The sequence below is a fragment of the Astyanax mexicanus genome, chromosome 13 (genome assembly GCF_023375975.1).
Source record: "Astyanax mexicanus isolate ESR-SI-001 chromosome 13, AstMex3_surface, whole genome shotgun sequence".
NCBI lineage: Eukaryota > Metazoa > Chordata > Actinopteri > Characiformes > Acestrorhamphidae > Astyanax > Astyanax mexicanus.
In genome coordinates this window covers 33,687,128-33,831,306 of record NC_064420.1, presented here as the reverse complement: position 1 = coordinate 33,831,306, position 144,179 = coordinate 33,687,128, and the positions used below count along the sequence as shown (strand labels likewise).

The 144,179-nt window shown below is 38.2% G+C and overlaps 6 protein-coding genes across 12 annotated transcripts; all 6 read left to right on the top strand.

Moving 5' to 3' along the window:
* Positions 1-26,531: 26,531 nt before the first annotated feature.
* On the top strand, positions 26,532-32,313 carry zgc:103759 (U8 snoRNA-decapping enzyme). The gene is made up of 4 exons (XM_007249934.4): positions 26,532-26,834; positions 29,188-29,228; positions 29,373-29,598; positions 30,852-32,313. Exons 1-4 carry the CDS (start codon positions 26,685-26,687, stop codon positions 31,056-31,058), a joined length of 624 nt encoding a protein of 207 aa, XP_007249996.3. The 5' UTR covers positions 26,532-26,684; the 3' UTR covers positions 31,059-32,313.
* Positions 32,314-43,384: 11,071 nt separating this feature from the next.
* arhgap4b (Rho GTPase activating protein 4b) lies at positions 43,385-95,007 on the top strand. 5 transcript variants are annotated; one of them, XM_049462711.1, is made up of 26 exons: positions 43,386-43,668; positions 45,169-45,382; positions 54,668-55,107; positions 57,646-57,778; positions 58,125-58,296; positions 59,807-59,969; positions 60,075-60,137; positions 65,227-65,400; positions 65,561-65,689; positions 67,972-68,193; positions 69,066-69,167; positions 70,726-70,911; positions 71,541-71,625; positions 73,047-73,074; positions 73,590-73,686; positions 84,099-84,159; positions 85,561-85,638; positions 85,756-85,884; positions 87,523-87,628; positions 87,963-88,190; positions 89,749-89,804; positions 90,114-90,285; positions 90,772-90,870; positions 90,975-91,163; positions 92,373-92,454; positions 93,282-95,007. In XM_049462711.1, the coding sequence occupies exons 4-26, from the start codon at positions 57,712-57,714 to the stop codon at positions 93,489-93,491; spliced, it is 2,898 nt and encodes a 965-aa protein (XP_049318668.1). In that variant the 5' UTR covers positions 43,386-43,668; positions 45,169-45,382; positions 54,668-55,107; positions 57,646-57,711; the 3' UTR covers positions 93,492-95,007. The 5 variants fall into 5 exon arrangements, with proteins under 5 accessions (XP_007250004.2, XP_049318668.1, XP_007250005.2 ...); XM_007249942.4 differs by lacking the exon at positions 45,169-45,382 and having other exon boundaries at positions 43,385-43,668; positions 90,159-90,285; XM_007249943.4 differs by lacking the exons at positions 45,169-45,382; positions 73,590-73,686 and adding an exon at positions 81,369-81,396.
* A 1,271-nt stretch (positions 95,008-96,278) lies between these two features.
* On the top strand, positions 96,279-101,470 carry cav4b (caveolin 4b). The gene is made up of 4 exons (XM_022677381.2): positions 96,279-96,556; positions 97,554-97,741; positions 99,413-99,600; positions 100,779-101,470. The coding sequence occupies exons 2-4, from the start codon at positions 97,559-97,561 to the stop codon at positions 100,927-100,929; spliced, it is 522 nt and encodes a 173-aa protein (XP_022533102.2). The 5' UTR covers positions 96,279-96,556; positions 97,554-97,558; the 3' UTR covers positions 100,930-101,470.
* Positions 101,471-104,359: 2,889 nt separating this feature from the next.
* Positions 104,360-115,700, top strand: ikbkg (inhibitor of nuclear factor kappa B kinase regulatory subunit gamma). 3 transcript variants are annotated; one of them, XM_007249945.4, is made up of 15 exons: positions 104,360-104,678; positions 106,844-107,030; positions 107,118-107,404; positions 107,510-107,575; positions 107,657-107,764; positions 109,465-109,653; positions 111,224-111,270; positions 111,463-111,510; positions 111,689-111,791; positions 111,908-112,023; positions 112,797-112,949; positions 113,139-113,226; positions 113,433-113,573; positions 114,359-114,539; positions 115,057-115,700. In XM_007249945.4, the coding sequence occupies exons 2-15, from the start codon at positions 106,847-106,849 to the stop codon at positions 115,179-115,181; spliced, it is 1,836 nt and encodes a 611-aa protein (XP_007250007.1). In that variant the 5' UTR covers positions 104,360-104,678; positions 106,844-106,846; the 3' UTR covers positions 115,182-115,700. The 3 variants fall into 3 exon arrangements, with proteins under 3 accessions (XP_007250007.1, XP_007250009.1, XP_007250008.1); XM_007249947.4 differs by lacking the exon at positions 107,657-107,764; XM_007249946.4 differs by lacking the exon at positions 111,463-111,510 and having other exon boundaries at positions 104,361-104,678.
* A 1,939-nt stretch (positions 115,701-117,639) lies between these two features.
* Positions 117,640-121,702, top strand: ssr4 (signal sequence receptor, delta). Its single transcript, XM_022677380.2, has 6 exons — positions 117,640-117,797; positions 119,293-119,411; positions 120,648-120,722; positions 120,836-120,925; positions 121,039-121,104; positions 121,278-121,702. Exons 1-6 carry the CDS (start codon positions 117,746-117,748, stop codon positions 121,380-121,382), a joined length of 507 nt encoding a protein of 168 aa, XP_022533101.1. The 5' UTR covers positions 117,640-117,745; the 3' UTR covers positions 121,383-121,702.
* A 2,196-nt stretch (positions 121,703-123,898) lies between these two features.
* Positions 123,899-134,428, top strand: sephs3 (selenophosphate synthetase 3). The gene is made up of 8 exons (XM_049486350.1): positions 123,899-124,356; positions 126,405-126,508; positions 126,751-126,858; positions 128,159-128,313; positions 128,448-128,538; positions 128,651-128,750; positions 129,071-129,283; positions 132,013-134,428. The coding sequence occupies exons 1-8, from the start codon at positions 124,050-124,052 to the stop codon at positions 132,282-132,284; spliced, it is 1,350 nt and encodes a 449-aa protein (XP_049342307.1). The 5' UTR covers positions 123,899-124,049; the 3' UTR covers positions 132,285-134,428.
* Positions 134,429-144,179: the final 9,751 nt, after the last annotated feature.

Below are 144,179 nucleotides of genomic sequence, written 5' to 3'. Positions count from 1 at the left end.
TGTCTTTCAGTTGTTGATAAAACACTGACAAAACTACTGTAGGCTTCTTTTATAAACAGAATAAAACACTGAATTATAACACAAGTTAACATTGGCGAAGGTCCGGACTTTAGCCTGATAATTTTCTTTAACTGGACCAAACTGAATTCTAATTAAATACCCCTGGTCTAAACTAAGGGTTTAGGTTTAATGTAGGATGGACAGCCTGCTAGCTGTACTATTCAAAACATACTGTTATCCCATTAATTCACTCGCTTTTTTTCTCTTTTTCCTTCTGAATAAAACCCTCCTTTGTCACCTGCTGATATCATTTATTATCAAGTTAAGCACTGTATAAACCGAACCATAGTCACATCATACACTTAAAATTCTGACACAGTAACACAGTCTCCTTCTTTCAAATACACAAATGTTCACATGCCTCTGTCCAAATGTATGGCTCCTGCTCAACACACACACGCAGAAAGTGTGGCGCTGGGAGGACCTTGATCGTGGCTGGGAGGACAAAAGATCCGAGGAGTGAAGTGGGTCAGTGGCATGTGTGGAGAGTGTGCCACAAATATTTGAGTGTAAAGTGTGTGTTCGCAGTGAGCCGCTCCGGGAGGAGGCATCGCTTCAAAGAGGCCCGGAATGCTGCCACAAAGAGAGGGCCTCAGAGCGGCTCACTCAGAAAGCCTCTGGAGACACAGCCAGCACCTGTCCCCTGCAACAACTGCTGCCCCCTGCCCACACACACACACACTCGCACATATGCATCTCAGTAGTATAATACTGTATACCGATTGTGTACAATGCAGGACTTTACATTATGAATGATCCACAGTAATCACCATTTCAAAATATGTTTAATAATCTTTTTACTTTACATGCATTACCAGTACATGTTTTAAAACTGCAGAACTATAAATCTACCCAGGCTTTTACAAGGAAAAGTGCTGAAGTGGTTCAGGGGGGCATTTTTGGGGGGACTTTTTTGAAGAAGTTATAGCAAATGTAGTATATTAAAATAACACTGTGTAAAGCTGTTTAACTGTATATTCATCATGCAACCTTCATCTTTTCTGTCAGATTTTCTACCAGATTATTATAATAAAATAAAGCTTAATATTAGCCTGCACACTAATTAATTGGATACTTCAGGGTAAAATTGAACTAACTAAACGCTAAAGCTTTTTTTTTAAATTATAGATTATCTCTATAGCTTGCAGCTCAGTAAAGGCCTGTACACCAATTAAACAAAATATATTGGAGTAATTTAAGTAAGATATTTAATAAGGAAAAGTATCTAATCATTTTTGTCACATACGACTTTCAGTGCATGAAGTACCAGTAAAGCTCTCTTTTTTGAAAAACTATGAATAGGTTTTGTCTCTAATGGAGTAAAATCTACAGGAACACATTCATAACTTTAAGCAAAAGTAATGATATTTTATTTCGGTCTGGTTCATCCATCTTGAAATATTGATGCAGCGTATAGGGTAATGTCTTGTTACATGATAGAACATTTTGCCATCTTCCTATTTTTTTTTTTTTTTTTTTTTTTTACCTAAATCATCTCATAATGCTACATGGCCACCTGTGCTAAAATTGTCTACACTCTCAATTAATCAATTTTTTAATTCTACCCCTTGAGGATAATGGCCTATGTCTAGAGTGTGACTTGAGCTCAAAATATAATGTGGTTTAGGCAAATGTAATAGCTTTCCTAGATTGCTACTATTTTCAATAAACTAATTTTCATGATTAAGGGCTTGTCCCTAATTGGTAAGTGATGAGATTTTTAATTTAATAATAAATTTAATTCTTGTTAATAGAGGCAATAGGCTATAAATATTGCATAGTTGTTTAGTCCTAGCTATTTTGCTGACTAAAATGCAGACACAAAAATGTAAATAAAGCTAGCTAAAAATGTTATACAACTTTTTTCTGTCTTTTTAATCAGTATTTTTTATTTTTTTTTTAAATTAGGATTTGTTTCTGGTTGGTTTTGTTGCTTGACTGTATAATAAACTATCCCATATCTATGCTCATTTTTAAATAGCCATGACAACTGTCATATTTTTGTGTTTTCTGAAAAGATATTAATTTAGGAAGTTGTCAGTTTTTTTTTAGATTGGTATAAATTAAACAAAATGTACATCTGCTTGCTACAAAAGCTTTAATTTATTGTCAGGCATGGGCTTGTCAATCCAAGTGGTCACACTTTTATTGAATCCCAGTTAATTGTTTATAGTCTCTTCAAAATGACAACTTTACATTAGAAGGACACATATCTTTTTAACTCAGTGGAAATCAGGATCAAAAGATTTGATTTAGAATTTAGAACATTTATATTGGTCTCTTCTTTATGATATTGGAGCAAATCCAAAGGGCAAAACAGATATACAAGGCTTTTAGGACAGTAACAAAACATTTGAGAAAATTGTTGGTGCCATTTTAATATTTTAACTTATTGAACTATTCAGTGTATAGTTTTAATATTTCAGTATTTACAAGTCTGCACAAGTTTTACTTGTATAAAAAAACATGAAGAATGTATTTATATGACAGGTGATTCTACATTTGGTTGAGCAGTGTATTTTGGACTGAATGGCTGTTTTAGGGCTGCTTCTTCTACTTTGTATGGCCCTTATGTTTCTCAGAGAATGTATCACCATCTGTGGAATGTTCTTGCTGATATGTTCAACACATTTCACAATCAGCACTGTTCACGAAGGAATTCCTTTTGCTCCTTAGTTTGTTCATGTCTATGACGAGAATATTAGTAATTCTACTTTAGTGTATACTCTTAACAAAAATGTTTTTATTATGTTCTATTAGCACTATACGCAGCTTAGGATCCTCAGTATTTTTTAAATTCATTTTATGTGTAATTTATTTTGTTTTACTTAAATACTCTTATTTATTCATTTTCATTCTTAATAAATGTAGGATTGATGTATACTGTGGTATCTTAAGTGTTGCCACTAAAATGCAGATACTGTGATAGTAACAACAGTTACGAATTAGTTCCGAACAGTTACAGTTACAGTACGAATATCAAGTGCAGTACTTAAGATTAGTTCAAATTTACAGTGTGTTTAATTCTTCTCATGTGTTCTTGCAACTCATTTTTACTTTTTTTAAAGCTTATTTTTCTAACATCACCTTCTTATGATATACCAGAATGTTCAGACCAAACAAGTTACTTTTAGGGTGTTTTCACACCTGAAAGTCTGAAACAAGATTCATGTATTGATACATTGTGTACATTTACTCCAGTGTTGGTTTTACATTAAAGTTTATTTAACATTCCTACGTCCTGTCATCAACGTCTACGTTGAGTTTTTTTTTTTTTTTTTTTACACACACACTTGATTGCTTGACACTGATTGGTTTGTAGAATATTATCAAATTGAAAAGTTGCAGCAGAATGAGCGTAACAGATTACTTTTGGTTTTCTTTTATTTTTGTTAAATAATGGCTAATCTACAGTTATAATGGATACAGTTGTCATAAGAGTAAGCATTTGCGCCGAATACTTCTGCAAAGGAGATTTAGAATTCAACACAACACCAATTTCTTTCTTCTTTTATTTTTTATGGGTGACAGTAACCTCAGGTCAAGTTCAGGCTTTTTATTATCATTCCACCTGACTACAATTACAAGTAACTGCCTTATCTTTTCCAGACAAATTTCCAGAGTCAGGACAAAATCACGAGAGTCTTGCTAGAGTAGAGTGTCATCTCAATCTTTCAGTGTAAGGTGATTTTTCTCGTCCTGACGTTCAGATGAAATCAACTAATGTTGTAATATTATCGTAAGTCTTGAGACTTGGCTCACACAAATAGTGACGTGAACAATGTCAACAACCAGTTGGAGAGCTACGGTAAGCCGCAAAGGAAGAGTATTTTACCTGACTGTTTACAAGCGATTTGAAAAAAAAAAAAAAAAAACACATTTTGCAGTTAATATGCCTTATATGCTTTTTACTTTTAATATGTACAGTATTTTAAGCACAGGTAGCACTTTAAAATCATTATATTTAAAGTTGATGGGGACAAAACAAACTCTCTGATAAATCACAGCATTGATATACATTATTTGTAACTTAATATTTAATGTATATTGTATGTAAACTCCACCAGAAGCATGATGGGAAATAATCTCAGAAAGAATCTAGTTGCAGTCTTGCAAATAGTGACCCCCAAGTCTTTGTAAAATCTTAGCCTGTGATTGAAAAAACTTTTAACAGACTAAAGTCTGACACCCTCTCACATCTAAAGCCTTTTAAGAGTCTTTTCAAAGTCCTGTAGTATATGGAGAGCATAAGGCACCTTTTGCATGTGCTATTTCGGTTCGAACCAAACTAAGAAGTTAAAAGGTTTGGACCAAACAATGCAAGTGTATAAGCACCTACATGGAACCTTGAATGCTACCACACTAGCATTATTCTCTCCTATATCATAAGAATACATACATTTTCTGAATATTATCTTTAGGATGTAGTTAAAATAATTGCTTTTCATAGAAGGCCATGCTACTGCTTAAACTCCATGACTAGCTTTTGCTAAATGACTTGCTATATCCAGGGCCTCCTCAGGGAAAGCATCAGATACGTGTAAACACCAAGCTCAGAGAAAGATGATGATGTAAGCACATACATGAGCTCACAGTAAACACGGTCGTGCTGGATATGAGGTTAATGTTTCCATGATCCTTGGTGGCAAGCTCGCGTGTGCTGCTATGTCCAGCTGGCGCGAGAGCCGTGAAGATAAACGATTTTTCTTAAAGAGCAGGGCGTGGCTGTGAAACGCTCTCCTCGCTCTCTTCCTCCCAGAAGGTGGAAAGCCCATAGCTTAGTGCCGCTGCAAGCCTCCGAGCCCACTGTAAGGCTGCTCAAGAATCGTGACAAGTGCTTGAGGGCACATGGCCAAACACTTGAGCTCCCATCTGTTTCCTGCTTCCCCCTCTTTCCCTCTCTCACTCTCTCTTTTTCTCTCTCCTGCATCCCTTAGATGGACAGCAAGCAGCACACACTGTGGAGGGTTATATACTGCTCAGAAACATTCTGTGTAGCCAGACATTTGCTTTGGAAATACAACAGTTGCAAGCAACTGCTCAAAGATAACACCATGAACGATGTTTGGAAAACCAGAACTGAGCAAATCAGTAATGTTTTATATTTATTAAACGATTCCTCAGAGTTGATTTGCATACATATTTATTGGTCCAGATTTATACGACTTCATTGAGTAATCTAGTTCATGTTAAATGAAATAGTTAATATTAAATTCTACATCAAATGCTTGAAAATCCATCCCAAGCTAATCACCTTCTTCCTTATGTACAACCTTTAATCAAAAATGTTGGAATGGTAATGATAAAGGTGTTAGGAAAAAAAAGTGTTTCTTACATTTAACTTGAATTTGGTTAACTACATACTATATGAACCCATAATATTTCATGTTTTGTCTAATTAACTACATTTATTTTGTTAATATACATCCATTCCTCTACTTCAGGCCTGTAACACACAAAATAAATTAGATGGGGCAATTTAGTGACTGGGATCTCCAAAAAAATTATGGGGGTTTCATCCTCTACAGTGCATAGTATCGCATATTAATAAAGCAATGCAAAGAATTGTGAGGAATTTCGGTGTATACAGGGCAAGCCTAAACAGAACAATTACTCTGATGGCACTGCATCAAGATCAGTCATAAGAAAACAAATTCTACCTACATCACATTTTTTTCAGGGCCATTCATTCACTTATTACCAAGACAATGCAAACCTAAATGCTGCACTCCTTACAAAGGCATGGCTGTAGAAGAAAAGGACACAGGTACTAGAATGCAGACCATTATGTGTATTAATTAATGAAAAAAAGTTAACCAGAAAAAATATATATATCTTGGGTTCATACTGGGTTCATGGAATGAAGTCAAAGGAAATGGATTTGCTGCTGTAACAGTCTTTGCTCTTTAGACAAAGCAATCTACCATTTGAAAAATTGAAACCATTTGAAACATTGATAGGAAGATGATATCAAGAGGATATAATTTCGCTCAGCCTCAAGAGCATTCATGAATTCAGCTCCAAATGTTGGTTGATAATTCAAGTATTGGATGGAGCTCCATCAGTCCAGAAAAGACAGTTCAATCTTGAACAGAGTTTACATGCTTAACCTAAACTAAACTGAATTATAAACTGGGTATTAGTACTGCACTAAGAATTATCCAGTGTTTTTCTAAAACTTGTTTTCCTAACAGATATCTAGTATAACTTTTTTTGTATATTTTCTATATATGAATACATTTTTTGCATAGTTTCACAGCATGACCGGGCAGACCCAAGAGCAGTGGAATTAAACAAGAATATTTTTTGTTGACGTTTTGCTCTCTGTCTCCATCTACTGGTCAGATTGGCATGCTCATCTAAGTGGTATTTTTGGTAAAATAAGACTACCTTTATAAAGGGTTTATTAATGGTTTACAATTAGTTTATTAATGGTTACTAATCAGGTTGTAAATGCCTTAAAAAAACATTAATAATCAGTTATAAAACATACATAGAAAGGGCAACAATATGTATGTTATAACTGATTAGTAATGATTTTTAAGGCATTTACAACCTAATTAGTAACCATTAATAAACTAATTGTAAACCATTTATAAACCCTTTATAAAGGTAGTCTTATTTTAAAGTGGTATCAAATTATCCCTCAAGCTACAGTAATAATATATTTAAAAGGGTCTCTTGTCTGAGTGAATGATTGATTGCCGTTTGCTGTTGTTTTTCTATTTTATTCGGATAACAACACTCATACAGTGAGAAACAGCAGCAGAAGCTTCTCAGATAAAGTGCTGTTCTCATTTCTTTTTTCAGGCAGGACAAAAAAAATGCAAAATGCCTACCGGTTTTAATTTCCCAACATCAACCTGTATACTGACCAGCACACAACATAACATTACACATAGGCCTGGACAATATTTTGATATCGGTATTTATCGCGATAAGAAATGTTTCAATAACGGTGATATCATTTTTGTGATATATCGATATGTATTATTTACAGACAGGCGTTTTTTAGCGGCGTCAGTTCACTGCAGCCCTGAACATAGCCGGGCTACGTCAGTGCGTGATGACGCAATCATACAGGCACGTAGCCAGATAGGCTAGGCTAGGCTAGACCTGGGTCGCCTCCTCTCCTCTCAGATAACCTCAGATACCTAAAGCACCTAAAATCTCCCGCGATGAAGCGAAACCGACCCTAACCGAGCGGATCTCGGCATCACTCCTCTCCGCACCTGAAACCAACCCGTGATGAAGCGAAACCGAGCGGATCTCGGCTGCGCTCCGCTCCGGTCCGCACCTGAAACCCACCCGCGATGAAGCGAAACCGATCCTAACCGAGCGGATCTCAGCTCCGCACCTAAAACCCGCCCGCGATGAAGCAAAACCGACCCTAACCGAGCAGATCTCCGCTCCGCTCCTCACCTAAAACCCGCCCGCGATGAAGCGAAACCGACCCTAACCGAACGGATCTCCGCTCCGCTCCTCACCTAAAACCCGCCCGCGATGAAGCGAAACCGACCCTAACCGAGCGGATCTCCTCTCCGCTCCTCACCTAAAACCCGCCCGCGATGAAACGAAACCGACTCTAACCGAGCGGATCTCCTCTCCGCTCCGCACCTAAAACCTCCCGCGATGAAACGAAACCGACCCTAACCTGCTCGTTTTCATCGCAGGACATTTTAGATGAAGAATGAGAGGATAGTTGAGGGAGGCAGGTCTAATTCAGTGGTTCGGCGTTCAAAGGTTTGATAAACCTCAAGCAGATTCACTACACACACTATCTTCCTTATTCTGGCTAAAACACTTTTGTAGTTTATGTTGTATCTAAGTTATTTAAAGTTTATATAGGTTTGTTTATTTGACAGGGATATCATGTTCCCTTAATATATATGAAGGCTTTTTGTATTCCCTATTCTGGTTGAAGCACTTTTGTTTTGATCTGTTAAATATGTTTACAAAAGAATAAGAAGCTCTGCCTCTGTTGTAATGTAAAGTTATTTATATTGGTAATTTGTATATAGGTTATAGGTTTATGTTTGACAGGGATGTCATGTTTTTATTTTGCTAAATGCAAATAAAAGTGAGCATTGGTTTATTCTGATCATTTTTTATTTATAAAGTATTATACAGTTTTTTGTGAGAGGAGGCTTTAAAGACTTAAATTTAAAATTTCAGACATTAGTGTACAGATTTCCATTGCAGGGATTCTTAGCCGTTTTTCTGAGGCCTTCAAAGTATTTATATCGATATCGAAATTATATCGTATCGACCGAAATTAAGGAATATATCGTGATATAAATTTTGTCCATATCGTCCAGCACTAATTACACAACATTTTTAATTCTTGAACAAATGCAAACGTTACTTTTGTTTTCACAAGTTTAAAATTGGCCTGTTGAAACTCTAATGTCTTAACAACCCACTTCTCTCTTTTAGATATATTTTTGTTAAATCTTATGCTTGCAAGTATCACTTCATCTTTACAAAGATAGAATAGGGCAAGAAGTTTAAATAGTCTTTTAGACTGTTACTCACAGACAAGATCATCAGTTAATCTATTGGTCACGTGTTGTATGAATAAGAAGAATTAGGAGGCTAAAACCATGTATGGATTATTCTAGAATGCTCTGCCCCACCTAGAACAAAGTATAAAGATATTTGTAAGGGAGATGAGAGCCAGACAATGCTTGCATCTTTTATCCATACACATTCTGTGTAGAAAATACTGGTCTGTGACGTGTCCTTTAGTTTAATGGGACATGAAAGTGGGTCCTGTTGAGGTTTCCCAGGAATGTCTTGTCCAGATTCAACACTTCTTCGGACTGCCATCATTTCACTCATACATCATCATTACATTCACACATATGAAGTTTCATTCTGTTCCAAAACCTATTGGTGTGAAGTCTTTTCATACCCAGTATTTGCTGTGTATCCTTACTGCACAGTTTAAAATAAACATTTTAACACGTTCAGCGTGTGACTTTAGCTCTAGTTCTTTGCACAGAATGACAATTCCGATACACTCATTAGTAAAACAGGATGTTAGTGTTAAGAGTTAAAAAAAAACACATGGTCTCTCCACCCTACTAAAAGTTGTGCAGACGTTAGAGTAGCTTTTAAAGAAAGCAGAGGCGCAGAATGGAGATGAGTGAAAATATATATGCAAATACAACAATTACTTTAGACAACAGGTCTGATTCCGAAGACAGTGACAACTCTTACGAAGACATATACACAAATAATGAGATCTTGGAGACCCAAAAGAAAGAAAGTCTTAAAGAACCCAATAACCCAGGTGCAGTATACTGACTCTTTCTTTCTTTCTTTCTTTCTTTCTTTCTACTGAACTGCATGCTCTTGTACAGATCAGAACATTTATTTTTAATTCTGTGTTTCTCTAATAATATTAAAATTAGAAAAACTTGAAAAAAAAGTTACATTTTAGATTCTTTATTCTATAATTTGTCCACATATGATGTTTAAGTGATTTTATGTTTAACACTATTTTATTATACAATCACCTTTTTATTTAAATATTTGTGTATGCTTCTGCTAATGAATACATTTTACTACTTTTAGCTACATCCGTTGCTGACACAGGTCTACAAATAGCTCTAGTCTTTGTAAGAAGCACTTCTAATAGAATAGAACACTCTAATGAGCCTATTGGCACCATGTCTAATGGCAGGTGTGGGCTAGTGCTATAAAGCTCCCCAGTATTGAGCTGTAAAGCTTTGGAACTGTTTTTTCAAGAAAAAAAATTGCACACAAACATAAATAAACATACATTACAGTCTAGACAAACTCTGCTGCCTAAGTAAGAAAGTCCAAAAACTAAATGCAACCAAATCATTTACTGGAATGTATCTCTATTATGTGTGTAATTCATTTAATTCTTGTTCTTGTATAGATACTAGGGGTGTAATCGAAATTATGTCATGGTCTCGAGCATCGAAGTCAAAAAGATGATCGACGATCCCTCCCTTGAAGCTACGCAAGCACGCGCGCTACGCAAATATATCTTTGTTAAAGAAAAAAAACGAGTCTTATTATTTATGTTTAACTGTTATAGTAGGATAGAGTTCAGTTTGTTTAGGCTCTAATTGTTATATTATTTTGTACATGACTGTTCCTGTATTTTTTTATTATTTATTTTATGTTGCCCAATTGCTGTTTTAATAGTGCACACTGCTGCTACCAAAATAAAAACACTAGATGGCATTACAAATATATCTTAGTTAAATTATTTAAATTTGACCGTTAGTGCCTAATGTGCTGTATTTTTTGTATCACTTTGAATCACTTATATCAAGCCCACCTTTTGAAATAATATATTGTAAATTTGATTTATCAAACCAATGACTGACCGTAGACTAATCTAAAACTGGCATAGGCCTCTCTGCTGTAAAAAAAAAAAAGAAAATCGAAAATCGAATTGAATCGTGACCCTAAAATCGGAAATGAAATCGAATCAAGGAATTAGAGAATTGTGAAAAAAAAATCTTCTGAATTTCTAGTTTCAGTAATCAAGACTGTGGAGAGCAGATACTACAGGACTGCTGCGCTGTGTCTGGGGCTGCTGTGTGTTCTTCTGTCGGCTGCCATCATTGTGCTGTCTGTCAAGCTTACAGCAGAGAGAGACCAGTTACAGACCAGTTACAACAACATGACCGCAGAGAGAGACCAGTTACAAACCAGTTACAACAACATGACCGCAGAGAGAGACCAGTTACAGACCAGTTACAACAACATGACCGCAGAGAGAGACCAGTTACAGACCAGTTACAACAACATGACCGCAGAGAGAGACCAGTTACAGACCAGTTACAACAACATGACCGCAGAGAGAGACCAGTTACAGACCAGTTACAACAACATGACCGCAGAGAGAGACCAGTTCCAGACTAGTTACAACAGCATGACTGCAGAGAGAGACCAGTTACAGACCAGTTACAATCTCCTGACAACAGAGAAAGAACAGATAGAAAGACAGGTTAAGCAAGTAACTGGTGAAAAGGACAATTTACAGACCAGTCACAATGACATGAGAAACCAGCGAGACCAATTACAACAACTCTACGCTAAATGTGGTGAGTAAATATCAATGTTTACAGTGGAAAGTATCTCTGCACTTAACACTCACAAATATAAGATACATTTTATCATTTTTTTAAGCAACAAAAGATCAGCTGCATTCAAGACATGTTTGATACATGACATGCTTGTTTAGTTTACAGCAAAAGATCTGTGTCATGGTGTGCACAGAATACAGACACTCGCAGATGCAGTAAAACGGGTTGTTTATTAAAATAGCAGGTAGAAAAAAGGGTAGTCGTACAAACAAAGTTAGAGCACCGGTAAACAGAAGCAACGTAGGGATAACCATACCATGAGTGAGATACAGTCCAGAGTTCAAACACAAGCAGGCCAACATCAGAGGTAATCCAAAATCGAAAAACGTGAAACAGTCCAGGTCATACACAAAAATATCCACAATCAGAGATAATCCAAAAATCGGCGTCGAGAAAAAACAAAACAAGGTCATACACGAAGATAACAGAGACAATAGAGAGTAACGCTTAGTAATGAGGAAAATCCAACAATACCCGGCACAGAAGTGTGTGAGAGGTGTCCTTAAATAGTGCCAGACTAATATTCGGGGCTTCCTGGTTGGAGCAGGTGAGGTGACGTGTGACTGGGTGTGTGCGTGTCAGCGGGTGGTGCGTTCTGGGTAATGTAGTTGTTAGACTGAGAACCTCTGTCAGAGCTGGGTGCGTGAGAAACAGAGGAGCTAACAGCACCAGATGTGACAGTACCTCCCCCCGAGGGAGTCGGAACGGGAACGGAACGAGGACGACCACGACGACGCCCACCCGACGGACAGGGAGTACCGGCGGGAGGAACAGGAGTAGCCACAGAGGTGCCGGACAGGCGGGGGTTGCGGAGCTGGGAACCCCGATGAACCGGAACCGACGAGGAAAGTGAGCGCTTGGGACGCCCACGGGGTCTAGGAGCAGGTTTGCCCGGATGACTAGCATGAAATTCAGCCAAAAGAGCCGGATCCAGCACATCACTGGCAGCAACCCAAGAGCGCTCCTCGGGGCCGTAGCCCTCCCACTCAATGAGATACTGGAGCCCACCGCCGCGCCTGCGAGAATCCAGCACCTCTTTCACCGCGTAGGTGGATGAAGCCTCCCCCTCCACAGCCGCGGGCGGTACGTCATCCGGAAGACCCTCTGCGAGTGGACCTGGGACAAGAGGTTTCAGGAGAGATACATGGAATGAATTATGGACTCTATACTGGGCTGGAAGTTCAATCTTATAAGTAACTTCGTTAATTTGAGACAAAACCTTGAAAGGCCCAATATACTTAGGCAGAAGTTTCCTGCACTCCCCCTCAAACCTCAAGTCCCGGGTGGACAACCACACTCGATCCCCGGGTTGATACTGGGGGGTACTGCCTCGGTGTCTGTCGGACTGCTCCTTGTATTTGCGTAACGCCTCCGAAACCTGCTGGTGAGTTTCCTCCCACACCTGCTCGCTCCGCTTCATCCAGTCGTCCACCGCAGGAACCTCAGAGGACACGGCTGTCCACGGAGCTAACGGAGGTTGGTAACCCAGAACGCACTGAAACGGTGTGAGACCAGAAGTGGAGTTAGTGAGAGAATTCTGCGCAATCTCAGCCCATATAAGGAACTGAGACCAGTCAGAGGGGTGCTTATAACAGTACAGACGGAGAAACTTGCCTAATTCTTGATTAACACGTTCACATTGACCGTTACTAGTGGGATGGAACCCTGAGGTTAAACTAACATGAACACCCAAATGTTCAAAAAATGCTTTCCAAACCCTGGAAGTAAACTGAGGACCCCGATCAGAGAGAATATCCTCTGGAATACCATAATGTCTAAACACGTGTGTGTAAATGGCTTGTGCAGTTTGAAGTGCAGTGGGCAGGGCAGAGAAAGGAATAAACTTAACCCCCCTGGAAAATCTATCCACAACAGTGAGTACTGTGGTGTAACCCTCGGAGACAGGTAAATCGGTGACGAAATCTACAGCTATGTGAGACCAGGGTCTTTCTGGTACAGGTAGAGGAACAAGCTTACCGGCTGGAAGGGTTTTTGGGGTTTTGCATTGAGCACAAACGGAACAGGAGGAGACGAAAGCGTGTATGTCAGCTCGCATGGTTTCCCACCAATAGCGAGCTGATACTAGCTGCAGAGTGCGCGTAACGCCGGGATGGCCCGAGGTGAGAGCAGAGTGAGCCCAGCTAATAAGACGATCTCTGAATTGTTCAGGAACGAAAGTTTTGTGAGAGGGACACCCCTCAGGAGGTGGTGAGTGCGCTACACTCTGTTGAATGAGATCATCTAATTCCCAGCGAATAGCTGCAATTTTGACGGCCGGAGGAAGAATGCGTTCAGGTTCGGAAGACTGAGATGCGCTATCCGGAGCAGTATAGACTCGGGATAGCGCGTCTGCCTTAGTGTTACGGTTGCCAGGGCGAAACGAAATAGAGAAATCGAATCTAGAGAAAAATAATGACCAACGAGCTTGGCGAGGATTAAGACGTTTGGCAGAGCGTAAATACTCGAGATTCTTGTGATCAGTGATAACAGTAAATGGGTGCGCGGCCCCCTCCAGCCAGTGACGCCATTCTTCGAGAGCCAGTTTGACAGCAAGAAGCTCTCTATCCCCTATGCCGTAGTTGCGCTCCGCAGGAGACATTTTTCGTGAAAAGAAGGCTATGGGATGCATTTTAGGCGGAAACCCACTACGCTGTGACAAAACAGCCCCTACCCCAGTATCAGAAGCGTCGACCTCGACAACGAACGGGAGTTCGGGCTTAGGGTGAGCTAGTATAGGCGCGGACACAAATGCAGCTTTAAGCTTATTAAAAGCTTGCTCAGCTTCGGGGGACCAATTCAGGATCTTAGTGGCTTTCTTGGTCAGAGCAGTAAGAGGGGCAGCTATACCACTGAAATTGCGGATAAATCGCCTATAGAAATTTGCGAAACCTAAAAAGCGCTGGAGATCCTTAATAGACTGCGGAACGGGCCAGTCAGTGACAGCTGAAACTTTGGTGTCGTCCATCAGGACGCCTTGGGAGCTAATAACATAGCCGAGAAAGGAGACTTGTTGACGGTGAAATTCGCATTTCTCTGCTTTGGCATAAAGGCTATTCTCCAGTAAGCGTTGGAGAACGGAACGTACGTGGATCACGTGAGACTCAAAATCAGCTGAATAAATCAGAATGTCGTCTATAAATAGGACGACGTATTTCCCAATCATATCCCTAAATATGTCATTCATGAATGACTGGAAGACTGCCGGGGCGTTAGCGAGACCGAAACTCATCACTAAATATTCGTAGTGCCCATTAGTAGTGGTAAAGGCAGTCTTCCACTCGTCACCCTCACGGATACGAATTAAATTATACGCGCTGCGTAAGTCTAATTTCGTAAAAAAGGAAGCTTCACGAAGTTGCTCGAGAGCGCTGGGTATGAGGGGTAACGGATACGCAAATTTCTTAGTTATGTCATTAAGCCCACGGTAGTCTATACAGGGTCTCAACCCCCCGTCTTTCTTCTTGACAAAGAAGAACCCTGAACCAACCGGAGATTTAGACGGGCGGATGAAACCCTGAGCGAGTGCCTCCTCAACATAGTCTGCCATAGCCTTCTCTTCATCGAGGGTGAGGGGATAGACTCTAGCTTTGGGCAGCGTAGCTCCCTCCACTAGATCTATAGCACAGTCATAAGGACGGTGTGGAGGCAATTTAGTGGCATTGGCTTTGCTAAAGACATCAAGAAAATCAGAGTATTCAGAGGGGATAACAGGAGTATCTACTGCGTCAGGACTTTCTACCGAGGTAGACTGTAAAGCTAACTCATTAAGAGCTAAACAATGTTCATAACAAGAGGGAGACCAAACCGTAATATCACCATCAGTCCAGGAAACCACAGGATCATGAAACTTGAGCCATGGCATGCCCAAAATCACCGGGTGTTCAGAGCAGGGAAGCACAAACAGGGGCAGTTCCTCGTGATGCAGAGCGCTGGCTTGAAGAGCGACGGGAAGTGTCTGACGAGTGATAGCCTTGGAGCGTACAGTTTTCCCATCCACCGCGTGAATAGAAATGGGACGGCGCAGGTCACGGGTAGGGATGCCATGTTCCTTGACCAGGTCCCAACTGATGAAGTTCCCCTCCGACCCGGAATCTACAAGCGCTGGGACACAGAACATACCAGTGGGTGAAGAGATAATAACGGGTAACGTAAAACATTTAGCTTTGTGATTAGAGATAGAATTACGTACCACGTTAGCGCGTGGAGAGCCCCCCACGCGCTTTCCCAGGGCTGGAGCCTTCACGGATCGGGTCAGGAGACCACATGCAGCTTTGCGATGCCCAGCCTCTCCACAGTAGAGACAAAGATGGAACCGAATGCGGCGTTGGCGTTCCGCTGGAGATAATCTGGACTTTTGAACATCCATGGGTTCCACTGTGGAGTCTGATGAAGCGTGAGGTAGCTCTGCTGGAGTGGGTTGTACGTGGAGGTTGGTCTTGGTTTGGCGAGAGAGCAGCTGGTCTAACCGAATGGAGAGGGAAATCAGCTGATCCAAGGTAAGGGATTCATCCTTGCATGCTAACTCCTTCAAAACTTCAGGGTTAAGTCCATTCTTGAACACAGAGATGAGTGCAGCGTTGTTCCAGCCACTGCCAGCTGCCAGAGTGCGAAACTCCATGGCATATGAAGCAACAGTTTTTTGACCTTGTTTTAACGCCAGTAGAAGCTCTCCAGAGGATTGTCCGTAGCGTGAGTGATCAAAAACTGCTCGAAACAAAGTCAAAAACTCCGAATAGCTGGTTTCAGAAATGGTGTCCCAAACCGCCGTAGCCCAGTCGAGTGCTTTACCAGACAGCCTCGAAATAATAAAGCCGATCTTAGCTTTGTCTGAGGCGGGAGAAGCGTTACTAAAAAATACGGAGCATTGTAAGAGAAATCCGCTGCATTTCTCCGGGGAACCATCAAAATACTCCGGCTTGCACACCTGAAAGCCGGAGACAGGAGAGCTAATGGTGCTAGTGTTAGCTACAGGGCTAGCGTTAGCTACAGCTAAGCCCTTGAGGTGCTCGAGAATGCTAGAGAGCTGCTGCTGCTGGTTAGCTTGCTGGCTAGCTAACTCAGTAACGGCGTGGGTCACACCGGCGAGTGTTTGCTGGTGCTGACCGAGCAATCTGCCTTGATTAAACAACCCTGATCTTAGCATATCCGCATCTGCTGTCTGATCGAGAGAGGCCGGGTATTCTGTCATGGTGTGCACAGAATACAGACACTCGCAGATGCAGTAAAACGGGTTGTTTATTAAAATAGCAGGTAGAAAAAAGGGTAGTCGTACAAACAAAGTTAGAGCACCGGTAAACAGAAGCAACGTAGGGATAACCATACCATGAGTGAGATACAGTCCAGAGTTCAAACACAAGCAGGCCAACATCAGAGGTAATCCAAAATCGAAAAACGTGAAACAGTCCAGGTCATACACAAAAATATCCACAATCAGAGATAATCCAAAAATCGGCGTCGAGAAAAAACAAAACAAGGTCATACACGAAGATAACAGAGACAATAGAGAGTAACGCTTAGTAATGAGGAAAATCCAACAATACCCGGCACAGAAGTGTGTGAGAGGTGTCCTTAAATAGTGCCAGACTAATAATCGGGGCTTCCTGGTTGGAGCAGGTGAGGTGACGTGTGACTGGGTGTGTGCGTGTCAGCGGGTGGTGCGTTCTGGGTAATGTAGTTGTTAGACTGAGAACCTCTGTCAGAGCTGGGTGCGTGAGAAACAGAGGAGCTAACAGCACCAGATGTGACAATCTGCTAACATTGCTAACTGGATTTCAGTTCAGACTATCACCAGTTTCTCCTCAGTTGGTTCTGCACATGATCTGATGAAAGTCTTTATGCATTGAGTCGTTTAACAGTGTGCTGATAGAATACACTGGTGGGAGCAGATTAAGCTGGGCTTACACTATGTGACTGTTCCCTATACTTTAGCCCGGTTTCCAAGTCTGTGCTCATTGACTTCAGTTCAGGCCAGTCCGAGTCAGGAGTTCGTTTCCACCTTAAAAATGCAACATCTGTGATCTGGCTGTAGTCTATGCCCTATCTTCCTCTTTTCATGTCTTAAAGCTTGTTGGTTATAGGACAGTTTCCCATTTCTTTACGCAATTTGTTGCATTTTTTTTAACACTGCATGATCTTTTAAGCTGCACGTGTGTTGTTAGGAGTCAACACCATCCACTTCCACTGGATCCATGGTGCTTCCGAACCTGGATGGAGGGCTTCAGACGGGGGGATACCCCTGTTAATGTGAGGGGGGTCGTCCTTAAGCCTTTTTTTTCCCATTTTTTCCATTTTTTTGAAGTCTGGTTTCTTCCCATAATGCTAATAGGGGTTGGACATGGCTGAGAAAGTACTCCTTGAACTTTTTAACCTTTTGCCACATTTCAGGCTTCAAATATAAAGATATGAAATTGCATTTTTTGTGAAGAATCAACAAGTGAGAAACAGTTGTGAAGTGGAATTAATTTCATTGGATAGTTTAAACTTTTGTTAGAAAAAAAAAACTGAAAAGTGGGGCGTGCAATATTATTCGGCCCCTTTACTTTTAGTGCAGCAAACTCACTCCAGAAGTTCAGTGAGGATCTCTGCATGATCCAATGATGACCTAAATGACTGATGATGATAAATAGAATCCCCATGTGTGTAATCAAGTCTCCGTATAAATGCACCTGCTCTGTGATAGTCTCAGAGTTCTGTTTAAAGCGCAGAGCGCATCATGAAGATCAAGTAACACACCAGGAAAGTCCGAGATACTGTTGTGGAGAAGTTTGAAGCCGGATTTGGATACAAAAATATTTCACAAGCTTTAAACATCTCAAGAGCACTGTGCAAGCGATTCTATTGAAATGGAAGGAGTATCAGACCACTGCAAATCTACCAAGACCCGGCCGCCCCTCTAAACTTTTAGCTCAAACAAGGAGAAGAGTGATCAGAGATGCAGCCAAGGGGCCCATGATCACTCTGGATGAAAAGCAGAGATTTACAGCTGAGATGGGAGACTCTGTCCATTGGATAACGATCAGTCGTACACTGCACAAATCTGGCCCTTATGGAAGAGTGGCAAGAAGAAAGCCATTTTTCAAAGTTATCTATAAAAATCTTGTTTAGAGTTTGCCACAAGCCACCTGGGAGACACACCAAACATGTGGAAGAAGGTGCTCTGGTCAGATGAAAACAAAATCTAACTTTTTGGCCACAATGCAAAACATTATGTTAAATAAACGTATCCAGGTGTTAGAATGGTCAAAGTCAAAGTCCAGACCTGAATTCAGTTGAGAACCTGTGGAAAGAGCTGAAAACTGTTGTTTACAAACGCTCTCCATCCAACCTCACTGAGCTCAAGCTGTTTTACAAGGAAGAATGGGCAAAAATTGTCTCTTGATGTGCAAAACTGATAGAGACACAAACCAAGTGACTTCCAGCTGTAATTGCAGCAAAAGGTGGCGCTACAAGGTATTAACGCAAGGGGATTCAGTTTTTTATTAAAAAAAAAAAAGTTTTTGTCATGGGATTATCTCTCCCAGACAGAACATGCATACTCCACAGAGGAATAGCACAGAGCCAGAGCAATGGATCTTAATGTGTGTGCTTTGGCTCCCCATTTGGAGTTGGTCAGCTGTGGTATATGCCCTATACCACTGCATTATTTAAGGTGAAATGGAAATAACAAGAAGCTCTCTGAGAACATTTGCCTTGTATGTAGTGTAGCCTCCAACATTTTCACTGTAAATAAGTATTGTACTGTAAGCTTTATGAAGCATTTAGCTCTTTTTATGAAAAATGAACTTCCTCTAACTCTAACTTACAGGATGCTTCAGGATTGGAGATAGAGTCAGAGTGAAAGCCTCTATACAAAGTCCAAAGTACGGATGGGGAGATGCTTCACACAAAAGTGTTGGAGTGATTACAAGTAAGACTGCTCCTTTACACAATTAATTCACTAAATCTGCAAAAAAAAAAAAAGTAAGATAACTAGAGGTGTAATTTTCCTTCTCTCTCTGTCCCTCTCTCTCTCTCTGTCTTTCTCTCTCTCTATATATCACTCTCTCTCTCTCACTCTATCTTTCTGCAGCTCTTAAAGGTGATGATATGGTTGTAAATTTTCCTGAGCATTCGGGTTGGAAAGGCAGAAATTCTGAAATGGAACTTGTTACTGGTTGTAACTAAAATAGGTTTGTACAAGAATCATACTGTTTTTTAAATTCCATCTCAGCCATGTAGTTTAAAATAAGAATTCCAGTCCAGAGAAAGAGAAAGTGTTTCATAGGTATTAGAAAGCTTTTTGTTTTCTGTTCTGATGTAGGATCTCATGCAGGAAATGTATGGCACCATCCATCCCTGGAAAATACACACACATGTCCAGAATCCAGTATCTTACATCATTTAGATATAAAAAAACATTCATTATTCTTATATCTTCTCATATCAGATTGACCAAATAAGTGGATGGAAATTTAAACATAATCTAGCTGAAGTTTGATGTACTGTTACAGCTTAGCACAAGTTGTCTTGTTTTCTCTTTTCTTTGCCCTTGTTCCTGGCTTGTTTTCTTTCCTTTCTGTTTCTGTGTATTTCGTGTTTGTTTCCCCTCTGAGAGATTCTGTCAACAACAAATTGTACTTTTATTAAGGTTTCAACATTGAGAGTTTCCTTAGCTTCTAAACTTACTCACTCCCTACCCCCCTATTCCCCTTTACACAGATATCATTGCTAAAGGTAGTTGATGCTCATCTGTCTCAACATTGCCTTCTTTGTTTAAGTCATTTATATGGTAATTTTAAAATCCCAGCTAAGGTGACGACCATCTGATGACCATCAACCCCCAATGAAGACACCCCCCACATACTCCTACCTAAACCCCTACCTTTCTTCCCCCTGCTGTGTTCAAAGCAGTTTGTACTGTATGTAAAGTCTTACTGAAATGTCTTAGTAGCTCAGTTCAGTTCAGTCCAGCGCAGTCTAGTTGAGTCTCAGTTCAGTTCAGTTCAGTCTAGTTCAGTCTCAGACAGTAACAGACAGACAAGTCACATGGACTAGTCAGGCGGACACAGAGGGAGCAACGACCAACTAAGCTGTGCTCGTGTAGATTTTCTGTCTGCACGAGAATAAACTCAAGTCATCCCTCAAGCTGTCTCCTGATTCCTGATTCTGACTCCTGATTCCTGAAAGCCGAATTTCTAACACCTCCCATGTACCCTTTAGCACATGGCTTTGTTTAGTTATTGTCTGGTCTCTGCCCTAGCTCCACCCTGTCATTAATGTTTACACCTGTGTATAGTTTGTTACCCCACCCTCTCGTTATCTTCTCCAGTTGTTCCTTGTTTCTTCAGCTCTGCAAATACTCCCTTTTCCTTTGTTGTGTTTAATGCTTTGGTTGTCCATCCATGTAGCTGGTTTTGTAGTGTTTATTTTTTTATTATGTTTCATTGACTTGTCTTTTTGTTACTGATGTCTTTATTTTGCTAGTTTTTGTTGTTTGTTTTCTAGTCTTAGTATTGTTTGTTACTTTTTAGTTTTCTGCATGGTATCTTTTAACACCTCATTGCGTTTGCATCCTATGGTGCGTGCTCCTAAATGTAAAGGTCATATATTGTAATATCTGAACATATACAAAACAAACAAACAAAAATGTAAATAAAGTGCTCAAGTTTTAATGTTTTTATTATTTTATTTGTTTGACTTTTCCTGTTTACTTAAGTGGTCAATTATTGTTATTGTTGTGCATATTACATTTTAATTATTATTAATATAACTCTCGTTGGTTGTTTTCAGATTTGTTTACATTTTTTATTATTAATTTTTTAATGTTTTTTTTTTACTTTACTGTAAGGTAATTTAAGCTGAATTGATGGTTGAAATGTGGTATATAAACATTATTATTATTATTATTATTATTATTATTATTATCCATTTTAGCCTTTTTTCTGAATTTCACTCTACAACAGTTCTTTTTTTTTATCCTTGTAGACAAACTATTTCTTTCTGGCCACAACATCCTAACCACAGTGTCCTCTTTTTTATAACCAAAAAATCACACTACTGTATAAACTGGTAAATTAAAATAATCAAATATACTACTAGGACAAAAATTAAGATTTAATCATTTAGTGCTAAAACAATATAATATACTGTGATTGTGAATGTTTGAATAGATAAGTCGCTTCAGGTGAGTTCTAGGAGTGTTGTGTTTATAGTGTATTGTCTTTGTTCTATAAAAAAATAATCAGCATTTTATCTTAATTAAATTAATATTTAACGTAATCAATAAATTCATATGCTACTTAACCTTGAGACAGAGTGGAATTGGACTGGAATTGAGAACACCTAACTGCACCAGCAGAGTTGTACACGGAGTGAACCATGCTGTGACTTTAAAACATGTTTTCATACTACTAATAAACTTTAAGGGTGTATTGCATTTTTTGGTCTACACATCTTCATTCTATGGATCGTTCAGTGCATTAATACTTGTCTCAGATAGGTACATGTCTGTTTGAAAGATATTTGTCTTGTGAAATTAAGTATACAGCTCTGTATACCACTGAAAAATGATGAGTTTCTTTGATTTTACCAAATTGAAAACCTCTGGAATATAATCAAGATGAAGATGGATGATCACAAGCCATCAAACCAAACTGAACTGCTTGAATTTCTGCACCAGGAGTGGCATAAAGTTATCCAAAAGCAGTGTGTAAGACTGGTAAGGAGAACATGCCAAAATGCTTGACAACTGTGATTAAAAAACAGGGTTAACTTTTCTGAAAAATTCTGAAGCATGGGTGTGGTAGTAGCTGGAAAAGTGGACCCAGGGCCTAAGTAGGGAATTTGCTGCTTTGTTTGTTTTATATTCATTAACTATGAAAAAAGTGCAGGACATTCAGGAACTATTAATTTGCGATCCCTGAGGTTTTGTCTATGCAAAATACATTTACAAAATAATGCCTGTTATGGCAGATTGGCCAGGTATTTTGTTTTAATTTGTCTTCTTTTATACATAATCCTGTTTTATTCAGATTAAATCATTTTATCAATATGTCAAATAAAGTCACATGATTAAAACAGGATTATATATTACTGTGTTCTGTGTAAGAAAACATGTCTAATGGACAGACAAACCACACTAATGAAACAGGATGTAGGTCCTAGAAATGTAAAACCACACAGCCACTCTGAGCTCTAAGATCCTATTGATATCTGTGCATTCATTAGCCTATTTAAAAAGAAAAAATCTTTTTGAGTAAAAAAAAAAACAGATAAAGAGAACATAATTGAAATTAATGAAATATGTAGAAATTCAGAAATTACTGCAGAAAGTAAATTTGATTTAGAAGATAGTGACGACTCACATGAAGACATTTATTGAACAAAAAAATCTTGGCGACTCAAATAGCCAAAAAACAGAATAAAACCAGGAACCCAGGTATAGTATCCTAATATGCTTTTTGGCACTCACTCTCTTTTTCTATGCTTCTTTCTTTACACTAAACATAATTTAACTACTTATTACATATTGTTGAGACAAAGCAGTCAGACTCCTCAACTGACAAAGACACCACACACTTACACAGAGACTGAACTGAAACTAAAACCCCCACTACTCCTAACCACATACCCACACTTACACAGTGACTGAACTGAACCCACCCTTTACATTCACACACACTCAACACACAGAGACTGGAACAACATTTGTTGAAAGTTCTATATTCCACTAAGTACTGTACTGTAGGGTAATTTACCATAGCATGACTTAGATAAAACTCGGATATGAGAAATTCCAGAACAGGAAAAGATGACCATTGAGTGATATTACAGATATAAAAAAAAGAAACATAAATTAATAGATACATTAGAAAATAGTAAAAGTACATCAACACATAGTGTTATTAAATATCGATAGGTCAACACAATTACAACCCAGAGAGAGAGAGAGAGAAAGCCAGTCAAAGAGGTGAGGACCTTTGGGTGTTTCCTCCCCTAGCCTAAAACAGATTTCATCCAAGCAGTTATACATTTATGGAAATGACATGTGAATCAAAAGAAATCAATGCAATTGTAAACAATTTATCAATATGTCTACGTCAACAGAGTCCAGTTAACAGTTTGTTATCCAGTTCCGATGACTTGCTTCAGCTCCAGACTGGCTGAGCAACAAGTTTTTATCATGGTGTTGTTCAGCTTGTCCTTTGTGAACACAGCAAACAGTCCTTCTGTATCACATACGGATCAAACAGTCCTTAAGTGTCCTAAAGTCTGTGAGAAGATGAAACGAGAGGATGGATCTTCTGGTCTGTGTACGACTTTTCGTCATGTAGAACAGGCATGCACTGGCTATCAGACGAGAGGTTCCCAGCAATTCACTCAGATAGCTTGTTGTCTCCTTATTCATATGCTCTGGTTTCAGAACAGCAGTGAAGCTTGTCTTCCACTCAGGGTCACGTTTTCCTCACAACTCTCATTGTTGATACACTCTGACCTTCCTGATTCCTAAAAAAAAGTACAAAACAACCTCCAAAGCCTTGTGTCATTGTGACAGTTTAAAAAAGAGCAAAGTTCATAATGTTATTAAGTGAACAGTAAAAATAATATATGTACATATAAATGTATAAAGAATAAGAGTGTCAAGGTGTGGTTATCTCCAATCACTCTTTAATACATTCTCTACCTCAGTAACTGCTGTAAACATGTATGACCTACAGAATGTTACAGTATGTTGTACTCCTCACCTGATTGCTGTCACAAATGTTTGAGACCGTCTGAACCAAACAAATTAATCTTGGTCTCATCAGACCATAAGACATGTCCTTTGTTGTCATGTCTTTAGCAGAATGTTTGTAGGCTTTCTTGTGTACAGACTTCAGAAGAGGCTCTTTTCTGGGGTGACAGCCATGCAGACCAATTTGATGTAGTGTGCAGCGACATTAGTTGTCAGTTGTTTTGTTGTTCTATGTTGTACTGTGTTATTTCTGGAGGAAATATGTAATGACAATAAAAGCCTCTTGACTTGACTGGCAAATGCACACATAGATACTGGCTGGTCCATGTACTTCTGCCAATAGAATTCAGATATGTTTCTATTGAGCAGGTAAACATGAACATATTGGCATCATACCTAATGTCATCATGCCTCAGGCTAGAGGAGTATAGAGCCCCCCAACATTAAGCTGTAAAGCAGTGAAATGTTGATGTTTTAGTTGGGAATACAGTGGAGGGGAAATCATCCAATAACCTCCTACATTTTTTTCCTATTTTCTCCCCAATTTACACGGCCAATTACCCATCCCACTCATTAGGATTCCCCCTGTCACTAGTGATGCCACCAATACCAGGAGGGTGGAGACTAGCACATGCCTCATTTGAAGCCAGCCACTGCCTTTTTTCGAACTTCTGCTGATGTAGCATTGCCGAGTAGCATCACAACACGCTCGGAGGAAAGCACAGCGACTGGAAAAGGTGGTAGAAGTCCCATACTTAGGTAAAGGTTTAGGTTCTCCACTTTTAAATTAACTAATTTCTTGATTTTGATTTTTTTCTTGAATTTCAGAATGTTAGTAATGAATTATGACAAAACTACAGCATTATCTGCAAAATCATACAAATCACATTCTATGTGTTCTATTTACCTCAGGAAGTCATTTATTATACTCAGAATGATGGTGTTCCAGATAAACTTTTAGAAAACTGTGCACTATTTTAAAACATTTCCCAAAAAGAACTTTGGAGTACTTAGGTTTACCTAAACTGGTTTGACAGGTAATTATAAATGTATTATGATGAATTCAGACAAAATATGTCCCCGGTTATTATTTTTAGCATTGTCCCAGATTAGCACTGTTAGCGAAATCAGTTGATACTGAATTCAACAGTTCTTTGAACAGTGACAAGAGAAACATTGCTTAGAATTCTTTCATAATAAGTGAAGAATACGTTTCATTAAATATAAACAAATTGTGTAAGGAATTTTTCATTTTTTCTGTTGCAGTTTAGCTCTGTCTCCATCTGCTGTTCAGATCTGTTCTATCTCTTTTAAACAGCACCTTTTCTGCCCTTCACTATGTATGATTGGTTTAAACCACAAAATGGGCCTAATGTGTGTCTGCTGTTGAACCACAGGGAGACTTTCAGAGTCGGAGAGATTTTTTTTCCCTCAAACGGCTGGTCGCACTGGTGAAACCTCAGTTTTTTTTTTCTTTTTGTTTGTTTGTTTGTTTTCAAAAATTTGACTACAGATCACTTAAAGGGATGCTAGCGATTGTAAAAATGTAATTTACACATATGAGCTACAATAAAAGGCTTATATGGCTATTTATTTTTGGTCTAAATAAATGTTTTTGCTTCATCACCATCTATGTTTTTAGAGATGTTAAATTATTTCTATGCACATCCCCACATGGACAAGAAATCTATGCAAAATGTATCAATCAATACAAACTGTATTTACTTAAGCATCCCACATGCCAAAATATTAAGTTTATTCTTAATTCCCTAAATTTCCTATAAACAGCATAGGCGTACGTGAAGTCCCTCAGTAACAAAATCCCATTCACGTTGAACTGTGTGCATATTTTATCTTTTCTAAAAATATATATATATATAAAAAGATAAATAGTTAGAAAAAGGAGAGTAACGTAATTCTCTGTATGTCCTGTACATATACAGTACAATATAGACAATAAAACTACTTGACTTGACTTGACTTGAAAAAAGGCGTTAGGACTTGTATTTTGAAATTGGCCTGTTTTTGACCACTGTCGGTGGTGTCCTGCTGCTGCGCAGCGGAGCGCTCCAGAGAGCTTCTAGAGAGGAGAATACACACTCATTAAGCACACAAAATCAGAGTCCAAAATAACTGCAATTAAAGCACAATCAGGGTTCATAAATATTTTATAAATATATATAAATCCAATTTACAAATATATTGAATAGTATTTTTTTCATTGCATTGCAAGCCTGTGTAATATTTTATATTTTAAATTGACCTTTTTTTTTTTCAAAAATCATTTCTAAACGGTAAAAAAAAAAAACTATATTATGCTGTAATGTTCTAAATTAAATGAGCAAAATTAGCTGTTACTTTGTCTCAATAGCTTATGTTTTTCCAGTGGGCGGGGCCAAGTTAACTTACTGTTTCATTGGTTTATAAACTTGCTTATTGGCTCATGGAATATTTTGATGGAAAACAGCTCTCAAATAGTGCTATGTGCAACAAAACATGTATGGATCATGGAGGGTCTGAAAGAGTTAATTTGAGATTTTAGCCAGTTACCCGCATTGATTTAGGACTCACTCGCGGGCTCCCTCTGGCGGTTGCGGTGATTACGTGTTGTAACGGGGTAAACAGGAAGTGGGCAGTTTCTCCGTAAACCGGTTCTGGCCGCTGCGTGTCTGTCTCCCTCTCCCCGCGTGTTCAGTGTGTTTATCCTCAGGGCGCTTCCTGCCCGCGGCTCTAGCTGTAGGTGTAGCTATAGGTAAAGCTATAAGTTTAGGTGTAGCTGTATGAACTGCGGTGTAGGAATGGACGGGCAGGAGATCAGTAGAGAAGAGGCGCTGTCGCGGAGGGGTTTTAAACACGCCTGTCACATCCTACTACACGCTGAAACCAGCACTAAACTCTTCCGCAAAATCCCACTTAAACACATAGTACTGGTAAGCAGCTTCCCGCTGTGTGCTGTTCATTAATGTCCCACTGACTCTTCCTTCATAAACAAACATACAGAGTTCAGTGTGTGACTGTAGCAGAGTGTGAACCCAGGCAGGGTTCTCTGGGTTTACCTCCCACATGCTGTCTCATTATTTACGGGTGTGGTGTACAGTGGTATGAAAACGTTTGGGCACCTCTGATGATTTTCCTCTATAAATCATTGGTTGTTCAGATCAGCAATTTCAGTTAAATATATCATATAGCAAACGAACACAGTCATATTTCAGAAGTGAAATTAAGTTTATTCTTTAAACTGAATTAGGCAGATGCATATTTGGGCACACCAACAGAAACTTGTAGCTTCCAATGAGAATCTGGCTTCAGATTGAAGGTATTTTGGATCATTCTTCTTTACAAAACATCTCAAGTTCAGTCAGGTTTGATTGTTTCTGAGCATGAACAGCCCCCTTTAAATCACATCACAGTGTTTCAGTAATATTCAGGTCTGGGTTCCTCTGCATGAATGCATAAGTAGATTTTAAGCAGTGGTCTTTCTTTCCCCCCAAAAAAACAAAACAAAAACATGTACTGGTCAAACATAGGCAGCTTTACTTATTTTTTTACAAGGTTTCTAAGCCTAAGATGGTTACAAACCTTAAAAAGCATATTTAAAAGCAAGTCCACCAATTCCTTTGATTTTCTTTCAAGAAATTCTTTATTTTAAAGAAATGGTTGACTGCATATTTAAATAATTGGTATTTCTGACAAAAATCACTCCTGCTAATGGCACTCATTCCTGTTACTGGAACTCATTCCTGTTACTTTTTATGTTTTGAATAACAGGAATGAGTTTTTAGCATAGAATTAGAAAAAAAACATGCTCAAAATAGCCAAATGTTGGCTATTCTATTAGCATGAGGACACTGATTTTCCCAAATTTTGTATTTTTAAAAGAGAAGAATTAGAAAGGGAACTTAATTTTGGTTACAAGAATGAAGGAAAACCCAGGGACACAACTAAAATGTGTATTTTAACTTAAATATTATGAATTTATGAAAAGAGATTTTTAAAGCATAGATGGGATTTGAAGTCACACAAAAATACATCCCTGAAGGATTTTAATAATTATATTTCATGGTAAAGTTTATAGGTAGAGAGTGGGGACAGGTAACAAATGCAGTAGTTTTTATGTATTTTTTAATTACATATTTTACTTTTGCAATTACGTCAATGTACAAGACACTATGCTTTATAGTAAAATGTATTTTAAAGTTATTTTGTGTGCACATTTATACATGTTATTCTATGGGAAATAATGGCAGAATGGCACCCATTCGGTGAAATGGCCCATATATTTATTGATCCATTGTTGGCAGAAAATAGTTTGTTGATTTTGTAGTTTTGTATGTAGCCCAAGTGGCCTGCCCGCGTTACTCCACCCCTGGATACACTACAGTTAATAACAGTATATAACCTAATGCAGTTGTATGTCAGCTATGTGAGTAGCTTATTATGTTTGAACAATTATAGAAGGCAGTGCTGCGATGAAGTGCTCTGTGACCTAATAACAAAGATAGCGATATAGCTTCGTTCTACAGATGGGGCCTCTACATCTCAGGCTATTCTGAGTTAAAGGCCCCTTTATTTATAGCCAAAAATTACAGCAGCTGATACATCCTTCCCAGCTCTTAGCTACCCATAAGTCTATGCACATACAGGATGCAAAAAGGAAAAAAAGCACAATGGAAATTGAGTGAAAATGGTGGAAAAGAGTTAACAATAACTTTTAATACTTATTACTATTTAAAAGGCTTATATATAGACATTAAAAAGGACGCACATTTTGGCCTAAATTTGGCTTAATTCCTGACATTGCGGAGTTGTCGCCAGTTTAGCGTTCCTTTAGCGTTTTTGCCTAAGAAAACAGAAAGGATGCTTCTGGATTTAGTTAGTCACACATGCTCATTTAGCAACGTTAAAAGGGCAGAACAGCAACAAAAAATCCTAACAAAAATTTGCCACATTTTATGGTTTGTATATATATTTTTCCCAATATTTAAAAATTAAGCAAATTAACTGTGCTTGTGCTGAAATATGTTTTATGTCAATACTTTGCATTTATTGAACAAAGAAAATCAGCTTTTTTTTTTGGTGTAATGATATTTTTAAGGAACTGTATGAAGATTATTTATCACATACTTGTACAGTGTATAGTAGCGAATACAGCATGTTGTGAAACTTTTCTATAACTATCTAGGAGTAGCATTCTGAAATTGGATCAATGAGTATTACTGTATATTGTGAAATGTGTATTAAAGTATTATTATTACTGACAATATTTTTCTTTTTTTTTTTTAGATGCAGATGAGATTTGATGGTTTGCTGGGCTTTCCTGGTGGGTGAGTTTGCATGTGTGTGTGTGTGTGTAGGAGAGAGCGATAGCGAGACATAATCCAGTGCAATTACATTCTGAACTGCTTCATTAAGCTCCTTTGTGTAAAACATGATACATCACCCCCGTGTTCTCTGTGTCTGATCTGAAGGTTAGTGAATCCCTCAGAAGAGACTCTGGAGTCAGGGCTGAGCAGAGAGCTCCAGGAGGAGGTTGGGGTTGCAGTTCCTGTTACTGTGGATGACTATGTTTACTCTCGCCTCCCTCCCTCCTCTCCCAACCTCATTACACACTTCTATACCAAGAAGATGACAGAGGCGGAGCTGCTAGAGCTGGAGAAAGCTGCAGTAGGGAATGCTGCAGATCATGGTTTGGAGGTAAAATGAGATTATTTTTAAAATTAGATTTATTTTAGTGAATGTATTGATTCCCTATGTTTGAAAGGTGATTCCAAACACACCATGCTCGATTAACACCTATAGCATATCTTTGCATATTAAACTGCTGAGAGGGGAGACAATAAATGCTTTAAGTTTATGTTCATGTTTTATATTCTATTTACATCAATACAATGAAATAAATCATTCAGCATAGGACTGCACGATATATCGTTTAAGCATTGTCATTGTGATATTGTGTATATTGCACATGCGCAATACTCACATTGCAGGACGTGTGATGTCACTTAAGGCAATTAAATCAAACACGTTATGTTGCAATGCTTTGATTTTTGTCACAAGAAGTAGATACACAGCGCTGTCTCTGTGTCGGTGTGAGTGAGAGGCTGCTGCTGCATGAGAAGCGTGAGGGGGAGCGGGAGCGTGATGGAGGGGCGGGGCAGGAGTAAACACGAGATAACTGCATGGCCTCCATACATATGGTTGGGCACATGCTTGTAAACGCATGTTTCGAAAGCCGTGAACCTCAGTCCAGCACAGTTTTGTGCAGACATTTCCAGTTACAGCTGAATCCCAGAAAAACGCTCTCATTCACCTTTTAAAAAGCCATTTAAATGGCTGATTATAGGGCCGACTACTGTTGTTTTGCTCTTGATCGGTCTGGACGTGACACAGCGTGTGGGTGGGGGCGGGGCTGGGGACATCGTGGGCCTTGCAATGTTTAATATCGCAATATATAACGTCGAAAAAATTTTCCAATATTGTACAACCATAATTTAGCATCAGTTTTTGTTTACTGAGTTTCCTTACAAACAGCTTGTTTTCAAGCTGAAAGATATGAGCTTTACAGGGCTAGGATAGTAATGTTAGCCGAGATAGCTTTGCCATAACATTTGTTTACAGTCTTTTGTGTTTACTAAAAGATTGTCTGAGTTTTCTCTGTGTAAATTTCAACTTATAAACCACTATTATTCAACATTAGATTGGCCTTTCTTTCTCTGTGTTGCTTAACCTTTCCCCCAATGTCCTGATAAGATACAGTTATGTGATGGGTGTCTATTAGCTGAGGTAAAAAAAAAATGGCACTTTCCTTCAGGTGAATTTAATTATGCAGCTGTTTTGCATTAGTAGCAGTTTATGTTGCATTGAAGGACCCAACAGACACAGTCAGATATCTGTTGCAGGTGTTCCTAATAAAATGGGCTGTAAGGGATGCGCCTGTTTTTTTCCAGGTGATGGGCATGGTTCGAGTGCCCCTCTACACCTTGAAGAACGGAGGTGGTCTTTCCTGGTTCCTGTCTCACTCCTTCATCAGTAACTCACGGGCCCAGCTGCTGGGGTCCCTGAGGCGTTTGGGTCTGGTGTCTGAGGGGGTTCTGGATGATGCGCTGAGGCAGGCCGACCAGATGAGACACGCGCACAAGGATCATCCTCGCTGACACTGGCTTTGCTCGCCCTGTGGTCTCGTGTACCACTGTGATCAAAGTGAGCAGAGCAGCCCTGATCTCATAGACCCCGGCTGGAGACCTGCTGGGCCTCTGCCCCCAGGGTCTTAAAGCTTATCCCCAGACTTACCTTATTGCATACTGAGTGTGTGGAATCTTCTTTGGGCTCTTGGAGATCCAGGCTTGTGTACATTAATGTGGTGCGTTCAGACCTGTTAATTATGTTTATATGATTTGTTTGAACAGTTTGCAATGATTTTTTTTGTTGCTTATTTTGTTTATTGTAAATAGGATGTGCTGAATTCCTGAATACTTAAATAAGACCGGTAAAACTGATATTTAACTGATATTTAAAGTTCTGCATCACATCTATAAGGCTAAAATGCATGGATGCAGAAATAAATTCAAATATTCTATTTATTTTTGTGTTTTTCTTGTTCCTGTTTATTATAAAATTAGCCATTTATACTTAAGTAACTTCTATTGTTTAAAATTGTTTAGATCTAGTATGGCTTACAATTAATCAAGGTACTTTTTGTGGTTGCAGGTTTTAGATTGGCCACAGTGTTGTGCTGTTTTCTTCAAAACTGTTTTCTTCAAAAATAGGGCTGTTTTTGTTTATCACCCAGACACACTCTTTGTTTGAACTATAATTTAATGGTATATTAACAATAAATCCTATACAGCCTAACTTTACATGCTAATCTGGGTCTCTATTTCCATTCAGAATGCTGTGTAGTCTGTGTTTAGACCTAATCTGTGTGCATAATACTGTAATTTATTGGCAATTTAACTAGGGATTAAGCCTAGTTATAGAGTATATTTTCCTGTCAATGGACAGACTCCATTTGAAATCTGTCCAAGACTACACCTAATCCATATCCATAAAAATGTCCCAAAAGGTTTGAAAGTGATCTCAGCTGCCCCAGTGATTAACCACAGAAGAACACCTTAATTGTTTAAAGCTTTTTATTAAAATTCTAACAGTTATAACTGGTAGCCCTGAGCTATTGAACTTAAATACTTTACCTTGTAGCAATACCTAACAAACAAGCACAGTATATTTTGTGTGTTTCACCCTGTTTAGTCAGATTTTGTGCTGCAGCAGGTGCGTCCTGTCTCACAGCAGTTCCAGAAATCTACGCTGATGTGTATGACTTGTTCCACTGCATGTCTTTACACTGGAGGCAGTTCAACATTGCTGAACCTCTCTTGTGTTCTTAGTACTTGAAATAAACACTCACACTTACTTTCTGTATTCTTTTACTTTAGAAATTGCTGTTTTCATTAATGTAAGTTGACTGTTACATCACGTTTTAGAATTATGGGTATGGTTTGAACATGGAAATATGACAAAAAAAACAACAACACAAAAAGCCTTTGAAACATGTTACACCATCTCGTGAAATACATTCTTTTGACACATTTTATCCTTTACAATTTGCAATAGCAATAGCGGTATTCTTGGTTATATGACAAAACATAAATTGACAAAAAATGCATTTATTAATTTAATAAATACAGTACAGGCCAAATATTTGGACACACTTTCTCATTCAATGTGTTTTTCATGACTATTTACATTGTAGATTCTCACTGAAGGCATCGAAACTATGAATGAACACGTGGAGTTTTATGTACTCCACAGTCACCGAAGCTGATCCCAATCCAGATGGTTTGGGGGTGAGCTGGACCACAGAGTGAAGAAGGCAAAGGGGCAACAAGTGCTAATAAACACCTCTGGGAACTCCTTCCTTCAAGACTGTTGGAAAACCATTTCAGGTGACCACCTCTTCTTGAAGCTCATTAAGAGAATGATGACAAGAGTGTGCAAAGCAGTAATTAGAGCAAAGGGTGGCTATTTTGAAGAAACTAGAATATAAAACATGTTTTCAGTTATTTTACCTTTTTTTGTTTTTGTTAAGTACATACAACTCCACATGTGTTCATTCATAGTTTTAATGTCTTCAGTGAGAATCTACAATGTAAATAGTCATGAAAATAAAGAAAACGCATTGAAAACGAGAAGGTGTGTCCAAACTTTTGGCCTGTACTGTATACTACGGCAACAAAGTAAATGTTTAAGTTTTATTTTGTAAAACTGTTTTATTTTTTGTCTATTTTGTAAACAACAGTAACCTACCAATACACTGAATTGTAGAAAATAATAATAATACAACAAAATTAATAATATAAAAACTTTTTATCGTTAGAACATTTACAATTAATTGTGTACAATGCAATATGGCACACCTTTCTGTAGAAAATGCAAAATGTAACCCTGCACCTTATCCTCGTCTGCTTAAATTCAGAAGAAAGTGTTTTGATAATTGTGTTTAAAATCTGTCATACTTATTGTATTCATCTCCTAGTCTAATGTTTGCACATTTATGTTTGCATGTTTGCACTTAATGTCGTCTGTATTGTATTATTTTGATCAGTGTTGCACTATCATGGTCCAGGGGTAATGCAATTCCATTCCACTGCATGTTCCATTCCACGGTTTGTATTTGCACTCAGATGGAATGGAACATGCATACTCTAACAATGCAGACATGTTAGCACTTCACAGACATGTCCAGACTTCCCAGTGAAGATGTGCAATGTGATTTTATGTAACTTGCCCAAAGCACAACCTACTTTATTGATGTTGCTCTCTTCACACTAATACTACAAGTTACAGATTAGTATTATACTAACCTGCTAAACCTGCACGACTAGGGTTAGTATAAAGTCTGTAACTTATACTATTGGTTTGAAGCAAAATATTAATGTACTAATCATAACCGGTTTTGTACTTACAGGAAGTGATGAAGCCATGCTATGGCAAAGTATGTCAGTGCAAGTTCTGCAGCCACAGTTGCCACTGCATTTCCAGTGTTATCCACCATTTTTTTCCAGTATTGTTCCAGACGCGAACAGCTCCTCCCTTTCTGTTGTGCATTGCAGTATTTATTGTGGATATTTGAGTATATTCAACTTCCCACTTTAATCTGTACTACTGTATCTTTATCTGTATCTTTAATACTTAATATTTAATACTTAATAGTCAGAACCCAGTATTAATAATTGATATGCAGTCGGGATGCATCCAGTGTTTTTGTTTTGTAAGAGTAAAAAGTTAGTGATCTGCTTATTATTGTATTTATATAAGTGATTTTCTCTCTTAATTAAAACACCAAGAACTCATTTAAATCTTAATCTTAAATCTTTTTTGAGAGTTTGTGTTGGTAGCTGGTTTCTGATGGTCTAAGCTGGGCTTCAGTGTTTAAAGGCCGAGCACCACCTAAAGGACCTCCCTGAAGATTCCACATTATTTTAGCTTCTAAAAATGTAAAAGTGGATTAAAAATGATAATCTCCTATTTAATTTACTTTAAAATCGATGAATTCAAGTAAATTGGATCGCTGCAGAAATTCCAGAAAGATGCCGATTGATGTCACTGGTGTCAACCAATGTAAGCTATGGCAGACTTGGACTGCGATTTTTCCAGTGCTGATTCTTTAGGTTCTAAAAGTAGTTTTCAAATCGATAAAGAAGGCAAATCTGCAGTAATTGTGGGGGAAACTGTACGGAACAATAATAATAATTTCTAGTGCTGTGCAGACTGTACTGGGATTTTTATAAACAACTCTATAAAGCCCCATAATCCAACTACCTGTATTGTTTTAGCTTAGAACCCGCCAAGCTTTGCAAGGCTGCCTTTCCAATTGCAGGGGGGGATTTTACATAATTTTCTGTTCATCTGGTTCAACTTCTTGGGTTGTTTCCACCATATATGTTACATATGACGTGTATGACAGACTTTGAAGACAGCGGGCGTTACCAAGTAAAAATCTGCTAAGCTGTTTTAGTGGTAAAATAATTAGTGAAAAAAATGTTTTAAAAAAAAGTTAAAAATTCAGCTTTGGCTGTATTTATGTTTTTGACAATTTCATATTAGCTGGTGCTTAGCCTTTAAGGTTATATATCTATATGCTGGTTGAAAAGCTGGTCATCTTGTTGACCAGTTTGGATTTGCTCATCAACCAGGATGGTCAATCTTGGTATTGCTGGTTGTACAGCTTGGTCAGGTTGTAGACCAGCTAACCCATCAAATTCAAAATCAAACCTACCATCTGCTGCTCAAAATCTAAGCTGGTTTATCAGTTTGAGTGGGCCAGCAGTGATGACTATAGACCAGTTAACTCTGAAGGACTTTTAGTTTACATCTCAACTACTGATTTATTCATCATTTACAAAAAAACATATAGACTGACATGCCTACTGTCACACGTCATGAGAGTAGTATTGTGTCCCATGACTTTTGACATGATGTCCCATGGAATCTAAAGAATAGTGCGCTGGCCTGATTGATATGTTTGTGGGACCTCCTCTTTTGACAGAATGGTTTGTTTGTTTGTTTGCACGGACAATTTTAGCCAGATGCTGCCAGAATAAGCATGCTTATTATGCTTCTTAAATAAATGCCTGCACAACTGGACAGTATTCAGCCTTACTGCCACACAATGTATACAGGTGTTGGGGTTTATGAGCTATCCTCCTGAGATACCACTACACAATCAATGTACAAATTGTTATTCCATGACTTGGGGCACATCAGTTTTTGTGTGTGTAATTTCTCTTAATTTATGATGAATTACATTTGATTGTTTTCGCTGAGCTGGGTCTGTTTCTGTGCATTTCTTGACGTGACATAATTTATGGTGCTGTAACTTTTGTTCTGTTCTATCCAGTAGTACAGTTCAGCGTGTCCATCTGTGTTTGTGTATTTGTGTGTGTGTGTGTGTGTGTGTGTGTAAATGTGTACATGTGTGTTTGTGTGAAGCCAGAGCGATGAAGTAGGTCAAAGCTGTGAGGACTGACTGACCAAGTGGAAACTAAACTGTCCCCAGGGGAGAGAGAGCGAGGCAGCATGGGATGCCTCAAAAGAAGGGGCAGGTGAGGCACCACTGACTGACTGCCTTAGCATAAAGGTGGGCTCTTAACCGTTTGTTTTATCCCAGTGCGTGTGTGTGGGTGCTCTGCCAGGCTGTATAAGACCCCTGCAGTGTGACAGCTTCCACTGTTCATGTCACATTTGATCTTTCGGTGTCGTGTCGCCTCCCCCCGGTGTTTGTCTGGCAGTGGAGTCATCTTTCCATGCGCACGTTGGCGGGGTGATGCTTCCTGAGCTGGAGCATGTGTAGCAATCCTTGTTCCCACACCTACTACATCTGTGCTTTTGTGAGAGCCTGGCGACCACGGCTACAGCAGGATGTCTCCTGAGGTTGATCAGCAGTTTGGCGGGGAATGGGTTACTCAAGTGCACGCAGGCGTGTTCCTGCAGCTGTGGACTGTGGATCTTTTAGTGCATGTTTTTCTCTTCCATATGAAACTGAAACACATTGCTTGTCATTTTCCATTTGTGAGATACAGAAAAAAAGCTCCCACACATCCCTGTTCTGTTGCACAGACTGTGCAGAGTGTGCACGTTGTTTAAGTGCCTACTGTATATCTTTCATATTTCATTGCCCTGTTATTTCCCTGAGGTGCAATTATAGTTATAATGCTCTCTTTATGATATCTGAGTTGCGTCATGTACCAAATCCAGGCTGAATTAATTTGTATGTGACTATTTTCCAGCCTTGCTATACATTGCTTCCTATTAGAATAAATAGGCTGACCTCGGCTCTGAGTGCCTGCAGTGTACTGCATCTCATATACATATATTTCCCATTTGCACAACATGTCAGAACATTTGTTCTGACATTTGGTCAATTTTTTGTGGTGGGGCTTAGGTAATTACTCTAAAAAAGAAAAAAGACCAACTGTTGGAGCAATTATTAGAAAATGGAAGAAGCTAAACATGACTGTCAATCTCCCTCAGACTGGGGCTCCATGCAATATCTCACCTCATGGCGTATCAATGATCAGCACACGTCCAGGCCAGTCTTAAGTTTGCCCATGACCGTTTGAGAGGAGTCATGGGAGAAAGTTCTGTGGTCAGATGGTATCAAAGTGGGCCAATGTTAAACTCTGCAGGATTCACATGAATAAAATGATGAGACACATTAGTGTTAAACTTTGAAATGTGTTAAGTGCTGAAATTACTACACATATAGACACTTTGTTATAATGTTAAGTGTTCAAATGAACTCACCTTGAGTAATTTTGAGATTTTATTTTGAGTATCACATACCATGACAGACCTTGGCTTTGAGATTTGTTGCTGATAACAGTCTGATCATCCAGACTGTTATCAGTAACAAAATCACAATGAAACAGTCTAGATGGTCATAAATGATCTGAAATACTGATTTGTCTGATCATGCTACACATTTCCACTAGGGGCTGGCTCTGCCTTCCTTTTCTGTATATGGTCATGTCTGCTGCTACACCTGGGTGGAGTAGTACGCTTAAGAATTTCACTTCAGATATAGTTTCCTAACAAATTAATATTATTTGGTCCAAATTAAAAAATGTTTTCTTATGCATGTTTGCTTCTGGTGGAAATGTGGTCATTTATGATAAACGAACCCTATAATCTTGAATATACAGTGGTTTTGGCCAAATACAGTGTAAGCATTTTACAAATCACACTTTGTTACTGTGTGTTGTGAATGCAGATGCATTCTTTTGGGAGTGTTTGGATTGAATCAAGCCTTTCACATCACTCCAAAAGAGTGTGTTATATCTCAATCAGTTTGTGTCAGTGCAACCAAAAGACTGTATTTGTCCATGTTGTCTGACGTGTCTGTGATTCTGATTGAAGGATAAGGACCGGAGCTGATGTTTTTCTGAATTCGTAGTCCTCATATTTACCACATCCTGAGTCTCAAAGAGAGAGAGAGAGAGGCTGAGGTCGAGTCAGAGTCAGAAACAGGCCAGCGGAGGAAGGAAGCAAGCACAGGAAAGCTGGGGGTGGAGAGTGTGTGCTACTTCTCACTACCTCTCACACTGTAAGAGCTCAGTACACACACTTAACACAGGCCTGTCATGACTGCACTCAGACCAAAATTTACTATTAATCTGTAGTCGATTTTTATACCCTGGCCCTAAATAGAATGTACTTCTTCAAAATAGGCCTAGGTCATGCTTAATCATGCGTCTGGACTCTTCTGCTTTTTCTGCAGCTCTGTTTCAAAGATACAAACATTCCTCTTTTTAATGCTGAAGTGAAAAAACGTCAAAGTTCATCAATGCTGATGTGTTACGATTTCGAATGTTCCCTCCCCCACTGCTGATACAATCTTGCACTCTTGCAGTCTTTGAACACCTTCCCGGTGCTGTGTGTGCGAGATATACGTTGATGAGAAACCTTCATATCCTGTGAGGTGCACACATTTGTTTGCATGCAGTCAAATGTGTTCGATACACTGCCTTGACTTTTTACACCTACACAGCTGTGGTAATACAGATAAACTGTGCTGAAGTGAAAGTTTGGGTCTTCGGGGACTTAAAAGTGGAAGTACAAAACCCACACATGCACTGCAGTAAAAGTACAGTGATTCTCAAACTCAAAGCATCAACATGTGGTACTAATATGCTGTTTTGTGTGTTATGTTTAGTGCTTAAGCAGTTAGACCCTGTAAGTAATCCCACACTTTAGATCTGCACTCTCATACCGTAACTGAAGTACTAATGTATTATTATTAAACTTCAGCTTCATAGGCCCCAATGGAACCTCACAAAATATGCTTTAATAACTGGTTATCAAGTAATTAATAATAGTTTCAGCATTGGCCTCAATATCTAGATAGGAATCAATGGGATGCCATTAGTATCTAGATAGGTTCAAGGGGATGCCATGTAGACACTGTAGTTTACTACGCTGCACTACTGTGGTTTTCCTGTGTCTGAAACCTTCTGAGATGTCTCAGTAGAAAATGTTTGGGTACCCCTAATAATTTTCATGATTTACCTTTATAAATCATGTGTTATTCAGATGAGCAATTTCAGTTAAATATATCATATTTCAGACAAACACAGTGGTATTTTAGAAGATGAATAAAGTTTATAGGATTTACAGAAAGTGTGTAGGCCTGGCTCAAACTTTAAATATTCCCTTTGCCATGCATGACAAGATAACACCTCACAACAAATACAGGTAAGGGTGTTCCTAAATTGTCTTCTAAGGTGCTGTTGATATATAAATATATAAATAGGATAGGAATACTCTACCTGTTGCAGCAGCACAACACACACTCACCAGCCACTTTATTAGGTACAACTTGCTAGTACTCTTTTGCCATCAGAACTGCCTTAATCCTTCATGGCATAGATTCAACAAGGTACTGGAAAATTTGCTGAGTCTGGTCCATATTGACATGATAGCATCACGCAGTTGCTGTAGATTTGTCGGCTGCACATCCACGATGCGAATCTACCGTTCCTCCACATACCAAAGGTGCTCTATTGGATTCAGATCTGTTGACTAACCCATTCGAGTACAGTGAACTCACTGTCATGTTCAAGAAACCAGTCTAAGATGATTTGCACTTTATGCCATGGTGCGTTTTCCTGCTGGAAGTAGCATCAGAAGATGGTACACTGTGGTCATAAAGGGATGGACATGGTCAGCAACAATACTCAGGTAGGCTGTGGAGTTGACACAATGCCTAATTGGTACTAATGGGCCCAAAGTGTGCCAGAAAAAAATGTCCCCCACACAATTCCACCACCACTACCAGCCTGAACCTTTGATACAAGGCAGGATGGATCCATGCTTTTCATGTTGTTGATGCCAAATTCTGACCCTACCATTCGAATGTCGCAGCAGAAATCGAAACTCTTCAGGCCAGGTAACAGCCTCAGCTTCCTTTTCTTAGCTGACAGGAGCGGCACCCGGTGTGAACTTTTGCTGTTGCAGCCCATCCGCCTCAAGGTTGGATGTGTTGTGGTTCAGAGATGCTCTTTTGCAGACCTCGGTTGTAACGAGTGGCTATTTGAGTTACTGTTGGCATTCTATCAGCTCGAACCAGTCACCGGCCATTCTCCTCTGACCTCAACATGGCATCAAGAAGGCATTTTCTTCCAACAGAACTGTATCCGCTCACTGGATATTTTCTTTACTTTTTTGGATTATTCTCTGAAAATCCCAGTAGATCAGCAGTTTCTGACATACTCAGACCCGCCCGTCTGGCACCAACAACCACTCCACGTTCAAAGTCACTTAAATCACCTTTCTTTCCCATTCTGATGCTCGGTTTGAACTGCAGCAGGTCATCTTGGCCATGTCTACATGCCTAAATGCAGTGAGTTGCTGCCATGTAATTGGCTGATTCGACATTTGCGCTAATAAGCAGTTGGACAAGCAGTTGTACCTAATAAAGTGACCGGTGAGTGTAGTCTGAAAACAAACAAAAAAAACAACAAACAAAATAAATGACTGCAGTATGTGCAGAATGTATATGTACAGATATGTAAAAACAAAGCCGCAGTGCATTGTGGATGTGAAAAGTAGTCTAATAATGGTCTTTACGATTTGTCTTTCTCCAGACCATCCCTTAATGTAAAGGGAGCACCACAGGGCCACTGCTGAACTGATATTATTAGGGTGTTGAACTATTCTCAGCACAGCAGTAAGATCAACATTGCAGTGTGTATCAGGCGCAGCAGCATTGCTGCAGATTTATACACCTCAATATCGCTTTCAGGATGAGAATAACTCAGCAACCAAAAATATCCAGCCAGAAGTGCTGCTGGTTGGACACAGAACACTGGCAAAGGGCTGGATGATGACTAACACAAACTCTGCAGTAAAAGATGCCTCTGATTGTGCGCTTATATGGTACACCACCATGGTAGATGTGTGTAATGTACCTGTGCAACATTAGCTTTATCAGTTACAACATGTTTCCACAGGTGTGCGTGCAAAGCTTTACACAGCTCCACTTGACATTTGGCTTTGCATATGCTGACCTTAACCCTGGTACACACTACAGGGTTTTGAAAATCATAACATCTGGTCTTTTATATTCAAATGCTAAACGCAATTTTTTTTTTAAATCTCCCATGCGCCAAATCTCTAGTGAATTAATGTGATCTTGCACATGTACTGAAAACTGTGCACATAAATGTTTTTAAAGTAAAGTAAAATTGATACCATAAATAAATAAATAATTGAACATATTTTAGTAGCATCATCAGGGCAGAGTAATGAGGCCAAGCCACAGCAACTTTATTTTAACAGGAAGAGAGACAAAAATAATTGCAAGAAACAGAGACCCTGCTGGCAGGGACCCTTTTTCATCTTCCACACTAACACCAGAAACAGATAATATCACTTCACCAGTGGAACTGCACCATCTAAAGTAAAAGAAACTCAAAAACATAAAACACATGTAACACCCCTGCCCCCTCTCCAAACAACATAAAACACCCCTGTTCACGCCAACAACAGAAACAGCAAACTGGGAAATTTTAGGCCCTCAAAACACAGTGCTCAACATTACATTTAACAAATAATCATATTTACTATACCTAATGTATTAAATGATAGAGTCAGAGGCTGCTTGGTTTTGTTTTTGGGCATTACCTTCACTGTTCACCTGCAAATAATTGTGGGTTGCTGTGAATCAGGAAGTATACATCAGTTGCCTCCTTAAAATGTCAGCCACTGTTTTTTTTTTGGCTGTATATAAAGGAACAGCTTTTTATGCCATAGTGGCCTACCTTTTGAAGTAGTAAAGGCCATTTCACACTAGAGAATTCACTAGCCATTTTAGTCCTAAAAATTGAACATGTCAAAAAATATTGTAGGGCTACCAGTCAGGTTGGAAGCTTGGTCAGAAGGTTCAGGATTGACTCATTGCTGCAGGTAATCCACTTGACAATCACTTTTGATTCATCTGCCGAGTTGGAAATCCTTTATGATTTGTTGAAAGTGCAAAGTCAGGGTAAAAATCTTGCTTAAATTTGCTTCTTAAATTGCTCAAGGTTTTAGGCTCACCTCGTGAGGTGCTATCTTGTGAGTGGGGTTAAACTCTAGCCAGCATGTCCATGGCAAGGCAACATGATGGTGGGCACCAGATGGGTAAAACATTCCATTTGTAAAGTTTGAGTATTTAACAGTCTTCGATCCACAAAACGTGTGCCGGTATTGTGCTGGTGTGATGGTGTGCAGATTTCGGCACTACTACGGTGCCAAATTTACCACCCCCGCCAGGAAAAGCACCCTCTCTTAGGAGAGGCTGCAGGTGACATGATTAGTTTTTATTATTTTTTACGAGTCAGCAGAGCTTAGAACAGTATCTTGGGTATTTACATTTTCTAAGTAAAGTCAAAGCTAAGAAGACGTGGTGCTTTTCTTAGCGGGGGTGCATTATAGATGGCATTACCACCCACAGTGATCAGTGCAGTTTGTAGTAATGATTGTAACTGATGTTGACTGGTTAGAATTCTCCTTGTAAGCAGACAAGGCCCTGCACACACATCCTTAGCTGTCATTAGCTCTGCTGCCTTAACAAGAGGTGAAAATGACAATGGTGGAAATGCCAAGGTAGAGAATATGATGCTTACCAGACAAATTTAGAGCTGTTGTGGTTTGCGTCACTGCGACACGTAGTTACATTTCTGGGGAGGTGCTATGGCTTAGAGAATAAAGTAGGGTTCGTGTAGGCTACAGCGTAGATTCGAGGTAGAAGCATTTGTTGGCTTTTATTGTCCGACTGCCTGTTGGTGTGATGTGTTTGTGATATTTTGAGGCGATGGTCAGTGGATTTTGCTGGAAGCAATTCCTATGTGTGCGTGTGCAGAAGCTTGGAGGGGAGCCCGTGTTATTGTTGTTGTGCAGAGGCTGCTGTTTTATCGCCCAGCCATGAGCCAGTGCTCATTATTGATTTAATCACGTTCGGACTCCCCGTATCAGCTTTATGGCCGCATCGTCTGCAGGGCCGCCGCGTCCACAGGATTCATGGCTGCGTATTGTATTAACCCCCATGACTCAGAGTGCATGTGTGCATGTGTGGGCTGCTTGTCAGTGAGCACAATGCAAGGTCATAAGAGAAGCATTTCATGGCTGGAGAGAGGGATAGATAGAGAGAAAAAAGAGAGAGAGATGGGGGGAGCAGGGATGAGAGATGGAGGAGAGCAGAAGGGGGGGAGAGAGAGTGTAAGAGAACAAGACAGCATATTCATATCCATCCTTGTATTTATAGCAAGCCTGCGGGGAGTGGGGAGAGGGGGCGTGGCTTGGGTTATGACATGCTCTCACCGGACGACAGCAATTGGGAGAGCGTGGTTCGAGCGCGTGTGTGGTGTGCGAGTGTATGTGTGTGTGTGTGAGAGAGAGAGAGGGAACTGAGGTGGAGGGGGGGCTGTTTGCTTGCGTGTGTGCGCGCGTGCATGCATGTGTGTGTGTAAGAGAGAGAGGAGGGCTATTTTGAATGCGCACCTCAGTGAGTGAGTGCGCGCGCGAAGAGGGAGAGGGTGGAGAGAGGAGTGTGTTCAATGTGTCGGAGGGAGAGAAATTAAATTGACTACATGAAATCTGTGTGACTCCAACACAGGGTTCTCTGTGTCCAGGAGAGAGAGAGAGGGAGAGGAGCAGGAGAAGGACAGAGAGGGAGAGAAAGAGAAGGAGATAGAGAAAGAGAGAGCACAGTAGACTTCAGAGAATGAGGTAAGGCTTTTTGCTGTTGTTTATTATTGATGCATGTGAATATACCGTCTGCCCTCTGTGTACCAGACTGTGTGTGTGTGTGCGCGCGCATATGTGCGGGCTCGCGCGCGCGCGTGCTTGTGTTTGGTCATGCCTGCAGCCTTACTTGTTCACACACACACACACACACACACTGTGTGAGTGGACATTCACATGCGTGCGTGTGTGTGTGTGTGTGTGTGTGTGTTTGTGGGCTGACAGTGTTTGAGGAGGGAAAATTGTTCGTGCACTCTACCTGTCACTCACCGCATAAGTGTTTGTGCGCGCGCCCGTGTGTTTATGTACGTACATTTTGTACAAAAGCCTCTCTTTGATTGCTTATTAAATTGTGTCTATATATAAATAAGGTTTGTATGAAGGCTACTTGAGGATTGCGCGCGCGTGCGTGTGTGTTTGTGTGTGTTTGTGTAAGCCACTAACGGTTTAAACAGTGTGTGGCAGCTTCCTGTTTCAGTATGTCTCAGCATTGATTCGCACTGGACAGCTCCCAATTTCTCCATCTCAATCACAGCCCCCATCAGCATGATACACACCAACACTGCTTCACCTATCTATCTATCTATCTATCTATCTATCTATCTATCTATCTATCTATCTATCTATCTATCTATCTATCTATCTGTTTCTGTGTGTTTATCCATCTGTTTTAAGGTATCTACCTTTCCGTCTGTCTGTCAGTTTGTCAGTGTGTCTAGCTGTCTATCTATCCATGTGTTTGCCGGCCTGTCTTTTTATCCATCCATCCATCCATCCATCTCTCCCTCTGTCTGTCTGTCTGTCTGTCTGTCTGTGGATTTCTGTCTCTTCTTTAACCATGAGCATCTCATTCTCTTACACACTGTCTTACTCTCTTTCCTGTCACACTCTCATTTCATATCTCTCCCCTTTTTACTCTCTGCACTCTCTGTTCCTATTACTCGCTCTTATCCCTTCTTTCTCATTCTTTAGTTCTCTTTTCCCACCTGTATGTTTCTCTTTATCCACTCCCTATACTTCCTTTTTTCCTTGTCTCCCCTTACCTCCCCATGCTCCCGGTCTCTAAATCTCCATCCCTCTCTCTCATATTTTTTTCTCTTTCAATGCTCATTGCCTTGTATTCTATTACTATTCCTCTCCTTTTTCAGTTGTACTTTTTCCCAACCTCTCTTTCATGCTCTCTTTCGCCTCACTCACTCATTTTCTCTCTCCATTTCACACTTTTTCCTCATTCTTAAACACTTTCTATCTCTTTGTCCTCAACCACTCTATCTCTGTTTTTCTCTCTATCTGTTTATCTATTTCTCTCACTTTATTTCCTTTTATTTTCTCTTTTACTCTCTTTATTTGTTTATCCTCACTTAATTTGTATTTCTATACCTCTTTCTGTCATTAGTGTCACTCATCCTCTTGCACAAACTCACATTATTGCTTTATCATCTTCAAACCTCTCCCTAACTCTTTCTTTCTTTCCCTGTATCTCAGTCTCATCCCTCCCCCCATGTCTCTCTCTCTCTCTTTCTATTTCTCTCTCTCTCCCTCTCCCCGTGTCAGAGTGTGTGTAGGGTCAGGTGATGGATCGACCCATGCCGTCGTGACAGGGGAAGAGGTCAGTTAGAGTGAGGAGAGGTGGACAGTGTCATCAGAGAAGATGGAGGGATAGAGGATGGAACGTTGCTGATGGAGGGGTAAAGTGGAGGTTGGTGGACAGAAGGCAGGTCCACAGCCTCCTGATGGACAGAATGTGGGCTAGACATGCGCTACTTATTATTGGATTTTTCTTGAAGTGTGTGTGTGTGTGTGTGTGTGTGCTTTACCCAAGTGCATTGAAATAGTATTGAGTGAGTGGAGGGACTAAAGTAAATCATGCTGGTCAGATAAGAAGCACTGTATTAGGCTGACCTCTGCTTCTCTGCTGCCTGTCAGATGTCTCACCCCCCACGTGATCAGTCACACATCCTGTATCTGTTACTCCTCATGCTGTCTCATCACTGCAAACCGTCTAATCTCTATTAGTTCCGAACAAGAGCAACGGCTATGCCTGTCATTACTGTAACAGAAGAAGATAGGAGCTCAAATTAATATCACAATCCAATAACATCACAGTAATATATTAAATCATATACAAGAAAATAGTTTAGTATTAATTAATAATAGAAATAATTTTATTTTTTAAATTTCACTGGATGCTTACATTTGCATATTGCAGTATATGTTACACTGTTATACATATAGTGTGATTATGATATGATTTGAATTGTATAAGAATGTAAAAACATATTAGAGAACTCTTTTATTTATTAAGAGACCTTTAATGTCATGGTGAAATAGATGTCATGCAAACACATGCAGGTGCAAATAAGAGACTTTATTATAAAAGAGAGTATTACAAAGAGTAGTCAGGATATACAGGGTCAATACTGGTAAACAAAAGCCAACAGGATATAACATACCAAGAGTGAGTAACAGTCTAGGAGATAAACACAGGCAATCAGTGAAGAAGTGCAAGCGAAAAATCTAAGTCGAGATACACAGAAAAATGATCATAAATGAGAGCAATCAAGAACTAAGGAGTAACATGTTATAAAGCAGGACGAACTGAACAGTACTCGAGCAACGAGTGTGTGTGCTGAAGGCTGTGCTTAACTACTGTGGTCACAGGTGAATTCAATATTCAGGTGATTTGCTTCCTGAAGGAAGGTGCCGTGTGCAGAGTCAGGTGATCGTGTGAGTGTGTGATGTCATGGTGTCTTTTACTCTGATTAACGTGGTTCTGTGACTGGAGATCGAAAAGAGCTTAGTGCAGGGGAGACAGATGTGCTTTTAGCGCCAGGAGTGACATTTAATAATCTAGACTCCAAGCTTAAAACTAGCATTTAATAGTCATGGGATGGCAGTAGGTCAGTTGATCATAAAGTGGTTTGGGAATGCCAACACCTGTATGAGTTTAGGTGTTATCATGAGTTATCATGAGTTGTGAGTGAAGTTGAACACTGACCAACATGCTCATGGCAAGACGGCGTGAATTGTCAGAGTTAAAGCAAGGACTAATAATGTATGCCAGGTCATGGATGGGACATTCCATTTCTAAAGAGTGCCATGTATGTAGTAGTAATAAACATAATTGAAGGCATTAGCCAGAGTAGACAGTGTATTGAGTGGTAATGATTGAGTATTGTCAAGTATTGTCTATGTGAATGGATATCCTGATTATTTTAGTAGTCAACTAATCTGTCGACCATTTTTCTGATTAGTCAACAAATATTTATTGGTGGTACACATGTTCCTAGCTTTCTGAATCATTTGAAAAATTATAGAAACAGCTAAACTTGGGATAAAAATGCCCTTTAAAAGTTCTGATATTTAGTGAGTCAATATGTAATCTATTGTGTTTGAAGTAGTTAGTGTAAAATGTGAGCCCTCCTCCTATTGTGTTTCTATCCCCAGCATTTTGTGCAGAGTGGTGCTGTTACAAATTAATTGAGTCAACACAAAAATGAGTCGACAAATTTTTTCATTTCACATTGCATTGTGGGCTAATAGTGGCCACTGTACCCATGCACACTCAAAAGAAGAGATTCAGTGTATATATCTTAGATATGCTCCTTTTATATATACTGCATACTTCATACTTCAAAATGATTACGTATTGGTAATTAGGACGTTTGTTAAAGCAGCAAAACACTAAAATGTGCAGGTAAGGGGTTTCCCCAAGACCAGGGTGCGAAACCACTCGGTTTGAAGGTTTATTTGCAAATTGCAGCTTTCTATGATATCAGTAGAGCAAAGGCCAACATCATAACCACAACATCATTGGTTATATTTAGCTAGCCATATTTAGTGGAGCGCTGAGTTACGAAAATATAATGTAGATGATTTTTTATGTGTTTATTTGAGGATCAGATGTTAAGTCAAGTTAACTGTTGTAGTTGATAGTTGACTCATCTTGAAAAAGAGGCTGTTTGTGGTTTGCTATTTTCGTTTGCCCTTTTTTGTAGCAGCTTATATGATATAAGCTAAATTGTTCCGCCCACTAGAACAGAGCTTCTGATTGGCTCTTTCAGTTTGTGGTTCATATCATATGCTGTCAGGGAGTAAAGGCCTTGTATGGTCTTTCAGATGAATGCGTCTTGTTATTTTGTGTTATTGCGGTGGGGTGAGAAAGTGTGATGTGTTGGCTGCCGTGTTGCGTGTGAACGCTCGCATCTCAGTGATGCTACGCTGATTATAAACAGACTGTGGTCGACTTCTTTATGGCTGCTAATAATCTCACTGACTTAATGCTTACTGGTACGTTATTGCAGATTACAGTGCTGGGAATAATTAAAGAGACCACTTCTCTTAATTCTAAATCAGTTTCTCTGTTTTTGCTATTAATAGGTACGTGTTTGAGTAAAATGAACATTGTTGTTTTGTTTATTGTATTTTTTTGCAGAAAATGAGAAATGGCTGAAATTACAAAGATGCAGAGCTTTCAGACCTAAGATAATGCAAAAAAACAAGTTCATATTCACAAATGTTTAAGAGTTCAGAAATCAATATTTGGTGGAATAACCCTGGTTTTTAATTACAGTTTTCATGTATCTTGGCATGTTCTCCTCCACCCGTCTTACACACTGCTCTTGGATAACTTTATGCCACTCCTGGTGCTTGTGATCATCCATCTTCCTCTTGATTATATGACAGAGGTTTTTAATTAGGTAAAATCAAAGAAACTCATCATATAAGTGGTCTCTTATTTTTTTCCAGAGCTGTTTATTCTGAAGTAGTGTAGCTATATTTATCAGGAATATATTTATGTGTGTATTATTGCAGTTTAATAAGGCCTGAGGAACATTCCATTTTTAAAAGTCATGGGAGCATTTAATATATATATATATATATATATATATATATATATATATATATATATATATATATATATATATATATATATTCTTGGTGTAAGTTAGCCTATATGAATCTTACGTTAGTCTTTGTACGTTTGCATTATAAAGACAAGACAAGCTTTACAATACTTATGTGGAAAACCACTGTTCCTATTTGACTAGATAACCTGTATATAAGTAAACTATGTGGAACAAGGGTACATTTATATTTTTCCCACAAATGAACAGTATTTAAACATACATTGTTCTGCTTTTGTTGGAGTAACTGTCTCTACCGTCCAGGAAAGTGCATTACCTTTTTGGCTAGAGAATTTTGGAGCATTGCTGTGAAGATTTGATTGCGTTCAGAAACTAGAGCATTGTGGAAATGGTTGGTTCTACAGACATTTTCTGTTTGGAGGTTTGCCAGTATGAATCTTGCTGTAGTCTTTGTGCTGCTGCATTATCCTTACTGTCAGAGATTATAGACGGTGGTGAGTGTATGCATGTGTATACGTTTGTGTGTATGTGCATGTGCATGCATTTGTGTGTGTGTGTGTGCAGATGAGCTGCTCTCCTGCTCGGAGAGATAAGGCCCAGTGCCCGGTCTCATCTTCGCCCCACTGGGAGCGTAAAACAGGATTGATCCCATGGATCTCTAATTCCCTCCCCACAGCTCCTTAACTCAATACAGCAGCCAGATCAAGTTTAAACAAGCGCTGATGTTTAGTCAGTGCTGGGTCTGGTCCAACACACACTCGCACACACTCCTATATTCCACTGCATGATTAATCTATTGCTCCTTAGAATATAAAAGCATACATTAGCTGCCCATAATGCACTGATTTGCAATGCTGTGGGCTTATATAACAGAATGAATGGGCATTTTATTTTTATATACTGGTGGTCTTGGCTGGCGGTGGGTGTGCTTTCATTAGATAATCTTGGTTTGGCCTTTGGGGCAAGGTGCACACCATAACACGCTGGTTCACTCCTCACTGCACACTGTGGTGTGAGGCTTGTGTGTTAGCCACCGCATGCTAAACTGATCCACTGGCCGAAAAAAATCAATGATCACATCCTTTCAATGAACTGCGCTCCCTGCTTTTGATTGGCTAGCTGAGGGGCTTGACCTCTAAACTTTGCCCTTGTGTGCATTATGGAAGATCTGTGGACCTAGTTACTGCTGGAGAGAGAGGATTTTATGTCTCATCCACACAGACAGATCCCCATCACTGCACTGATGCAGTAACACCCAGGGTCACTCACTCAAAGATACTTAGTCATGCTAACCCTGACTCTCTCCCTGTCTGACCCTTTATATCTGTCACTGTCTACTCTCTCTTTCTCTCTCTCTCTCTCTTTATCTCTATAACCCCCCTCTCTCACACACAATCTCTCTGCTTCTCTTTTTTTTAAACTTGCCCCTTCTCTCTATCTGTATTTCTTTTTTTCACTCAATTTTCTCTGTTCTGCTCCCTACTTTCTGTCTGTGTCTCTCTTCATATTTTACTTTCTTTTTTTATTTTAATAATTTTAATTCACACTGCCAATTACCCAACCCACCCATTAGGACTCCCCCTATTACTAGATGCCCCATCACAGCACGCTCAGAGGAAAGTCCAGCGACTCGGTTCTGAAACATCAGCTCACAGATGCCTTGTGCTGATCGGCATCACCCTTTGTAGTGATGTGGTGAGAGAGCACTATCTACCCACCCAGAGAGAGCAAGGCAAATTGTGCTCTCTCAGGGCTCCGGTAGCTGATGGCAAGCTACATGAACAGGATTCTCCTGATCATAGTGGCAGCGCCTTAGTCTGCTGGACCACTCGGAGCCTTTTTGTCTTATTTCCTCACTTTCACTCTGTCTTACTATCTCCCTGTCTCTGTCTTGCTCTCTCGTTGTCTCAATCTTTTCTGTCTTAGTGTCTCACTGTCTGCATCTCTCTGTGTCTTGCTGTCTCACAGTCTCACAGTCTCGCTCTCTATGTCTCCGTATCTTTCTGATTTATTGTCTCACTGTCTGTATCTCTCTCTCTCTGTCTCTATCACTTTGTTGTACAATCTCTGTATCTCTCTGTCTTGCTGTCTTACTATCTCGCTCTCTCTGTTTCTATCTTTTTCTTTCTTATTGTCTCACAGTCTGTATCTCTTTGTCTTGCTGTCTCACATCCTCTCTCTGTTTCTATCTCTTTCTGTCTTATAATCTTTGTCTGTATCTTTGTCTTGCTGTCTCTGCCTTTTTCTGTCTTGCTGTTTTTATCTTTGTCTTGCTGTTCCCTGTCTTGCTCTCTTTCTGTCATATAATCTTTGTCTGTGTCTCTCTGTGTCTTGCTGTCTAACAGTCTCTATCTCTGTCTTTTTTACTATTTTATCTCTCAGTCTTTTTGTCCTTCTGTCTGTGTCTTTTTCTGTCTTGCTGTTTTCTTGTCTCTGTCTCTCTGTTTTGCAGACTCACTGCCTTTTGTGTCTCTTTGCTTTCTGTCTTACTGTCTCATTGTCCCTATATCACAATGTCTCACTATGTTTATTTCTTCTTCTCTCTGTCTTGCTGTCTCACTGTCTCTATCTCTATCTAATTGTCTCTTTCCTCGTTTTGCTTTCTTGAGGTCTCTCTCTCTCTCTCTCTCTCTCTCTCTCTCTCCCTCTCAGTGCACATAGGCTCTCTTTGTGTGAATGCTGCTCTGCTCTTTCCACAGGCAATATGAAAGCCCCCCTCAATACCACTATTATCACATCATGCCATATGAAATAGTCTGAGACCGCATCAGCAGTTTAAGCTTAAAGCTCAGCTCTACCATGATACTGTGTGTGTGTTTGTGTGTGTGTGAAAGGGAGAGAAAGAGATGAGTCAGTCCCCCACCCTCTCACAGGAATAACTCGCTGCACTGACGCAACCCACAGAATCCCCAGCAACGACTGCTCTGCTCCTTCAGTGAAACTGTCATAGCAGCGGTAGTGAACTCTTCAGACAGGTGAACTTCTGCCTGTGAAAGCTCATAATCACTGTGATCTGTTCTGCTGAAAAAGCATTATTAAGTTCATGGAAAAGTCATCACTGTCAGTCATTTCAACAAGGAGGGTTTTTCATTTTAGTGTGGCAAGCTGAATTCTTGGGTTCTTTAGAAAAGATACGGCTCTTTATAGAATTAAAGCTGGATCTTGGCATGATATAACTAACACACTATTGTCGGAAGCCCTTCTACAAACTAATAAATGTCAAGTATATGGAGCTGCAGCCCACAGAGGTGACAGCGAACGACAGGACATAGTAAAGTTCTGCAGCTTGAAACTGGTTCAAATGTATAAAATGTAACAAACAAATGAACCTTGGTTTGAACTTTGGTTCAAACTAAATATTTTCTTCCTGCTATCATTGAAAGTTCCAGTAAATTTTCAGGAAGTGTTTTGTACTGATGGCTTTTCTTCATATTTATGCAGGTATCGCTGCACAGTAGAATAGTGCACCACCACCCCTATTTTATTTTGGTTATTTGATGGTTTTAGCTCACTTCAGTTTTCTTGAGTAATTTTAACTGCATTTTTACTTTGTTTTACGTTTATCAATTTTCTACTGCATGGTTTTCTTTTTTTTTTTTTTTTTAGACCTGTTTATGTTAAGTTTTATTTTACCTTATTTATCTTCTGTTTTTAACTCTTAATAATGAATCTTAATTTTACCATTTTATATTACTTCTGCTTATTTTTCGGAAAGGTTTTGTTCTGATGGCTTTTCTTCATATTTATGCAGGTATCGCTGCACAGTAAAATAGTGCCACCTCAGGGTCTGCTAAATCTTTCTCACAATTAAAAAAGAAATCTGAGTGCATTCTCAATGGTAGTCAGCAAGACAATTATCCAGAAACGTTTTTAATATATGTTTTATCCTTATCATTTTATTTAGGTTATTTAATAGTTGGATTTAGCTCACTTTATTTTTTCTTGAATGACTTTAACTTAATATTTACTTTGTTTTACTTAATCATTTTTCTCCCACATTGTTTTTTAAAAAGCTTTTTTAACTCCTGTTTATCTTAAGTTTCATTTTACACAATTTATCTTCTTTTTTAACTCTTAATAATGAATCTTTATTTGACCATTTTATATTAATTCTGCTTATTTTGTTGTTAGTTTAGATGGCTTTTAACCACTTGCACCATAAAAGCCAGGCTACATCATGTGGTAAACCCTCAGAGGTCATGCTGACCAATTCTTCTAGTTTATTAGAAACATTTGAGCCTACATCCTGTTCAACGTTTTTTTTTTCTTTGGTCATCCACTGTGGTGTAACACAGTGTGGCAGTGATTCACTTTTTCTACACTTTCCAGGCATTCTTCCTTCTTAATTCTCCTGAAGAGTTCATGTGGACACAGTCAGTGTTATGTTTGTGATTATTTTGCTGATGAATCACATGATGATGGCGTCAATACTCTGTTTTTTCTTAGAACTAGATGTAGAGGGCCCACATGTAATCAGCTCTGGACTGAGGGCACATCTTACAAAAACTACAGCTAGCTTACATAAGCATACCAAGGAAGTGTTGCAATCTGGCAGAGACGTTTCTGGGAAACACTTGCTGTGTGTGGGCAAGCATTATCCTGATGAAAGATGCCAGTTGAAAGCACTGCTATGAGAGGCTGCACATGTGGCTGCAGGATGTCCTGTACACATTTTTGAGCTGATAGTGCCGCTCAAATCTCTAATAGGTGTGATTGTCATATGCTATAGTCCCAGACCTGCACATTAGCATTTGGGGTGGTCTGTTTCTCCACAGAAAAGATAGGAATGAATTTCACACCAAGAACTTAGATTTGTCACTAAAGACGATACAGTAGCAGTCCAGGTTTTTTATTTATGACAGCACTGCAAACAAAGATTTCGGTGGCTGGCTGACAAACGGCCTACATTTCGGGCAATTCGTCAAAAGAACATCCTGTTTTCCCAGTCCAGTAATGTGCCTCTGTTAACTTAGCAATAAAGGCATGACTAACAGTCAACAATATCTCACCAAGAGGTACACCACACTTCACATATGTGTCAGTGGAGGCATGTGCTTGCCTTCACCCTCCTAGTGTTGGGGGCATTACTAGGGAAGGTGGAGTCCTAATATGTGAGTGGGGGATCTGGTCTTCCAAATTGGGGAAAAAATGTGCTAAAATTATATTAAATAAATTATTAATTAGTAAACAGGAAACCAAGGGTGGGCAAACCTGACACTGGATTTACAGCTCTAGAAAAAAAATAAGAGACTGCTTAAAAATTATGACTTTCTTTGATTTTACCAAAATTGAAAACCTCTGGAATATAATCGAAAGGAAGATGGATGATCACAAGCCATCAAACCAAGCTGAACTGCTTGAATTTTTGCAGCAGGAGCGGCATAAATTTATCCAAAAGCAGTGTGTGAGATTGGTGGAGGAGAACATGTCAAGACGCATGAAAACTGTGATTAACTGTCACCAGAAATATTGATTTCTGAACTCTTAAAACTTTATTATTATGAACTTGTTTTCTTTGCATTATTTGAGGTCTGAAAGCTCTTTTTTGCATCTTTTTTTGTTATTTCAGCCATTTCTCATTTTCTGCAAATAACTGCTCTAAACGACAATATTTTTATTTGGAATTTGTGAGAAATGTTGTCTGTAGTTTATAGAATAAAACTTCATTTTACTCAAACATCTGGCTATAAATAGCAAAATCAAAGAAACTGATTTAGAAACTGAAGTGGTCTCTTTTAAAAATATTTCATAGCTGTGTATTCAGGTGAAGAAAAACATCATATCTAGATGGTATGATAGTATAGATACATTTATACATTTCTTGTACAGCGTGAGTGTGGGAAAAAAAGCCTCTCGATGCACCTGAGACACAAGTGCAGCAGAAAGTAGAGTCTATACGTTACATGGCTGTATACATGTAACCACATGATTACAGAAACCCATAGACTTGAGTGCAGTCTTAGCAGGATGTCTCAGTGAGTGAGACTGTGGTAAAGCGGATGCGGGCAGGTGTGCTGGATTTTGTTAACAGTTTTCTGCCTGCTGGGCCATCTCAGAATTGCTTTATTTTCTCTCTCACTCTCTCTCTCTCTCTCTCTCTTTTGTCTGTCTTCCAGACGAGGACAATCCAATTCATCCCCTGGCTCAGGAACCAGATGAAGAAAGCTAGCCAGCCTCCTGTCTGCTCTGTTCCGACGCTGAAGCCGTAAAACACACAGGAGGGAGATTTCACCCTACAGGCAGAGAAGGAACAAACGCTGAGGGAACTGCTAACTGTAGCTCAGCTTGAGTCAGACATAGACACACACACACACACACAGTTCTCTGTTCCGTTTCTACAGCGGGTACAGAAGATCAAGGGGCAGAGTTGGAGTGGTTGTCCAGCGTGCGTTCATACTGAAGTGACTGTAGCTCAGCACACTCAGAGCGAGAGACAAAGGGAGAAAGAAAGAAAGAGAGAGAGAGCGAGAGAGAGAGAGAACAAACACATCTGTCTGCGACACTGTGGATTTCCTCCTCGCTGTGTAGAAGAGCTGCAGCTGGATTGAAGAGAAAGGTATGTCCAAATGTGAACATTTGTTTTTGGCACTTACAGAACACTCTACTATCTGGGTCATGATCAGGGTCATTGTTTTTTGACCCTTAAAACCTTAATAACCTTCATAAATGTTTTTTTGACTTTTTATTATATTTATAAGACTATACAGAAATCATGTTTTCCAGCTTAATCACTTTTTTTATTTTCACTTTTTATTTCCTGTCATGCATGCATCCATCCAGTTACGGCAGGCAGGGTGGACAATTTTAGTGAAAATTGTCATTTGATAAAAAAAAATTATTTATAGTCACTTTGTTCTGTTCAAAGCAAACATTTTCATTTTATAAAATGATTTTAATTCCAACAGGATAGACAGTGTAAGCTTTACCTTAGCTAAATATGGACACTATGAGCATAAATAAATAAAAGGAATATTATTAATAGCTGAACATGCACCAAGTGTCTTCAGTTCCATGAAGATATAACAGTATGAAGGTTGCGATGTCAAAGGTTATTTTCTTAAAGGGGCTATTATCTCAAAATGACAGGGTGGACAGGGAGTTTTTGGACATGTTTAAAAAAAAACAGAAAAATATTTCTTTATTACATACAATACCAGTAAAAATTTGCACACACCTTCTCATTCAGTTTTTAATTTTTTTTATTCATTGGAAATGAATACTGAAGTCATGCAGGCTATGAAGGAACACATAAATGCTTCACAGAGTATTTTGGTTTGTTTAATCATGTTGTAAACTTGATTAAACAAACCAAAATACTCTGTGAAGCATTTAGGTGGGCTCTTATCTTTCTTTCCTGAGGTGGTCCTGATGAAAGCCAGTTTCATCATAATGGTTTTAATGGTCTTTGCGATGGCACTTGTGGATACTTTCAAAGTTCTTGAAATGTTTCAGATTGACTGACCTTAATTTTTTCTTTATTTAGTTGAGTAGGTCTTGCCATAATATGGATTAGAACATTACTCAAATATGGCTATTCATTGTATACCAGCTCTACCTCTTCACAACTTTACAACTGATGCTCTCAAACACATTAAGAGAACAAGAAATTCAACTTCAAGTTATTAACTCATGAAAAGTTCAGCACAGCTGTAATCTGAAAGCCATTCCAGGTGACTCTACCTCATAGAAAATGCCAAGATGTGCTAAAGATGCCATCTGGGCATTAGATGTCTACCGTGTCTACTGTGAATAATCTAAAATATAAAACATATTTCTGATTGTTTAACACTGTTTACTAAATAATTCTATATATTTTTTCATAGTTTGGCTGTTTGAAAATAATGAAAAAAACACTGATATTTTGTTGTTTAACTACATAAACTAATAATTTGACTTAATCAGGCAGAACTGTGTACATGCTAATTAGCCCAACCCCCATCTACCTATCATAACACATAAGGATGTTTGGTAGTCAGTTCCGTTTCTGTCTCTCTGAAATCTGCTGTAAATCTATTTTGTTTCATTGGTGTGCATTTGGAGATTGTAAGCTATCTGCTGATTCACAAATTGTGTAAGCCATCCTCTAGTCCAGGGGTCTTTAGCTCAACTTCTAACCAGTTTCCAGTACTGCATTTCTCTCTTTCTAGAATAGTGGTTCTCAAATGAGTCAAATTGGTTTTCAGTCTGGGATAACTCAACTTAGTTTTGTTTAACTCAACTCAAACTTGGACCTTTTTTCCAGTCCTGGATTGTGCCACTTGGTGCCCAGTCAATCCACTCAACACTTGATTACAATGTTTAGGACCTGTCACTGGATTCAGGGTCTGGAATCTAGGGTAAAGCTGCCTGAACCCGACCCGACCCAACCCAAACTCAGACTCATGAAAACAGTCTGTGATATAATTGTCCGTTTTTTTATGCTATTTTTTTTTATAAAGCTATAGTGTGTTAATCACAATATAGTAAAGTAACAAATCAAACTGTTTTTTTATGAAAGTTACACAAGAGTGTTCTAATGTGAGCTCCTCCACTTTCCACATTATGCACTTGACTTGCAAAACTCTGTGTGTGGAGCTGTTCTTAAAAAAAAACTTAAATAATAGGTCTATGCTTCTTCAGTGTTGCAATGTTAATTAACATCATTCTGAACAGTTTTGTTCATTCAAACAGCCCATTTTTTTTAAAAAGCTCAGGTTTAAAGCTCTACTTATAAAAAAAAATGTCGCGTTTAAATCAGGATCGGGGTCAGCTCTGTGCAAAGCTCTAATCTAGGGAACCCTGACTCTGAAATTCTTCTAACTAGACATTTTTGAGTAAAAAAAACAAAACAATCTAAACCTAGCAGTGACACTGAGCCTGATGCACACATTTCAGAATCATATTTACTATGTTGAACTCTCAAATGATATCTGCTCAACAGTAGTCTTGTTCTCAGAAGGTGGTCAAAAATGAATACAGCGAGGGTGGGTGACAAATGATGCATGACTGTGGGTCTACAGATCTATCTATAAAGCACAGGTGGACTTCATAGAGCATGAACAGTGAGTGGAAGGACAAATAAAGGAGATGTTGAGTGTCTTGTCTTACCTTACAGAGCAGACACAGGTCTGAGCCGTAAAACGAGACTCTCCCAGGACCACCCTGCTGCTCCTGCAGGACCATGTCGTCGCACGGGAAACTGAGGAAGGAAAAGGGGAGTCTGGCAGAGTACGAGAACCAGATCAAAGGTAAAGAGCAGTTCATACTTTTCAAACTTTGTGTCTCAGACGTATCAGCGTTTCTGTATCTGTGTGGGTTTTCTGTGTTTGTCCTGCATGCACCTCCAAACCGAGTGGTGTTAGGCTCCATCTCTGGCGTGAGATCCGTGCTTTGTGGATGTATTTATAGCCTGCATTAGTGACGCTGTCTCCTCTCATCCAATCAGATAGCTGCCTGGGGCTATGTGTAGTCGGGGAGAAAGAAAGAGAAGTGTGGTGAGGCAAAGTGGTCAGTTCATGTGCTTTCTATGCCTGAGCCTGTTTTGCTCTCTCTTTTCTCTCTCTCTTTCTCTGTCTGTCTCTCTTTCTCTCATAGAGGTGCGCAGTCAGCTGTCAGAGCAGCTGAAGGTGTTGGATGCGCAGCTCGAGCAGAAGACACAGCAGCTGCAGGATCTGAGTGATTACCTGCGCAGGCGGGGAGAGATCGAGGCCGAGTATGCGCGCTCTCTGGAGAAACTCAGCGAGAGGTTCACCCTCAAGACCAAAAAGTACATAAACCTGTTTTGACCCAATATTTACACCTCACTACACTGAAATATTTAAATATTATAGACTGGACTGTACATGCATTATCAAAAAAATCTGTACCCAGAAGGAAGTGTCGGATTGCAGTGTTATTCAAAAGGAAGTTAAAGGTTACCAAGAACTGATTCATAGCTCAAGAATCCAACATTCACGACGCCTTGGTATGTTTGTAGAATTGTAGAGGTTCCTAATGGTGTCCTGCAATGATCCATACCATGCAACTTAAATATTCTTATGCAGTTCCTGCAGATTTCACCTCATTTTAGAGGTAGATTGAGAGTGTTGATGCCTTACATTTTAATTGGATTTAGATCTGGTGATGCAGGGTATAGTGTCTATGTCTTTATGAGACAGTATTTTCAAGTGAGGATGAGCATTGTCCTGTCGTCTTTTGGCTGAGCTTTACTGTGGAGATGTGCAAAGCTGTTTGCAAACAGCTAAACAGCTGTGTCAGCAACAGGTGCACTTTAAAACACCATAGATTTTGGTGTATAGTGGTGATTTGTTTTGATCTCAAATGTTTTGATTAGCCCGTATATGACATGTTTCTTTTATTTATGTAGATTTATGCACCAAAAACAGTCATACTACCATTTTTATTAACCACCTTCCAACCTCTCTTCATTGCTTAGAGTTGACTAATCCATTGCTGTTGTAAAAAATTGAAGGCAAGATGCAAATGCAAGTTGGTTTTATTAGTAGCCATATCGAAATCAAACAATGAAACAAAAAACACTAAGACTATAAAACAAACAACAAAGGACTTTATTGAAAAGTAAAGACTAACATAAACAAAAGTCAAACCAACAAACTACCAAAATAAAGATTACAAACCAGAAACACAGAGCAAACATACAAAGCACAACAGAGACCAAGGGAAAACACGGGGTGTATATATACACTTACAAAGACGAGGAACACCTGGGGAGGATAATGAGGGGGCTGGGTTACAAATAAGATAGGTGAGAACACTAATGACAAGGCAGGGCTTAGACAGAGACAAGAAAGGAGCAAAACAGAACCACGAGCAACAGAGCAGACTAAGGAAGACAAGACAGGAACAGAAAGGACCAAGAAAAGAAGGTGTAACAGCTATTACTGTGCCCTTAAATATTTCAGCACTCTTGGGCAAATATATAGTGTTTACTTGATTTAGAACGACCTTTTACAATCCCAATTTAATATTACATTTTAAGTCATTTTGTTGCAATTTTATTGGTGCATCCTTTATTATCCTCCTTTTACTCTGTTCTTAAATGGTCAGGACCCTACAGGACCACCACAGAGCTCCACAGCTTTAATTTAGATAATGGATCATTCTTAGCACTGCAGTAACACTGACATTAGGTGGTGCATTAGCTCTTATTAAGAATTTCTAGTGCATGAGAATGTTATTATGTTCTATTGAATATATAAAATAAAAGAATATGAATGAGAGAATAAGAATGTCCCCTTTTTCTCTTCATTTCTCAGGAAGGAGCAGTCTGATCAGTCTGTGGCTCAGAGCTGGACGGTGTTGCTCACTCAGACTAAGCAGGAGAGTCGAGACCACAGTTCCCTGAGTGAGCTGTGCAGCACCACCCTCACCCAGCGCCTGACCCACTGCATCGAGGACACACACCGCCTGGCCAAGAAGGTACGTACATACACACACCATACTCACACACACTGCCTTCCATTCCCTCACAAATGTGAAGACTGATCTTTCATGTGTGTGTATGTGTGCATGTGTGTGTTTCAGAGTAAGGAGGTGGGGCTGCAGATGCAGGATGAGCTCCTGAAGGTCACCACAGAGCTGCAGACGGTGAGTGTGATTCTGCAGAAGCGCTCAGCTTAGAAGAGCAATGTTGTCCCTGGATCCAGCTGACTCACAGGATCATGCTGGCATCAGCTGGGTTCTCCCAAGACCTGGTCCAGTCTGAAATGCCCATATGCTAGCATTAGGGATGCACAGAATAATTTATACAGAAAAATGTAATGATTTATTTTAATTTGCACTTGAGTTGCACTCTTGGGGTGAGTTTAGGTAAACAGGTAAACATATAGTACAAATTGCACTGCTAAGGTCAATTTATGACAGATATTGTTCTGCTGAGGTAGCTATCTAACTTAATGTGTGACTAGAACAACACTATTAAAACAAATAGACCTTTTTCACAGTCGCTGCACTGAATACCAGTGTTATTGAATCCCCTAAACATCTTTACTGGGCTTAGTTTCACTCCGGTTTTATTGATTTGGCCAATTAATTAAAACCTTAAAAAACAGTGTTTAGTGTTTGGTATTTGGCATTTCAGAGAAATGTTTTATTTAGTTTGGTCTCAGTTTCGGACAAAACACTTTAATTTAAGTGCATATGCCCATATGCTAGCATTAGGGATGCACAGAATAATTTATACAGAAAAATGTAATGATTTATTTAAAACTACATGGCTAAACTGCACTGCATAACTGCATTAGCCTTAGCATCTGTTTGTTTTCCAAAAGTCTCTCAGTGTAAATTTTCACTCACTTGCGACTTAAGTTGCACTCTTGGGGTGAATATATGAGTGGAATTGCACTGCTAAGGTAAACGTATAGTACAAATTGCACTGCCAAGTTCAATTTATGACAGATATTGTTCTGCTGAGGTAGCTGTCTAGCGTAATGTGTGACTAGAAAAACACTATTAAAGCAAACCTTTTTTAGACCTTTTTCACAGTCGCTGCATTGTTACTAAATTGCAGTGTCATTGAATTTTAGACTCCCCCAAACTTCAGCACAGCTAACAGGTGTGGACTAAAGCTCCGCCAACTACTGATGCCGCAGTGCTGATTACTGGAGCTCAGCTACAGCTGCTGCATTCAGACAGTGGATGAGTTTTTACAAAGTAGAGCGTTTCTTTATGATTATCACATCTCTAAACGGATAGAATAAAATAATACTGCTTACTGACCTTCATTCTGCACCAAGCACAAAATTCCCCACTCAGTCACACATTGTCACACATAATAGTCTATATAAATTTAAACCTAAATAAATTCTCAATGAATTAATGTTAATAATGAGTTCAGCATTTTTAATCACTGTTTTAATTTTAATGCAATTTTAATCTGAATTAGAGTAAATGCTGGACAGAACGTTGGGTCACTCTGGTTTAGTTTTGCTCTGGGTTTATTGATTACCTTGTTAAAATAACACGTAATAAGCAAATCTTTTGCAGCTGGATTCGAACCTTCCAATCCTGAAGGAGTATAAACTCTGGTGAGAGTGTTATTGATGAATTATTGTTGTATTTAGGGACAGGCAGTAGTCTCAGCCATTATTTTTAGATCTGTTTATGATTAAAATAGCATTACTGAGGTACCTTCTGGGATATTAAAAATGTTAAATATTCAATAAAAGATTTAATTGTAGTTTTGCTGAAAAAGCAAGAAAAATACATTTAGGATACGTAATTTGTTCAATTGTGAGAAAAGTGTCACCTTTATTTAAGACCTTCCTAAAAAAAATATGTGCAGTAGTCTGTCTTTGTCTAATTTGTCTAAATTCTTTTCTATTTCGATTTTGGTGCATCCCTATTAACATCCCATGAATAGTCCTCAATCCCCCTTTTGGTGCCATGCTGTAAAACTGTGTGAGGTGCAGGGTAAATAGGGCTTAGCAAGGCTTTAAACACAATGTCAATTGTGAGCAGAACAGAATGTAATAATATATGTTATTTTCTGTAGATTATAGTGATAATATTGAATATTGATTCAAATACTTTGAGGGTTTACAGTACAACCCCTGGCAAAAAGTATGGAATCACCAGTCTTGGATGAGCACTCCTTCAGACATTTCATTCTGTAAAACAAACTCTGATCAAAAACATGATATAAAAATAAGGTCATTCCAAAGTGCAACTTGTTGGCTTTCAGGAACACTCAAAGAAATGAAGAAAAAACATTGTGGAAGTCAGTGAATGTTACTTTTATTGACCAACCACAGGGAAAAAAATATGGAATCACTCAATTCTGAGGAAAAAAGTATGGAATCATGAAAAACAGAAGAACAAAAGATGATTCAAAATACATCACTAGTATTTAGTTGCACCACCTTTGGCTTTTATAACGGCTTTCAGTCTCTGAGGCATGGACTTGATGAGTGACAAACAGTATTCTGCATCAATTTGGTGCCAACTCTCTTTGATAGCAGTTGCCAGATCAGCTTTGCAGGTCGGAGCCTTCTTGTGGACCATTTTTTTTAATTTCCACCACAGGTTTTCAATTGGGTTGAGATCTGGACTATTTGCAGGCCATGACATCGACTGAATGTGTCTTTCTCCAAGGAATGCCTTCACTGTTTTTGCCCTATGGCACGATGCATTGTCATCTTGGAAAATTATTTCATTATCTCCAAACATCTGTTCAATTGAAGGGATGAGAAAACTGTCCAAAATGTCAATGTAAACTTGTGCATTGATAGAAGAATTAACCACAGTCATCTCCCCAGTGCCTTTGCCTGACATGCAGCCCCATATCATCAAGGACTGTGGAAATTTGGTTGTTTTCTTCAGGCAGGCCTCTTCATAAATCTCACTGGAACGGCACCAAACAAAAGTTCCAGCATCATCACCTTGTCCAATGCAGATTCTTGACTCATCACTGAAGATAACTTTCATCCAGTCATCCACAGTCCATGATTGCCTCTCCTTAGCCCACTGCAGTCTTGTTCTTTTATGTTTAGGTGTCAATGATGGTTTTCTTTTAGCTTTCCTGTATTGAAATCCCATTTCCTTTAGGCGATTTCTTACGGTTCGGTCACATACATTGGCTCCAGCTTCTTCCCATTTATGCTTCATCTGTTTAGTTGTACTTTTTCGGTTTTCAAGACAAATGGCATAAGTTGCTTGTCTTGACGCTTTGATGTCTTTCTCGGTCTACCAGTACGCTTGGCTTTAACAACCATTCCATGCTGTTTGTATTTGGTCCATATCTTGGATACAGCTGACTGTGAACAGCCCACATCTTTAGCAACCATGCGTGAAGAGTTACCTTCTTCAAGAAGTTTCACAATCCTCTCTTTTGTTTCAAGAGACATTTCTCTTGTTGGAGCCATGGTTCTTGCCACTCTAATTCGTCCAGCAGCCCTCCAAGGTGTCATGACTGCAGGTGTTTTTAACTGCAGACTAACGTGCAGATCTAATCTGAGGCAGGTGTCCATTTAGGGAAAGGAAATTGACTGGGTGTGTCCTTATTTTCTACCTTCAATTTGAGTGATTCCATACTTTTTTCCTCAGAATTGAGTGATTCCATATTTTTTTCCCTGTGGTTGGTCAATAAAAGTAACATTCACTGACTTCCACAATGTTTTTTCTTCATTTCTTTGAGTGTTCCTGAAAGCCAACAAGTTGCACTTTGGAATGACCTTATTTTTGTATCATGTTTTTGATCAGAGTTTATTTTACAGAATGAAATGTCTGAAGGAGTGCTCATCCAAGACTGGTGATTCCATACTTTTTGCCAGGGGTTGTATGTATGTGCATGAAGAACATGTGTGAATTACATGAAAGCCTCTTATGTGCAATATCTTTAATTTTTAGAATGCTTATGGATGCACATACACACACCCCGCCCCCCCCCCCCCCCCCCCCGACCCCCCCAGAGTCTGTTATGGCTAGACCTGGGTCAAGGCTCCTGGGTGGGGCCTCCTGACCCTTCCTGACAGCTGGTTGTTCTGTTCATGTCTTCACTCTCCAGTGGCCACAGAACAACCTTTCTGTCACAAGTGTCTTCTTTCAAAGCTGTTGGCTTGGTATTGTGTATGTAGTATGTATGTATGTAGGGATGCAACAAGTATTTGGCAACCCTGAAAGTGCTTTTTTGGCCATTTTCATAAAAATATATAGATTAAAATGTTCAGTTTGTAATGAATATTTTTGTACTTTTGGAATTGCATTTAGGCTATTTAATTCATGCACTTGTAAAACAAAGTGGCCAATTAATTAATTTGGTGTTTGGTATTTGGACAAAAAACGTTGAATTCAATGTAAATGTTGCATGCAATGTATATACAGCTCTGGAAAAAATTAAGAGACAACTTCAGTTTCTAAATCACTTTCTCTGATTTAGCTATTTATAGGTATGTTTGAGTAAAATGAACATTTGGAACATTCCAAATAAAAATATTGTCATCTAGAGCATTTATTTGCAGAAAATGAGAAATGGCTGAAATAGCAAAAAGATGCAAAGGACAAAAGTTCATATTCATAAAGTTTTAGAGTCCAGAAATCAATATTTGGTGGAATAACCCTGGTTTTTAATCACAGTTTTTATGCATCTTGGCATCTTGGCTCCTCCACCAGTCTTACACACTGCTTTTGGATAACTTTATGCCACTCCTGGTGCAAAAATTCAAGCAGTTCAACTTGGTTTGATGGCTTGTGATCATCCATCTTACTCTTGATTATATTCCAGAGGTTTTCAATTTGATAAAATGAAAGAAACTCATAATTTTAAATGGTCTCTTATTTTTTTCTAGAGCTGTTTATACATTGATGCACTCAAATCAAGGTTTTTTTTTCACTGATTTAAATACCAAATGATGATACTCTATATCTGCAGCCATGGAGCTTTATAAGTGATGCGTGTATTATCTATGTTCACTGCAGGCTCTCAAGATTTATCACTAGCATCACAGCAGGTGTCAAACTGCCACAGTTACACTGGCATCAGCTGGATTTAACATGACTGAGCTATCTCACTGCATCCTGTTTGTGTGTGTGTGTGTGTGTGTTTGGTTTGAATGTGTAAAGACAATGGTAGAGCAGGTATTTTTTTCTCGGATTCAGCTTCTAAATGGGAGTATCTGTGTTGTTCCATCATAAAGCAGCGTAATTAAAGCATGCATGTTCTTATTGATCTTCTCTGCAGGCTTTAAAGACTTATCACCAGTATCACACCGAGTGTCTTGCTGCTGAGGGCAAGCTGAAAGAAGCCACGAGACTGGAGGAAAGACAAACCGGCAAGTCATCCGACCTCGGCCTCGGCCAATCAGCAGGGCAGAGGCGCAGCTCGGTGAAGAAGATAGAGAGGCTGATGGAAAAGGTAGCGCTGACAGTGTTCTTCAAATGGCAACTTGTGGTTTTTCTGCTTTTTGTCTGTATATGGCACAGGAAAGCGTAAGAGCACTTATCGGTAACCCACTATTTCCTGTGTCTCTGCATGTGTGTATTTTTATGTGTGTGTGTATTTGTGTTTTATGCAGCGGCAAGGGAAAGTACAAGAGACTCAGCTAAAGTGTACCAAAGCTCGGAACGACTACCTGCTCAACCTCGCAGCAGCCAACGCCGCCATGAATAAGTACTATCTGGAGGACATATGCACTCTGATTGATGTGAGCGCCTTTAAATACATCCAACACAAAACCCAGTCTGTCTAACTCCTTGTTTGACACAGATGTTTTGGTTCCCTATTCTGACCAATAATAGCTCAGTTCCTCTGGTACTCTGTGGTCATAAGTCATGCTTCCATGTTGTGTGCGGTAAATATCTAGGAGTGTCCATGGTTTCTTGTTTAGCATCCGTTTTTGAGAATTCACTGGAATCACATCAGTGCTTTCACTCAGTTATATTAAAACGGAAGTAAACTAAGTGTTTAAAGCAATAGCTCTCTGACAAAATGACACAACACCACCCATCACACTGCAGAAACGTGTACTGTGGTCAGATGAGTCCTTATACCTGGTCTTTTTTGAATGAGGGGTTCAATATCAGCTGTAGGCCAAAGACAAAAAGGTCAATCCAGACTGTTTCAGTAACAAATGCCATGGTACGGGATATGAGAAAGTGTTAATCACTATCTGGACGTCACACTTCTGCTCAGCGATAAAACCCTTGCATCTGGACTGTTTTTGAAGAATAACAGAAAGAACAGTGAGATTTTTTTACTTTCTGTCACGACATCGTGTTCAGTAGCTCCTCCATTTCCACTCGCTGTTGTGTTTACATGGATCTCCGTGGAAACGCACACCCAAAGTGTAATTATGGTGCGTGGCAGTGGACAAATAGCTATTTAATTAAACAGAAGGTGACGAAACCTTACAACCACAGAGTTCAGTGAAAAACAGTAGGTAATTCAGCCTGTAATTTTTTTTAGAGGACGTCTGAGAAAAACACATACATGGTCAATTTGGATGAGAATAAAATCACAGAGGACCCCCCCCCCCCATTAGAGACAAAATTACCCCATCCGGATAGGGCTTTAGTACTTTTTTTTGTAATGGCATAAAAGTTTGTTGAGATTGAGCAACACGTGCTGCCTTAAAGATGACATCTTTTCCATGACGTCCATGCTTTTTTTTGCAACATTGCAAAACCACATGCTGCAAAAATTAGATAGAATATGGAGTGAAGGATTTTGAAAAAAAGTGTGACAAACAGGCCTTCAAGCTAACTTTTTCACAATTGTCCAAATACTATTTTTACCACTTAATTTTGTATTTATTTTTGTCTTTTTCTACAGCCATAATGTAATCAGTAGTTTGGACTTTCTTAACTACGTGTCACTCTTATTCTGTTACCAGCAAGTTGATTGGCTCTGTGTTGAAAGGTGTGACTTTATCCATGAACAGATATTTCAAGCACTGGGAAAGCTTCCAGTCATATTTGAACCAGCAAGCAGTCACCTTAAAAACAACTTATCACACACAGATTCTCCATCCTGAGAGCTTCACGAAAAATATTCTCTCCCGTGTTCTGTTTTTACCGTCCTCGGGACGGTGGGAGCATGTTAATATGGAACCCTAGACCTTAACATGTGTTTGCTGGAAGAGTGGTACACAAAAGCACCTAAAACATGCTACCACTTTGTATCATCAGTGCTAAAATGTATTTTAAGTCATAAAATGCAGAAATTGTTTAGTATATTAATAAATTAAATAAATGAATTTGACCAGATAAAACATTAAAGAAGATTAAAGAAGGTTTGTAGATATGTGAGGCTTAAAAATGATTTTAAAAAGAACAATAAAATAAGTTACGAGTGGAGGAACTGCAAGCTTGGCCAAATCAGGCTGTCCTAGTCTTAGACTGTATAGCTTGCCAGTTTGTATCATGCACAGTGCAGGCCTGTATCAGTAAATATATACGTGCCACAAACTGTGAAGAAAAACTGTGAATGAACACAAACAGACTTGCTGATGTGGTTTCCAACACTGTTTGCCAATCTGTGAAATATATATAAGGGTATGTGACACATCTACAGTAGTTGCAGCCTTTTATAGGTGTAAGTAAAAGTCACTACAGTGTCAGCGGGTGTGATAATTTGGGCATTTAGTTTCCATGATGCTAACTGCAAATACTTGTTACAGACCTACATTATCTATGAAGCATCACTGCTAAAATCACAAACTCTGGACACAAAATACAACTTGCTTTATCTGCTATTTCTTGAGGGGAAGAATTATGACATTTATAATAATGATAATCAGTTGTTCTATAATTATTGGGTATGTCTCCAGTATGAAAACTGACCTTAATCATTAAAAGAATAAATAGCATTAATATGTTCATCTATAGTACATCTAATGATACAGTTCTCCTGCTTTATTATTTTAGTCTTTTTCACAGTTCTCCTTCTTATTTGGTTTATCTTGTGTCTCTTTGATGCTGTTTCTAGTGCACAGACCTCGGCTACCATCTGTCTGTGTCGAGAGTCATGCGCGGCTACCTGTCCAACAGGAACCGGGCTCAGCAGAACCTGAAGAACGGCCTGCAGCAGCTGGACGCTTCAGTTAATGGTCTGGACCAGAGTCAGGACCGTGACGCTCTGCTGCAGGCCCATAATACAGCATTCTGCCTGCCTTTCCGATTCCAGCACCAGGCACACGAAGGTGACCAGGTAATGTTCACAACTGACTCAGAACCTAGAGAGCATTCTGGAAAATCAGGATTTGTTGTGAAAACTTGAATTATTAAATATAGAGTTTACATTATTTCCTATTTGAACTCTTTGGTATTTTAATCAATGCTTAGTTGTTTTGTTTTAAGTAATTCAATAAAATAGACTCCTTAATAAGCTTAACAAACTTTAATAAGCTACCGTATTTTTCCACTGTAAGTCGCATCGGATTATAAGGCGCACTATCAATAAACGTCTATTTTCTGGTCTATTTTTATACATAAGGTGCACCAGATTATATTGCGCATTTTATGCAACACTAGTAACTAGTAGTAAGGACAGGGGTGTCACCTTGTTTTCTTTCTAATTCAGCTTTAAAACTAAGCTAAGGTAAGTAAACAAAACTGTAATTTTTTAAAATAATATTTCAGACAAGTCAGTCAAGTCAAATGATGGCTGGATGTTAATCTACACAAATTTCTCTTTTGAAAACTGTTTATTTGGATGAGTAAATCGCTTCCGTTTATTTACAGTACGCTTAGATTTTTACAGATTTCCACTAAAGCTGGAGCATTAGCATTAGCATTAGCGGCTAATCGCTGCCTTTAGTAAAAGCACCTTTACATCCATGTGGTTTATGCTTAAGTTATGATTTTTAATAGAATCTCTTTCTAGCTCTTCTCTTATTGAACAGGCGTTTGGATTAATCCTGCTTTGTAAAAAAAAAAAATATATATATATATACTTGTCATTGGAGTTCCACCATTGCCTCTGTAAAATTTGCGTTAATGAGGTACATGATTTTATTTTGTTGGTCAGGTTTTGTCAGTAATGTGTGTGTGTGTGTGTGTGTGTTTGTGTGTGTGTGGCAGGTATGCGAGGTGAGTGCAGACTGTCAGGTGAGGTATGAGATGGAGACAAGATTCCAGCAGCTGCAGTCCAGGCTGGCCTCCGTTACCCTGGAAACAGAGGAGGTACATGCAAAACTGCCTCAACACCTCTTCTTTCTCAGAAAACACCATATATTCGGTATAGAGTCGGTAAAGAGAATATACACTCCTCATCAAAAAATTGTTGCATTCGGAAGGAAGAGTCGTGTTGCTGTGCTTTTCGGAAGGAAGATAAAGGTTACCAGGGAAATTTAGACTGATATGGGCAACTCTTGGTTATATATTTTTGAGCTTCACATAAAGGAGCAGTGTGTAATGCATGTGTAACACAAAATGCCAAACAACTTGGCATGGAGTGTAGAGGTTCCTAATGACATCCTACAACAATCCATCCTGTGCAACTCGAATACATAACAAGATGAGCATTGTCCTGTTGGAAAAGCCACTGGTTACAGGACTTCATTAACATAACGTTGGGCTGTCAAAGTGCCACCAACAAGGAAAAGTGGGACATTGCATAACAGAATTGAATGGCTACCCACCTAGTTTCTTTATCGTTATTTGGTTAAATAATACACATACCAGTGATCCCACACTGGACTGCCAACAATTATTAATTACATGCAGTCATCTATAAAAGAACATGTCATAATCAATATATTTCAACATAAAAAATAGTACAAAACAATATTACTCAACATTTGGTTACCACCATTACCTTTAGCGTAGTATTCAAAGAAAAGGCCATGAATACCTATATTAACTTGCCTCAATTTCACCTAATCACTACATATCACTAATAAATAGAATTTTAGCCAAATATAACATTAATAAACACAATTTTTTGCACAGCCCCTTACACAATCCACTTACTTTATCATATCCCAGGTGCACACTAGGGCTGCATGATATTGATAAAAATTTACCAGCACTCAAAACCTGAGGAAAACAGCAAAATAACAATAATCGGTCCTTTAATCAGGCATTTAAATGGCTTTTTAAAATAAGAGGTAAATAAGAGCATTTTTCTGAGATTAAAAGCGTGAAATCAGCTGTAACTGGAAATGTCTGCGCAAAACTGTTCTGAACTGAGGTGCACAGCTTTTGACACAAGCATGTATACAACCATCCTTATGCTCCCCCTCCCCCTCGCGCTTCTCAGGCAGCAGCAGCCTGTCACTTACACAGACACAGAGACAGCACTGTGTATCTACATCTTGATATTGCAACATGACATGTTTGATTTAATTACCTTAGGTGACATTGCATGTCCTGCAATGTGACTACTGTTTATGAGCACATCGCGATGACTATACTTAAATGATATATCTCGCAGCCCTAGTTCACACAACCGGCAATAACCTCATAAGCATTCTAGCAGAGCTAATGCTAGCAGAGCTAATGCTAGTGCACCTACACAATGAACAATTAAAAGCCCACTAAGCTCCCCCTAAATTATTTCCTTTATAAATGCTACTTTAATGAGAAATGAAACAATATATTTGAACTAAAATACATTTGCAGTCAGTGGGCATTAAGTTGTTATATATCTGTCCTTGAGAAAGCACTCAGTAGTGCATACAAACAGCGGCTGTGATATTCATCCCACATTCATCCCCTCTCATTATTTTATTACTCATAGGTCAGTAAAACCCTCAAGGCAACCCACACTGCTCTACTGGATAATATCTGTGATGACGACTGTAACCCCACACCTGACATCTCAGCCACCCTATCGCTGGAGAGCACAGGTGATGGCCCCGGCACCAAGCAAAGCCTGGCCAAGCGCAGAGCCAATCAGCAGGAGACTGAGATCTATTACTTTACTGTAAGCACTTTTACTGACTGATTAATCTATAGCATGTTAACATAAGCATACATAAGCTGTTGTTCTCACAATACAAATACACTGACATAACAAAGGTCATGGTGAAAATACATTGATGCATATTGATGAACTAATCTGAAGGTGGGTGTTCAGCTGCTTTGATTTTTACATAAATAATCATTGCAATCTTTATTAAGGTTAAAGCTGCCGGTCATGATTAGCATGTTACAGTGCACTGTGCTGTACACTGTGGGTAGTATGAATATGCTTTCTATGACATATTTATATATATATATTTATATTATATATATGTACACACTTGAAACTGTGGATTGAGGAATGTTAAATGTTCCATCTTTCTGACATTCAGTGTTATTATACCTTAATCTTTCACATCACCTTGCCAACTTCACTCACAGATAACACCTCACAACTTATAGAAGTGTGTGTTTGTGTGTGTTTTCAATTCAGGCCCTGAGATAGCAAATAATACATTTACATTTACAATCTGCTGCCCCATGACATTTGGTATATCAGTGTATGTATTATAAAAGATATTTAAAGGAATTTGCAAAGCGCATTTCTTTGATATCAGATAAAGCTAACTTTGTTGAGTTTTATTCTTTCAGAAAGTGAAAGAGTACATGATCGGCAGCTCCCTCATCTCCAAACTCCAGGCCAAACATGACCTGTTAAAGGAAGCCATACAGAAAGGTAATAATCAAATATTTTTTTCCTACCAGGAGCCAATATGTTTAATAATGGTGTGAAAATCAAGAATCTGTTTCAGTTCTGTAACGAATGTAGCCTTAAATAGCCCACACTCACACAGAGTACTGGCACGTTTTCAGCTGTTGTAGGTCTTCTCGTAAAGGATGCCAGTGCTCTGTTGAAGTAGAATGTTGAGTATTTTAAGCTGCTAAGTGTTTAAGACCATTTCAAGGGAAGATCTTCAGTTGAATATAGCTCATTTAAAGCTATTAAAATATTACATTAGTGGTATGGGAAAAGAAAAATTGGCATTGTGCCCAATCTGATCTAATCTGATAAAAATTCATTGATTTATTTTGATGAACTGATCTGAGGGTGGGTACTAAACATTTAAACATCTAAAATTGTAATAAAAAGTTGAAAAAGCATAAAAATAACTAAGCTAACACATTAACAATCTCAAAGCCCACTGGTTTGTCCAAACATTTTTTACACTTTATGAATAGGTCAGTTTGCTATTATTGTGTTGTTATTGTATGGTGTTATTAAACTGGAATTTTAAGGGGTAAATGCCCATTGTTTTGTTTTTATTGTATGTAATCTTGTCTTAGCAGTTTCCCCATTTGTATATTCAATTTAATATTATTTTTCTTAAATAAATTATTATTTTATTTAAACAATGTAGTTTTAAAAATGTTACATTTCATGATTTATTTAATGTTTTTTTTTTGCTCACACAGAGTTAATTTTTTATGAACACATTTTTGAAACTTAACACGTACAGTATGGCTGTTGAGTCCAATATGAGTCCAAAACAGATTAAATGTGATATTGCAAACATATTTCAATCAGATCTTGCTTTTTTTTTTTTTTTTAGCTTTGCTGTTGCGGACCAACCAATGAGCAAAAAAGCTTATATGACAAAAAAAAACACTCATTATACAAATGCAGAGGTTACAGAAAAATGTGAAAGAGTTGACAGACTTAATAAAAATAGCAGAAACAGGCCAGACTTTGGTATAAAGGTAACAAAATGAAAATATGATTCAAAGCATTCTCGGTATGAATAGGCCTTCAGTGAGGATGCATATAAGAACCTGCACAATGATTAGGACATTATTTGCAAGGTCTTATACCAATGGCCAAATTGTAAATGGGCAGTGGTGGGTTCTAGCAGAAATGGATGGGCATTATTTTCCAGTGTGTACAACGTCTTTCATCCAAGACAGCTTGATGTAAAAAGTTCCCATATTCATCATATATGACCAGCTTAAGTGACCCACATTAGTCCAAATTGTTGTTTTTTATTATTTAACAGACCAGAGATTGGGATTCCCTTTGCACCTTCTCTTTAAATATATATATATATAACTGTATCTAATAACTGTAACTAATATCTCTCATTCTCTGTTTATCTCCTGCAGCTGAGTCCATCGACAGCGATCCCTCAAGGTACAGCTCCCCATCCATCTGTCTCTTTGTCTGTCCTCTGTCTGTGTGAAATTCACACACGGGTGTGTTGACAAACTTGGCCACGGCCCAGACAACATCTGCTCACGTTTTCCTATTGGGGTTTAGTGTATGTTTAACGTGTCTGGAGCCAAAGCCACTGCTGAGCTGGATGTAGAGTTTCACTCTATGTCTCAGTAAAGCAAAGCAGAAGTGATGACATGAAATCAGAAAGCTGTAAATCCTGTTGTGTGGGGTATTTGATTTCATGAGGAAGCCAAATCTATAATTGCAGTACTGTATAATAATAATTATTCAATGGAGGATAAAGGAAGCAGCACACCTCTGTGCAAATCACAGTGCAGTAAGTTAATGTTGCAAGTGTGTACGTGTGTGTGTGTGTGTATGTATGTTTGTATGTGTGATGTGTGAGTTTTAGGAGATAGTGTTTGCATGTTTTGCATGTGTGTACTGATGCCATAGTGTCACAGTGGAGTGCCGGTGTATGTATTTCCCAGAATGCAGCCTGGTAGGGCAGTGCGTGTGCGGAAAGCCAGGCCTTGCTCCCAGTACAACCACAAACTCTTCACTGGAGACATGATCTCCTTCATCCAGGTACAGCCCCTGTGGTCCACGCAGCCTTCAGCAATGCGTTCCTGTGCTCTTATAACGTTCCTCCTTCCTTCAGCTTCCATGCTGCTGAAAATATATCCTGGCAAATGAAAGCATCTTTTTATGGGAAACACACCTAGCCAATACTTCTCGTTATGAGATTCTTGTAAAAGATATGAGGTTTTTCTAGCCAGCTTTACTCAATTCACAAGTTATCATACTGCACTGGCAGATATTTTCACTTCCCATTTTAAGGAAAAAGCTGTTTTTATAAGTTTCAGAGAAGTATATAAACTTTACTAGAAGTTTTACAAGTTTGACATTCAGTGCCCTAATTCATATGGTCCATAGATGGGAATTTTATGTAAAAAATGACTGTTTTTGGACTAAAATCTACCACCTCAGTGGTCTAAAGTGCCAACATTTTTCTTTAATTCAAGTAGCTTACCAAAAATTTAATTCAGCATTTAGGTGCATCTACATGCACAGTTATAATCAGATTACTGCAGTTATCTGATTATTCATTCAGTTATATACACAGCATTCTCTGATTTCAGATGAATTTGAAACCATATTAATCTGATAACTGAAATCTGATTAAAATATTAGATAAAGAGGTCTGCATTTTATCTCAATAATCGTATTTCTCAGTCCATATATATTTAGTGTATTCCTAGATTTCTCAGTATGTGCATACTTGAAAACAGACCCTGGCAGTGGTTTAACCCTGGTAAAAAGCAAGCAGCATTTAACATTTATGCAACTCACAGAAATTCAGACATTTCCCATTATTTGATTACACAAGTTTAATATATTGATAACAAACTGCAGTATTTGGATTATGAATTGCATGTAAATGGATTAAAGTAATTGGACAGTTCAATTATGAGCAGTTTTTGGGCAGCTATAATATATTCCCTCATTATTTGTAAAAATTGGAGAGATAAAAGGTGTGGGGTGAAGCCAAATGTTTCATTTAAATTTGCTATCCATTCATGAGAGCTCTCAGTTTGCAGTCCAAAAAGGTGACAATGCAGATAAATGAGGCAGCCATCATTATGCTAAAACATCAAAACAAACCAAACCAAAAGAGCAGAAATTAACATTTGGTACATTCTTATTTTCACATAATGTATGTATTAGTATCATACAGCTCTGAAAAAAAAGAAAGACCACTTAAAATTATGAGTTTCTTTGATTTTACCAAATTGAAAACCTCTGGAATATAATCAAGAGGAAGATGGATTACACATGAATTTTTGCACCAGGAGTGGCATAAAGTTATCCAAAAGCAGTGTGTACAACTGGTGGAGGAGAACATGCCAAGATGCATGAAAACTGTGATTAAAAACCAGGGTTATTCCACCAAATATTGATTTCTAAACTCTTAAAACTTTATAAATATGAACTTGTTTTCTTTGCATTACTTGAGGTCTGAAAGCTCTGCATTTTTTTTTTTATATTTCAACCATTTGTCATTTTCTGCAAATAAATGCTCTAAATCACAATAATTGTATTTGAAATTTGGGAGAAATGTTGTCTGTAGTTTATAGAATAAAACAACAATGTTCATTTTACTCAAACATAAACCTATAAATAGCAAAATCAGAGAAACTGATTCAGAAACTGAAGTGGTCTCTTAATTTCAGAGCTGTATATGAAAACATGGTATTCTATCCACCACTAGTTATCATTGTTAAAAAAATAAAATTGTACAATGGCCATTTCAATCATTTGCCCGGTAGTGTATCATCATCAGTTTAATACAGGGTTAGTCAAAAGTCTCAGGACACCCTTTCGTTTGATTTTTCTTTTGTTTCTGAAATAAAAGGGATGGGACATTTCCCAGCAAGTAAGAAGTGAGATAGGGACCCTGTCTTTTAGGCTACGTCCAGACTGTGACCGCTATTTTAAAAACTGCCATATTTAGTTTCCAAAATAAAATGGAGTCTTAGAAATGATAACAACACACTACCCAGCACTTACTAGTAATGGATCAATTTGATGAGGCTAAATATAATATGTGTTTCCTACATTAAGATGCTTTAACTCGCCAAGATATCAATTCTTGCAGTGCATTATATCTGATTTCTCGCCATCGCCTCTCTCTCCAGCAGCGCCGCCATTGCTTCAAGATGCTTGTATGTGTGTGTGTTTGTGTATGTGTGTGTGGCTAAAGGGCTCTGGTGTTTGACTTGGCTTTTGCTGCTATTAACATTCCATTTGCTCCACAGTACCCAGCCCTGTCTGCTTCACTAGAGTGACATGCATTTGGACTGGAGTACTGCTGTGTCTTCACACAGAAAATACGACTCATCTCTTTGATATTAAATCAGTTAACGCACCTTATTTAATTCAAGATGAGTGTGTGCATGAGTGTGTGCAGACATTTTTGTACCATTTTATTTTCGTTTGCATATTCAAAAGTGTTTTCCACATTAAAAAACATGTTTCCCTGTCTGCACATTTGCAGTAATCTATGCTAAAACAGTTCCCGCTGAGCTGCTGGGCTTTATATTTGCATGACTGCATTCTTGCATAAACGATCAGAAGCGATATGTCATGCTATATTTGCTCCATGAGACCATTCCATTCAGCACGGCTGCTGTTTTTGAGACAAGCTGATACAAACATGCCTTTTGTCCTCCTCTGTTTGATTCTGTGTAACCGAAATATGTGTGTGTGTGTGTGTGTGTGTGTGTGTGATGAAGAGAGAGAGGAAGAAAAAGAAAGATTAGGTGTGTTGGTGCGAGTGTGTGTATTTGTACTTGTGTATGTGTGTGTGTCTTAAGATGACCTCTCATGACTAATCAGCCTGTTCCTTGTGCTGCTCTGTGGAGAAATGTGGCTCCACTGTGCCATCATTACTGCCACAGTTACGCAACTCAGTGTCCTTATTCATACCGCATCCATCCCTCCTCTGTGCCACGGTGTTATTACAGCACCCTGTGATTCTGAACTTGCCTCTTCTCCCTTACAAAACATGCTACCTTGCCTGATAACAGTGTTTTTAGCATGCTAATAACAATACATGCTAACTTACCTGATAACTGCAGGGTTCATACACTTTCTAACCAATAAATTTCCATAATATTTTCATGACATACAATCTTTAAAACATCAGTACAGGCATTTTGTAGTTCAGGTCATTGTGTTTATGTCTTATATTTGTCTGAAAGAGACCAGGCAGAATTAGATGAGCATTTTTCTCTGTCTGAGCGAATTTATTATAGTTGAAGCAAAAAAAAATCAGTTAAATTAGGATCCACACAGACAGCTAGCTAATGCAAAGTGACCTGATGAATTTATCCAAACATTAAAATATTTTTTAAAACCAAAACAGCTTTTATCAGTGGATAAACAGAAACACTAATATTTATAGAGCAAATTTTCACGACTTTTCAAAAACTTTCTGGATATTTTTCTTTTTCCAAAACTTATTTTCAAATTTCCATTTTCAATAACATGACTTTTCCAGTTTTTTCATGACCGTACAAACAATGTAACTGTGTTTTTAACATGCTAATAATAAATCATGCTAACTTACCTGATAACAGTTTTTTTTAACATGCTAATAAGAAAACATGCTAACATACCTGATAACAGTGTTTTTAGCATGCTAATAACAATACATGCTAGCTTATCGGATAACAGTGTTTTAACACGATAATAACAAAACATGCTAACTTACCTGATAAGTGTTTTTAGCATGTTAATAAGAAAACATGCTAACTTACCTGATAACAGTGTTTTTAACATGCTAATAACAAAATATGCTTACGTAACTGATAACAGTTTTTTTAACATGCTAATAAGAAAACATGCTAACATACTTGATAAGTGTTTTTAACATGCTAATAACAAAATATGCTAATGTACCTGATAACAGTGTTTTTAACATGCTAATAACTAAATATGCTAACGTAACTCATAACAGTTTTTTTTAACATGCTAATAAGAAAACATGCTAACATACCTGATAACAGTGTTTTTAACATGCTAATAACAAAATATGCCAACGTAACTGATAACAGTTTTTTAACATGCTAATAAGAAAACATGCTAACATACCTGATAACAGTGTTTTTAACATGCTAATAACAAAATATGCTAACATACCTGATAACAGTGTTTTTAACATGCTAATAACAAAACATGCTAACTTACCATAACAGTGTTTTTAACATGCTAATAACAAAACATGCTAACTTACCTGATAACAGTGTTTTTAACATGCTAATAACAAAACATGCTAACTTACCTGATAACGGTGTTTTTAACATGCTAATAACAAAACATGCTAACTTACCTAATAGCTGTGTTTGTAACGTTAAAAACAAAACATTCTAACATACCTGACAGTGGTTTTAACATGCTAATAACAAAACATTTTCAAACACTCTTTATATCATTTTTTTCATGTGAATATACTATTAAAATATTATCATTAGCAATGCTAATAACAAAATATAATACAACAGATAATAAGCATACCGTATATTGGTCCACTGGCTCGATAAGGTCACTGACGGTTTGCTACTGCTGTTAATAATAATGTCATGCATACAATTGCCTACAATAGCCCTCTAAAAACAAAGTAAGTTAAATATTACAATAAAAAAAAACTATGAAGACTGTTATAAAGTGATTCAATTAAAAATTCTGTTGCTGAAATTAAAAAAAGTATTTACTAAACTAATTTATAATGGATAGTAAAAGTTACATTACATTATTAGCATGCTAATCATAAAATGTGATAACATGCCACATAATCACAGGAATTACTACATAATGTGCTGAAATACTCCTTGAAACATGCTAAAACTAATGAACTACTAAAATAATCCTCTTTTTCCTTTATTAGCATGCTTATGCTTAATAAGAAAACTTGCTTAATTATCACACAATACAGAGGTAGCTAACTATGTGCTGAAATACTCCTAAAAAACATGCTAATGCTTATAGCAAGCTAATGACAAAACATGCTGATATATACCACACAATAACAGAGGTAGCTCCAGTGTATGCCATATAATTAGAGACATAAATATAGTAAACCTGCTAATAACATGCTGTTACTATTTTAGCATGCTAAACATAATAATAAAATAATAAAAATAAAATGTGATACAATAATCCTGATATTTCATTCCCTTTATTTAACAGGTGGATCTAAAGTGGATGATATGGCTTGGGGTTTTCAACCTGCAGGTTTATAGGAAATACTTTTAAAAACATGCAACTACAATAGTTAGATTAGAAATTAGAAAAAAAACAACACATATTTCTAACCTATTTACCCAAATAGTTTTCATAAACAAATACAGAAATAAATCAGTCCTCCTGTGTGACCCAGTATAACTGTGTGTGACATGAACATCTTAATCTCAAAGCAAATTTAAAATTATTATTATTATATTTTATTACACATCTGCTGCCTCTGTCTGTAATGTGATTCTGGGTCTCTCATCTGGGGTCAGTAATTTTGCACAGTTGCTGTCTCCATTTGCCAAATGTCTTAGCTAGGGCTAGAAAAGAGGTTTGAGGGCGTTTAGTGCCGTGTGAAATGAAGCGCAACTCATAGCACATGGCTCTCATTCGCTCTTTCGCTCACTCTGCTTTTTCCATGCGGACCTCAACTGTGGGGCAACATGGCAGGCCCTGGCACAGCATGCGTGTCCTCAGCAGCCCTGCAGGACTCTGGGAACAGCCCGCTCTGAGCCTTTGGGTGCCCACAAGACGGAGCCCCTGCTCAGCCCAGTGTAACTGCCATCTGGCCCTTGCTTCATTAGCTTAGCTTTTCACAACCTCTCTTTCACAGTCACTCTTCTTCCTCTTTTTCTTTTGCTCTTTCTTGTAGCCTCTTTCCACAGGCCAACTAGTGGCCAATACACCAGTGCCAAAAATAGACTTGTTGAGTTATGCCAAAGATGTTATGACCCATACAATGTAATGTACAATCAGAAAATGATACTACCACAACCAAGCTTAACAGGTGGTACAGGGTTCTAAGTTTATTGGGTGCATCACCTTTACTCTAAATGTATCTGAGAAGAAAAAAGGAACATAAAAGCTTTTTTTATCTGTAAAAAATGCACTTAGTGTGAATAGGTATTTGTTTGAGTGTGACTCTCTGTATTAGTTAAGAACCATATAAAATAATGACAAAAACATCTTCGTTGTGACATTGTTGCATTCTCAGGTACTTTTGCCTTCCCACCCAGCACTATGTTGTTAAAAAGACATTGAGAGAACATCAGTGCTGTTTATTAAAACTACGTCCTATTTTTATACGTATAGGTTTGTTTGAAAATGTGAGCTGAAAAGCCGTATTTTAAATGGCTGAAAGATGTACATGTGAGGAAATCATAGACAATTGAAAACTTCACTTCTAACCAAAATGGGATGTAGTATAAAAACAGCACTGTGTCAAACTGGAAAGGATTAAAACGGCATCATACAGGTGCTGACTGTGCAAAAAAGAAATGCTTAGTATGCAACAAAAAGAGAGTTGGCAATACTTTTCAAAGAACATGACAAAAAGATAAATGCTACTCTGAGTCAGGTGACTAGAATGTGTCTCTAGAACTGTCTCTGGTTGGTTGAAATGGAACACATGACAGTAGGTTCAGAGGTTGTTTGTGGGGAAAAAGGAGTCTCCAAAATTCATGGGGAGGGCTGAAAGTATTACACATTGACAATTTTCCAAATTTATTTTTAATAACATAGTGTTGGGCAAGTTGTTGCTTGAGGGTAAGATAAGAGTTGGCAATACTTTGCAATGAACATGACGAATAGAAAAATGATCCTTTAAGTCAGGTGACTAGAGTGTGGTGAACTGTCTCTGATTGGTTAAAGTTGAACACATGACTGAGGTTTTGAGGTGGCTTTTGGAAAAAAGAGTCACCTAACTTCATGGGGAGGCCTAAAAGTATTACGCTGACATTTTTCCAACATTTTTTTAATAACATATTGCTGAGTGAGTTGTTGTTTGAGGCTAAGACATAAAAAAAATTACGTAAAAAAAAAGTAAACTAAAATCAAGCACGTCTTGGCTGATTGACTACATGTGATCTAAGGAAAGATTGTGTTCAATCAGATATTTGAGCCAAAGCATGGCTTTAATTACCCATCGTTAATAGTAGCAGGATGTCAGTATGTATAACGACTACATGGTGTAATAGGCCTGGCCAGTCACTTTTTATCTGAAGTGGACAGTAATCTATGGGACGTGCACTCTTGTTACACCACAGAGTGCTATATAATGCAGCCAGAACCACAAAGCCGTTAGCTAGCGCACTCTGTCTCTTAATTGAGTTATCAGTGTGGACAGCCTCTTGACTCTAAAACGCACACACACTTTTTCTGGCTGAGTGGATGGATATTGGATTAATGTAGAAAAACAAGATGAAGTTCGCTCTGAGCTATGCTAACGGTGTATTGCTGTGAATGTTTAAGCTGTTACTAAGCTTTTTAAGCTTGCTATTACTATTTCTTCAACTCTGACCTTTCGATTCTGTGTTTTTTCTCTCTCTTCTCCATCTACCCCTTTTCGTCTCTGCTTTGTTTCTTCTGGCTTTTTGCATTTGCTTTTGGATTTACATTATTGGTTCCTTCCTTCTGGCCTCCCTCCCCCATCCCTTCTTTCGCTCCTCCTGCGTCTGCTTTGCCTGCTGGGTGTGCAGGAGAAGGAGGCGGATGTCTAGGACTCAGGTATTTCTGTCTCTGTCTTAACAAAAATCTACTCATGCACAGTGTGTGCAGCTTTGCACAGCAAATGTAAGCATGCACTACAGGCCAATCATGTGGAAGCAACACTAATATCAGACATATTAGTACAATTAAGAAGATTTAAGGGCATGATTAACTGAATCAGGTCTATTGAATTAGGAGCATGACCAGTGCCATTATCAAGGGGCTGTCTTCAGCACAGACAATAAAATTTAATAATAATGCCATATCTACACTAGTCAGCCACATTAAAACTACTTGCCTAAAGACAACCATATTCTCCAACTTTAGCACGTACAGTACCAGTCAAAAGTTTGGACAAACCTTAAATTCATAGTTTTTTTTTTTTTTTCATTATTTAAAGTTGATTTCCGTACGCTTTGGGATTTAGGGGATTTAGGGCCCTCTCTGGTGAGAATAGGTAATTGCACCGAGCATGCAGAAGAATCCATTTAAACTCTGCGGGTGTGACGTGTGGGGTCTCCTTTTAAAGAGCGAATGAATCTAACTCTAGGTTATGTTCAGTCAGAGAGAGAGAGAGAGCACACTCAATCAGAAACTGCTGATGGAATTGTCTTCAGAGGATGTAGGAGAGTTATTATATACGGTTGTCAGTTTTGTCAGTGTAAATGAATGAGCTACTGAAGTTCTGAAGTCTCCATTGCTCCACCAGCCGCTCGTGTTCAGTAAATCTGAACCGGATCCTCTTTCAGAGGCTGTACATGTGACGTAAGTACGTAAAGACGCGTGACGTGGCCAGAAGAATTCCTGCAAAAGGCGACCCAACTTTTCAAGGGTTCTTGCCTCTTCATTTGTTTAAGATCAGCAGTTGTGTTGTAAAGAGGTAGAGTTAAAATACAGACAATCCATATTGTAGCAAGAACTACTCATCTAAGTAAAGAAAGTAAAATAGTAAAAAAAAAAAAAAAAATCTTAAAAAAAAAATTAAGGTCAGTTTCAAGAATTTTAAAAAGTATCCATAAATGCCATCGCAAAGACCACCAAAAACGCTATGATGAAACTGGTTCTCATCAGGACTTCCCAAGGAAAGTAAGAGAATGTTAGTTACCTCTGTTGCATAGAATAAGTTCATGAGAGTTACCAGCCTCAGAAACCACAAGTTTACAGCACCTCAGATAAGAGCTTGGTACTTTATATTCACTTCACTTAAACATACGAACTATTATCACACATATATACACTCACAGTGATATAGTAAAGCAGTAAAGAACACATGGCCAGATGTCATCAGTAATCTGGTGCTATAACTGCTAAACCACCACTGCCCTCTCGCATGGACTCCCTCCACAAGACCTCTAAAGATGTCCCTTGTGATAACTGGCATTAATATTTTAGTAGCAAATGCGTAAGGCTATGTCCATAAGAATATATTTTATGTTCACACAGCAAGTAAAGTTGCCCAAATATAAATGTAAAAATATAAATACAAATATAAGCATATATATAACTGTATTTTAAAAAGTATTAGTGTAGATGTTGTGTTGCATACCTGTCAAGTCTCCCGTTTTGGCCGGGAAACTACCGTATTTTACTCCTTTTTCCCGCCGTCCTCCCGTATTATTATTTTCCCGTAAATGTCCCGTATTATATTAAAATAAAAAAACATATATTATTGAGGAGACAGGGCACTGACCGCTCTGTGTTTCTTAACCAATCGTGGAGCCGGTTCAAGGAGAAAGTCCCGCCTTTCAGGAGAAACAGCCAATCAGCTTGCAAAGGAGGGTCAGTGTAGGTAAGCCCCCCGTCGCTGTGAGTTCAGGCAGCTCGTCGGAGCAGCTGATGTTAAAACATATCTGGATATACAGCGATTTTTCTAAAAGAAAGGTAACGGTAGGTTAATGGAAACTATGATGAGATTTTTCTGATAGCTGCTTAAAAATACTCGTCTCCGAAATAAAACACACAGATTAAACCTCTTAAAAAAAAAAAATAAAGTTTGTGACTCAGTTTAACTAGAAATGTGTAGAGGACCGAAATGAACTGAACTGATCAGGAGTGATCAAAAGAAAGAAGTATTAATTAAAAATTATTAATTTAGTAGGCCCATTAGGACTCATTTTTACTGATAGAATATATCTGGTCCATGTCCTTTTAGTAAAAGCTCATGATACTATTTTTAGGTCACCAACAGTCATTTTGCAGAATTTGTGCACCTTTTGTTCAATTTTAAATCCATTAAATAAAAAAAATATATCATATAAAAGAGTGCATTATGCCAAAAAAAGACATGAAATCTTAACCTTTTTTTAAATATCTAGAAAAGGGGTTTTAATTTGGCTGTATTAAAAGAATGACATATGTAGGAATGTCCACAACATTTCAGATTCTGATAATCTAATTGTAGTCTGTAAGTGTTTCACATGTGGTTATTTTAGATTTTTTTAAACCTGTCTTAAAATGTAAGGGATACTGAACCTTCGTTGGGCTGGTGGGCTGGTGGGAGTGGACAGAGGAAAATGTCCCTTATTTTTAAATCTAAAACTTGACAGGTATGGTTGTGTTGGCCTGTAGTATACATGTGCTTCATGTACTGTTTTTGCATCTTTTCACTTACAGTATTTATATCTTGTAACGTCTGCAATCTGTTGCTTTTTTTGGCAACATCTTCAACTATTTACCACTCAGTAGTTCTCATGTTCTCCCCTGTTCTCTTCTGGTGGCAGAGCTCCGGGCAGCAGATCCCCCTGGTGGTGGAAAGCTGTATTCGCTTCATCAATCTTCACGGTGAGTATCTGTGGTAAACCCTGGGAACATTCAATTAAACCCACTGTGTACCTATTTCATTTGCTGTTTCATCAGATGGACCTATCATATACAGCTCTGGAAAATATAACAGACCACTTTAGTTTCTTAATCTGATTTTGCTATTTATAGGTATATTTTTGAGTGAAATTAACATTGTTGTTTTATTCTTTAAACTACAGACAACATTTCTCCTAAATTCCCCCCAAAATATTGTCATTTAGAGCCTTATTTGCAGAAAATGAGAAATGCCTGAAATAATAAAAAAGATGCAGAGCTTTCAGACCTCAAATAATGCAAAGGAAACAAGTTCATATTAATAAAGTTTTAGAAGAGTTCAGAAATCAATATTGGTGGAATAACCCTGTTTTTTAATCATAGTTTTCATGCATCTTGGCATGTTCTCCTCCATCAGTCTTTCACACTGCTTTTGGATAACTTTATGCCACTCCTGGTGCAAACATTTAAGCAGCTTGGTTTGATGGCTTGTGATCACCCATCTTTCTCTTGATTATATTCCAGAGCTTTTCAATTTGGTAAAATCTAACAAACTCATAATTTTTAAATGGCCTCTTATTTTTTTCCAGAGCTGTAGCTGCACTTTACAGGTTTATAATTACTGACTCTAACTTATCTGTTGCTGCGTGTGTGTTTTCTACACAGCACACAGTCACTACTGGGTTGAAAATAGTCTGCCAACTAAATTATCAATTTAAAAATAACCATGTGATCAGAAACTGAGCACTAGTGAAGACCTGCATGATGATTTTCACAAAGTCGGCATCAGAAAAGATGATGCAGTGCAACAGACATGTCATGGTTATAATGAACACTCTGGCACTAACACGCCACTGTCATGAAACATGAACTAGTCTTGTCTTCCATGACTTTTGTCATTTTTGTCCCATTGAAACTAAATAAAACTGCACTAACTTGCAGGATATACATGTTGGGGCTCATGCATTGAATGTGGATGTGATTTCTACTAGAGTCACTTATCTGTTCTCATGGAAAATTATAGCCAGACACCACTGGTCACGATAATTACCACCCACTGTACCATCCAGTGTTGGTGATAATTCCTTCTGTGATGTTTGGATGAACACAGTGTGTGATACAGTGGATTAACTGGTACCAGGCTAGTCTGTATTTTAGTGGTACAGGTGATGGAGTCCTATGGCGTCCTGACCATTGAAGAACAAAGTGAAAGGAAGATGATAATGTCTGCAGAGAAACAAAAAAAAACTACAGTATATAATGCAGTATATAAAATAATACATAATTGCCCAGCCCTACAACTAGTTGAGTGTTAGCACTGTTCATTTTCATTTATGAAAAATAATATAATTGTAATATAATTGTAACTCACATGGTTGTTTTCAGGTCTGCATCATGAGGGAATTTTCAGAGTGCCAGGCTCTCAGAGTGAAGTCAATCACATCAGAGACGCGTTTGAAAGAGGTACGCTCATGCGCTTATGTAATCATCTCTGAATGCCTTTAAAACAAACAGATGCACCACAGCTACTGTAGACGTGCACGTGTGATATGCTGTGTGCCGTATGTGTCTTTCTCACAGGGGAAGACCCGCTGACAGACAGCGAGTGTGACATTGATTCCGTAGCGGGGGTTCTGAAGCTCTACTTCAGAGGCCTAGAGAAGCCTCTGTTCCCCGAGGAGTTCTTCAATCAGCTCATGGAGTGTGTCCGTAAGATGCCTTTGATGCACTTTTGTGGGTGTGTTGCTCTGTGGGTGTGTTAGATGAGTGATAAGCTAATGCACTAATGTTCTAATGTGTTGCTGATGCACCTTTTAAACCTTTAAATGATCCACATTATTGACTGCATTGACTGGCTTCGGAAATTGCTGGATATGGAACCGTTGTGGTTTTGTGCCAAGTAGTATGAAGTACAAGAGTCATTATCAGAATACTGAGCCTTTTGGAGTCTCATAGTTAAAAAAAAAAGACGTTTTAATAGTTTCTGAAAATTTTAAAGAGAAATTAATATTATTAATTTGGGAACATTTTAAATAATTCATGTTAAGATTTTGATTTTCTAAAAATGTGGTAGTTTGATATTGGGGTGAACAGCATAAGGCTTCTTGTCTTCAGTCCCTTGAAAATAAAACAGAACTAGTGTCAAGGGTTAACAGAAAATATTCAGAAATGTTTACAAAGCTGTATTTAACAAAAAAAACACGAAATTAATACTTGAAATCTCACAACTATTGTCTTCGAAACTTTATGATAAAGTATGTTTTTAACATATAAAAGAAAATTTAAAATGTACAAAAAGTTCTTAAACTGAAGGTTGGCAAATCTTTAAAATGAATTGAACACAGTGTTTCTATTAAATTTTAAACAAATATGATACTGAGACAAAAGACACGTTATTTTCCTATTGACCCATAATCACACTCAGAAAGCAGAAATCAGAATCAGAAAGAAAAATCTGTCCTTTCTGTGCAGACAGTGTGGAGCAAGATAAAGCAACGAAGGGGGTCAGGGTGACACTAGATTACATTCTAGATGACATGGAGGACAAGCAGCCATACACTAATCTATTAAACCCACTACAGTTGATCAGATTCATCTAATTATATGTTTCTGTGCAGACTAGATAAGAGAAACCAGTGGGCAGTGGGACATCAATTTGGATGTCTTTTTTTTAACAAGGTGTTATTGTAACCTAAGACAAGGAAGCTTTAAGAAACCCACATATTTTCTCTAAGGAGACAAGTATGCCACCTGTGCTTTTTTCTTTGGAACTGAATTGCTGATATAAAATGTAAAATACACAAAGTGTTAATACAAAAGTGCTAGGCATTAACAATATTAAGGCAAACAATGCAGATAAGGGCAAACCAGGAGCAACAATATTAAAAAAAAAAAACACTATGTGCTCATGGACCCCTGTTTCCATCTAGATTATAGGAGTTGGCAATACTTTGCAAAGATATACAACAGTGTAATCAGTCACAGATTAATTGAGTCAATATTCAGGGGATGGTGATCATCAGAATAACTATTAATGACTGACTGCAGTGAGTCATAAGTCCTGAAGGAGAAAGGGATCTTGGGAATTGTAGTTCACATCAATGAAACCGCCAAAAGCTGCCAAAATGTACACCTTTGTTAACCATTTTTTGTGTTGTTCTCAGCTACCTTTATAATGCCTTAATAATGAATATCTTAATAGAAATGTCTTGGAAAGTTGGAAAATTGAAATCTTGTAACATAAACATATAGTCAACGTTTAAATCCATCTATTTTAAAGTATAATTGAATAGGTTTGTCAGTGATTATATATTCTGATCTCTGAACTACCCTCTGTGTCTTTAACAGAGATTGAGAACATGACGGAGAGAGCAGCTCAGATAAAGACAGTGGTCTCATCCTTCCCTAGACCCATCATCATAGTAATGCGCTATCTCTTCGCATTCCTCCATCAGTAAGTAGTGCTGGGATTACCCTGAATGTTAAGCAGTTCTACTAACATGGCATCAAATACAAGTACAAATAAATTAGTACATTTGTGTACATATGTATACATAATTAAATATTGCTGGAATGTGACAAATAAAACTGTGTTTTTTGGAAATAGTTAAACTAACACATTAGTTTACTTAAAATCACAATTTTTCACTTGTTTTAGTCTTATTCTGAGCATATTAATAGATTTCAAATGTTTATTCCTTATATTTGCAATACAATTTTGTAGCACTGCTGCAACCCATGCATGACCATGCATTCAGGGTAGAATAAATGTGTCTGTGTTTGTGCAGTGTTTCTCAGTACAGTGACGAGAACATGATGCAGCCCTATAACCTGGCAGTGTGCTTCGGGCCAAGTCTGCTGAGAGCAGCCGAGTCGGGCGATGCTGTGACCCTGCAGCCCCAGATTAATGCACTGGTCAAAACCCTAATCCTCCAGCATGAGAGCATCTTTCCCGGCCCTTCTGAACTACCAGGACCTGTGTATGAGAAATGCATGGCACTGGAACAGGAGTACTGGTGAGAACCATGTGTACTGATGCTTTTGTATTTCAATCCGGATTTTAAGTATTGTAGAATTCAAAATTAAATCTGAATAAAGCAAAAATAAAAATGCAAGTGGACATGCACCCACAACTCATAAAACATATTGAAATAAAATCACTCTTTTCAGCAGGAGGTGATACATTTGAATATTCTTTTCCACACTACATTCATATTACAATCAGATTTCAGTCTGAATAATTGGAGATGAATTTGACTTCCAAGTGTAAATGCATGTGGCAAAAATTATATCAGGATACAATACAGATATTGGTCACATAAAGTGACCAGGTGTAAATTAAGTCTAAGTTTGGACTTTTGAAAAGTCTTGTGATTTTTATTATTTTTTACTTTTATTTATTTGTGGAAGACGTACTCCACTACCCAAGTGAAAAAAAAGTAGAATAAAGTACACTAGGCATTATTATGTTATAGTAACTGAAGTATATTTGTAGCCACATTATTAATCAGTATATTTAAAGAGTGCTTAAATAGAACTACTTTTTTTGTACTTTTTATACTTTTCGTACAGAAATAGTACAAAAGTCCTACTTAAATTGTGCTAAGTGTACTTAACTGTACTAAAATGGAACTATTTCAAATATAATTAAGTAACATTTAAACATACTACTTTATGTATGTAACCCCATATTTTAAATATGCTTACAGTAAAATTATAATACATTTATGTATTATATATACAACTGTATCGCTATTTTACACCGGGTATATTAGGAATGTACTAAGAATTGATGTTAATATATTTACTTTAAAGTACAAATATGCTTTTGTTATTGTTCCTGTCTTTTGTAAGAAGCACACTCCTAGTATATCCACTTTGTTGGGTATAATAACAAATTTTAATACACTGTACCACAATTTTTAGCGTGTTACAACTTTACTTTAATTTACATTTAAAATGTAGTAATTTAATTTACTTTCTAAAAAGTTACAGGATACATTGTACTTTAAGTGAACTACTGTAACAGATGTTTTTTAACCCACTTTGCTAAAAATGTACAAAAGTATATTTGGAAATAAGTATTTAAGAAGCATATTGAATTACATTATACTAAAAGTGTATTTCATAGTCTAGATTTTTTTAAATACACTATATTGTACTTTTTTTAAAGTATGATCAAAGTTTGCTTTTAAACATTTGATAAAAGCATAATACTTTTATCAAATTATTACTTAATTAAAAAATTAAAAAATAAAAATTAATACTTATGTACTTTTAATATATTTTATGTGAGAACATAAATCTGTTAGTATATTTACAGCATACTTAGACATTTCCCCGTATGTTTTAAGTACAATTAAGTATATATATTTTTTCACCAGGGTAGAGCTTAGCTTAGCTGTCCCACCTTAATGTAGTTCTCCTCACGTTTTTCCCTTTGTTAAATACAGATTAGGCCTAAACCTAGACTATTGGCATTACAAATGAGTCCTAAAACTAGATCTAATCACTAAGTGGGAAATTGGTCATCTCTATTGCGGACAGTAATAGTTGATGTTTTGTTGCCTCCAGTGAACCCATTACAGAAGAAGGTGAAGGAGATGCAGAACATGTTCCGAGTGAAGATGGTAAGAATATTACAATTACTCACCAATATCAAACACTTACATATACCTTACAGTGAACTAACGAGGCTGTTAGCCTTTTATAAAAGACAGTAGTACTAATTTCTCACCTGTGCTTTGTGTCATAATGTTCATCTCTGTGTTTGTGTGTATTCTGTGTTGTGCTTTCTGTACTGTGTTGTCCGTGTACTGCGTGTTATGTCTCGGCCACATTTCCCCCATCATGTATGTCGTGGCCGTATGCCATGCTGTGTCTTGTGTTGTTGTTGTGTGTGTGTGCGCGCGCGTATGTGTATGTGTGATGGTGTGCAGAATGGGAGGCAGTGGCTTTGTTTGATTATGTTGCACGGTCTGCAGCCGAGCTGTCATTCAAGCAGGGGGACCATGTCACACTGCACAGCAAAGCCTCTGCTGATTGGTGGAGAGGAGAAGTGGGAGGAGTCAAAGGCCTCATCCCTCATAAATACATCAGCGTCTCTGAGGGGTGAGAGTTTATGTCCGAAACGAATAAACGACATACACTCATCGTCAAAAAAATAGTTGCATCCATACAAAATGTACCGAAAGGCATTAAAACTTGAAGGGTAGTTGACAGTGGGTCATCTTCAGTGACGTGTCTCACGTATGTTCCAGTGTCCGGCAGCTGATGGCGAGCTGCATGACAGGGATTTGAACCAGCGATCTCCTGATCATAGTGGCAGTGCTTAGCTCACTATGTATTAGCCCAAGTTTTAATTAAGTTTTAATTAATTGTTGTCCCTGGTAACCTTTATCTTCTTTCTAAATTGCATTGCTAACGAACACTTCCATTTGGGTGCAACTGATTTTGCAACTTTTTGTTTGACGATGAGTGTAACAACATGCAGTTCATTATTTTTGTAGTTTTCTTTTAATTCAATGTTACATTAGTTTCGGTAAACCAGATTTATTCAACACTAAACTAAATCCATGTTGTGTTCTTCTGACCCAGAGCGGAGAGAAAGCAGGAGAGAGGGAAGAGAGAGGACACCCGGGGTGGTAGCACAGGGAATCTCAATGAGGAGCAGCAACAGTCTGAACACAGTACTCGGTATAGCAGAAAAACACAGCACTTACTGTAGACATACTGACTGTTTTACTGTTTTTAAAAATTTGAAACATAACCATTAATATCTTAATGCTCACCACTCTCAGCATGCGGGTGAACAGTGACAGCGCGTCTCTACCAGGGAGGCAGAGGACCGGTAGTGGAGGTGGAGGTGGGATTATAGGAGGAGGAAGCAGTGGGAATGTGAGCCCAGTACGGAAGCTCACCCTGCATGTCCCCGAGGGCCGACTCATCCTCCCGCCTCAGTCACCTGGGGCCACGCGCCAAGTCTCAGGGTAGGAGAACAGAGAGTTTGCACACTTTGCTTGCTTTCTGAACTTCAGGGGAACCATCCAGTCTCTGGGACAGTCTACATATCCATAATAATAGCACACCTAAAATTATTTCATTTTCCCAAAACTCGTCAGTGCACCTTATCTATTAATTTTAGCAATTTTTTTATTTTTTTTTTTACGATCAAGTTGTAAAGAGCATTAAAGCTACTCCAGTGAATTACAGAGTATAAGGGAGTTAGCACTGCTAATCAGTGCTGGGTGGGGCTGCTAACCAGGGCTGGCTTTGATGCTAACTGCGACTGGGTAGCACTGCTAATCGCAGCTGGCTATGCTGCTAACCCTGGCTGAGTAGCGCTGCTAACTGAGCTGGCTAGTGCTGCCAACCGAGGCTGGCTAATGCTGCCAACCGAGGCTGGCTAGTGCTGCTAACCGTAGCTGGCTATGCTGCTACCCGGGGCTGGCTAGCGCTAATAACCAGGGCAGGATAACACCGATAACTGTAGCTGGCTATGCTGCTACCTGGGGTTGGCTAGCGCTAATAACCAGGGCTGGATAACACCGATAACCGTAGCTGGCTATGCTGCTACCTGGGGCTGGCTAGCGCTAATAACCAGGGCTGGATAACACCGATAACCGTAGCTGGCTATGCTGCTACCTGGGGCTGGCTAGCGCTAATAACCAGGGCTGGCTAACACCGATAACCGCAGCTGGCTATGCTGCTAACTGCTGCTAGCGCTCATGCATGGACAAAATACTGGAATTCTAAGCTTACTGTAAATAAATGAAAGCGCTTTACTTACCCAAATACAGTTTTCAGGAGAGAAATCTGTGTAGATTAAGATTCAGGGCTCGATTAACTTTGAAAGATAATAATATCAAAAAATAAAAAAAAAATAATATTAAAATCTGGTGCACCTTATAGTCCAACAAAATGCTATATTATAAAAATCAACTGAAACAAAGCATCCAAATGCTAAATAAAAATGACTGTAGTTACTGTTTTGATAGTACATCGAAAATGTAGCACTTATGGTTCTTTATAACATACTGTGTACTGTGAAGGTTTCTTGGAGTATTGTTATATTATATTTTTGCCGTTTAACCCACCTCTAATTGATGAAAAAAACTTTTATTATAAGACTACTAATGATCTCATCAAATGGCCCAAAGACACCAAGCAGCTCACTCTGTGAATGTGTGTTTTTTTAGTTCGCAGGAACGCAGACACACTCTGGACAGTCTGAGGCCTATCGGCGGACCAGCAGACAGACAGACGGTGCATGTCGACAAGGTACGGCTGCACTTAGTAGACCAGGTGTCTGGAATATTCACACAAATATTAACCATCTGGTCCTGGGGCACTGCTGCCCGATGTAGTGCAGTGTTCCCTCTGCTCTAACACACCTGATCCCACTAATCAGCTCATTAACAAGCTCTTTTATGAGTTGAAGTAGATGTGTAAACACTCACACTGTGTGAAATGGTTCTGTGGATAGGGCGAAGAAATAAGTGTGGTTTCCCAAACAGGAATACTACATAGTCTATAGTCAACAGCAGATTAAAAATCTCCATTCAGAATGCTGTGTAGTCCAAGATTAGGCTTATTCCCTGTCTTTCTTTGATTTTACTAAATTGAAAACCTCTAAAATATAATCAAGAGGAAGATGGATGATCACAAGCTGAACTGCTTGACTTTTGAATTTTTGTACCAGGAGTGGCATAAAGTTATCCAAAAGCAGTGTGTAAGACTGGTGGAGGAGAACATGCCAAGATGCATGAAAACTGTGATTAAAAACCAGAGTTATTCCACCAAATATTGATTTCTGAACTCCTTAAACTTGATACATATGAATATGAACTTGTTTTCTTTGTATTATTCGAGGTCTGAAAGCTCTGCATCTTTTTTTGTTATTTCAGCCATTTCTCATTTCTCTGCAAATAAATGCTCTAAATGACATTCTTTTTATTTGGAATTTGGGAGACATGTTGTCCATAGTTTATTGAATAAAACATCGTGTTCTTTTAATTTTTTCCAGAGTTTTGTATGATATAATTTCTCTTTCTCTGTCTTTCTATCTCTCACACTCCCTCTCCTCAAACCCTCTTTACCCACTACAGGAGATCAGTCGGCAGATGAATTCGGTGTTTAAGGAGCTCCTGTCCCGTCAGCCTCCACAGGAAAGTTCAGTCCCTCCGTCTCCTTCCACCACGCCCTCCTCCTCCACTCCCTCTGCCTCCACCGGCGCTAACCGCCAGTCAGTGAAGAAAGTATCGGCCTTCAGCCTGCGCGGCCGAGGCCTCTTCAAACCTCCTGACCAGCAGGACTGATGGATGGAGGACAGAAAGAAGGATGATAATTAAGAAGAAGGGAAGGATAATTGCAAGTGTACTGAAAAGAATCAGAAAATCTATTTTTCCAAACATGTAATATGATATTCTTGGAAACCTCCATTATCCGGACCTTTGGTTTATGAAAAAAACATGTTTGGTTTGTGTAGTTCCAGTAACAGAGCCAGTGACTGGTGATGATGACGATGATGGTACTTGTTGCAGTGACCCCACTGGTCACTGGTGATGTTACTGTTTTGTAAAGGGTGCAGGCTAAGGTAAAGCAGGCACACTTTTTTTCATCTGTGATTTTCCCCATTACCCCCAATGTCCAGTCATTGCAGTGATGTCCAGTGGAGTGGCTGAATGCTTTCACTGTAGTGCTATCACTGTTTAATTTTGATGAAGACTCGTTGGTTTCTAGTGGACAGCAAGTCTAAGTGCTCAAAAAGCCACTGCTGTGTTTCATCAGCATACTGGGAACGTCGTCTGTGACTGGGAAGAGTGCACACAGCTGTGAATGCGGGATCCTGACAGTCGTCTGTCAGATTTATAACAGCTGAGGAAGAAAATTAAGCTTACATTGATTTTATTTTAGGCGGTAAACTGGAAATTAATATTTTTTTGACAATATAAAAGATTAATTTTGAATTTTCCTTTATTTTTGCTATAATTTAGGTAGATTGTTTTTTTTAACGACCTGAGCTCATTATTTGTTTTCCCTAGAGATGGGGAGACCAAACAGATCCTTTACAGCTGCAAGCAAACAGACAAAATATAGCAGCAATCTCATTGTCGGGTTTATGTTTCCGTAAATGGAAAAGTTGGTGTGCAGTGTTAACGGATACAGAATTGGTTAATCCATTGAAAATCTCGGAATATGCATTTTGAATTTGTACTAGTTTGGTCTTTATGTTGGTAACTCCATACTTTGTCTCTATTTACTTTTGGCTGGCTCATATGTGAATACACCACATGACATTTTTAACTGTACCTTGGTGAATTACGTGAACACACACGAACACGCACATATATAACCATGCAAAGACACTGGGAATGGGAACAGGTGTGATGACCAAAATAAGTGCAGCTCAGTAGCCACCTATTCCCCCATGAGTCCATTTACTCTGTCGTGTATGGAACCCTGACAGACAACTGTGAAGACAAGTGTCTCCCAGACACGCCTACAGCTCAGGAGTAGCTATAGAGAGAGAGTGAGAGAGAGAGAGAACAAGAGGAACTGGTAGACTGTAGAACTGACCAAACTGTGAACGAATAGGTGCCATCGCAGGACGTCCACTCACTCCTGTCAAGCCCTAACAAACACACATACAAAAAAACATACAAAAACACCTCCCTGCTCCTGTTCCAATCCTCCTACTCCTCCTCCTTTTCCTCATCTGCTACTCACTGATGCATCATCTTTCGCTTCTCTGTTACATGATGTCAGCAAAATTGTTGTCAAATGAAATCCAGTATTATCACAATAAATAATAAATTATGTCGATCCGGAAAAGCTGTTGTCGTTTTTTTATTTGATGGTGCTTTTGTTTAAAATCTGTTTAAAAATATTTTTACTGTATGACAGTAACCAACAGAGATTAGAGGGTTCCTTAAAAATGACTAATTAATGAATCAATAAGTAATTAGATTCTTATGCCGATGGTTTGTACTCTGTCATCAATAAAATAAGTCAGTCGATGCAGATTTTAAAGCTTAACACACTGACACAACATAAATCAGTGTGGGACAGCAGTATATATAGTAAATTAGTTCATGAAATTGTACCTCAGGGTACAGCTTGTAAACACCCACACCTGTAAACTGTAAAGTGATTTCTTAATTTCTTATTCAAAGCGGTAGATTGTGTCACATTCTTTTGCAGATGTGTGGTTTTTGCATAAAAAAAATAACAATTTAAGAGGTGTTATGCTTTCTCACTTAAGATTGAAACAGGTAGCTGTCCTTGACATTATCTAAAAATATCATTAATCTTTGTTCTCTCTTTTTTTCTTTTTTAAATTTTATAATTTTATTTCTAATTTTCTCCCAATTTAATTAGGCCAGTTGCACGTGCCTCCTCCGACACATGTGAATTTAGCCACCCCCTCTTTTTGAAATGCTGCTAATGCAGCATTGTCAAGTAGCATCACAGTGCACTCGGAGGAAAGCACAGAGACTCGATTCCGATACATCAGCTCACAGACACCTTGTGTTAACTGACATCCCCCTAGAAATGATGAGAGAAAAGAGCCAATTGTACTCTCTCAGGGCTCTGGCAGCTGATGGCAAGATATACCACTGGGATTCGACCCATTATTCTCCCAACCATAGTGGCTTCAGTTTGGACTGCTGGACCAATCATCATCCTATTGTGTCCAAAGATAAACAAAGGGAGTACTTTTTAACTCCATCCATGTTCTCCGTTTCTTTTAGTGACTCTCAGCTTGTTCAGAAAGGCGTGTCCTTTGCTGGTGGCTCAAAATGTAAATTACATTTCTCGACTAGGAGACCAGGAGCAATAAATATTAATTCTTATATACTGCTTCTTTAAGACACCTTTTCATTCTCCTGTAAAGTAGCTTTATAGGAAATATAAAAGTTTTTTTTTTTTTTTCGTAAGTGATAATATTGTGTGTGTGTGTGTGTGTGGGTGAGAGAGAGAGAGAGAGAGAGAGAAAGAGAGAGAGTAGCTGAAATAGCATATCGTGTAGTAACCTGATCTCCCTTCTTCTCATGGACCGTTCCATTCCTGTCCCAAAAATAACCCCAAGCTCACCCTACTAATTCTTCACAGGGTACACACACACAGTCAACCTGATCCACACTTCTGCTATGTGCCACAGACAAGTGTTCAGAAAGAATGAGGTCATAACTAAGGGACCCCTTCATGTCTTCAATCAACTTTATTCTACAATACAGACCAAGGCCTCTTACACACAGTTTCTGACCAGGCCTGGCCTGACCACTGTGATCTGATCACCTGGATAATTAACAGGATCTATAAATCCCAGTGCAGGACTTAACATTTGTTGCTGAAGCAGAAGTGCATTCATCTGATCGGGGTAAGTGAGAATCTATTCACTGATGCTAAATTTACCCTAACTGTCTTTACAGTGTGCTGACAATAGAGAAAGTTACAGTGCATTGTAGCTATGATCACGTTTACTTTTGATCTTTTAATAGAATCTTTTGCTTTTAAATGATTTTAAGTTGATTTTGAATGATCTACACAAGGCATAACATACTTCAAAAGCAGTAATTAAGTATTTATTAACAGCTTATGCCAGGAGTTACAAGACACACAGTACACTGACATCCCAAATGTAATATCACAAGAATTAGAATTGTGTCCCAGGACTTTTGGCATGCTTTATAGAAGCTAAGAAATGCTGCATTGTAGTCGTGGTTCAAAGTGCAAATCACAAATGTGTGTGGAACCTCCTGCACTGAATGTGGAGTCACTTGTCTCGTAACATGGACAGTGTCTTTTAACATGGACAATTCCAACCGGATGCCATCGTTACCACCCACTGCAGTGTCCAGTGGGGGTGGTAATGATGGTAATACTTTTTCCACCCTGCACTGTGAATGTTAACATGTTGTGTTTAATAAAACCATGCAAACATATATATATTTTTGTGTGGTATTAGTTTAAGCAGACTGTGATGAAAATCAGAACACATTTATTGACCAATTTCCAAGCAGAAATCCAAGTAATCCCAAAGGATTCACATACTTTTTCTTGGAACTGTAAATGTCTGTCTGTAATAGTCTGAAATAGTTACTGTGCACCAATTTGTGGTGGGGTCCATTTTGCTTGGGGCCCCTAAATGCCTTAAAATGGCTTTTGGTGACATTATATACGAAAAGAAAAACGCCTGCACTTAAGATCTAGTTAAGTCGTGTTTGTCTAAATTTGTGACTTGTGAAAAATTTGTGACCACATTATTATTAGAATTCCAGGCAGTTCCAAGCTGTTTGTTTAGATTTCCTTCTTATTTTATTTTGCAACTGAAACTCATAGTCAATTTTTACGGCATGTGTTCTGATTTTCTTCAGCCACCATGATGTCCGACGAGTACCTGGTGGATTGCAAGATAAGTGACGATGATGATGATAGTGATGATGAAGAAGATGTGCAGAAGATTCAGCCATCTTTAACCCCCCCACCACAGTTCTCTTCTATCTCCCAATCCTCGTTTACTAATGAATCCAGGGACCCCTATGGAGTCAACAACCACTTAAAGGTGGGGCCAATCTTTTCTACATAAATAGGACATCATAGTTATTAATAACAATTTCCTTTTTTCCTCAGAGTAAAACTGTGAGTGCTGCAGGAGTGTTCAAACCTGTTTATAGAGCTGAAAAAGAAGGACCAAATTTTGTCCATATAATGTATTTTTTACAGCAGTTTTCTAATGATACAGATCACAACTGATTAATGTGGGGCTTCTGGTATACAGGCACTGAATCAGAGCCAACAGGCTTTAGCATCAAAGCTGTTTTGAAAGCTGCTAATGCTGCTAGGGATTAGCTGTAGTAGAGCTAATGGAGTAACCTCTAAGAACCTCTAAGAAACTGAGCTGAGCATTGTTTTTGCTAATTTCCCAGGAGTGTAAATTGTGTTTGTTCACATTTGGCATTTGACGCTGGCCACTGATAAAAGGGCACTGAGGCTTATCTTGAAACTTGTGGACTGTAGACTGCATATGTAGTGAACCTCCACCTTGATCACACTTTTTTTTCAGTGTAAAAACTGTAACTGTATTCATAGAAAAGCTCACAAGGAGCAGAAATTTCAGTTAATTTCATCCATATAAAGGTTAAAAAAAATCCATGTAATATTAAAGCTAGCAAAAAAATACAGCTGTTTTTGTATCATGTTTGCTTGTCAACAAATGCATGTGTACAGCTGTTCCAAAGAGAGTGCTGATGTTATCTTAAAATGGCCAGTATGTTTACATTACCAGGCTGAAGTGACTCAAATCTGATTTTTTTTTTGCTCAATGTGGCTCAGATCTGATTTTTTATGGCTATGAGATTTTTCAAATCAGATTTGAGTCACATTTATATGTGCTTCTAAATCGGATACCTATCCGATCCATGGATCTATCGATTTGCTATAGATGCAAAAACAAACAGCAAAAGCAAGCAGCCTGGCTTTTTTTCACCTCCTCGACCTGAGCATGTACTTCAGACCAGCTGTTTACTCTCCACTCCAGCAAAAGATGCTACACATAGCGTTGCTAATTTATCCATTTCCCTTTATAAAGCTACGAGTCGTCTCTCAAATATGACGTATTTTGTTGTTGTTGAAATTTACTACTTATAATAATACTATCATTTACACACCATTTTACTTGAGTTATTATTATCTTTATCTGTCTTGGACAGTGTTGTGTAAACTACGATTTTTCAAATTGATGTTTCGTTTCAGAATGTCTTTTAATATTATACTAATATTATATACAATACGGCAACTGATTCCTGACAAATTAAACATAAACACTTCCCTTTGAATAGTATTTTTTCGCAACGCACCTGAAATCTTCTGCAGTCGCTGTCTATTTTCCATTTCTTTGAATTTGCCATGTTCCCTCAAAAGCGCAGGAATCTTAATGTAGGCATAATGAAGGAAGGGAAGGAGATTTTAGATTGGGTTTGTGATAGCGACACCTTGTGTTCAAACTTTGAAACCTGCTTAATAGCAGGCTAACTTGCACTGCCCTGTAAACTCAATGAAAGCAGCCTGGGATGCTTGTTCTTTTAGAAGTGAGGTCTACTGAATCCTATTCTAGAATACCACAAATCCTATAGAGCAAATACTAAATGAAATGAGTAAATTTTTCACTTCCTTCTGCTCACTAAGTACTTTTTCTGTCTATGTTTTTCTTTCTCTATTCTTCACCACACTGTAGGTAGATTTTAGTGATGTTTTGGCTGAGCCCGCCTCCACCCGCAGCTACGACCGTGTGTGGGTGTACAGCGGCATTGGATTTGAATCGGCGCGGATCTGGAGCTACCGCTGCCTGACCGCAGTGTGTGCTGTCCCTGTGTCCTGCCTCTCCGGCTGTCTCTTCGCTCTGCTGGCCTGTTTACACATCTGGTAATGTCACGCTTCAACATGCACACACCTTCCATCTCAGTGACCCATATGCTGCATATTTCTATGCTTCCATTCTGCATCATCATTATGGCTGCAGCTGTATCAAATGCATTAGCAGGTGACATCAGTCAGCTGGAAATATCACAAAATTGCATGTAGAACATCATTACATGCACCAACGTAAAATAGGTCATTTATTTTTCATATTTCATTTATTCTAAAGGTCAGAAATAATGCATTTATTGAATTTTTAAAAATAATATAAAAATAAATTGAAAGTATGCAACTTTGTTAGAGCAAAAAGGCTCAATTTAAAAACAGTTTACAACCCTGTTATTTTACCTTAGAATAAAATAATTAATAATGATTATTGTCTAGGTTACATGGGTTGGACAATGATACTGAGACACCTGTCATTTTCATGGCTAAATTGGAGCAGCCTGGCGGCCAATCTTCATTAATTGCACATTATTGCACCAGTAAGAGCAGAGTGTGAAGGTTCAATTAGCAGGGTAAGAGCACAGTTTTGCTCAAAATATTGCAATGCACACAACATTATGGGTGAAATACCAGAGTTCAAAAGAGGACAAATTGTTGGTGCACGTCTTGCTGGTGCATCTGTGACCAAGACAGCAAGTCTTTGTGATGTATGAAGAGCCACTGTATCCAGGGTAATGTCAGCATACCACCAAGAAGGACCAACCACATCCAACAGGATTAACTGTGGCACAAGAGGAAGCTTGACAACAAACAGTATTCAAAAAGCCTAGTGCATCTTAGTGAGCCTAGTTTAGACGTGCCAAAAGTTATGTGACAGAAGAATGTAATGCTACCTCAGGTGATGGCCTAGGAACATCCACACCTTAATAAATTGTAAGGTGTTATCTTGTGAGTGAGGCTAAACAATGACCAGCATGCTCATGGCAAGGCAACGTCAATCATCAGAGTTTAAGCAAGTGTTATTTTAGAAATGTGTGTGGATAGCTAGCTGACAAGATGGAGAATCCTAAGTACTGGATGGAAAATGAAAATGACTATTGAGTCTGAAAAAACGGCTTAAATTTAGCAAATACTCAAGGTTTTAATATCGGTATTAGAAAATATATGTGGTATTTCATGGCTTATCAGAACTATTCATATTTATTTTCTTTTACTGTCCCTCTCTTTCTCTGTCTCAGGTGTGTGATGCCCTGTGTACAGGTGTGTCACACTTGTCTGCCGTGCGTGAGGTCACTGTGGATGAGTCTGGTGAATATCTTCCTCATGCCGCTCTGCGAGTCCGCTGCCCGCTGCTGTAGTGGAGTCTACATATTACTTTCCAAGGAGTGAGCAGTGACAGAAACGCACAGCTTCTTAATAGAAGTCCACACTTATTGAGAAGAGTATTATGTTTTTTTTATCCAGTCAACACATCTGTATTGCAGTAGAGCAACGAATGAAGCTAAGACAAGCTTTGTTACTGCAGTAACAAATCACTGTTTTGTTTTCTAACTACCTCTTTTTATCTGGCAGGATTGATTTTATTATCATTATTAAAATAGTGATTAACAATAACTATATATATTTATTTCAAGTTTGGTGCAGAAGACTTTCATTATTACAGAGTGAGATTTCAAAAATCTTTAAAATACCACGTTTTAATATAAAAAGAAAACTTGGCACTTGGCATTAAACTAAATTCTAAAAATCACCAGATTTACATGGAATCCACATCATCAAGTTATACTTTATTAAAAAGATTTTGTTGTGTATGTGCAGTACTCATTACTTGCAGGTGTTTTTTTTTTTCATTTGAATTTCCCACTAGGCTCTGTTTTTTTGTATTTTATACATATGAAAAATAAAATGCCATTTAATTGATCAAAATGAATTTCTGATATTATTTGCTTTTGTTCTTTCAAACTTCCATTTAATGTTTTCCATAATATAATCGTAACATGGTTAGTAATGTAATTGTCTAAGAGGTATTCTGTGAGTAATAATTTCTTCCAGCAACAATACTCTGAAACTCTGTAAGAATCATTAACTAAACAACATCCATTAAAGTTACAATAAAAGTCTTAAATTAAGGCTGCTAAAAATAACTAGGAAGCAACATTAACAAAAACAAGCTAAAGCAAAAGGAAAAACATTTGATTGTAGAGCCATAGAGTCACAGTTCCATGCCAAAATCAATTTTAGCTCATAGTGCATTCACTGACATTTACGTTTTTCTTTGTGAGTGATTGGCTAATCAATATTCAGTACTTTTTTAGGGGAGCCCTGATATAATTGCAATGAATTCGCAAAATGAAATATAGGCCTCTTTGCTTTTACTGATTTAAAAAAAAAAATTAAACTAATAAACTATTTTTTTTATTTTATTTGCACTCTATGCCTGTTATTAATTCGCTCATCAGCTAAAATTATTTTGAATTGTGCAGTTTGAAATACTTTTTAAGCAAAAAGTGATGAATGTGATTAGTTTACATTAATTAATCACAGAGCATGTTAATTATTAGATTTTTTTCATTGCTTGGCATTCTAATATATTTGTTTAAGCATCAATCAAAGGCCAGATTTGGTACTTTAATCTTACTAGCTGTTTAAATAATAACATAATTTGGCCCTTTTATATCATTTGAGTGCAACTGTTGATTATGATAATATGATTTCTGATTCTTATTTGGTTTTACTCCAGCACTTAATGCTCTCAGAAGTGGACTTAAAATATGGCCTTTAATCACCAGTAAGATAAGAACCAATAAGAGGAGATAAAATATATTTGATGTCAGTTCTTAGGAAAGAGTCACTGTAATGAATATGACGCCAAAACTGATAAAACACACTCTCTGTTTCTAATGCATGCAAGTGCTCTTACTGCTGGTATTGGATTACAATTCATGATCAGTTTTCAATATTTCTGCAGGAAATAAACAAATGATTGCTTGTAAAATGTGCAACTATCACAAAAGTACCAAAACAGGACTGTTCACAGTGGTGTTTACAGGAGCCCGACAATCCAACAGCCTCTAAAATCTGCATCACAGATATTCAGCAATTATACTGAATGTTACAGAGAAATTTCCTGGAATGAAAAAGTAAGAAAGGGCACAGCCATTCAGTGGCTGCTGCAGATTACATCCACAGCACAAAAAAAAAAAAAAAATCACTGCATTGATACTTCTGTGATAGTCCAGTGAATGCCAACCCATTTTAAAAAAACATGATAAGTTCATTAGCAATCAGTGCAAAATACAAGATGAATAAAAAAGGTGAAAGCTGTCTCCCTCCAGTGGTGCAGTTGTAGAATACACAGTTGGCTTGATTTATGGAAAATGATGACTCATTAAACTTTCCTCAGAGACTGTTTCTGAGAAGGAACAGAGAATTAATGTTCATTTCTCATCAGTATAAAGAGTAGGTGGTACACCTACAAACAAATCAGAGAGTGCATTCATGCACCCTGGATGTGGCCTTGTCAGAGTGAAAGGAGTATAGCATGACCCATTTACACTTAAAGGAGAACTCCGGTGTAAAATTGACATTGAGAACACTAAACTTTTTTTAATGGCCCACAGCTTTCCGAGAGCCAGTATTTTGTGCCTTTTGCCCAGCACTCTTTACAACTGGTGCTTCGGGGCATCCACTTGCCCCTGCAGATAAATCCCTTTTTACACCTTTATTTAGGCTCAAAGCAGCCTAAATTATCCTAGAACCCTGACATTTAAACGAGGCATTAATAACTTTAAAAGTGTATAAAATGCCTTTTCAAAAACAACAAAAGCAAGCCACCTGGTCTTTTTCACCTCCTGGACCTGAGCATGTATTTTAGAGAAGCTGTTTGCTCTCCACTCGAGCAAAAGATGCTCCACATATGAGCTGCTAACACACCCATTTCCCTTCATAAAGCTACAAGTCGTCTCTCAAATATGACATTTTGGCGAAGTTTATACACGTATCAGTCTGTGCATGTGAGATGTTTCAGAGACACATTCGTTCACATTACACACAGATACAGGCCACTTACCTTTGTAAATGTGAACCGTCAAGATCTGCCAAATCTGAGCAAAAAATTGTACTTGAGTAATGTGGCTTGTTTTGTAAACGTAGCCGAAGTGATCAAATCTGATTTAAAAAAATTTTACTTGGCAAGTTCATGCTGCGATGAATAAAATCACATCTGAGCCACATTGAGCAAAAAAATCAGAGTTGAGTCACTTCAGCCTGGTCATGTGAATGTAGGCTTAGAGGTCTGACAGGTGAAGTGCAGGAATAAACCAAATAACAAAAAAGATGCAGAGCTTTCAAACCTCAAATAATGCAAAGAAAAGTTCATATTTATAATTTTAAGATTTCTAAAATCAATATTTGGTTGAATGATCCTGGTTTTTAATCACAGTTTTCATGCATCTTGGCATGTTCTCCTCCACCAGTCTTACACACTGCTTTTGAATAACGTTATGCCACTTCTGGTGCAAAAAATTCAAGCAGTTCAGCTTGGTTTGATGGTTTGTGATCATCCACCTTCCTCTTGATTATATTCCATAGGTTTTCAATTTGGTTAAAATCAAAGAAACTCAATTTTTAAGTGGTCTCTTATTTATAGTATTAATATTAAAGCCATAAGTAGTTATATATTATATTATAACATGTTATATCCTCATACTTCATTCAGTAGTGAGGGGAAATGTTTATATGGGTCAGCCCTGATTTATTGGGGCTAACCTGCGCCCCCTCCCAGAATCAGCAAGCAGGCGGCTGTTGAGCCATATCCGGTAACACAGCGCCAGCTCCTGCGCGATTGGCTCCGCCGCAGAGAGCGGAGTATGTGATGAAGTGCGGAAGAAACGGGGGAATTCCTGAACAGAGGGGTTTGAGAGCGGTCTTTGTGAGATAAACGAACAGATAACCCGGGTTATTAACTGCTGGACATGTAGGCCGGACTGTCGGCTGGCAGTTGATAAGTAGCAGCTGCTCGGCGGCGCGTTTCAGGAGCCTCAACAAGTCTTCCGGACTCGGCGGCGCTAAGTTAACGTTAGCGCTCCGCTAGCTGAGCCAGAAAGTGCTTCTGGAAAGACGTCAGAAGAGAGAGCGAGGTGAGGGGCTTCACGTTGTTTGTTGTTCTGTTGCGCTGCGTGTTTTCTCTGGCTGTTCTTTCTGTCTCGTTACCAACAAAATGTGCAATGTGTCTGCTGTTTTCCCCGTTGCCTGTTCAGTTGTTGACATAATTGGCCTAGCTAAATAGCTAAAGCTAGATAACATACCTTGAATTTTAGCTAGCTTACTTGTTAGCTAGCCTGCTAACGTTAGGTGTTATGTAGCTAGTTAGCTACCACGTTAAACGTAACCTAAAATGTCCAGACAAGTGGCATAAAAAAATTATAGTTTGTCTTTAATTAACCAATTATTTGTAAAACTATATAGCTAACGTTATATCATAACCTTTTCTCTGCTTTAGTCACCGGAATGTTGGTTAGCTAACTACCGAGCTAAGCTAAATGTCACTGTTAATAACATGGCCACAGTGCTTATTGTCAACATTAGCTAACGCTAGCTAAAGTGAAAGTACACTGCTAACAGAAAAGCAGAAAAATGTTTATATACCTTTTATTACTGTCCATAATTAATTAATATTTAGCTACGTGCTAAATCAGCATGTGTATTAGATTAGCTAGGTAGGTGCCAGGGGAAAAAAATCAACATCATGGCTGTGATTACACAGATTTCCTGTACGCTAAATAACTTAACTAGATATTTAGCTAACCTACGTACGTTAAGACACATCTCAACGCCAAATTATTCCATCCCATCTTCCCAACACCTCTATTACATTATCTCCATCCTATTACACCACCACAAACTCCTCAATGTCCCATTACTACACCCATATCCTCAGGAACTGATTACTTAATACCCCTCGTCTCTAAGCCATCTCCCTAATGCCCCTGTACTCCATCCCATCTCCTTAACACCCCATTACATTGTCTCCATCCTATTACGTCACCAACACTTTCTCAGTGACCTGTTACTGCACCCATCACTTCAATACCCCAACACCCTATCCATTTCTCCTCAGCACCCAATTACCCCACCCTCCTTTTCTCAAAACCATCTCAGGAGTGTCCTGTTACTTCATCCCATCTCCTCAGCACCTTGTTACTCCATCCCATATGCCCAACACCCCATTGTTCCATCTCCTTAGCGCTCCATTTCTCCATCCCTCAACATCCTGTATTGCCAACACCCTGTTTCTCCTTAGCACCCCATTTCTGCCCTCCATCGCCTAAATGCCCCATCTCTCCATCTCTTCAGCACCCCGCAACTCCATCCCATGTTCCTAATGCCCCATTTCTCCATCTTCAGCACCCCACAACTCCATCCCATGTTCCTAACACCCTATTACTCTATCCCATCTCATCAGCACCCCATTACTCCACCCTATATCTCCAACACCACACTGCTCCACCTCCTCAGCACTTTATTTCTCCATCCCTCAACATCTCATATCGTCAACACCCTATCTCTCCATCTCCTCAATATCCCATTACTGCACCCCATGTCCCCAACACCCCGTTAGCCAAGTCCACCTCTTTGTCTCTGTTTACACTGATCTCCTGTCAGTTACTTTAAAAACACTTCTTAACACCCTATTACTCCACCACCACCTTCTCAGCATTACATTACCCCACCACCATCTTCTTAACCCCCTTGTTACTCCACCATCATCTCCTCAACACCCCATTACTCTGCCTCATCTACTGAACATCTCATTATCCCATTCTACCACTGCCTGCTAGAACAACATGGAGAATGCAGATCAGTCATCTGTATTGCCTTGGGCAAAAACAAAAAACAAAACAGAAAAACACTGCCTCCCAAATACTTCACAACAAGAAATGTGCACAATGTGTTCATGTAAAATGTTAACCCTCTCTTACATTCTTCAGACACAGGAGTTTGAGGCCACAGAGCACTTTGGTCATTATGAGTAGATGATTAGACAATTAAATAAATAAAAAATACATTTAGAGACATGCTTTTCTGTTCAGGGCAGGGAATTAAAGGTTTCACTATTGTGTTTATCACCTTTTAACCTGCTATTGGTTGTGTTGCTTGATTCTTGACTAATGCTTCTCTTAAGTATGATTGTGGCAGTTCTCATTCTTGCCTTGTGTTTAACCTTTAGAAGTTTGGAAGTGAACAGTACCATATAGAAAACCAGAATAAGGGTGTGAATTATTTCAATGAATTTCTGTTGTAGATCATGGTTCAACCCCAGCCTCACGGAGGCGGCACCTTACAGTGGGAGATGACTGGTGAGGAGGCTGTAGGGGCTGCCAGCCAAGGGTCACTAATGGCCAGTTCACAAGGATCTCTGAGGGTTCCACCCGAGTTGGCTGGAAACGAGGTCGTCCACAGACTTCTGGCAGACAACCATCAGTTACGAGGTGTGGTAAAATTAAGCAGAGTTTGTGTTTTTTTGGCTTTTGGATTTGGATTAATTTTGTCTAAGTGCTCATGTTTCTGACCTACAGAGGCCCTGAAACGAAGCAATGACGCCCTGAAGGACAGGTGTGAAGAGATGGAGGGATGGCAGAGGAGGTCTAGGGAAGAACGAGAGTTCCTCAGCTGTAAATTTCGCGAGGCCCGGGCATTAGTGGAGCGACTGGCTCAGGAGAATCACAGTTTGCTGGGCAAGCTCAACCATAGTGTCAGTCTCTCAGCAGGTCTGAGTCCTGGCAATTCTCCTGAGGCAGGAAGTTCGGATAAAAACCTAGAAGGCTGCAGTGCAGAGAGTAATGGACTGATTCACTCTCCTGAGGTAGGTTTAGATTGACAATTACAAAAATAACTGTTTTATTTTTATGGTATCATTTCATTAAGCCCTTAACTTGGTATTTGATCTGATCTTCAATCTGATCTTCAGACCTTTGAAGAGACTGCCTTGAAGGATGGTGTAGAAGAAGACGAAGAAAGAGTTCATCAAAGCTTGGTAAAGCATGAAGTTTATGCTATACTCTCTAAAGTCTTTATATTCTTTTGAACATCAATTTGTGTATGTGTATTTGTTTAGGCATCTAGTGACAATAGCTTCCTCAGTAGTTTCCCTCCCAGTCTGCATGACGCCCTGCCCTATGATGAAGGGCAGTGCTGGGTGGAGGGAGACAGCAGGGCCTGTCAGGTGAGCCCATCACCACCCTCCCAGCCTTTTAAACCTGGGTATCTGCTTTAATGATTCCAGATTAATTGCTACTCCCCCAATAAATAATTCCTCCGTCTAATTTGCTTTGTTCCCTGATCCTTCCTTTCCCCTGGGGCTTTTGTTTTGCAGAGTGTCTTTAATGTCCATTTTTGCTTTTGGAGATCCAATGCCCTGCAGAGTTCCAGTCCCAATCTTAAGAAATACTCCAGTGTTTTAAACATAAGCCATATATGTTCTAAATAGTCATGGATAATCAGTGATCCATGCAGTGATCTCATGTTTTGGAACACATTAACACAATAATTACCAGACAGTGTGAAAACAGTTATTAACTTTTAGAAAAAAATCACGTATGTCAAAAAAAAGTCACTAATATAAATTAGCAAATAAGCAGTGTCAAGAAAATCACTAATACAAACGGACTGTGTCAAAGTAAAAATTGAAGTTTTAACTCAACATATTTTCAAACTTAAAGCCAGGAAAACTTTTTCACATTTCTCCACAGTAAAGAAAACCAGGCTGGCAAAGTTGACCAAAAGTGCACATGATTGTTCTGGACAATTTAAATCACACCAAATTAAGCTTATTACATTCCTTCCGTGATTTATATCTGGTGGCATATTTCTGCAGCGCTATTGGAAAGCAGCAGTAGAGCTTATAGGGATAATTATATGTATGATGAAAATATGAAAATAAAAGTATCAATTACACAATAATTTTTGTATCCTTCCCAAAATTCAGGAAGGTACCAGCATTAACATGAGTTATTTGCCCTATATTAAAAATGTGTGCCAATTTAACTTTTAGTATTTTATTTACATTGAAATATCCACAACTTAAAGCTTCAGAAAAGGAAAATGTGATTAATCATTATCACAAATTAGGACTGGGAGGTTAATCAAATTAATTTAGTTTAATTTAAATGTAAAGGAAACAATAGCTTGTGCATCAATGTCAATGGAGCTGTGTTTACAAATAAAAAAAACTTGAGTTGTTATGTACGAAATAAAAAAAACAAAATCATAATCATAAATATATTTGAAGAATATTGAGATTTTTTTTTTTTTTGCAATATCATCCAGCCCTGTAACCCCAAATGTAAACTCAATTATTAAAAAAAAGGCATGCTGTGCTAGTGAACTGTGGTGATTTTATTGAAAGTTTAGGACATTTTGAGGGGTCTGTTTTTCATAAATTGATCTATAATGGGGTACAAATGGTCATGGACATGGGTTTTAATCTCACAGCTGTCACATACATCATATACTTCAAATTAGAAGTGGCAATTACTGTGGTCCAAGCACCGTTAGAAGCCACCAGAGAAGAAATGCTGAGCAGTATGTTTTGGACTGTTAAACATATGGAGGGTCTTCACTAGAGGTTTTGTGGATTTCACTTAAAGTTGCGTAGTTGTTACAGTTGTTGCGCTGGACTGGAAGCACTTTTGCTGCATGATACCTTTTAAAAGGTTTTATTTTAATTGCTTACACAAGCTTGGTAAATGGTTCTGTGCACTGCATGTATCCTATATAAATTAAGCGTATATGTGTTGTGTGAATGTATTGTGAAACTTCTAAGCACTCAAGAACAAAGAGTACAGTAACACTGAATGTGCTCTGTTCTTGAGTTTGGAGATTGTGTGGCTCTTTTTCCTGACTATGCATCTCTGTATTCCATAGCCTAGTGAAGGTTCTAATGAGTTCTTAAAGCTGCTGAAGAGTCATAAAGAGAAGATGGAGGACGGAATGAGAGATCTCAGAAGGAAGAATGAGGAACTGGAGAAAGAGAAAATGGAGAGTGAAAAGGAGAAAGAGGACCTTCGGACTACTGTTGAGCAGCTTCATGTGGAACTGTCTCAGCTCAAGCAGGTAAGAAAATACTCCACCTGTTGATGAATTTAATGATATTTTTTCCAAACTATTTAAAGCTTTTACTGTGATGTGCTTTGAAGTTTATGGCTACAGCTATTGGTATCAAGAATTATTTTATTTAAAACCAATACAAGCATGAACAAGGAGGCAGTATAGCTGCGCAAAAACAGGAATAATATAAGCAGGAAATAGGAATTCTGGCAGCACAGTTTTGAATTGACCAAATTTTCTGACAACATCAAAAAGGGGATTACAGTAGTTTAGTTTACATGAGATAATTATGCACGTTTCTAAGCTGTAGAAGCCCAGAAAAGGCCAGTGTCTGGCAATGTTCTTAAAATGGTCAGGAATATTTAAGACTTGAAGCTGCAGGTCTTTTGGGGTATGTCTCTACCAGCTACCAGTATGTCTCTGCACATCTAAAAAAACGAGATTTTTGCCATTTCTAGTATAAAGGTGAATCTCCTTCCACTCTCAAGTCTATTGCAGCCTCCAACAGTTTTTTATTTTTTTTTCGCGCGGTCTTGCCCTGTATTTAGCTTAATACTCTTTCATCAACTCTGACCAAGCTTCCTTGTCCCTGCTGAAGAAAAGCATCCCCACAGCATGATCCGACCCCTACTTTCTTTTTACAGTCTACAGGGTGTGTTGAGGGTGATGAGCATTGTTACTTTTCCACCACACATAGCACTTTGTATTTAGGCCAGAAGTTCATCATTACAACACCTCCTTTACATGCTTGTTGGACTACACAGTAATGTGAATGGAAATTCTCTGTTGATAGAAAAAACATATTTATTTCAGGACCAGGCTTAAACTGTGTCCAGGAAAAGGTTTAAATCCTTTATGGGAAACTAATTATGTCTTGTAAATAATCTGCCCTTCCATACCAAACTTTTTGACAAGGACTAAAGTAGGCCAAGGTGAATATTGGGATAGAGGAAAAGGAGGGGGAGCAGTAAATGAGGTTAGAAGTTGTTAGTTAGTTTATTAGAGGTGTTAGGAGAGTAAGTACTCGTTGAAGAGCTCTTTCACACTTCTTTTGGGGGTCTTCATTCTCCTGCATTGATCCTTTGTCCTCTGGGCTCCATTATTGTATGGCTTGCTCAGCCTGGTGTTAGCGTTTAGTTGATTTAGCCTTATTTCCATGTTCTCCTCAAGAAACCCTTGGAAATTTTGATTTGATTGTATAAAAATGTCAAGACTGCAGTGTTTAAGGTTAACAGTGTGTTGCTACCGTGTACAGAGCACTTATTGTTTAAAGAGTAAATGCAGTTTTAGATTCTTAGTGCAGCTCTTCCACTGATGACATTTTTTATTGTGTGCTGTGAACATCCTGTGAAATACATATATGTTCTTGAGTTTTTGAGAGGGATTTGATTAATCAGAACTGCAGACCAGTGTTAAACCATGTCATGATGTAATTATAGTGCAAGTGCAGTATTATTGTGTATATTGTTCATCATATGCAGCCCTCAGTCAAAGTGCGGCATTGAAATTTTCGAATGTGTTTTGTTGTAGGAGTGTATTTTAAAACTGCATCTGTTTTTTTTTTTTTTTTTGTCAGACTGCTGTTGTAGCAGAGGAGACAGATTTCACAGTTTCTCCAGAACGGTATTGTCCTTCTCTATCTTTTTCTCTCTTCTTCGTTTAAGCATGCCAAAGCTTTAAAGACTTTCTTTGTGGACTGCATGCATGGGGTTCTACATGCTTTGCTGTAGCATACTGGAATTGACGTGTCCTCTTTATTGTTTACTGTAACTAACTTGCGTTCACCTTAAACCCCTGCCTTATGTGTCTGCTTAGCTCTCACTTGGCTAAACTAACAGAGCAGCTTCAGGCTACACAAGGAAGGTGAGGGGAGCTGTGTTTCTGTGTATGTGCATATATACAGTATTTCCTTCCCCTCATGTCACCAGTGGCCCTCTGACAGCATGGATTTGACTATTTTAAATGAGGAAGATGTACTTCTAAAAACAGAAGTGTGTGGAATTGATGCTAATTCATGTTCTCTCTATGTTCTTTGATGCAGGTATAGAGAGCTTCAGGAAAAACTGAACGCTCTGCAGCACAATTCATTTCAGAGGGACCGAGTTGAGGCTGTTCTCAAACAGAAAGAGAAGGACTGTGTTCAGGTACACAAACACACTTGTGAATATAGCTTCTTTTTGAGATTTGCCTAAAGGTAATAAATAAAATCAAAATAGCAGTTGGTAACAATGAATATTTTTCAATTTTTCCTTTTTTGCAGCTGACTAAGGATATTGAAGCACTGAAGGCTCAGGTCACATCTCTTCTTGGGGAACTGCATGAGCGCCAGACCTGTCTTAACAAATGTGAAGAAGAAAAGAGACATTTAGAGGACAAGTGAGCGCATATGCATTTTGTGTGTCTGACATAGTAGCTACAAGAATGCATCTCACATCAATACTCTTTTTAGGCAACACAGTTATTCATGTTTTGGTGTGGTGTTGATAGATGCAGTCAAATCCTTGCTGTAAAATGCTGTAAAATCTATTAAAAAAAAGCCTTTGCTGGACAGTAGAGACAGTTACTCCAACAAAAGTCAAATAATTTTTTTTTCAGTATCCTAGATTTCAAATGAAACAAGGAAAAAGCAGGCGTCAGTTATTTATACTTAGTATAGTATAGCATGGTTCATCATTTACACCTTTTATAAATGCCAGCTGCCCAGTACCTTTGTAGGTATAAGCTTTTCTTTAAAATTGTACCAATAAAAATAGTCCTGAATTGAATAGAAGCTAATATAGTGAGAACATACTTATTTTTACTTTGTCACAAAAACAGCTCATTTAAATACATATTTAAATGTTTAACTAAATTAAATGCATAACTCATTTTAGAAAAGCCATTCACATTAAAGAAATCTCCTGTTTTTGTTCTTGGTTGCTTTTTGAATAAGATCCCATACATTGCAGTCAATGAGAGTAGAACTGGATTACATAAAATGATTTAAAGTTAGTCAGTCCTAAAGCTGCTCTAACAGACACAATCTTCAATCATGTAAATATGTTCACTTAAAAAAAAGGTTTACTTAATAAGTTACCATGTCAAAGTTACATGGTGTTTTATTGTTTTTAAATTTCACTGAATTTGAGTGTGCTGTTTGGTTTCCTCAGGTTACGCAGTAAGACAGAAGGCCTGCAGAATCTGGAGCGGGAAATGGAGCAGCAGAAGAAGCAGCACTTCGTCACCATGGACAAACTACTGCTGCAGACACAGAATTTGGAGGCTGCACTGAAGAATGAAAGACTTGTCATTGTGGAGGAGAGGTAAGACTAGTGACAGTAAAATATTTTATAGTACCTATAGTGTAGTATAGAAAATTGTATTCATTTTCAGATTGTTTCCTATTCCTATATGTTATCATTTGCCTTTTTAATCATAGCGGCCAGCCCTAATGCCTTTGTACTTTATATGAGTGTTTGTTTTCAATTTTCTCTCATCTTTCTCCTTTGTAGAAGAAAGCTGGCCCAGCTCCAGCACGCATACACCTGTCTGTTTCAAGATTATGACAACAAGCTGAAAACAGAAAAACAAGCAAACAGGGTGGGTGAATATTTTTTCCTGCGGACACTGGTAAAATGACTGGTTTCCCCATTTCATGCAGCACATTATGTATGTTACATTCTGTACATAGTTTGTGGTCAGCAAGGCTGAGGAAGCAAGTACTTTTTTTAAATGCTCTGAGTACCAGGTGGAAAAAGGAAGGGTGTAACTTTTCTTTGTGTTTGTGTGTTTTGTTTCTATGACAGGGCGGAGAGGCGGAGATTCTTAACAGATTGGAGGAAGCTGAGAGAGCTCTGGCTTTGAAACAGGCTCACATTGACAAACTCAAGGAGGAAATGGAGCAAGTGAGGAGCCTACAGGAGACTAATCAAGTGCTTACAGCACAGGTCAGCTTTCCTTTTATTACTGTATTATAATTCAAAACTACAATGGTAAAAAAAAAAAACGTCTTAGTAAGGTAAATTTGCTCAGCCATGGAAAACCATTACATGAAGTTTGCCATACACAGTCTTAGTGCTGATGTTTGTAACTTTGTTGTGGGTAATGCAACAGAGGATTACTGATTCAGCGCCTTCTGCATGAGCTACTGCTTTGTGTCTGAGCTTTTATTGGTCCTGGATACCTTCAATGCAATATACTCATAACATTAGCACATGTAGTGAAAAGTTACTTGCTGTATTTTTCGCACTATAAGGCACACTTAAAATCCTTTAATTTTCCCAAAAATAGACAGTGTGCCTAATAATCCAGTGCACCTCATGTATGCATTCTACCAGTCAACCAGGTTGTAGGAAGCGGCACAACTTCTCCGCTAAAGTACTGCGGTCTAAAGGAATTTCAGTTTAGCTATCCAGCACCGAGGCTGGAGCAGTATTAGCATTAGCCGCTTACCTCAGCGCTAACTCTTTCACCTTTCAGAGGTGAGTATATTGGACTGTAGTCTGTGGTTACCGTGTTAAAACCATGCTAAAATATTGGAAATCTAAATTTACTGTAAACGGAAGCTCATTACTCACTCAAATAAACAGTTTTCAGAAGAGGAATCTGTGTAGATTAACATCCACTGCTCATTTGACTTTAAAAGAAAGTGTTTTTTTGTTGTTGTTGTTTGTTTGTTTTTTTAAGAATCACAATTTTTGTTGACAAATCTGCTTTACGATACTTTGTTTAGGCTGAAATCTACAAGCTAGATTTCCAGGCTGAGAGAGAAGCACGAGAAAAGCTCAATCAGAAGAAAGAGGAGCTGCAGGAGAAGCTGAACCAGGTTCTGGCTGAAATCAACCTACTCAAGCAGGAGAACATGCAGCAGAGACACAAGGATGACTATCGACCTCATCAGCTCCTACCACCTGGTAAACACTGCCTCTTACCAGTCCGTCCTCGCCACACATACCAGGCTGAAATAAATTGTTTAATTTTTTTAACAGTATTTAAGTTACATTAACCTTTTCATACATTGTCAATATTGGTGAACATTTTCTGTGTGAAGTATTGCCATAAAAATATCCTGTACAGTGAAAAGGTCTTTTTAATATAATATTTTTTACCATATTGCCCACCACTATTTTAGAGCTTCCATGGGCCAGAATTTTCATTGCTTGCAATAAATAATTAAATTAGTGTTCGAAATTATAATATTAGGAGAAAGCTGTAGTGAGAATATTGGTGCAACTTCTTAAATATTTTGACCGTAAAAGAATTAAACCCATCAAACCTTGTTTGATGTACTTTGAAATCACAAGTTTCTTGCCAATACATAGCCCATACACCCATAAACTTTTTTTCTGCTCGTCAACTATTGCTGTGCTCTCTGACTCGTTCTTGACTCTAACTCTCTCTTTTCTCACCCTCTACTTGCACTGTTCTCAGGACCATCGATGCCCCCACAGAACCGAAACCCTGAAGTGCTGCCAGAGTTCCAATGTCCTAAGTGTCAGTACCGTGCACCAGACATGGATACTCTACAGATTCACGTGATGGACTGTATCCAATGAGAACAAGAAAAGGCTCACAAAGAGAGCAACAAATGGTTGTGATCAACAAATGAGAGCTTCTTACAAATCAAACACAGAATTGCACACGAGACCAGAAGAGGGTAAAAAGGTCAATCTGTGGCTGCTGAACTTTGGGCCTTGCAACCAGGTGGCTTTACAAAGAAGACTGACATCAGATATGATGGACATTTTATTTTGGAGGAAATAAAACAGTGCAGTTCAATTTAACATATTCTATTAGTTCATATGTTAGAAATGATCTTTACTGCCTCTCTGTGACCGCATAATGTACTGCACGTGTGACTGTGTGTTTCTGCTGTGCAGCATACATCTATCTGTGACAATGTTTCCTTTTTAAATGTGTTTTTTGGATGTATGGCTACTTTTAGGATTAATGCTTGTCTGTGTTAATATTGTCTATTATCTTGCCTGAATGTATTAACCAAAACAGAATCTTTGTACAGTCTATTGCTATGGAGAGATTTAAATAATTAAAGAAAGACATATATATGGAATATATATGGAAATTGCCTAAGAACTCATCCTTTTTAAGACTAGATAAGCTTTACACGATACAGCCAAACAACTGTATGTCCAACATTTCGAGGGCAGTTTTATTTGGTGGTCTTTGATGTCAAGGCTATTCAGATATTGCCATTACGCAGCATAATGCTGGAATTTTTTTTTTAGCATAGGGCATAGTGAGTTTAGGCCAGTGGACTGGTACTTCACCAGTCAGTCCCAGCATTTCTGTGTTTTACTCTTTGCTGTTCTGTGAGCAAGTCATTTACATTTTTTTTATCTATTTTTCTTTGCTCTGTAAAAATGCTGCTTTTAAGTTTGCTTGAAAGCAATATAATAAATTAATAGTTTCTCAAATTGTTTTTAAAACCATTTGATGTGAATATTAGCAATAACTCATAGTTTGCAAATATTTAAAATTCAATATATATATTTTTTTAACCTAGTTTTTTGTCTCGTCCACATTGACCACAAACCAAAATGGACAGCCCCCGCCCTGTGGTACAAGGGACCACATATAACACAATCACTATGTCAGTTTAAATAAAATAAAAAAATCCCAAAACACAGTTAACCGTTTTACATGAGGAGCACACTCAGCGGCTGGTTCTGGCTCAAAGCTCTTTGTGGCTCGTGAGAGCAGTGCACCGAGCCTTGAAGGAGAGGTAGTAGTGTTAAACACTCCTTTTTACATACAGGACCAATGCTGTGTTCCTGGTGAATGTGATATTGGAGCCGGTTCGTGGAGAGTCTTACCAATTTCCCATTGGCAAACTGCTAGAAGGAGCGTGCGAGTGGGCCCTCAAATTAAATTAAAATGGTAGCTGTGGTTAATTAAATACTTATCTAAGATAATCCATTTTTAAAGTATAATAGTACATAAAAGTATTTTTCTATAAAATTAATAAAAAATAGATTCCTATTTTTCTACACCAAACAGTTTGACAGTTCACGTTAAGTCGCATGTCCATGGATTGGATACTTATGTGATTTAGGACCACATATGAAAGGCTACATTCACATTACCAGGCTGAAGTGACTCAAATCTGATTTTTTTGCTCAGTGTGGCTCAGATCGGATTTTTTTCATGGCTGTGTAAACGTGCCAAATCAGATTTCTTCAAATCAGATTTGAGTCTCTTTCATATGTGGACCTAATTCGGATACGTATCCAATCCACGGACATGCGACATGAATGTGAACGGTCAAATCGGAAATCGTGCGTCTTTTTGCTTTTATGCATGCGCTACGTGCTTCTCTCGTACCCACACATCTCTTGGTGCAGCTGTGCAGCTAATAGCTGCAGAAACAGCAAAAGCAAACTTTTTTTTTCAGACCAGCTGTTTACTCTCCACTTGAGTAAAACATGCTTCACATATGAGCTGCTTACACATCCATTTCCCTTTATAAAGCTACGAGGCGTCTCTCAAATATGACGTTTTTTGTTGTTGGTGAAGAAGTCAGTGTTTATATGTGAGGCGTTTAGTGACCGATTTGTTCACATTACATACAAATACAGGTCACTTACATTTCTGTGAGTGTGAACTGCCAAGATAGCCGAATCAGGTCTGAGCAAAAAATCGGATTAGAGCCATGTGGCTTGTAATGTGAATGTAGCCCAAATTACTCAAATCTGATAAAAAAAACGGATTTGGCACGTTCTCACAGCCATGAAAAAAAATCCGATCTGAGCCACGTTGAGCATAAAAAATAAGATCTGAGCCACAATGAGCATAAAAAATAAGATATGAGCCACATTGAGCATAAAAAATAAGATATGAGCCACATTGAGCAAAAAAAAAAATCAGATTAGAATCACTTCATCCTGGTAATGTGAACGTAGCCTATCATTTTAGGAAGGTGACATTTTAAAAGACGTGGAGCTGCTGTACCGGAGGCTTCCGCTGGAGGCGCTGCTCCGTCCTCCTGCACTATTCCACCACAGCACTGACGTGTCTGTCTGTATTTCAGTGAGGGAGTGATGATTGGTCTCTCTTTCAGAAAGCTCAGTTCTCTGTGGTTACTTCAGCCTGAGAAATCAACATGATGCGCCTCGTTTCTGCAGTTCTGGCTCTCTGTCTGAGTCTGTGTGCGGGTAGGAAAACTTTCTATATTCTGCCTTTTCTATTCTGAACACTGAGGGATCGTGCAGTTTATACGTAGGCTGGTAGTAAAACACTGCAAAGAAGCCTGGCTAGCAGCTAGGTTACGCTAAGCTAGCTAGCTAACCAGGTAGCAGAGAATGAGGACGTGTTAATTACGTTTATCACTCTCATACCCAATTTAACTCGCTTTATAAATCTATAGTTTACTAAATAACGCGCTATATTCGTTTATTAATGCTGTAATAACAGCCTGAACTCGTTTCAAAGGTTTGCAACCGGAGTTTAGGAGCCTTAAAATATATAACTGTTAGCTATGTATGTAGTACTTAAACATTTATGGTGACTGACTACATTCAGGTTGTCATTTTCAATTACATTTTCACTAGCTATATAAACCTGTATTTTCTTAAATGTATTAATTTAATAACTTAGCTAGTTTATAACTATGCCTTGGATCTGATTTGGTTAATGTGCCTTTGCTAACTTTGACTAATCTAGAGCTAGCCCGTGTTGTTTGTGATTAGAATAAATATTGTTTATTAATATTGTTTAAATGCTTTATTTAGCTAATCAGAAAAAGGTAAAAAGATAAAATCTTAGCTGTGAGAAATATACAGCTCTGGAAAAAAAATGAGACAACTTAAATGTTATGAGTTTCTTTGATTTTACCAAATTGAAAATCTCTTGAATATAATCAAGAGGAAGATGGATGACCACAAGCCATCAAACCAAGCTGAACTGCTTAAATCTTTGCACCAGGAGTAAAGGCATAAAGTTATCCAAAAGCAGTGTGTAAGACTGGTGGAGGAGAACATGCCAAGATGCATTAAAACCAGGGTTATTCCACCAAATATTGGTTTCTAAACTCTATGAAAACTTTATGAATATGAACTTGTTTTCTTTGTGTTATTTGCGGTCTGAAAGCTCTGCATATTTTTTGTTATTTTAGCCATTTCTCATTTTTTGCAAATAAATGCTCTAAATGACAATATTTTTATTTGGAATTCGGGAGGAATGTTGTTCGTAGTTTATAGAATAAAACAACAATGTTCGTTTTACACAAACATATACCTATAAATCAGAAACTGATTCAGAATCATTAGTGGTCTCTTAATCTTTTCCAGAGCTGAATTTCATCTTACACATTTTACTCTTCATAATAACCACTAACATTTTGTGGTAAGAAAACCCTACTCTTTTAAGTGCAGGGAACTTTTCTTAGCAGAGGGTAACTCTGATAGTCTCAGACTGTTTTTTAGGGTCTCTCAGAGGGTCCTGATTTTGCTCTGTCTCAAATGTGTTTGAGTTGAAACTGTTAAGGAGACCCTGGCCACCCCTTTGAGGACCACTGATCTAGACAAAAAAAACTGTTGTAACCCCTTAATAGTTGTCTGAATAATGTTCTTAAAAGTATCCTGTGAAAATCCCTTTTCGTATTGTAGCTCTTTGGATTAATCAGTAAGATGTTTGTGTGTCTCTCCTCAGCTGAGACCTGCACAGATCCGGTCATCTCCACCTCCTCATACACAACAAATGATGCAGTCATCTCCTCTGAGACGGTCTTCATTGTTGAGCTGAGTCTGGCCTGTGGAAATGGAGCCCAGGTAAACAGTTGAAACAAACTTAGTTCTGAAGGATTCTCAGAATCCATAACTTGTGCTTGGCGATTTAAAACGTTAAAGTGTGTAGATGTTTTATGGGATTAGCATGGGAGCACTGACATACAGAGGAATTCTACATTAGATTAATACAGAGGGTGTCCACACACATCTTTGACCGCTCTCTTTGGCTACAGGTTTTCATTCTAAACAAGCAGCAGCACATTTGATTACACTTTTGAATTAATTAGTTGGTTTGTCTTCAAACAACTGATGGCATGTGCTTCTGCTTGGCTGGAATTAACCTGGGCCCTGGGTTGGCTTATTAAGAGCTAAATGGGCATTTATGCAGGGCGTTTCTGAGGAAATCAATAAAACCATGATCAAAGCAAATGAGTAGCATTGTTTATTTAATGCTATCTCAGCAATGTAGTGAACTGATGTGTTCAAGTCTTATCAGGTGCCTCAAGGCTTTCAGGTTGGAGGGTCAGTACATTCTTATTAATTATTGAGGAGCTAATGAAAGTTGATATTTGTACTAATTTTGTAGTCCACCTGAATCACCTCTTTTTAAAAGCACAGATTTACACTCCAATTTAAATATAACCCTAGCATGTTACTTTTAGCAACTTATTTATTCAATAATTGATCAAGATTTATAGACTGTTATTTATAGACTTTCAAATAAGAATTAGGGCTTGATAATCTGAACAAATGTTATATCACTATTTTTCTTAATTTCAGTTCATACAATATAATTCCAATATTAATTTGAACAATAAACAGCCACAGAAAGCCCACGATGGATGCCTTTAACCACACCCTATAGCCTTTCCCAATGTTGTGCAAAGTACTTCTTTCAGTGCTGTAAATAATGTACACTAAAAAATCATAAAACAATTATTGAAACATTTAATATGCCAATATAATGCATTATTATATTTAATTATTGTCCAGCTCTATATGTACAGTAATCAATTTACTTAGACGTGCATAACCGACAACAGACTGGGTTAGATGAAATTTCAATTTAATTACCTGATTGGATGATTCAAGATCATTATACAGTGTATTAAAAAAAATGCTACAAATTAAACATCACATTGTTGGTTATCCAATTACATGTGTGATGAAGTTTCATGATTAAAACTACAGTTTTTGAATTGAACATTAAAATTTGCTTAAATCGTAAACCTTTTTTTTTTTTTTTTTCCTTTTTTTCCTTTTTTTCCCCACCTCTAGAGCCTTGCCCTTTACGCAGATGTCAGTGGCAGACAGTTTCCAGTGACCAGAGGCCAGGATGTTGGAAAATATCAGGTAAATTTCCCTTTATTCTTATGTTAACCTTTTATTTATTTATTTGCAGTGTGCCTTCATTTGGCAACGCCTTTGTTTAAAACCGCATGCTGTTAATGTTGTGTTTTGTTCAGGTGTCCTGGAGCGCTCCCCACAATCAGGCTGGTTCAGGCACATACCAAGTCAAGTTCTTTGATGAGGAGTCCTACAGCATGCTGCGCAAGGTGTGGCCCTGCATTAAGTTATTTTAAAAGATTCTTTGATAAACTCCTGAAATGTTCCAGTGTGGCATGCAGTTACTGAATAGTTCTAATGATTGGTGAATTGTTTGTTTCAGGCTCAAAGAAATAATGAAGATGTTGAAGCCATTAAGCCTCTCTTCACTGTTAATGTAGATCACCGGGTGAGTACACGTAATAAGTACTAATATCAAGGCATAAAATGATCCTCCACACGGGATCATAGTGGATTTTTAGTCATTCTGTATTTCTTTATGACTGTTGTTGTGATTTTTTTTCCCTTTTCCTGCAGTGCCTTTGTCTGTACTAACTCTTTTAAAATGTTCTGTTGTTGTAGGGTGCATGGAATGGTCCGTGGGTGTCTACTGAGGTCCTGGCTGCTGTCATTGGCATTGTTTTGTACTACCTGGCCTACAGCAGCAAAAACTCAATTCAAGCATAAAGATAATTCAGTGCTAAATAGATAAATAAGCAATCTGACATTTAAAAAAAATAAATACCTCCTTAGCAAGTTTATATTGCCACTGCACTGCAGCTCATTCAGTGAGGATTTATTATGCTAGCGCTGCGAGTCATTTGCTCAAACCAGAGGACTGTAATATAATAATGCAGGTTGGATGTAGCCTGAATGCCAATTGTCAATGTGTTAAGAGTTATAAAAATGTTCTGTCAGGCTGATACTCTGTGGTGACATTCCGCTGTTTGGAATGTCTGCATTTCAATGAAATTCATTGAATAAAAATAAACCATTTTTTAAACTTTGATTTTGAAAGTGTTTTTTCTTCCAGTTCCACATATGAAAGCTAGTTTTCCCTCTTTGCAAAGAAACAGGTTTTTAAATGAAAGAGAGCTGTTTTTATTTTGATGTAATCTCCCATTACAGGGCTCCAGGAAGTTTGTTCTTTTTAAGGTTTACAATTAGAATTTTTTTCAGAAATAAGTTGCTCCAAAAAACACCAAGCCATCAGACCAAGCTGAACTGCTTAATGTTTTTGCACCAGGAGTGGAATTAATTTATCCTAAAGCAGTGTGTAAGACTGGTGGAGGAGAACACGCAAAGATGCATGAAAACTGTGATTAAAAACCAGGGTTATTCCACCAAACATTGATTTCTGAACTCTTAAAACTTTATGAATATGAACTTTTTTTTTCTTTGCATTATTGAGGTTTGAAAGCTCTGCATTCTTTTTGTTAATTTAGCCATTTCTCATTTTCTGCAAATAAATGATTTTTTTTTTTTTTTTTTGCGAAGTTGGGAGGAATGTTGTCTGTAGTTTACAGAATAAAACAATGTTAATTTTATTTAAACATATACCTATAAATAGCAAAATCAGAGAAACTGAAGTGGTCTCTTATTTTTTCAGGTCTGTATAATAGGCATTTTTAATTAATAATGTCTGCCTGTTCTTTCAGCTTTTTCTGTTTTGTGGTCATTGTTGTATCAGATCTTTAGGAAAAATGTAACATTAGTTGGTCTATATAAATTAAAAATCTGAGCATGTACAGTGCTTTAGGTCTGTATATGTTTGTGCAGGCACACACTAATGATGCAGATTTGAAAAAACGTTGGGACTCCTGAGTTAAACAATAGGCGGACTATACCATTTAAAAAAGTGTAGGGTCATTACAATATGATGCGTTAGGTTCTGCTCCATTCCCATGCTGTTCTGTCTGGCGAATTGCCAATAAATATGTTAGTCCATAACAGAGACTGTAAAAAAGATGGACGCCGTGTCTCCGTTCCCATTCATTCAATGAAAATGAAGCCAAAATCTTCCGCCATGTTGGCGATCCTGCCACCTGATTCTGCGCAGTAGAGACCAGAGGAGGGAGAAAGACTGTGGATAGCAACCTACTCATTTAAATAACCCCGCCCCTGAGGGCTGCCTCGCGGTCACAGACTGCAGAGCGGGGCGGAGCGGAGCTGACGGTCTGTTATTGGTCCCGCCCATAACCAGCCCTTTTACAATAACCACACCTTTTTTGAATAGAGCTGAATAAAGTTTTAAAAACCGAATTCTGTGGGGATATAAAAATTTGACAATATAAGCAGAGGTTACACTAGCTGTTGCATTTAAATAATGAAGGTAGAATTACAGTATATTAGAAAAAAACGTGATTGAATGTTGTCTGTTTTGCCATTGAAACCTATGGGGATGGGTGGGGTTACACAGCTTTCTGCAGCCGAACAGCAGGGGGCACCTGACCTGTGGTGGCTTCACTTTTAAGAGACGATGCTCTGTCCAGCTACATACAGTCTATGGTCCATAACAATATTACAAGAACAACTATTTAAGATAAAAGCCCTGAATTAATTGCTCACGAAACTTAGTTTATTATATATATAAATCTCCCCTTTCTCGTTGAGTGAGATGGTGCGGTCTGTTAACTTAGTCACTCAAACCGAACCAGAGATTCTCTATACAGGAGAATACCCACTTGAGAATCGGCTTGAGGGCACTCTAAAATTGTTATGAATGCGTTCTTATGAAGCATTTGAGCAAAAGTTAAAGTTTATAATTAAAAAAAATGTATAATTCCATACTGAAAAAGGTTTCTCTACACATAACAGTATCAAATGATAGTAATTTAGACATAATTTGTGAAGCGTTAAACTCCCCTTAACCCCTTAACATGCTTTACCCCGTATACAGGCTACAATGCTCACCAGTCAGCACTTATTAGCAGTAATGCTAGCAAATCTGTTGTCTAAAAATCGTTTGTTGTAGAAAAACGGATAAACTCGGATGCCTTTTCTTTACATTTTGAGTAATATGTTTTATTATATTTTCTGAAATTAAAGAAAATGCTGTAAAATTGGTTAGACACTATTTTTAATTTGAGTTTTTAGCCGCTTAGCACTATTCCCCCAGTTCATTGCTCACTCCCTCGCGGGCTCCCCCTAGAGGCGGGAAATTGTTTAATAATATAACGGGGGAACACGAAGTGGACAGGCTCTCCTGATATAAACCGGCTCTGACTAAACCACTGCTCGCTACGGCGCTGTAACACACAATAACTCACACTTGTTAGGGGTAATAACAGGGCTTCTGCTCCGGGTTCAGCTCTCTCTCTGTCTGAATGAGGATTCAGTAGCTTCCAGCGCAGCATGTCTCGTTCAGACCCGCCGTCCCCGCCGGCTGAGTCGTGCGGAGCGGGCGCCTACCTCCCCTTTTACCCGGCCGGTTACCAGGCTCTTCACCCGGAGGAGCACGGCCTGGAGCGCGCCTTTCGCCTCACGGCCTTCTCCGACATGAAGGGATGAGGCTGTAAAGTCCCGCAGGAGACTCTGCTCAAACTCCTGCAGGGACTGGAGCCCGACCGCCCGGCGGGGGAGGACGGGAGGACCGGAGAGGCCGGGGACGAGGTGTCTGAGTTCGGGCAGCTCGCTTCGGGTGCACATGGACCCCGGCTAGGTAAGATAAACGCTGTGACGGAGCTGCTGCTGCTGTTGCTAACGCTAACGCAGCTAGCTCGCTACCTGCTGGAGCTAGCTAGGGGTGGGCGATATGGCCCTAAAATAATATCACGATATTTTATGGTAATTTATTTTTACAATTTTATGTTATTTTAAAATGATTAAGTATAAGAATTTTATTATTATAATAAGTATTTTATTATATTATAATAATGAAATACTACTACTACTACTAATAATATATAATATTTTATTATTATAGTAATATTTTATTATTATAATAATTAATTTTATGGTATTTTAATAATGGTGCTCTTGGCGATATGGAAAATCACAGAATTTGAAAAAAAAATTTGCAACAAAATGAGAATAAAATTGTATTACTGCATACAATATGATTGTGGCACACCTGTAACTGGAATATTAAAAAATACAAGAATTATGTCAGATTTGTAACAGAAGTCAGTGACCTAGAAATTCATGATATTAATAATTCACTCCAAATATTGTATAATATAAATAAAATCCCTACAATATAATATGCATATTATATAAATATAATATAATATAAATAATATACTATAAATAAAGTCTCTAGTAGATATACAGCTCTGGAAGAAAATAGACCATTTCGATTTGATTTTGCTATTTATAGGTTTATGTTTGAGTAAAATGATCATTGTTGTTTTATTCCATAAACTACAAACATTATGTTTAGAGCTGGGAGGTTAATTGAATGAATTAAATTGATATACTGTTTTAGTCTGATTTGCGAAAAAGGGTAATCTAGATTTAACATTTTACATACTTAAACTGCCAAATTTCATCTCGGTAGATTTAAATTTATTTCTGTCAGAAACCTGTAAAACCCTTTTATTTACATATTTTACACTTTTCTTTTTCTTCATACTTTTCCTGAAGAGGCGGCTTACTATTACAAAAAAACAGTAGTTATGTAAGAACTAAAAATAGTGATTTTAATCGAGAATAATTATATTTGAGGGAAATCACCCAGCCCTGACTACTTTTTTATTAAAGAATATTGTAATTCCAGATATTTGCACTGTAATTCCTTCTAGTAAAGAACTATGTTTACATTGATTTTCATTAAAAATAATGAAGGTTTTATCCTCTTTCCTGTAAAGTTGCTGTTTTGGAGGTGCTTGTTTTTCATTGAACAGCGACAACTTGTTTTATTCAGAATGCATTTACAGATATTTGAATGTGGACTAGTCAGAATAACCGTGTAGATATGTGGAATTACAGTTTTGTATGACTAAGCTGATTTATGGTCCTTGTAGTTTAGAAGGAGTGCATTATAGATGTGGAAATCTGATGTTATAACTAGAAAAAACAGTTAGAATTTGTATCATGGGTTTCATTTTGAGCCATATCACATATATACATAATGTGTAGCTGTAAAACTGTGTTAAATTTGAACATTGTGCATTTCCTTCATAGTACTTCCTTTATAGTATGTGGGACAAGTATAAGTTTAAACTGATTGACAAAGCAGTTATTTTGCTAGTGCAATGCAGTATAAGTGGACTATGGACTCCTCCTTTTGAAATAATTTATTAACCAGTAGCTGGACAATAATCAAAAACAGCTTGTGTTTCAGACGGATATTTCTTGCAACATAAGAGAGATGCATAGCTTTTCTGTCAATCAAAAACCATCCCCACAAGGGCAGCTTTAAAGAAATAGTGGAAAAAAACCTTCTGACCTTTTTTTTGTTGTTGTTGTTGGAAGTTAAAGTAAAATTGTTTGGACTTTGTTACAAGTCCATTTCTATTGGTCCATTTAACATCAAATTTGACACAATGTAAAGAGCAGCTGTCAAATTCACATGGAGGCTTTTGTGGGACTGCTGTGTTTTCTTTTGGATATTCACAAAAAAATTATAGGCCTGAATGACAAAGCAAAAAATGACAATATATTCAGATATTCTGTAGTGTATGAAATAGATATTGTTTAAAATAATAAAAAACTGCATAAACAGGTTTTTTTTTAACCTAAATATCTGAAAGCTGTGTCTATTTTTAGGTATTGGGATGGATTCTTGTGTCATCCCTTTGAGGCATGGAGGTTTGTCCCTGATCCAAACTACAGATTTCTTCTACCCTTTAGTTGAAGATCCTTACATGATGGTAAGTGCTGCCAGTGCTGTCGGACTGGTTGTTTGTCTCTTCTGCAAATTTGGAGATTGTTAAACAGTACCTATTTTTATTGTGTTTAGTGTGTTTCTTACAACTATTCTTAATGGTGTGCCTGTTAATGATTCACTGTTGGTACACCTGTGGGCTGGTGCTCTCATCCACACCAAATCTATGCAAATATAGACATTATATACTTGCTCCTCTAATACTATCTTGTCTTCACTTGTTGGCAGGGTCGAATAGCCTGTGCAAATGTGCTGAGTGACCTGTACGCCATGGGCATCACTGAGTGTGATAACATGCTGATGCTGCTTAGCGTCAGCCAGAAGATGAATGAAAAGGTAAGCCAGGAGTTTCTCCATTTATCCTTTTTATATTTTAGCCTGGGGCCCTCAGTGTCTTGTATATTTGAACTGTTTCATCTAAAGTAGAAGAAGGCCTGAATGAAGCTTGTCTGTGTTCAGTAATTCTGGCTCTGTCAACGGTGCTGCTTTGCATGATTACATTTCTCTGTCCCTTTTATGCAAGTTAGATATGCAAACCTTACAGCACAGTGTAAATAATTGTAAAGCACTGGGCTTCGTCCAATGGACACGTCACATAAAGGTAACATTAATGTATTAAAGAGGGATTGATCACTTCAGTATTTACCTGGACCCCGTTGAGGAAGAGGTACGGAATAAAGTAATGTTTTTCAGTCTTGTTAATCTTTACCATGCTTTTGGTTAAGATGTGCCTACATGTAAAGCCTAGTTTAGTCCAGTCTAAAACTATGGAGATAAAAAACACTGGAAATTTGCTGGTTATAAAATCCCTTGACCAGTAACAGCTGGTTTCAAGATTCAATTCCGTTGATTTTGTTTTGGTTATTTTGGAAATATTAGTTGCTGTAAATTAGTAAATTAAGACATTTTATACTGTTTTGCTATGGAATAGTGTATTACGTTTAATATTGTATTTTACTTGCACCACAAAACCTACATATTTTCTGCTATGTATGTAGTACCATTTATGGTCAAATACACAGTACCCTGTTAAGTTTGGACACACCTCTTCTTATTCAGTGTATTTTCTGTTTTTATGATTTTTCTTTTTTACATTGTAAGTTTAATTTGTAAACAAAAATTGTTAAAAAAACAGAATATGTTTTATACTTTAGATTATACTAAGTATCCACATTTAGCTTTGATTATAGATTTGCACACCTGGAATAGTTTTCTCAGCTTTTTGAATGAGTTCCTGAAGGTGCTGAATAATAGTTGCTGCTTTTTCTTCACGCTATGAAGGTCCAGCTCATCCCAAATCACCCATCTTAAGCGCTATCCTAATGGGGTTTCCTGATTTCACACTTGTGCTCAGTGATAAAACTCTTGCATCTGGACTGCAATTACAAAAACTGGATCACCAGTGATTTTTTTTTTTTCCTCGATCACGTGACATCGCGTTCAGTAGCTCCTCCATTTCCACTCGCTGTTGTGTTAACGTGGAAACGCGTGCCCAAAGTGTAATTATGGTGCATGGCAGTGGACAAATAGCTATTTTACTAAACGTGAGGTACAAACATTAAAACGTTTTAATCCAAAATCAAAGCTAAAAGTTTGGCCTCATGCACAGACATTTTCTACAATAACTCTTTAACAGGAGCGGGAGGTGGTGATGCCCTTAATGATGAAGGGCTTCCGTGATGCTGCTGAAGAGGGTGGGACTTCAGTGACGGGTGGCCAGACTGTCATGAACCCCTGGATCATTGTAGGTGGTGTGGCGACTGTGGTGTGTCAACCCAATGACTTCATCATGTGAGTTTCTTATTTTTATTCTAGACATGCAGTTCATCCGTCCTCACATATACTGTCCACATCACTTCTAACTGTAAGAACTGTTCATCTCACCCTTAGTTTAATGTCCCCCTTCCACTGTGCAATGCATACAGGCCAGACAGTGCTGTACCAGGGGATGTGCTGGTTCTCACCAAACCTCTTGGAACCCAGGTCGCGGTCAATGCTCATCAATGGATGGACATAGTAAGGGAGATTACGGTCTTACTCTCTTTACAGTTGCACAACATTCATTAAAATATGTGCATGTTGCAGCTTCTTATACCTTTTTTTATACCTTTTTCCCCCCATAAACCAGCCTGAAAAATGGAACAAGATCAAACTGGTGATAACAAAGGAGGAGGTGGAACAAGCTTATCAGGAGGCCATGCTCAACATGGCCACACTCAACCGCACAGGTAAAACCAGGAAGAAGAAATATAATTTGTATGGAATTGTTCTAATGACGTTGAATACATTATTTTAGGAAGTTTGGAACATATTGACAATTTTCTGCATTTCTGCATACATTTTACCTTAAATGAAATATTGTAAAACATGGTTACAATTCCTTCTATTAATAATCCATGAGATAATAACATTATTTTTTCCTTAATAGAGACAGCAAAAGTAGTTTCTGGCCATTGAAGAACAGCCCTTTATCTGTATGAGTTGTATGAATGATGGAATGGCGAATTCTGGATTTATTTAAACACTGTTCATTTCTGTTTCTGTTCAGCTGCTGCACTAATGCACAAGTTCAACGCGCATGCCGCCACTGACATTACTGGCTTTGGGATCATCGGGCACGCACGGAATTTAGCCAAGCAGCAGCGCAACGACGTGGCCTTCGTCATCCACAACCTGCCCATCATTGCCAAGATGGCCGCAATCAGCAAGGCAGGGGGAAACCTCTTTGGTCTGCTGCAGGGAACTTCCTCAGAGACATCAGGTCAGAGCTATGAAACACGAACACACCTCTAACTTGTCGGTTAAGCCACAAAACTTCATGAGAACTCGTGGTTTTTAGTTCCAGGAACTGAGATTAAAGAAAACCGGTGTCAGTTACTATAGCAACTTACGCTCTGAAGCTAACCTACTTGCTGGCTGGTTAACTTAAACATAACCCAGGTTCACACGTGACTTTCTCAAGCAAACACAGCGTGTCCTTTCCTCAAGGATCCAGTTGATATTGAAGCGAAAATTATTTGTCAAACTCTTTGTCAGGAATGAGTTATTAGACCCAGATTGGAAATACTTTCATTACCAGACGAGTATTTATGCCAACTTTACAGTTTTTCCTCGCAGTTAATACTTAAATAATATTCCATAACAACTAATGTTCATGATTTTTTTAATTTCCTGAAAAAAATGGCAAGTTAATTTCCTTGTCCTTATTCAGGGTTCGTATGGTCATGGAAAAACCTGGAAAAGCAATTCCCAGGCCTGGATAAATTTTGGAAAAATAAAAATACCCAGAAAGTTTTGGAAAAGTCATGGAAATTTGGTATCCAAATCTTTGTGTTTCCGTTTATCAAAGAAGAAAATCTATTTTTAACTAACAAATACATCAGCTCAGAGTTAGTTCAGTAATTTAGCCCTACACAATAGAGCTCTCAGGATCTGACACACATTTTATTATAAATTATATTTATCAGATTCATTTTAGACCTACTATAAAACATTTTGATTATAGTTTTAATTGATTTTTGTTTTTATTGTCTATATCTGCACTGAAAATTTGCATTGAAGGAATGGGAAAAGTCTTGAATAAATAATGGAAATTTATTGGTTAAAAAGTGTATGAACTCTGCTTATTCTTTAGTAAGAACATTCACATCTATACACTCTTAGCAACTATTCCCACTTTTATATTCCAGCAACTCAATTTCAAGGCTTGTCTGTTTTATTTGTAGTTTTCTGTGCTCCATCTGAAGGTCAAACTTCTCAATTTGGTTCTGGAGGTGTATCTTGTATAAATCCTTCACAGGCAGCTTGAAAGCAAAAGGGAAGAGGAGAGAGAGAAAAAATACCATATTTACTTCATATGGTCAAGTAAATCTTTGCGTTTTAAATATTTCAGCTATTTAGTGAGATTAAAGTAATCTTACTGTTCCAAGCTGAGCCCTGGGTGTTGATGTTCCCTCATCAGGCTGTACATCTCCTGTCATGTTCTGTAAGAAGACGGTCACACAGTATTATAGTGGAACTTTGACTATGACACGGCAAGATAAGTCAACTCTAACTTCCGGTTTGGGTTTAGAGTTTGTTAAACCCCGTTTCTAGAATACACCCCTGTTTTACTGATGAACCGTTTCAAACTTTTCCTCCAAGTTTCTACACAGCATTTTCATCTGACAACATAAAACCACAGAAAGTAAAATCTGGAACTGTCATGTCCTTTTGATTATTTATGAGCAGAGATTCATGCCCTTACCCCGCTTATGTCTATAAAACATTTGGAGGTATTGTTTGATCCATGTTCCAAAATGTGGCCTCCATATGGGCTCCACAAGCACGGCAGTAAAATATTATTATGCTTTCATTTGTGTGTAAGCTTATCTTACCAAACTAATGAACTGGGGAGGGGAGTCTTCCTCTTATTACGCTTTATTTGTTCTTATTTTTATTCTGTTGTCTTTTATTTTACACCCAATTAGGTTGCTTGTGCTTTTTGGAGCAATATGACGTACAGGTTATTATTATTTTATTTTATTTATTAATATATATATTTTTTTGGAGCACACCTTTTTCCTATAGGGTTCAGTTCAAAACTTCATAAACTTCATAAAACTTTTTAGCAAGAATTTCTAATAGCTCTACTGTTCCAATTTTTGGAGCTAGAACCTGTAAAATCAGTATCTCGTGGAACTTGTTGCGGCATTTCATACAATATGAACTAGGAGTGGGTGATATGTCCATAAAATAATCACAATACTAATATATAACAATACTCTTGGCTATGTGACAAAAACTGAATAAATATATATATATATATATATATATATATATATATATATATATATATATATATATATATATTTCAATAATACGCAACTGCAACAAAATTAAAATGACATTTTATTATTGCATATGATATGATATGGCACACCTCTAACTTTTACAACAGAAAACAATGATCCAGAATGTCATGATACCAATAATGCACTCCATATATCTCCATATATGCAGGATTAAAGTTAAGTGAATGATACTGGACAGATATAATCTGTCTCTAGTAAATATCAAATGGCAGATAAGAACAGCAACAAAAGTAGTACCTTTTTATGGTAATTAGGGGTGGGTGATGTGGCATGATAGTTCAGGGTATAACGATATTTAAAAAAATTGGAGATATTCTTGTGTATGATATGATATGGCACACCCCTAATATGGACCATTATGAATTGCAGTGTTTGTAAAAATTGTATTATTGATTAAATTAATTGACATTTTTTGGACTTTTACATTTCCTAGCTGTTTATTTAAAAAAAAATTGTAAGTTATTAGCAGGCTTTTCCAAGCCAACTTAAAGTTAATTAAACTTTCCTTTTCTAGTTGGCTCTTTCTGGTATTGTTGTGTTTAGTCTCCAGTGATGCTGCATTAGGTGCAGTTTGCACCTTGCTAGTACTGGTAGCATCGTCAGAATTTGTAAAGAGCTTATTTAATGTGTCTCTCAGGTGGGCTTCTGATCTGCTTGCCGCGGGAACAGGCCGCACGCTTCTGTGCAGAGATGAAGGCGAGCCGGAGCTCGTCGCTGGGGCAGGAGGGAGGCGTGGGTGACGGGCAGCAGGCCTGGATCATTGGCATCGTGGAGAAGGGCAATCGCTGCGCTCGTATCATCGACAAGCCACGCATTATAGAGGTGCCCTACCGTGGAGCTGTAGCCAACACGCAGGAGGGCAACAACAATAACGCCAGCCCTCCTGAGGTACAGCCCACCCAGGTATAGGGGTGTAGCATCTATTGCAGCCTAGAATACAATACGAGTGTCATTGGAATGTGTCTATCTCTCTGTCTCTCTCTTTTGTTCATCTTTATCATTAATTTTTTTTTTTTTTTTTGCTTTCTCCAGCCCCCTCTCCCAGGGTGTTGCCTCTCTGATAATGTGTGTGTGAGAGAGAGAGAGAGTAAGTGTGTGAATGTGCCTTGATTGTTTGTGCCTGTAGGAGGTGTAAGGTGTTTTGGTAAAGACTGGGATGGTGTGAATGTTTGGTTGTGTGGAACAGTGTGAGCAGAGTGAGAGTCAGGGCGTAAACAAGGGGCAGGGGGTCTGTTCACTCAGTGCTGTTCATTTCTTCTCCCTGTTCAGCCGACGGGTTGAGAGCAACAGACCAAAAAATTATTTCTTTTTACCTGGTGGGACATGAAATGGACAGCAAACTCATCATTCACTTGTCTTCATCTTTTTTTCTCCCTTCTTTTCATCCTCTTTACATTCAGTTAAGTTTATTCTACTATGTTCTACATGCTGTAGTATGCCTGGTTGTTTTCTCTTTGGCCTTCTGTCTTCTGCTTATGTTCTTTTCCCTGAAGCAGCTCTTCTGTAACCACAAGTCAGTGGGTCTGATCAGGTGACTCTTAAATTGCCCTCTTTTTTTTTAAACTCTTTAACATTTAATGGCTTTTTTAGGCACTTTCTCCAGCTAGAAACATCACATCTTGTTTCTCACTAGTCAAGACCTTTCAGATCAAATATGTCTTTCTGTGACAATCAAAGCCAAGTGTTGGAGAAGCAGCATATTTTAGAGCAGTGGTCTCCAACTCTGATCCTGGAGGACCCACTGCCATGCATGTTTAAGCGTTTACCCTCCTACTCCTGAAAAAAATGTGAAGGGGTTGTGTAAGGCTACATTCAGAAAGTTGGGCCAAATATGTATAATTGTTTTCAGATTGATTTTTTATATTGTCTGGACAGTCAGAAACAACACAATGTGATTTATAATTGGATTTGTATCTGATTTCATTGCATATTTTCTAATTCTGGTGCATTTACAGTAATGCTAATTAATGTACACTGTCCCTGTTAAATAAACTATTAAATAAATAATAATACAAAAATATTTAATCACTTGCATTGCAGCAACAAGCTAATTAAATCCAGAATGACAGAAGTGCGAGGGTTTAAAAAAAAAAAAGCACCAAAAGTTAGCTACTGACTTCATTAACACAGGTGCTTTTGAGATACCTGTACATGCAAATCTGATCTGATCTGATTACTTGCAAATAATATTCAACATAATTTAAATCAACTGGTCTGATTGTAGCCTTAGAGCAGAAACCCCACTTGCATGTGCAGTTTGGGATGTTCTCCAGTACCAAAGTTGGGATTCAGTGGCTTAAAATACAAAACATGATCAAATCAAAGCAAACAAAAAGTTCCAAATAATCCTTAACATGATATATTTAATTTATTTGATATTTAATTGTACAATTGTGTCAAAGAATTCAATGCAATCGTCCAAATTAGGGAAGATTGACCTGTTTTGTTTTTATTTTACTTTCTCATGGTTAAAGGAAGTATGAGGTGTTTACATTTAATTCAATACAATTCAGGTGTATGGAGTTTTTCAAGTTAATGTTTTTTTTTTTTTTTTTTTTGGAAGAAGTCACAGCTAGCAGTTTCCTCACCTACGTAACATGTGACTGCTTTGGGGGAGGTGTGTGTGTGTGTGTCTGGTTTGGTGTGATGTTTTAGAGTTGTGGGAATCCTGGTTATCATGTTCATGCTGAGATGTGAATCATTTACTCCACTCCATTTACTGTGATCTCCTTCTCTGCATTTGGATCAGTAGTGGAATTGTAGTCTGGCTCGTCCTCCTGGATCAGAGAGAGGATTGAGCAGCTCTCTTTGATCTGCCGGCCGAGTTCAGTATACCCGAGGTGGTCTGCTGAAAAGCTCCAGAGGAACAGAAGCACCGCTCCTCCTGCTCATGATGCCTTTCCCTCTAAACCCCAAAAAATGGGGGGAGGGAGAAGCTGATGTTACTGGAAAGGAGGAGCGGTTCCTGATCTTCTCAGTCTATTCAGCTGGCTGAGTGTATTGATTTTTATGCCATCTCAAGACAATAAAACAATCAATGTAGTTTCTCTAAACTGTCTCAGATCTTTATTTTTTTGCTAACCAATGTCTTATTAAATTGTGTCCAGGTGTTTGTATTTTAAAGGTGGGTTACACAGCAGATGTACCATGATACTTTACCTTAAGGTGGAGGTCCCCAACCATACAATCTTCTAAAAGTAGATGTATGCAGACACATCGCATAAAAACGTGTATGTAACATAAAATGTAATCAGATTTCACTTGAATATCAAGCTTCAGAAAAAATTGAGACCACATTAAAATGACCATTTTTTTATTTTACAATTATGTATATGTTTCAGTAAAATGAACATTGTTTTATTCCAAATAAAATACTTTAGAGCATTTATTTGCAGACAATTTAAAATGGTCAAAATAATGAAAAAGATGCAGTGCTTTAAGACCTTGAGTAATGCAAAGAAAAACAATTTTATATTTATTTAGAAACAACAGTAATGTTCCGAGAGTTAAAACACAAGTGTTGTTTTTACTTTAATATTAACTTTTCATTTTCTTCAAATAAATGCTCTAAATTACTTTTTTATGTGGAATTTGGGAAAAAAATAATGTGTCCCCAAAACACATTTCTAAAAGCCATTATGTCTGTAATGTCATATTAAAATGTTAATGATGATAAATGTGGGATGATTGTTTTAGCTGTCTATGTGCAAATTAAAAATAAATGTATTTTAGTACAATGCAAATAGAGTAAAGAATCCTAGTTTGGACACTTTGAGAACTCGAGTTCTCTTGAGTCTCTGCCAAAGATCAATCTTCATACTAGACTACGTATGTCTGCTATGTTCTTGCTGGCGTTTGACGTGACGTGTGCAGGTGTGATGGATCACGTATAAACCAATAGGGCGTTGGAATGGTATACAGCTCTAGAAAAAAAGAGACCACTTAAAAATGAAGTGTTTTTTTATTTTACTGAATTGAAAACCTCTGGAATATAATCAATAGGAAGATGGATGATCACAAGCCATCAAACCAAGCTGAACTGCTGGAATTTTTGCCCCAGGAGCGGCATAAAGTTACCCAAAAACAGTGTGTAAGACCACCAAATATTGATTTCTGAACTGTTAAAACTTGAATGAATATGAACTTGTTTTCTTTGCATTATTTGCATATTTCTTATTTTTTGCAAATAAATGCTCTAAGTGACAATATTTTCATTTTGGAATTTGGGAGAAATGTTGTCCCTAGTTCATAGAATCAAACAAGAAAGTTCATTTTACTTAAACATATATCTATAAATAGCAAAATCAGAGAAACTGATTCAGAAACTAAAGTGGTATCTTAATTTATATGTATGGTAGTAACGTGGCTAGTTTTAGAATAGAAGTCAAAAGTCATCTGAAAAATAATTACTCCAGTATAGATAACCAATATTTTTACTTAAGTAAGGTAACAAATTATTTTCCTTATGTAATAAACCATGTTTGCTTCAGACCATATATGTTTTTAGTAAAAAAAAAAAGGACAACTACCAACAGTCTGCTGAGGACATGAGGTCCAATGATTGAAAGCCACAATTTTAAGGCATTTGTAAGAAAGGGTAAAGTAGAACATTAATGAATGTTTATTAAAGTATGTTTTATTTACATATATACATATATAAAATCTAAAAAGTGTTTGAAATTAATGGGGTGTATAGGTGTTATATGGACTTCTATAAAAATATGACCTTTTTTAACACTGCCTTAAAGCTAACCCCACTGGGTGGAGGCTGTACTTTATCCTATTTGTTATCTACGAATTAAAAAATGAAAACTCATGAAGTCACTTTTACAATACAAAAGTAGCTTCTGTATCTTATGCAGTATCGTATTGCTATGTATATTTGCAAGTACTGTTAGAAATACTAGCAAAGTACTAGCAAATTAAACTTTTACAAATATTGAACAAGAGACTTTAGGGGTATAATCAGTTAAAAATCGAAAAAAACTCAAAAGCTTTGAGCTACAAGTTATATTGCATTCAAGACAGTTACTATACTCAAGTTATTGTTGGTAGTTAAACACACTGATCTAATTGGCTTAATAACAGTTACCTGCAGTAATCTTATCTTTTTTCTCTTCAAGTACTGAAGATTCCCACATAATATTCACATTAGAATAATGTGATCTGCTTGATCATGATAATCAATCAAACAATCAATCAATCAACCTTTATTTTCACTCGGTAAATACATTGAGGGTAACCCTCATTTTCAATGTAGCCGAGCTTACATAAAATTAAAGGGATTGAAACTCAAGTTTAAATTATAAAAAACAAGCAAACAATGTAAAATTTCATTAAGAAAGAAATAAAATAATTATATAAAAGGATACGCAAAAAAGTTAAAATGTAGAGCAATAAAACAAAGAGATAAATATGTAGAATAATACAATATAAACACAGTTAAAAACATAAAGGACTAAAATGACAACAATTATAAAAAGGTAAATGATGGAACTAAAATAAATAATAATAAGTAAAAAATATATTAAAAAATAAAATGAAGAAAATAAATAAAATAAAATAATGGCACTGTATTGCCTGATATTATTTACTGTATATGTCATGCTTGTAAATCACACATGCTACCACAGGGTGTCAGCAGATTTTAGCAGCTGCAGCTGTTCACTCTCTTCCTCTCTTTCTTTGGTTAAGATGTTTTAAGCTCTGCAGCACATTATGTACTGTAGACACTAGAGACCTGTGCAGAGTCCATGTATGCAGATGACCTTATTAAATCATAAACAGTCCCTGAAAACAAAGTGGACTATTTAATATCAACGAGGCTCTGATTGCCCACACATTTATTTATATTATAGTTAGTTATGTAATGTAATGTAATTATCTAATGTAAACACGAAGAAACATCATGCAGAATAGGTCTCAGTTTGTTGTAATGTCCTAAAATCATCTGCTTTTAAGTCAGTAGACTCTCTACTCCACTTAATAGTTTGAGATCAGTAACATAAATCCAAATATATTGAAACTAAAGATTTGGAGGACATTGAAGGAATTGGTTGATTTGTATTCAGGACAATATTAATTTTAAAATGAAGTTTAGAAAAGAGACAATTTTATGATTTTATTAATTCTATTTTAACATCCTCATAAATCCTCAAGATTTAATGGTGTGACATCCTTGAATCCTCAAGATTTAGTGGTGTAATGTCAGGCAGACAATTGACAAAAATCCTGGATTGTTAAGAAGTAAAAAAAAAAAAGTGTTTTCTTAGATACAAAGCCAAAACAAATGGCAGCCTCGTCACGGCTGTGTTTTACATATTGATTACGACTTTCAAAAGGCCGGAAGCCTGTCTAGAAAAAAAAAACCCTCCCTGGCACATTTTCAAGGATTTGTCCTCCCCTAAATCCCCTCAATATTTCAAAAGCTACAATTCAGTGAGGAAGGAAGGAGCTTCATCTCTGGAAAAGTAGCCCATAAAATTTGCACGTGATTTAAATGTCAAGTTCCAACCGGGACTCCTCTTTCCCTTCATCTATATACAGTTATGGTTATGCATCTGATGGTCACAGGTTAAGATTAATATTAACAGCAGGTTAGATCAATGTTGGTTCAGTGTCTACACTCTATGTAACGTGAGCTGGCATATCCCTGCGAGTCTTAGCTCATGCATGGATAAGCACTTTTCCTCATGGCTGAAAGGAAGAATAGCAGTGAGTGAGTGTTTGTTGAGTTACGTAAGAACGTAAGAAGGTATGAAGTGACTCTGTAGTCAATTCAGCAAGTCATCATTTGTAAATTATTCTGTTTCCTCTTTTTAATTTATTTATTTATTTATTTTTTTACCCATTTTCTCCCAATTAACACAGCCAATGCCCCAACACCATGAGGTCGAAGACCTCCCTATGACACATGCGACACACACCGCCTCTTTTTCGAATGGCAGCTGATGCAGCATTGCAGAGTAGCATCACAGCGCGTTCGGAGGAAAGCGCAGAGACTCGGTTCCTATACATCAGCTCACAGACACAGCCTTGTGCTGATCGACATCACCCTTTGGAGTGATGTGGGGAGAGAGCGTTATCTACCCACCCAGAGAGAGCAAGGCCACTTGTGTTCTCACAGGGATCCGGTAGCTGATGGCAAGCTACATGAACAGGATTCGGACCGGCGATCTCCTGAACATTCCTCTTATATATCTGCTAGAGACAGATTATATCTGTCCAGTATAATTTATTTGACTTTAATCCTGGATATATGGAGATATTTAGAGTGCATTATTAGTATCATGACATTCTGGATCAACTGGACTTCTGCTACAAATCTAATACAATTATTGTATTTTTTAGGGTGTGCCAAATGATATCGTATGCAATAATAAAATGTAATTTTATTAAATTAAAGCTGATGTACATACGTTTTCGGATTGAGGGCCCTCTCTGGTGACAATGGGTAATTGCACTGAGTATGTGGAGGAATCATTTTAAAATGTGATGCAGACTCCTTTCAGAGCAGCTGAATCTGATTCCAGGTTATGTTCAGTCAGAGAGAGAGAGAGCGCGCTCAGTTTCCCCTTCTGAAGTCTCCATTGCTCCACCAGCCGCTTGCGTTCAGTAAAACTGAGCCGGATCTTCTTTCAGAGGCTGTACGTGTGACATAAGTACGTAAAGACTCATGACGTGGCCAGAAGAACTCCTGCAGGGATTACTGTTACTGTTATTAAACACAATATTTTATCCCTTCTCCACTTAGAAATGCTTTTGCTTTCAGTTTAGAAATAAAATAATACAGACTTCCACTTTAAAACATTGTGGAAAGTCAGTGGAACCTTTAGCGGTGGGCTAGGGGGGCTGTGAGTTGCAAAAAGTTGGGAACTCCTCATCTATTCAATGACTGATATCTGTCAAGGACACCAACTGTTGGTTGAAATATGACAAGGAGTTCTTGTAACGCTCAACATGTCAGCTAAGAGAGAACATTCTAAGAACGTTTAGCAACGTTTTGAAAAGGTTCTAGGAATGTTAGCCTGTAATGTTACAGAAATAATGCTCCAGGAATGTTCTGAAAACGTGTGACATAAAAATGATTTGCACCACAACGTTATTCGTTATTAGAACGTTTCTCCCATAACGTTCCCAGTTAGACGAATATTAACGTTAAGGAAATGTTTAAAGTAGCATTCCCAAAACTAAAAATTAAGGCATTGGTACAAGTGACATTGCACTGGCGTTTCCAGAACATTTAAAAATGTTAAATAAAAAATTTCTAAGATCATGCAGAAAACTTGACAGATTTAGGAACTAAGAATGTTATCTGTAACGTTCAGAAAATGTTCTAGCAACCAAAAAGAGCAAGTCAGTTGGGGAAGCTCATCAAAACTGAAGCACTGACTTGTCTAATGTCTAATACTGCACAAGTGCAGTAGCCATAACAAGTAAAAAAAAAAATCACACTTTCAGTGAGTTTTTGAGCCAGATACTACAAACTATTCAATATATATTTTTTTCAGATCTTTTCATTGATTTAAAATGTTTTTGAAACTGTAATCTGATCTGATATTTGGGCTCCTCCATTCAAAGAGATGGCAGGCAGGTCTTTTAACTGCCCGACGGCCTTGCAAAGATGACTGGAGCCGAGTAAAAAGAGTTGTTTCGAAGGATTTTGATCAAAATCAAAACTCTTTCAGAAACTTTTGAAGTCCTTTATTGTTCTATTATTCATTTCTTCTTCCACATAGAGAGTGTTTATAGAGACTGCAGACAGTTTCAGAATGGCTTGTGAAGTCTGAATAATGTACTTCTGAAGCCACATCGCAAGGCGACTACTAACCCTAAAGTCCTCTGCTGTCTTTAGTCAGATCCCTGCATGGATCTGCTGATATGCCACATGCACCCACACCAGACAGATGCAGACTTCATTTTTGCATTCTTTTCCACGTTCCATTTCCCTTTCATACTGTTAGTGTGCTCTCAGTTTCTCCTCGAATCCAGTCACAGCACAGGCCTAGTATTGTCTTCACTTCCTGCTCAATCAGTGCGCTCAATATGGAGAACAGTTCAGAAAAGGAAAGGAAAACTCTCCTTCCCCTTATTTTTCTTCTTGTTTGTGTGCTGTCATCCCTTGTTCTTGCTCTTTTTTCACGCTTTTGTCCTTGCTCTGTGCCACTTTAATGAGCTGATGATGAATCTTCTCTTGTCTTTTTGTTAAATTAAAACACATCGTATTTATTACTGCTGGTTCAACTCCCCCTCCTGCTCTGTTTCATTTGTTCTGCATTGCTAGAGAAAGATTTTCATAATTGTACAAAAACCTTAAAGGTCTCATTCCAACGTTTTTTAATTATTTTTAAATGTCTAGTTGTGGTTTCTAGTATAAATGAATGTCATGTGAGCCGTTTTTTGCGAAAAAAAAGTGTTCTGTTGTTTCTGTATTGCCCTGCTTTAGTTCACTGAAAAAGTGGTCTCTGAAGAAATACAGGATTTTGGCTCCTGCTCATGAATATTCATACATGCAAACAATATTGCCTCTGATTGGCTAACAGCACTGCAGCAGAGAACGCAACCTGCCTTCCCCTTCCTCCCTTTAAACCTATAGTTACTCAAGATAGCTAACGCTAAGTAGCTGGTGTAAACAGAGCTGTAAGCTCTTTAGCTAGCTGACAGTGTCGGCTCTGCTGCAACCCGGATTGATGTAGACACAGTGCTTTTCCTGATCAACTCGTTTGTTTTCGTTTTTTTCTTTTACTTGCTACAGCAAACAGTGGAGGTTGAGGAACAGTTTCATGTGCAGCATGCATACACAACTTAAAATGAGGCTCTGAGAACACTGCGTATACACACAGTGCCTTCAGGTAGTTCTAAGGTAATTCTGTGTTAAATAATGTTTTATAAGTTATTTACATCCACATATCTTATTTTGAAATATAGTGCTCAATAGGGTACAAAAAGGTGGTTCTTCTGTTGCAGCAGGACATTTTCTAGAGAACAGGTTTGGGCCTTAAAATCAGGCCAACAAATATTTACATTTACAGCATTTACCCAATTCCCTTATTCACAGGAACCTACAAGGTTATTTATACTACAGAGGTGGACCAGTGTACTGTTAGGAGTCTTGCCCAAGCACTCAAATTGCTGTAAACACAGCATAGTCACCCACACCATGAATTGAACCCCAGTCTCCCACATGGTGTGGTAACTCACTGGTAGGCAGTGGTGTTAGTGATCTCTGGAGCCAGACCAACCAACAAATATGGAGAAAAAGTCCTGCATTTTGGTATTGATGATTTGGAGAGATCTGTATGTGCTGTAAATGCAACAACCAGAAACATACACCACCAAGGATTGATGTTTTTCTCTAAAATTATATAGCTAGCTGTGTTCAGCTTCCACCTCACAATATAGCACATAGAACAGGTCATTATATGTAATGGTTTGTCCTCCAAAACAGGGCACTGTATGTCTAACAAGGTGCCATGTGTGGATTTAGCCCGAGTCTTAAATAATGGTGTTCTGAATTAGGGGTGGGAATCGTTTACTATCTCACGATTCGATTCGATTCCGATTTTGGGGGCCACGATTCGATTCAAAATCGATTTTTGATTCAAAACGATTTGAATTATAAAAATTTCTGCTTCTGGCTTATGAATCTTATTGAAAAAAAACCCTCCATAATATACACTGGTCCTGGAGCAAGTAATGTGTTACAAAAACAATAAAATGTGCAGGAATGTGGGTCCTCAGTGACAGAGGAATCACTGGGATATCACAATGACGTTAATGAACAATAAATAAATAATAAATAACACTGCTTTATTACCAGGCTACTAGCGGTGGTGTGTAGGTGACGCTGCTGGGCTGATGTGATGATAGCAGTGAAGCGCTAAAGTTCAGGAGCAGCTGCTGATTAACTAGTTAACTTTAAGGTCGTTGTATTTCTTCAGAAAGGGGGCAGGAGGTGGAGAAATTAATTCATATTGTCCATTCTTTAATTCCTCTGTGATGAGGAGCTGAAATTAGCTCTGATTAGCTTATTGTTATTTTTCCGTTCCGCCTTAAATGCTGCAGCCCGCTGCCACCTGTAGCGTTATTTAAGGTGGAACTGGAAAGTTAGCTAGTTAGCTAGCTAACAGTTACTGAAACTAACTACTAGCGATCTTTTTTATGCTTGTTATGAAGCATTCTGCCATAAAACATTGAAACTACACGTTAATCTAAGGTAATATAGTGCTTGTTCTGCCATCTTACCGGTGATTCTCAAACACCTACGCTCTGTGTGTGTCTGGAAGATCTCCGTTTGAAGGGACAAGCCCTATCCCCAGGGTTGCCAGGTCCAACAAAAATACCCAGCCCAAAATCAGTCTAAAACCCGCCCCTCAGAATCGATTTTGGGACATTTTAAATCGATTCTGAATCGTAGTAAATGAGAATCAAGATTCTTATGTGAATCGATTTTTTGGCACACCTCTATTCTGAATGCTTCTGTATCTCTCAGATACTCCTATGTGTCCTCTCTCACGTATCCTCCGATAATTTATCCAGGCCTCTGGAGTCTATTGTTGCCAGTGTTCATTATCAGTGCACACAGTGCATGAATATGAAAGCCTTAGTTAATGGAGGAGCCTGTTAAAGAACAAACCCTGTATCTTACGAAACGATGCGTGGAACAGAATGCGTGCGACATAAAGTAACGTCATGCCACTTTTGCTAAGCTAAGATGATGGCAGGTTTGTTATGATGCCTCTTTTAGTTCTGAACACACTCCTCATCTCTGTTGGTGATCTGGCAACTCAAGTATGTGTGATGTAAGTGTGTGTGTGTGAGAGAGTGTAAGATGGGTAGGGTAACAGATGTTGGCTCTCGTGTTGTGGTCCCGGTGTCAAATGAAGGGAGGTCTCATGCTGTGTTTATGCAAGACAATGGTTGCCTGTGATGAAAGTGCATGCAGAGTGTGTGTGTGTGCGCAGTGTGTGTTGTTGTTTTTTTCTTTCCATTTTCATTCTATCTCCAAAAATACCAGCTGTTCTCAGAACGCCGCACCCGGACACGAGGAGCAGTGCGGCAGCCATAAAGATTCCTGTGTTTAATGAGGACATGAAAGCCTTTCATCTCATCCTGTGTTTTACAGAGGGAGAGATAGATCACTCCGCACTGCCCACTTTCCCTCCATCATTCCGCTTTAATTGTCCACTCTCTAGTGCAACGTGCACATGGAAGCGCATATAAGCATTTTGGCTTTTTTTTTGCAGTGTTTGGTACAATTATTTTTGTAATTTTCTTGAAAAAAATCACAAAATGTTCACAAAAGGTTCTTGAAAAAAAAGGAGGATGAAACCAAATAAATACACTACTTTCAAGGAAACCCAAGAGAATTGACCTGAACGGCCATAACTTCAGCTCATGGTAGGTTAAACAAAAACAGTCGCACACTAACCGAACCTGCATTATTGACAGACAGATGGCGTACCACTCAACAAAAAACAACACTCTTATTAGAGTCAGAACAGCAGTTACAAGGGGCTCTGAGTAGTCCATTAGGCTAAGATCCTCTTAAGCCACTATGATCAGGAGATTGCTAATTCAAATCCTGTTCATGTACCGTATTTTTCGGACTATAAGGCGCACTTAAAAACTTTTAATTTTCACAAAAATTGACAGTGCGTCTTATAATACGGTGCGCCTTTTGTATGGATTTTACCCGTCAGGTTGTAAGGAGCAGTAAACACACACTCGGTGCAGCGTTATAGAGAGTTTCAGTGCTATACAGAGTCCAGAGCCGTGCAGCTCCGAGGCTGGAGCAGCAATAGC

Coding starts and splice junctions, on each gene's coding strand:
- cav4b (XM_022677381.2), top strand. CDS start 97,559: ATGATGTCCGACGAGTACCTGGTGGATTGCAAGATAAGTGACGATGAT. Junction 97,742..99,412: donor GAGTCAACAACCACTTAAAG/GTGGGGCCAATC, acceptor ACCACACTGTAG/GTAGATTTTAGTGATGTTTT. Junction 99,601..100,778: donor CTGGCCTGTTTACACATCTG/GTAATGTCACGC, acceptor TCTCTGTCTCAG/GTGTGTGATGCCCTGTGTAC.
- ssr4 (XM_022677380.2), top strand. CDS start 117,746: ATGATGCGCCTCGTTTCTGCAGTTCTGGCTCTCTGTCTGAGTCTGTGT. Junction 117,798..119,292: donor CTGTCTGAGTCTGTGTGCGG/GTAGGAAAACTT, acceptor GTCTCTCCTCAG/CTGAGACCTGCACAGATCCG. Junction 121,105..121,277: donor CTGTTAATGTAGATCACCGG/GTGAGTACACGT, acceptor CTGTTGTTGTAG/GGTGCATGGAATGGTCCGTG.
- zgc:103759 (XM_007249934.4), top strand. CDS start 26,685: ATGAACTGCGGTGTAGGAATGGACGGGCAGGAGATCAGTAGAGAAGAG. Junction 26,835..29,187: donor CACTTAAACACATAGTACTG/GTAAGCAGCTTC, acceptor TTTTTTTTTTAG/ATGCAGATGAGATTTGATGG. Junction 29,599..30,851: donor CTGCAGATCATGGTTTGGAG/GTAAAATGAGAT, acceptor GTTTTTTTCCAG/GTGATGGGCATGGTTCGAGT.
- arhgap4b (XM_007249936.4), top strand. CDS start 57,712: ATGTCGTCGCACGGGAAACTGAGGAAGGAAAAGGGGAGTCTGGCAGAG. Junction 73,687..84,098: donor ACATGATCTCCTTCATCCAG/GTACAGCCCCTG, acceptor TTCTGGTGGCAG/AGCTCCGGGCAGCAGATCCC. Junction 85,885..87,522: donor TCAGCTCATGGAGTGTGTCC/GTAAGATGCCTT, acceptor TGTCTTTAACAG/AGATTGAGAACATGACGGAG.
- ikbkg (XM_007249945.4), top strand. CDS start 106,847: ATGGTTCAACCCCAGCCTCACGGAGGCGGCACCTTACAGTGGGAGATG. Junction 107,576..107,656: donor AAAGAGTTCATCAAAGCTTG/GTAAAGCATGAA, acceptor GTATTTGTTTAG/GCATCTAGTGACAATAGCTT. Junction 111,792..111,907: donor AAGAGAAGGACTGTGTTCAG/GTACACAAACAC, acceptor CCTTTTTTGCAG/CTGACTAAGGATATTGAAGC.